This window comes from Lynx canadensis, chromosome A1, assembly GCF_007474595.2.
Source record: "Lynx canadensis isolate LIC74 chromosome A1, mLynCan4.pri.v2, whole genome shotgun sequence".
NCBI classification, from domain to species: Eukaryota; Metazoa; Chordata; class Mammalia; order Carnivora; family Felidae; genus Lynx; species Lynx canadensis.
The window spans coordinates 119,021,691-119,165,869 of NC_044303.2; the positions used below are offsets into that span (position 1 = coordinate 119,021,691).

The 144,179-nt window shown below is 39.6% G+C and overlaps 1 protein-coding gene across 1 annotated transcript; it reads right to left on the reverse strand.

The window, feature by feature from the left end:
- Window positions 1–1,827: 1,827 nt before the first annotated feature.
- On the reverse strand, window positions 1,828–118,488 carry NR3C1 (nuclear receptor subfamily 3 group C member 1). The gene is given in 12 exon segments (XM_030320559.1): window positions 1,828–5,987; window positions 6,540–6,697; window positions 16,060–16,190; window positions 20,083–20,108; window positions 20,110–20,228; window positions 21,228–21,380; window positions 21,383–21,475; window positions 21,478–21,504; window positions 26,123–26,239; window positions 30,480–30,643; window positions 114,716–115,930; window positions 118,388–118,488. Coding segments are annotated over 11 exon segments (2,340 nt in total). The 5' UTR covers window positions 115,915–115,930; window positions 118,388–118,488; the 3' UTR covers window positions 1,828–5,834.
- Between the last annotated feature and the right edge of the window lie 25,691 nt (window positions 118,489–144,179).

The following is a 144,179-nucleotide window of genomic DNA, read 5'->3' on the forward strand; positions in this document are numbered from 1 at the left end:
TAGGAAGCTTATGGCTAATTTACACTGTGTACACATTACTGATCTGCATCAGTTTTCATTTGTAACAACTTTTTTCTTTGGTTTGAATGTAGTCTGTATGTTCCACATCCCTTGAAGAAATGTTTGTTGATTCTCCTGTGGCTGTTGATGAGACAGATTCTTTGTTGTGTATTTGACAAACTAAGGGTAGTGTCATCTCTGGGCAGCCAGTGTTTTTTTTTTTAACCATCAACATCCCTGGGGGGATAGGACACATGTTTTAAGAGAAGGAATGTCATTGTTAAATGTTTAAGTCAAAATTGATATGGTAGCAAGAGGATTAGATTAAAATGAGATCATGTCACAAGGCCTGACACATAATACTCGGTATGGGTTCTTTTAATCTAGTTAGGAGCTTCATATTAATAATTTCTCCGTAGTGCTTAAGAGCATGAACCCGAGAGCCAGATGCCCATTTTTTTTTTTTAAGGTTCTATTTAACCACTTCAAAGCTTTGTGACCCTAGGCAAGTTACTCAATATTCCGTAAGCCCCAGTTTCCTCCTATAAATGCAACGAAGTTAATAGTAATGCTTTGTAGTGTTTGAAAGCAATATTTCTAGCACTGCTATGAGCACTCCTATAAGGTTTGCTAAGCTTAAATGAGGTAATATATTGAAACATGCCTGGCATTCGGTTAAGTGCTCAGTAATGTAAAACATTAACTTAAAAACATAACCAGTTCCCTGGGAGGCTTTTGGACAAGAGACGTGTTTTCTGACATGTGATAAATGGCCTTGCAGAGACTTTCCATTCAGATCTCAGTAAAAGGGGCGTTAGTAGCTATGAACCAGTTGCTTAAACTCTGAGCCTGTCAGCTGTTTTATAAATGGAGTTATTTTCCTCTGCATTTGTTCTCATTTCATGCATTCATTGGGTAAGGATAACCGGTATCATGTCAGCAAAGGTGTTCTGCAACTTTAATAGTTCAAGCGGACGGTAAAGCAGTAATGTGTTTGCTCCTAGTGCTGTACCTGGTGTCTTTTGCGTTGTAAAGCACGGGGAAAGTCTGGTAGACACACTTTTCCAATCACATATTTCCAATGACTGAGGTGATGGTATTTTTCTTACTTCTCTTGTATCTGCGGTATTATCACCTAGTGAAGTAGGTAGCAAATGCTTGGTATACTGAGGATGGTGAAGGCAAACTTGGTTTTTAAGGACAACAAATAATAAACTTTTTTTCTTAGTGAAGGAAGTCAGTGGTAAAGAAAAGAGTATTTCTAGGAAAACTGTGACATCATCCAGTTGATGGCTGGATCTGACCTCACACAAGACATTTTCGGAAAATACCGAACAGGTTGTTGAGAGGAGCTGGTTTACCGCTTTAGCCCCTTCTGTCTTTATTGTCAAGACTGTGCCACGTTGCTGTGAAATTTACAAGTATTTATGCCCTTTCTGGGAGAAAGAATTGGTTTGAAAATACGTAAGGCAAGAATTTTGACTAGATAACTTGGTTTCCACAAAACATTGCTTTTCCTGAGGAAGACTGTTCTAGACCACGAAACCTCAGGCGTGGGTTCTTCCTTGCCTTAGCACCCTTTTGCAGTAATGGGTGTAGGACCATTTGAGGCACGAGTGTGATAGTCGTTGGCGCCAGGGTTAAGCTCCCTTTGGACTTAATGCCATGATTGCATGCAGACAGGGCCACACTGGACCTGTAAATGCCCACTTCAGCGTCCTAGTTTCCTGACGTGATTGACGCTACCTTCTGTAGAGGAAGGAGAAAAAAAAAAAAAGGAAAAACTGGGAGTGCATGAGTTCTACAAATGCATATTGGAGTCACATAATGAAAAAGCAGGTTTTTTATTATGAATGTTTCTCCATATTGGCATTGCTGTAAATGGGCTAACTAACATTACTGCCAATTCCATACAATGTGTGGTTTGGTAATACCAGAACAGCAAATTTAAATGAAAAATAAAAGTTAAACATTTCCACACAAGATTTACAGTCTGACATTTCACTGTGTAGGTAAAAAGACATTTTTTTTCTTTACTACAGATTATTCAGCATGAATAAAAAACTACAACTTTTATTTTAAACAGGAGTCACTGGTTTAATTTTTACACATTTTTAAAATTACTGTGATAAAAAATAATGAAAAAGCTTCTTAATGCCATACACAGTATAATATAGATTTGTCCCCATTATATAGCATTTGTTTAATATACAAAATAGATATTGACACACTTGAATCTATATGTAGTTAAGCAGTTATTGGAGGAGGGTATTTTTCATACAGCCTTTCATCAGAAAATAGAATCCTTCTTTCAGCATTTTCTAGAGAGAAGCTAATCCTTTCCTGAAAACCTGGTCACTAATCCCTGGGGGACCAGGCTGACTGATCATAGTCTGGAAAATGATGAAACTTGCATTCAAAGTGGTTAAGCATCCTGCTTACACTCCTATTCTCCCATCCAACTCTCAAACCAGGCACATGAAAACACATTCATTTACTGCTACAGCCTTGACGGCGACGGGCCAAGACTGAAATCTCACTGAGGGCTGCCATGGTTCTTGAATTTCGACAGATCAGAGTATAGTAATCTGTTCATTCCACAGTGATGTGGTTTAGGGGTTTTGACACGAAACGAAGATAAGGCTTATCAATAATAGTAAAATTATACAGAAGTAAAATCGGAATTGCCCCTCCCCTCCCACCCACCAGTTCTGAAATGAGGCTGGCTTTCCTTTGCATGCACATCCCGAGCTCTCTGATGCTAATTATCAAGCTCTTCACAGACCCTGATCATGTCGGTCTTCCCACTGGTGTGTCCATTTCTTTTTCTCTCCAGGAGAAGGTAGATGATCTTTTAGGTTCCCTTCTCCTAGTTTTAGACAGTTGGCTATATGTAACCCACAGGCTACTTGTAAGGTCTCCCACGGCAAGGCCTTAAAACACTGAGAAGGTCCTATTTTTCTACCGCTAATGAAAAATACTTTTCAGGATCTGCGGTGGCCAGTTCTCACTGAAGTTAGTACAAACTTAATCTGGGATGGCAAGATACCACATACACAGAAAATGAAGTTGCTTTCAAATAGCACCGTATCTTTTCTCCCTTAAATTGTTAATTGTACTCAAAGGTAGTTAAGATAACCTTCTTCTTTCCCACTTACTCTAAAAGGGCACAACTTCTTTTCCATTTAAGGTACAGCCTCCTACTTCCACGGATGTCAGTTGATTTTCTTTTCACAAAGTGTACATACCTTTTTTTTCACTGAGTTCTATTTTTTGAGAACCGAGATCGGGACTGAATAAGATTAATGTGTGATGTGCTTTCTGGTTTTAACCATATAATATTCTATATTATATGAATAATTTACCTTTCATAAGCTCTTTTTGAAACTTAACACTGTCATTGATAATAATATCCAAGCGGTATTAGGCACCAAAAATTTCACATCCATCTGGGTTACAAACCATCTTAAAATACTCTGAGCTCAATGTATACCATTACAAAAGGAACATTCCCTTTTAGAGAGCATTCAAAAAGCAAATGATTACACTTGTTTATTAAATAATTCTCCAAATACTGAAAAATAACAAGTAACATTCAAAAAAGCATTCAAAGAAAACACAGACGTGTACTCATTCTGTTTGGAAATGAACTCTTGTAGGATAGAAAGGAATTAGTGTATTATTTGGCAACCTAGGAGATTCTGCACTATTTACATATTGCTGGTACCTCTACGCATATTATTGCCAAACTTCTGAGGCCTCTGTGTTGATGACACCGCTGGAGAGGCTGTCTGGGAAAGGAACCGTGCGATCACGTGGTGCTCGGACTCGCGCGGGCACCACCTTTCTTGTCCCGTTCGCCTCGCACGCCTGCCCGCCAGGGGAGACTCGGCAAACCGAACCGGCACTGACCGACAGGCTCCCTGCTGGAATGAGAAGGGCGGTGGTTGCGGGAGGCAGAGGATCCGAATGGGAGGGAGCCTCAGCCGCCTCCCCCGCACACAAGGCCAGTTTCCATCCCCCTCTTCCCCTAGAGCAAACCCGTTTGGTTTCTGAGACCACTGCTTGCCTGGATGAATGCTCACCCACACTAGAAATCATATAGGTTATCCGTCGACATTTCTTTGACCCCTACAAAAAATATATAGCATGTCGTGATAAAACAATCTCATCTAAAAATCGTTCTTATTTTACACTATACAAGCTATTTTACAATCATTTAATAAATTGCATGTAAAGCTGCAGTAGCCCTTCCTTCCCAGATTAGTGAATACCAATATGATATATATCTGAAACTATAACTAATATAAAATATATTAGAAGTTTCGTATGTTTAATATTAGATTTTCAGTTTTCTATTACACAAATAATTTGGCCACTTGAATAGAAATCAGCTTTCTTGTGGCTTAGTAAATAGAAGTTGAGTTTACAGAAAGTTGGTAAGGTGCACACAGAAAGGGCTACTACAGCTCCTACTTTGTTTAAAATGATCTTTCTCAACAGCGAGGAGGAGAAGTTCACAAGACTTGTGTTAAACTCTATGGCACCACGGAGGGATGTGAGGCATGTGGAGTTGCAAGAACATGGAAGTCTGACAGACAGTCCTAAATCACAAAAGTCAGTAGCTGAACTTCCTGTGCCGCCAGGAAAGGTAGACCAATTGGTGACGGATGGGAATGTGAAAATGGGTGTCTGGCTACTTTTTCCACGTTGGAGATTATTTTGGGGGTGAAGTTTAGTGACCGGAAATACTTGGTCTGATTCCAATCTCTCAGTTGTGTCTCAGCTGGTTCTTTGGAATCATCACTTTTAAGCAGGTATACAAACTACAGCGAAGGTCCTGAAAGACAGTTTACCGACTTTCTTGCCATCTAACCATTGCAGAGACAGGCCATTAAGTACAAACAGGGCCTCTTGGTAGTTTTCCGTGTTTGTTTGTTTTTAATTTCTTTTGCAACCATCATCCACGGTTTACGGAGCAGGGTCACCGGACTAGGTGCTCTACGCCAGTTAGGATGGTTAATTTGCACAACTATATATAATTCTCCACTGAAGCAGATATATACAAAATGAGCTTTTTTTTTGACGAGAATACTGGAGATAGGTCAATTTTTGTGGTCTTCTGATAGCTAAGTGCCATCAGGTTAGAAGCACCAACCCATTTTCACACAGATGATTAATGTTTAGAGTTTATTTTGGAAAGCTATGAACTAGCTGCCCATCTTAAACAGCTGTACAATAACTTGAATACAAAATTATGTAAGAAAAAATGAGCAAGCGTAGTTCACTGGATATAAAGGAAATTGTTAAAACCAGACAGTAATAGCTATAAAAGGCACAGCTTCCCTTTTCTGATAGACACTTGTAAACTTGTTTTCAGGTTTCCATGCATAAATCAAAAATGCTATCCTAACTATACAAGGGAAAATACACCAACAAAAAATCTAGGAAATTTTGTCCAGCCAACTGTGAAAAGTATGAGCAGAAAGTTTGTCACGCAGACTTCGGGCACTGGCGGTTTAGGCGCTGTCCTTCTCTGGCAGGTGGGGGCTCCCCCACTGCGACCGCTGCTGATTCCCGGGACCCACCAACCATCACTCTCTACTTGGCCCCCACTGAAGAGTGATGGCCAAGGGCCTCTGTTGCCAAGTCTTGGCCCCTCTATAAACCACATGTAGTGCGTATTTAAAACAAAACAGAACAAAACCAAGGACCAGACGAAAACAAAAGAGAAAAAAATAAAACAGCAAAACTGCTACAGGACAAATTGATAGTTTGTACAACAAAAGCTATAAATTCAACTTTCTTTAAGGCAACCTTTCTTATTAAGGCAGTCACTTTTGATGAAACAGAAGTTTTTTGATATTTCCACTTGAATATTTTGGTATCTGATTGGTGATGATTTCAGCTAACATCTCTGGGAATTCAATACTCATGGTCTTATTCAAAAATGTTTGGAAGCAAAAGTTAAGGAGATTTTCAACCACCTGCAAGAGAAAATAGATTAACAGTTATTCTTCAACATTACTAGCAAGATCTCATGCTTGTTGGCTTCTAATTTTAAAAAACATATCTGACCTAGAGTATACCTGTCTTTGCTGGAATCCGCCAGATACAGAAGTTCAGTTGGATAAAGTGAGCATTCAGGTTACCAAAGACATTTTGGGGTCTTTAAAACTGTATCTAGAATCATACGGTCTTCAGCGCATCACCGTGACCCACACAGCACCGTGACATGTGAAGGACACATGCTGGTTTAATTGATTAGTCATATAGAAGAGAATTTGACTTAAAAGAATAGTGCCATTCTGTACTGGCATCATGCTGTTCTATGCACGTGACTAGATGAAATATTTCATAACTGGCATGAGGAGATGTGTGCCAAAGTGAAGCTGTCACAACGTGAACTCAAACCATCCACCAAATCCACCAACAGAAAGAACAAAAACAAAAACAAAAACAATTGGCGTATAATTACATACACTAATCAGAAGTCCCAGAAAATGTTTCGGATATCTGGATTTCAGTTTGACACTTACATCATGCATGGAGTCCAAGAGTTTTGTCAGTTGATAAAACCGCTGCCAGTTCTGACTGGAGTTTCCTTCCCTCTTGACAATGGCTTTTCCTAGCTCTTTGATGTAGGTCATTCTAATTTCATCAAATAGCTCTTGGCTCTTCAAACCTTCCTTAGGAACTAAAAGGTAAAGATGTTGTCACATAAAGAATTTTCTTACGGTGACTCTGCCATAGGTGCCAGCAGGGCCTTTTATGATTAATAGCACGCTTCTTGACATGACATACATTGTATATACACTCTGAATGTATTCCATGTAATTACAAGCATTTCACAGGATCACGAGAGTGTGGCCAAGAGAGGTTAGGGGATAATAGAAAATTGGAGGATTTAACCTGGAGTTATAAGCCTTACTGGGGAGCAGGTATCTGCCTTCCCTTAGGCACTTAGAAAATATGTCACGGATGCTATAAAATCAGTTGTTTTATATTACTCTTCAAAATGTTACTAGTAGGAAGGACTGTGAACAGAAGGTTAATCATGCTTTCCATTAATCTTGTAGAGACAGACTTTTGTACACTGCTCAATTTTCTTAAAGTGTGCACCTAGGAACTCTGGTTCTGTGTGAATGGTTAGGGAAAAAAGGATTTGGTCAACATTGAGGCAAACCTAAAGGTTAATACAAAGTTAAGGAGATTTCTGGATTTCAGGATGTTTCAGAGCCAAAATTAAGCACTTTCTAGGGAGCGGGGTGTGTTGTTTCCCAAACTTAACTTCATTGTTGCTGGTATCTTAGAAAATGCTGGAATTCAGGAAGAGCAGTGGCTTTAGGAGCAAGAAGTTTTAATTTTTACTTGCCCTGTGGATTTGAGTATAACCTGCCTGAGCTGTGTTTCCTACTCGTTCTCACTGAACTGTTTAAAATTGGTTTACAAATTTAGATATAATTGACATATTAGTTTCAGGTTGTACAACATAATGATGAAATATTTGTATATATTGCAAAATGATCACAATAAATCTATAGTTAACATCCATCACCATATGTTACCATTGTTTTCGTTTGTGATGAAAACTTGTAAAATTTACTCTCTGCAACTTTCAGATATATAATATAGTATGAATAACGATAACCACCGTGCTGTACATGAGATCCACATGACTTACTCATTTTATACCTGGCAGTTTGTACTTTTTAACCTCCTTTACCCATTTCTCCCACTCCCCACTCTCCCACCTCTGAGACACTAGTCTGTGTTCGCTGTGTAATGAGCTTGTTCTTGTTGGGTTTCCACATTCCACAGAGAAGTGAGATTACATGTTTATTTGTACTTGTCTTTCTCGGTCTGACTAATGCCCTCTAGGTTGATCCATGTTGTTGCAAGTGGCAAGATTTCACGATCTTTAATGGTGGAATAATATCCCATTGAATATATACACACCACGACTTCTTTATTCATCCATCCATAAATGGACACTTAGGTTGCTTCCACATCTTGGCTATTGTAAATAATTATGCAATGACTATGGGGCTACATACATTTTTTTTATGTCGTGTTTTCATTTTCTGTGGACAAAAACCCAGAAGTGGAATTGCAGGGTAATGTACTAGTTCTATTTTTAATTTTCTGAGGAATCGCCATGCTTTTTTCCACAGTGGCCGCACCAGTTTGCACTCCTACCAGCCGTGCACAGGGTTGCCTCTTTTCCACATCCTTGTCAACACTTGTCTTGTTTTTTATTATTACATATTTTTTAATGTTTGTTTATTTTTGAGAGAGAGAAAGACAAAGCATGAGCAGGGGAGGGGCAGAGAGAGGGAGCCACAGAATCTGAAGCAGGTTCCAGACTCTGAGCTGTCAGCACAGAGCTAGACGTGGGACTCGAACCCACGAACTGTGAGATCATGACGGGAGCTGAAGTTAGATGCTTTACCGCCTGAGCCAACCAGGAGCCCTTTATTTCCTGTCTTTTTGACAACAGACATTCTAACAAAGATGAGGTGATCTCTCATGTGGTTTTGATGTGCATTTCCCTGTTGATTTGTGATGACAAGCACCTTTTGATGTGCCTGTTGGCCAGACAACTTGCAAGTATTTTCTCTCATTCTGTAGGTTGCTTTTTCATTTGATCGTTTCCTTCTGTGCATAGTTTTATAGTTAGACATGCTGCCATTTTTATTTTTACTTTTCTTGCTTTTGCTTTTGGTGCCAGATTAAGAAAATCCCCTCCAAGACTGATGTCAGGGTGCTAACTGCTTATGTTTTCTTCTAGGATTTCTATGGTTTCAGGTCTTACGTTCAAGTCTTTGATTCATTTTGGGGTTAATTCCTTTGTATGGTGTGGGATAATGGTCCAGTTTTTTGCATATGTCTGTCCAGTTTTCTCAGGGTTGTTTACTGGAGACTGTTCTTTCTCCATTATATGTTTTTTGGCTCCGTCATAAATTAATGCTCTCCTATCTCTCATTCATCTATGTGTCTCTTTTCTTGCCCATACCATGTTGTTTACAGGACTACAGCTTTGTAATAGAGTTTTAAGCCAGGGAGTTTGATGCCTCCAGGTTTGTGCCCCATTCTCTAGATTTCTTTGGTTATTCTGGGTCTTTTATAGTTCTGTACAGAATTTAGGATTATTTGTTCTGTGAAAAATGCCATTGAAATTTTAACAGTGATTACAGTGAATCTGTAGATTGCTTTTGGTAATATGGAAATTCTAACGATATTCTTCCAGTCCATGAGTATGGAGTATCTTTTATTTATGTCTTCTTTAATTTCTTTCACCCGTGTCTTACAGTTTTCAATGTACAGGTCTTTTGCCTCCTTGGATACATTTATTAATTTTTCTGCTAGCTTGTTACTGGTATCTAGAACTGCAACAGATTTTAAATAGTGATTTTGTATCCTGCAACTTTACTAAATTTGTTTATTAATTCTAACAGTCCTTTTGTGGAATCTTTAAGGTTTTCTATATATAAAATCATGTCATCTGCAGTGAGTGTTTTATTTAGTCCTTTTAGATTTGGAAGCCTTTTATTTCTTGTCTAATTGCTCTGGCCAGAACCTCAATAGTGTGTTGAATAAAAGCGATGATAGTGGATATCCTTGTGTTACTCCTGATCATGAAGGACAAGTTTGTAGCTTTTTCACTACTGACTATGACGTTAGCTGTGGATGTGTCATATATAGCCTTTATTTTGAGACATATTCCCTCTATCCTAATTTTAAAAGTTTTTTTCATAAATAGACATTGAATTTTGTCAGTGCTTTTTCTGCATCTGTTGGATTATTATATGATTTTTTACCTTTCTTTTGTTAATGTGCTATATCACTCTCCCTGGATTTTGATTAGGGTTAGGCCAAAGAACACATACGAAAACATTCTGATTCTAGAAAGCACTACTTGGTACTTCTAAGATGTCTGTATTACTGTGAAAACAAAGGCTACTTAAACAGGAGTGGTAAGAGCCTACCATGTTAAAAGGGCCTACGTCAATATATTACACATAACCTAATTATTGCTAATTTTTTAAATATTGAAATTTAATATTTTCATTGATTGCTTATCTTTAACTTTCTCCTGCATGTTACCCAAATTCTAAAAGTAATTGTGGGTGGAGCCCTATTCACTGCTTATGTTTAAAAGATCTCATCCATCTCAAATTACCCCTAATTATCTTTGTAGCTCTGTCTTTTTGCTTTATGTGGTTGGGCCATATATTTAGAATTACTTTCCTGATAAATAAAATGTTTTATTTAAAGAGTATCTTTACATAAAGAACTGTTTTTCTTTCTGCTTTAAAGTCTGTGCTGATAGCAATGTAGCTGCTACCAATTCCTTTTAGTTTAAGCAGTGGTCAGCAAACCATGACCAGCAGTCTGTGTTTGTAAATAAAGTTTTATTGGCACACAGCCCTGCCTTCTCTCCTTACATTGTTGAGGACCCTGTTCATGCTGCAGGGAGCAGGGCTGATTAGCTATGACAGGGAGTGTAGGCAAAGCTGAAAACATTTACCATCTGACACTGTCCTGCACAACTTTGCCATCACCAGGTTACTCTATGCATAGGCTAGATGGCCTTGTATTTCAGCCACTCAGTATCTTTATTCAGATACTCTCATGTAAACAGCCTAACATTGGATTATTATTTTTTTAATCCAGCCTTGCACTTTTTTGTGTGTCTTTTCACCTTGGAGCCTTGTAGCTTTTATCCCCTCGATGTAACGAAATTGCTAATACATTTATTTGTACGATTTGTTACTTTCCCTTACCATGCTTTAGTTTATGCTCCCCCCCCCCCCCCGTGCCCATTCCATTTTTTTGTATTGCTTTTCCTTCCCATGTTTTCCTCAGCTGCTGCCACCCTGCGACTCAGGGCTTTGGTCCTTTGTGTAGTTTTTCCGTCTTTAGCCATCATTACTGAAATGTAAACACTCATTCTTATCAAACTCCCCTTCTTGTTTATATGTAATTATTGTGTCCTTTGGTTCTGTTTTTTAAACCCTCCAAATTGCTGTTATTTTATACAGTAAATGTTAGCTTAAATGTATCTACATATTTTCCACTTTCTTTGTTCTTTTTTCCTTCTTAGAGATGGGATTACTTTCACTTATCCTAAGTATATCCTTTAATTACTTCATTCAGGATCTATGATGGCAAACTTTCCTTTAAAAAATAGATTATTGGTACATTTAGACTATTGAAATGTAAGGTGATGTTTGGATTAATAGCTACCCTGTTTGTAACCATTTTCTACTCAGTGCACTTGTTCTTTTTTTCTTTTGTAAGCTTCCCTTTTTTTTCTACTTTCTCTGGTTTTCACTGAATATTTCATATGATTCTATATTCTTTCTTATCAATTAATGCTCATTTTTAAAAGCTGTTTTCAGGGGCACCTGGGTGGCTCAGTCGGTGAAGCGTCTGACTCTGGATTTCGGCTCAGGTCATGGTTCGTAAGTTTGAGCCCCGTGCCAGGCTCTGCGCTGACAGCACAGAGCCTGCTTGGGATTCTTTCTCTCCTCTCTCTGCCCTTCCCTCATTTGTGCTGTCTGAAAATAATTAAAAAAAAAAAAAAAACCAACCACCAAAAAACTTTTCAGTGGTTGCCCTACCCTTCCCCCTATACATAGACGACCAATCTACATCTCCTTTACATCACAATATTGTACTCGATAGGGAGGGCAGGTACCTGCCAGCAGTATTCCTAGCCCCTCCCTCCCACTGGTTTGAACCCTGCTGCCATTCATTTCACCAGTATACCTTACACCCATCCCGTGCTCGGTTGCTGTAATTACTCCACAGTTGTGTTAAGTTACATCAGCGAAGAAGAAAAAGGAAATCTTATCTTCGTTGCTTCCTTCTCTGATGCTCTTCTTTCCTTTATGGAGATCCATGTTTCTGGACTGTGTCATTTTCAATTCCTCTGAAGAACTGCCTTAAATGTTTTATGCAAGGCAGGTGTTCTAGTGACTAATTGTTGGTTTTCGTTTGAGACTCGCTGTTTCGCTCTCAATTTGGAAGGGTAATTTCCCTGGATATATAATTCTAGATTTTTACTTTTTTTTTTTTTAAATTTTTTTTTTTTTCAACGTTTATTTATTTTGGGACAGAGAGAGACAGAGCATGAACGGGGGAGGGGCAGAGAGAGAGGGAGACACAGAATCGGAAACAGGCTCCAGGCTCCGAGCCATCAGCCCAGAGCCTGACGCGGGGCTCGAACTCACGAACCGCGAGATCGTGACCTGGCTGAAGTCGGACGCTTAACCGACTGCGCCACCCAGGCGCCCCTTTTTTTTTTTCAACGTTTATTTATTTTGGGACAGAGAGAGACAGAGCATGAACGGGGGAGGGGCAGAGAGAGAGGGAGACACAGAATCGGAAACAGGATTTTTACTTTTTTAAGCACTAAATATTTCACTCGACTCCCTTCCTGCTTGCATGGCGCCTCTGTGGGTAAGCTGCTTTTTTTCCTCCTCGGGCTTCTTTCAAGATTTCTTCTTGATTTGGTTTTCTGCATTTTGAGTAAAACATGTCTAGATGTAGATGTTGTGGTATTTATCTTTCTTGGAGTTTGGGAGTTTCCTGGGTCCATGTTTTGGTGTTTGTCATTAATTTTGGAAATTTCTCAGTCGTTATCACTTCATATATTTCTTCAATTCCTTTCTTTTACTTTGGATATCCCCATTACTTGTATGTTACACATGTTGTTATGGTCCCCCCACAGTTCTTGAATACTCTGTTGCATGTTTTTTTTCACTCTTCTCTTTGCATTTGAGTTTGGGAGTTTGCCACTTCCGGTTTACTGATGAGCTAAATATCCCATTCCATTACAGTAATTCTCATCTTTATAATATCTCCATCATATAATACTTTTGTTTCTTTCCTAGCGTTTCCACTTCTCTGCTTACATTACCCAGGTGTTGTCACATGTTGCTAACTTTTTCCATTACAGCCCTTACCATATATTAATCATTGTTATCTTAAATTCTCTGATAATGACAACATCTGTGTCATGGCTGAGCTGGATGCGAAGCTTGACTCTTCAGACTATTTTTTCTTGCCTTTTAGCTTGCTTTTTTTTTTTTTTTGCTGTTGTCAGAACTGAGGTAATTATGCTTTTAGCATGAGGTTTGATGTTCATCTGGCTAGGAGCTGAGCTGTGTTTCATGCTAGCCATAGGTGTTTAATGGAAACTAAACCTGTTTCCTTGTTTTTCCCCTCTTGTCTTCGGGTTTCCCTAAGAACTCCTTCTCAGATGGCTGTGTTCTACAGTTCTAATCCAGTGGAGCCCTACTGATATGGTGGTAAGGTATTGGTGATGTGGGGTGTCTGATCCTTTTTGATTAAATCTGTTTTGTCCTGAACTTTAGAAGTGTTTCCGAACCACAACCTCCTTATATTCCTGTTTCCCTTGCCAGAGATACAGGAAGGAAAAGGGGGCTGCCCTGACCTATTTCCCCTTTTCCTCAGGTCAGATAAATTTCTTTTACAGAGGCTTCCCTCAGAGGGCAACAAACAGAGGGGATCTTTTCTCTGATCTTCACTGTGAAAACCTGGTGGGGCTTATGCAGGTAAACCCCCAAAAAGTGTGGGGAGGCAACCCCCTTAGTTTTTAATTCGCAAGCTCTCCCTAGGTCTCCAGCAATTCATCAAAATTACAAGTATTCCTAACCAGGTACTGGCTCTAGAAGTTTCTTTTCCCAGTAAGCTGATCATGGCTGTGCTTCTCTATATCTGTCTGTCTCTACAGATTTTGACATGGTCATTTGCCTTGTGACCTCAATTCATTGATGGCTCCAAGAAAAGTTAACTGATTTTTAGTTCAGCTTCTTACTGTTGAAGATGGGAATGGCAGTGTCCAAGCTGTTTACTTGTCAGAGATGAATGGAAGTCCACCTTCGTTTTTCAATATTTTTTCCTTAGCATTACGAAAAAAATCCTTCCATTGTCTTCACTCCTGCTACATAGGTTATTAAGTTGCTTCTCCTTTGAGGGTTTTTTTCAGTCAGTTGGATTTTACTTGTATATTAGGTAGAATTCATTGAACTGCCTGGATAGGGCAGGAGAGTTTTCAGCCATTCTTTGCATAGTTCCCTTCCCTATTCTCACTCCCTTTCATTTTGGATCTCTGGTGATTATGTGCCACCAGAGCTTTTGTCAACTGGCATACCATGAATGGTCACCCATGTGTCAGGATACACATTTCATTTACTCTCAGTCTGCTTTACTGTAGAAATGATTTTTATGTTCATTAAAGCACTCTTTCAGCCCTCCTCCCTCAGTCATGCCTCTTGTTACTTATGCACGTGATACACACATATACATATCTATGCATTTAAAAACTTGTATTCTGGCTAATTTCTTCTCTCTCCAAATGGGTCTGATCTGCTTTTACAGACATCCCTTATTTAAAAAATTTCACTTAGGTTTCCAACCCCTGTCTTTAAACTTATTAAATATACCCTCTTAGTACGGCTGACTTCTTTGGGTTCCTGCCTGCACTTAGTTTTTCCTGCTTTTAGTCTAGCATTTTCAGTGGGAGGTTAGGGTGCCTCTTCTGGTATTCTGATAGGCTAGAAGTCTGACTGTATCTTATGGTATCTATTTTATTCCTTGTGATTCTATTCCTTTTTTAAAAAAGAACCAGTGTAAGGCGCCTGGGTGGTTCAGTCGGTTTAGTGTCATGATCTCAAGGTTCATGGGATCAAGCCCTGTGTCAGGCTCTGGGCTGATAGCGTGGAACGTGCTTTGGATTCCTTCCCTCTGTTCCCTCCTCACTTTGCACGCTCTGTCAAAATACACATTTTTTAAAAATTGAAAAAAAAAGGACCAGTGATATGTACTAGTTCAGTTTACTTTTTGTATTCTCTGCAATGAAGAATCTGATATGTATAAAACTTAAATCACCAGTGTTTACAAATAGGATTGCTTAGTGTTTGGTGCTGATCTGTACCTGGAATTATGATCAGAACTTCAACAGTTTATTGAAATAACGTCAAGCTCATTTCTTTAACACATGTGCTGCATTAGGTAACGTCAAAAAGTCTCTAGCAAATGAGTTGTGGAAAATTCCTGTCTTGACTAAAATGTTAATGGATTTAAATATTAATAATATAAAAGAACTTTCTGTAGAACAAGGTAGTATGAAAGCATTAATGATAGAGGTGTCTTGGAAAAGCTGAAACAGATACAGTCACATGCAACATCCATCACTTCGAGTTACTTGGCAGCTTTGAAACCAGAATTACTCATGGAAAGACTTTTTGAAACCCTGCAACTTTATTTGTATATGAAAGAAGGGTTCAGTCATCAACTTAGTATTTTATAAACACTACCTTCATATGGGATTTTCATTGGTATCATACAATTTTAGCCTATTCCAACTATTCACACACCTTCTACTGGTTGTTGAAAATGCCACCTTTTTACAAATCAGATACGTTGTATTTTTCACAAGCTTTCTAGGTTTACTGAGTAGTGCCTTCGCCAGTCAAAAGTAGTCTCACTCAAGTTGACATACCAGTAACTTTATCTAAACTTTGAAGACGGTTTCATAAACTCTTGCTGCTGTTTTCCAGATAGAACACCTCTGTCCAACAGCCTGGCAACCGTGCTGCATCATGGGATGTTCTAACGGTAAGCGCGATGTACTTTTGTCTCAATTTCTTAGACACAGGAGTATTCCTTGGGTAACTAAGTTGACCAGGTTACAACAGAGCACAGAAACTAAAATCATTCTAGCTGGCTTTGTTTCTCCCTGTTTCCCCCGGGGAAGGAGGTGTGTACACATTCCAGACCCACAGAGGCTCCTGCGTAGCTCATGTACTTCTCTGTTTCCCAACGGTACCCAACTGTCTTCCTAATCTTAGCATCACTGGCTGGGCCTTTATAAAATTTTACATTTATGAACAGGCTCAACTATTTGAGTAGTGGGAAATAACCGTGGACTTGGTGCTATGTACACAAACAAACCTTTGTTTCTATATTTCCTATTTTTGACATACTTAGAAGTGAATTTTAGACGCAAATAGGTGTTCTACCAACCTGAAGAGAGAAGCAGTAAGGTTTTCATACAGAGATACTCTTCATAAGATACCTGAAGCCTGTGTAACTCAGAGGAAACATACAGCATATGTTTACATTGTTCATACATGCAGGGTAGAGTCATTCTATGCCTGTGAAAGACAAATATCAGTGTTTGAGTTAGGAAAGAAACAGTGCTTGTTCCCCTGCCCGAAGGTAGACTTCTTTGTTTTTATTTTGAAAAACTATGAACTTAAAAAGGAAAAGCTAACTGTTGCTATTAATGCTAATTCCCTACAGTTAAGAACCACGACAGCACCTAAAGAGACTGCGGAACAATCTATGTTTACACTGGAGAAATTATTCTTCTGTTGTGCATGCCACTTACTAAGTGTTTAGAATTGATTCATGCAGAACTTTACCAGTTGCTCCTTTAATTCAATGTTTCTTTTAATCCAAAGTTTTATGGCAGCATTTGCATTCAGGCCAGTTACACAAGGCAGTTTTAGGTCTTACCCATTCACAATCAAAAAGTTTTTTTTTTTCACAGCATCACATCCTGCAAACAGTTATGTGTGATTCTGTTTATAGTTTTGCAGAGGGTCAGAAGTACACTAGAACTCAACTCTGGGATTTCTGAAGTTTCTTAACTTTTTTTGTTTTTTTAAAAAAACTTATTTTGAGAGAGACAATCTCAAGCAAGCTCTGCAGTATAGCTCCAACCCACAACCCTGAGATCATGACCTGAGCCGAAATCAAGAGTCAGACACCTGACTGACTGAGCCACCCAGGCGTCCCTGAAGTTTCTTAACTACTTTAATGACACTAAGAGCCTGAAACTGTGCTTGGTTCATGGTTTTTACAGTACCTCAAGATTTTTGTTTGTTTGTTTCTGACAGAGAGTGATCTTGGATTTAGATTAAAAAAAGGTCACTATTTTTTTCTACTGAAGATAGTTTGTTTCTTTATAGGATAAAATAATTCTGACAGGAACGGTATGCTGTGACAGTGATGACACAGGAGCTCACAGGACTCTTCAAATTTAAAATCTTCTCTTCCCAAAGAGGTACCTTCCCAATCTCCCAACAGGAATTAAGCATAAAATAATTCAGTAGGCTGTTAGAAACTATTTTTTACAACAGTAAGCCCTAAAAACAATGGTGAGGCTACGTGATAGCTACACGGGCAGATTTGGGGTGAAGTGTACCTTCAAATTGTGCCTGTCAGACGATGCACCAGGATGGAAACCAGCGGGCAGAGGGAACAGAGCAGCACAGACCCCAGAATGGGGAATAGTAAGAATGCCCTCTACAAAACCACTCTTCCCGTCTGCTGTCTGTCCTCCAGCATGGCAGAACCCTGAGAATAAGTCTGCAATTCCCACCTCGTGTAACAAATGCGTGTGGCACTCTTCAGGTTATGCTGTGACTGCTTACCTCTAACTTTGAGTGCCCCCCACATAAAAACCCTGAATTAATTTCCTAAAATAGAAGGATAAGTTGGTGTTTCATAGAAGTCTCAGTTCACAGTTTTAAGCCCAATACTATGAGTTCAAATTACTTTTTTTGGGAAGGGACCGTAAATAGCAAATGTTGCCAACATGATGTTTTTAAGTAACTGTGGTTGGATTCCGAAATGTGCAACCAGTACTCAGGGAGTTTTGGTGTCTGCGTTAACTCACAAGATTTCATGTATTCATTTGCTAATTAAATATCTGATCAAACAACCAAAACCCTGTTCCACTGGGATACAGGAGTTTGAACAGCCCTCTTGCTGGCAATTGAAGGTGACGTCCTTCTCTGACACAGATTCCTAGGAGTGTGGGTCTGTCCAGGTCTGATAGGGCCCGGGGAGGGGACATCTGGCCCCTTCTGGGAATACGAAGAGGCGGGTCACTGCATGTACATTCCCCATGCCTCCTGTCCTGTTGCTTCTCAGTGTGAAGCCTTGTCCTTCCCCTTTAGGTTTAACTCACCTCTAATTACACTTCCTCCCAGAAGCCATTAGCCACTTTATCTGAAATAGACCCCTCCAGTATAAACTATCCCAATCTGAAATTATTTTATTTGGTAGTTACCTGTATGGAGGATATAAGCAATACAGGTTGGGAAAGCTTGTCTGTCTTGTTCTCAGCTACTCTGTCCCAGGCTTATTAGGAAGGAGGAGTCAGTGGTGTTCCCTCTCATCCATCCTCCACCATGTTATCCTGTTTGAAAGCCTCCACTGGCCGCGGCTTCTCCTAGAATAACATCTAAACTCTGTTTCATGGCCTACAAGCCTCATATGGTATTTCCAGCCTTTGCCCTCACTTCTTCTGTCTGCAGGGCCCCACCTTTCACACACCCTGTGCTTCTGTACTGTGTGATGCCCACTCCCTGGACTGGTCTTCTACGGTCCCTAAATCTAAAGTAGCAGGTGCCTGTCACTGCTCCCTTTGCCCAGGCACACTTTTAGACCATGGTTCTCTAAAGTAATTTTGGTTATCTATTTCATTTTCCCCATTGGAATGTGAGCAGGTGCCACATCTATTGTGCTATTACAGCTCAAGCTCCTAAAAGAGAGTCTGGCACTTGGTAAGGACTCCTATCACTGAGAGAATACTGTGCTGGAAAATAAGTATCACCAATAGAGAAAGAACACCAACTTTAACTCAGGATTCATTTCAGCCAGGATTTCTAGACTGGTTTTCTATGCACCTAGCTAGCCTGACGGCAGAAACGTGAAATCTCTGCTTTAGAGATTTCTGTCACAACGCCCAAGAATATCTTCAAAACTACCTGAAGCTAGTGTTATCCAGTCTCCTCTAAAACACTTAAAATAATGTGAGCTCACCACATTGTAAGGCAGGCTCTCCCACTGAGTACTGCTCAAATAGATGTTTTTCTTGAGCTCCTACCCATTATTTCTGTGCCTGGCACACCCATAAGCAAAACAGTATGTCTGTAGGCTGCCCTCCTCCATACCCTCCCTGTTCACTGACCAATGTCAATTTCCATTCTCCTTGCCCTCCTGGACATATTTAAAGTTGTCACTCCTAATTTTAATATGGCATCCAGTTCTTAACACAAATTGCTCACGATGGGTTGACTCATATAGGGTGCAATGGGATTATTCTAATAACAGGGTTTAAGGTTTACATTGATTCGTCTGACCCCTGGTCAAAAGCACCCAGAGCTCACAATTAAAGAAATCTTCATTTCTTACTCTGCTCTGACCATAGGTATGTGTGGGAGAACTCCCTGTTTTCATTCTCATAAAAGAGAGAAGCTGTAGGCACAAAAATTGTACTACAAGGTGGACAGTGATAAGAACTAGGATATATAGCACAGAGGTCTTATAAGGTGCTAAGAACATCATGAGTTAAGGGTATGCTTGAGGAACAGGTCATCTGAGTGGGGATGCCGTGTCAATGAAGAGAAACAGTGAGAGAAAGAAGCCAGGTTCTGGAAAGCCAGTAACCATGCTGAACATGCATGGCGTGGGCAGGGAGGACATCTGGGTGTTGCGGAAGTATGTGATGTGATCAAACCTGTACCGTAGGAAGAAAAAAATCAGAACATGATGGAGGGCACATCAGAGGCAGGAAAACTAGTCAGGAAAAACTGCAATGAGGTCAACAGAACAGACACCCGAAATAGTTCACAGATAGAAGCATAGACCTAGAAAAGCATAGTTGGCTGATTTATCAAATCCTACAAGTCATAAACATGGAGTAGGCCTTGCCTCTGGGTCTGTACCTCCCACCTCCTCGGCCAGATGTCCTCATCTATAGTCGTTCCTATTGAATGTGAGATCAACTGACCCCAGAAATGCTCACTGTATTCAAAAGTACCCTTACATGTGTCCTGCCCCATGTACATCTGGTCTGCCAAATGTACTGATAAACCACTCTCTTTCAAGTGTGCCCTGTTCCAAGAAACCTGATAGAATGGATTCAGTTCTCATGATCATGATAGCAATCCATCAGGAAAACATCAGCGGGAATAAAAAACAAAAAAAAACACAAAAAAAACACAAAACAGACAGACTCTCCAAATAACTTACTCATTAATAACCAGATCAGGAGCAAAAACACAGCATGCTTGCACTTGATTGTCTATATGATCTCCACCCCAGGGCAAATGCCATGAGGAACATCCATGAATATTGCAGTAGGGTCATTTGGTCATCCAGGTGTAAGTTCCTGAATCCTGAATTAAGAGAAGTAAAGGTTATGAGGAAACACTCGGTGCTGAAGATCATCTCTTTGGGAACTGCCACAGACCAGAACCCCTAAGAGACAGAGGAAATGAAGTAACACCAAGGGGGCACAGTTCTCCTTTGTCATCCAACATGTCAAGACCAAAGCCTTTGGTGCTTTTTAACAGCATCCGGTACAATATAACTTACTGTCACTTTTTCCCTATTTAAACAATATGAACTAAATAGTAAAACAGAAAGCCCAGAGTTCTGACTTGGTACGTTACACAGTCAAGGAATTTAATTTTAAAAATTCCCCCTGACAGTAACACCTCTTTCCCTCTTGACAGAGTAGAGATGACGGAGGTCAGGTGACTTCATTCTTGTCCTGTCTCTTTTCTGTGTGAACATAAGCTTATTGATTCTCCTCTAGCTGTAAAGTCTGGGCTGACACTAATGTTGACCTCTTATGTCCCATCTACATCAAGTTCCCATAGGGGGACTTTTATCTCATATGATCCTAAAAATGAGACTAATGAAGATTTACATTCAACATATGTTACATAGTTAAGAGTTAAAAATCATTCTACTTTACCTTGAGAAAGGGTCACGACACCGGATTTTTACAGATTTTACAAATAACCTGATTTTTTAAAGTGACACACTGAAGGAAAAGCAACTGAGTTCTTACAAGTACGCATTTTCCCCCCCACTAGACCTGGGTGTAAAAGGAATTTCTGAGTAAGTCCTGTGCCCCTAGTTCTGATATTACACCATCCTGCTTGAAACTGCTCTGAGCAACAGTGTGAAGAAGCTGGGAGGAGCATACAAGTTTTATTATAAACTCTCCACTCCCAGCTTTTCCAGCCTCTCCCCTTGTTAGGCCCCAGAACTGAGGAAGAGAAAGCAGGACGCACAGTGGGAGCTGGCTGACAAACAGCCAGAGCGCTGCGTCTGTTTAAGACCATGCAAAGCTTTATACCTTAGCTGTGTCCTCCCCTGCATCTTACCTGGTATCGCCTTGGCCCATTTCACTGCTGCAATCACTTGCCTCCCGCCTAACATGTTGAGTGTGGTCATGATCCGCCAAGTCGAATCTGGCATTGAGCTATCATACCCTGCGTATAACACCTCGGGTTCGATGACCTCCAGCAGGGACACCAGGTAGGGGTGAGCTGTGGTAATGTTGCAGGAACTACCGTTTTGTTAGCAGGGTTTCAGAAGTTTTCTTGGGACACTCCTGGGGTGGCCTGCTGATTCCTTTTATCTTTTTCTTTGTTTTTCGAGCTGTGGGTGTTTAAAAAATACATACACAGAGTGAGTTTTACTGGGAAGGTCTGGGTGACAGAGTTTATTCAAGAAGTGTTTTAATTTCTGAAACTATTCAGCAATTATAAAGTGAAACAGAAGGGGAAAAAGCAGAGTCAAGAGGAACCCATTTGTATATGAAGCCACGTCATACCGGATACAAATTAAGTGTCTTTGGGGTGCCTGGGTGGCTCAGTCGGTTGAGCATCTGACTTCGGCTCAGGTCATGATCTTGCAGTTTGTGAGTTTGAGCCCCACGTCTGGCTCTGTGCTGACAGCTCGGAGCCTGAAACGGATTCTGTGTCTCCCTCTCTCTCTGCCCCTCCCCCACTCACACTCTGTGTCTCCCTCTCTCTCTCAAAAATAAACAAACATTAAAAAAAATTAAAAATTGGGGCGCCTGGGTGGTTCAGTTGGTTGAGCGTCCGACTTTGGTTCAGGTCATGATCTCCCAGCTTGTGAGTTTGAGCCCTGCGCCGGGCTCTGTGCTGACAGCTCAGAGCCTGGAGCTTGCTTTGGATTCTGTGTCTCCCTCTCTCTGCCACCTAACCCACTGGCATTCTGTCTCTGTCTCTCTCCAAAAATAAATAAACATCATATTAAGTGTCTTTCAATGTTATGTGAAAACAATCTAAAACAAATCACTTACATAGATTCTTATATGAATTAATTTCTCACTCTCACTCCTAAGTGGAAATTCTCATCAGTTTAATAAGGCAAATACTTTTACCAGCAGTTGAAAGAAAAATCCTAAGTTCCTACCAGCAGACTAGAAACTGTGGCTAAAGTTTCATCTACATGATGGTATACATAATGAAGACAGGCATACTAAAACCTAGCATAAATTCCCTTCTCTCAAGATAGTATTAAGATGACCTGCAGATCATATGCTAGAAGCACTATTAATTCAATAGCAGAAAAGTCTGGTTTGTACATTATATGATGGATACTGCTTAGGTCTAAAAACATCTGGGAGATGAAGAAAAGAACTTTATATTTCTTTACATAAATTAGCAGGGGGGGATTTCCCTTTTGTAAGAGATTTATATTGATGACCTGATAAAGCATCTACTTTGATATCATATACAAAGTATATACAAAGTAAAGATATCTTTCCATCTTTGACTTAGTCTGGAATAGTGCAATCAAATTACAATATGGATTCCATAGATTATTTAGTAAACATATACGTACTCTTAAACTTACGTGTTGTATGAAATTACGTGTTTTAGTAACAAATAAGAATTTCTTTTTTGGTGCACCTGCTGCTGAAGGGAACACAGTATTGTTCAACAGGAAGGTCTCAGAGATCCAAGGAAGGGCAATGAATATAATTCATATGAAAGAAGAAATGTACCTGCCTTACTTATCAGGGATACAAAACATTTTTGCTCAGAGAAAAGTAAATACTAATCACCTTTTGAAATAATTAGTAGATTCTTTGCCCTTAAAATGATAGAATGGTCTCATTATTGTGCATTGTGTTGAATATGCTAGTGAGAAATTAGAAATTTTTGTGTCACATCTCAAAACAGAGAAGGGATTGGTGACAGGTCCATTCTTATTTTACCACGCTCTGTGAAACACACTATGGTGTAGTAGTAAACAGCATAAATCTGAAACAATCATGGCTGAGTTTAAACCCTGCTCTGCCATGCAGTATCCTGGGATCTCACAGTTACTCCCTGGGCCTTAGTTTTCCTCTTCTACAAGATGAGGGTAATATTGGTACCTTGCTCTGAGGGTGGTTGAGAATTAAATCAGTTAAGACACGTACAATGCTTAGAACAGGTGGTGGCACACACCAAGTGCTACGGAAGGACTATCATTACCTCAACTGGTGGCAGAATATGGCTTTAGAGTATTCTCAATGTAGACAGTAAAAGTACACAGAGGAGCAGTACAGTTTAAAAAAGCAAGTGCTACAATACATAAGGAAACACGTGAAACAACCAAAGGTTTAGGAAACCCACATTTCAAAATCCTGGCAAGTACTCCATTGAGAAGATAATGACAGAGAACATCCTTTCCCAAATCACACTGAAACAATAAGCTGAAGACCTCAATTAACCACGGCTCAGAACCTACACTCCGGAGAACAGGAGAAAGGACAGTGACAAACTGGTGGATTTTTAAAAATCTTCTGTGCTCAGTTGATAATTTCTTACTGTTTAGCTATTGCCCTAAATGAGAGAACTAAGGCTTTTGAATAAAGCTCAAAATATTGACTAGAGCAAGAATGCGTGCTAATATGTTTTCATAGGACTTTAGCAAGAAGTTGTTAATTGAATTAGTTAAGCAACCACTATTGTCAAGCACTTCGCTAAGATTTCTACTCTATATAATAAAGTTTGACTCCTTGGAATATATAGATTATCAGTCAATTTCTGATCTCTACAGAAGTGTTCAGAAGTCTGTGACAGTTGAAAACTTAGCTTAAGTTTTAAGTTTGGGAACATGTGGGTGGCTCAGCTGGTGAAGCATCCAAACTCTTGATTTTCGCTCACATCATGAATTGAGCCCCACGCTAAGTGTAGAGCCTGCTTACGATTTTCTCACATGTGCTCTCTCTCAAAAAAAAAAAAAAAAAAAAAAAAGGTATGAAATCTGATAATGTCACAAACCTCCTTGCCTGTTAAAGTTCCACCTGACTCTTCATACCCAAAAATAAAACTAGGGCGCCTGGGTGGCTCAGTTGAGCGTCTGACTCTTGGTTTTGGCTCAGGTCATGATCTCGGATTAGTGGGGATCGAGCCCATGTGGGGCTCCGCATAGGCTCTGTGGAGCCTGCTTGGGATTCCTGTCCCTCTCTGTCTACCCTTTCCCTGGTCACACTAGCTTTCAAAATGGATAAACTTAAAAAAAAAAAAAAAGACACTATATTTGGAATGATTACGATATACTTTAAAATGAAGTTAAGAAAACATTAAGGATTACCCTTAAAAACTTATCTGTACTCAAATGCCAGGAACTTTAAGCACTGAAGAAGGCCTGCTTTATAGCAAATCTTGAGATTACTTGTATAGGAACAACAGTACCAAATACACCACTTCTGGTATTAAGTTACATTTACGAATTTCATCTTTTTTGCTACTGAAGTGCTATGAAAAAGTGAAGATGATGCTGTGTATGTGAGTTGAGGAATTTAGACTCTTCATAGCCATACCCATGAATCTACTTCATATTTAAAAACAGGTGCACACAATGGCTTGTGCAGATCGTGCCAATGGTCAGTCCCTCTTTTACCAAAAGAGCCACATACTTGCTGTTCTCCCTCCAACATCGCAGTGTGTTATTTGATTACTTCTACAGTCATTCAATTGGGTCCCTCTCTCTCTGAGATCAGTCTTTCTAAATGTGAATCTGATTGTGTCCCACTTTGGTTTTACATAACTGCTTCTAACTCAGCTTTTCTAGATTGAATCTTGCTTCTTCCAAGGAACCGTTCTCAGCTTTCCAGGACAGAAGGAGGTGACCCTCCTCTTGCTCCTGCTCCAGTTCCTTCTGTAGTGTGCCACACCATTTTGTGATGGACTCTGCAATCTAAGTCGACAGTGACTCCTTAAAACAGGCACCACTTTATTTGACTGATGTGCACCGCCTGCCTCCTTGGCAGGTTTGAGCAGGAAAGTGCTACTGTCACAGCAAATACGAAGCACATGTGTGATTCTGGCACCACCACTACCTTCATGGAGTTTGCCCTGTCAACTAAAGGGAGAATTCCAAACATTTTTCAAAGGGAAGTTTTCAAATGCTGAGACCAATGTTAATCATACAACTTTATATAAACAGGGCTATGAAACTCAAACTTACAACTAGCTTCGGGTTTCTTCTTTTTTTTTTTTTTTTTTTTTTTTTAATTTTTTTTTTTCAACGTTTATTTATTTTTGGGACAGAGAGAGACAGAGCATGAACGGGGGAGGGGCAGAGAGAGAGGGAGACACAGAATCGGAAACAGGCTCCAGGCTCTGAGCCATCAGCCCAGAGCCCGACGCGGGGCTCGAACTCACGGACCGCGAGATCGTGACCTGGCTGAAGTCGGACGCTTAACCGACTGCGCCACCCAGGCGCCCCTTCGGGTTTCTTCTTTACTTGAAAAACAAAACAAACAAAACCCATCCAACACCTCCTTGAGGAGTTTCCCTCAGCCCAGGCAGGTTTATCATCTACCTGCATCTGTCTAGCTATAGAGCCAAGTAAAAGGTAAATGATACAAAACGCACACGTAAGTACATCTGACAGAGAAACATTTTCAACTCTAGGGAACAGTTTTGAGGCCGAAGAAAGGGAGGAGAGAAAGCTGTAAGTAATGTTGCTTCACGTGTTTAAGTTTCATTTTTTTACCTAATTTACTTGCTCAGTGGACAGTCTGGCTATAATGAATTCCCTGTGTGTAGTACGAGCTGGGAAAAAACTCAAGTGGAATATGAAATATTCACAAAAATCCTACTTAATAAAGCAGTAATATAAAATGATGTTAGCCAAGCACATATATATTGCAACGACTAAATTATTACTTTGCTCACTTATATCTTAAAAGGAAAATGACGAATTTTTATATGATGCAGAGACATTTCCTTTCAGGCGTTTACATTACCTTCCAGGTTCATTCCAGCCTGAAGACATTTTCGATAGCGGCATGCTGGACAGTTTTTTCTTCGAATCTTATCAATGATACAATCATTTCTTCCAGCACAAAGATAATTGTGTTGTCCTAGACAGAAAACAAAGGCACTGTTAAAATTTCCCAGGTTATAAGGGATCTTTTTATGGTGAGACTCATTGCCCTTTTGTTTTGGGCTGACCACGGGCAGGGACCACAGGCAGTGATGAAGAAAGATGTACTTGCTTCCACTCCCATTACAGAGTTGTGAGGTCACCTTAAAAATGTCTCTTTCTTATTTCCGCTCAACAAATAAACATAGTTCATGAAAAATACTGCAGTATCCATTAGAGAAACATGCACAGATTGTTAAGTGCAGCATCTCCTATGTTTTCACAAACTGAACACCGCCATGTAATCGGCTCTCTGGTCAGAAGAACAGTACCCACCAGTAGTCTTCTAGGCCCTTTCCAGTCACTAACCCTCCTCCAAGGTAACCCTGTTCTGCATTACAGGAGAAAACTGTTTAAAGTACAGTTTGACAGAGAGGATGTCTGAAGTCACTATTCATTATGACTTCTGACTTAATGCTAAGGAAGGTTAAACAAAGAGGAAACTGCTTTCAAATACTCAAAGAACCCCACACGGAAAATGACTTTCCCTCAACATTATGCCACCATATGCAAATGGAGCGTGCTCCCCCTTCAAGTCTAAGTGACAAGGAACAAACTTCATCTTGAATGTTAAGACTGCCAACAACTAGTTAGGGAAATCACACACCTGGCAAACTAACTACCGTATATAGATCTCACAGATATTTGTTCATTACGTCACATGCACTGTAGAATGTAAGTGTTTAAATCCACCACCGACTCCAAATATTAGACTGTCACTGTCCATACAATCTTCTGGCACCTAGTATTTAATAATGCGTGGTAAGAGGTACAAAGTGCAGTTTTCACCTGGCAAAAAAAAACTAAAATGGAAAGACTGATACCCTTACCCACCCCAAAAAGCGCATTCTTGTAGTTTTCTCTTAATCTGGCTATTGAGTGTCAAAGAAAATATCGCAGGATCTGCTGGCCCGGCAGAAACTGAAAAGAACCTCCTGCACAACACCACTGTGGCTATGCACAGGACCACAACAGGGCATTTCTCTTCTCAAACAGAAATCGCATTCAGAGAAAAGAGAAAAATCATCAGCTCACTAGGTTGAATGTATCTTGTTCTGATTTCTGGGAAAAGATCCCTTCTGCACAGGACTGCCTACTACTTGGATGGAAACAAACCATATTCCCTTCTTCATAAGAGGATAAATCTCAGTGCTATGAGGCGTGCATTTTGAGTAGATGGTTAACTATATCAGGTTCAGTTCTTTGTGAGGAGTAGGCCACCGGGCTGACCGATGGCCTACAGTTGAGCTTTGTTCCAGAGCTGCTCCGCTCCCCAATGCCCAATGTCTTATACCAGCTGTCACCGCCCCTGGAATCCCAGCTCTACCACTTGAACTCTCAGCCTCAGTTTCCTTGATCAAATAGGATCAGAACAGCATTTAAGAGCTCACAGAGCCCTTAATTCAATGGTATGATGTACATAAAACATAATGCTTGGTCTATGGGACATTAAAGGTAATGGATGCCTATCATCATTATGACCCACCAACAAAGATTACATGTACTTTTGTGTACAGGGGATATAAGTAAAAGGGACTTGGTGGAAGGGGGGACATCACTGAACTAGTATACATGAAAAGACATGAAGCTACCCAAAGTTTTCTTCTGTATGTAGAGAAGTGACTCCCAGAATACAGACTTAAAAAAACTCAAGGTATCTATCCTTGATCTGGGTTGTATGGATAAAACTTCTTAAAAATTGTTGAAATGTTCAGGTATTTTATCCTATGCCAATTTGGGGGGGAGTAACCTAGTATTTCCAGCAGGTGCCAAAAATGGACTGCTAAGTATGATACAGACTTTAGAAACTACATCTCTGTAATGAAAACATCTCCATCCTGTGTAGAGAGGAAAAGTAGAACTGCTCCGAGTTAGGTTGTCAAAGGATTACAGAATTTTAGAGCTGGAAGGGACGTTGGAGAAAATGAAAGTCCAAATATAGGATTTACTTAACATAGTTCACAGTTAAACCTTCCCCTACTAATTATGTAATTGTTAACTGAAATACTTAAACGCTAAATAAACATTTTGAAATGGGACAGCTCATATTCTATGAAATTTTTACCTAAAAACAAGCATAAGAATTAATTCTAAAGCAGGGGGAAGCCCTGAGGGCATATGGCCTGCAGTGGTATTTTATTGGGGAGTTAGGTTTAGCTTTTTTCCTTTTTTTTTTTTTTACTTTTCTTTTTTACCTTTTAAAGGGTATTGAAAGCTTTCAAAGTAAGCTTGCACTCTCTAACCTTCCTTGCCCCAAATGTCTTCTATTTGCCAGAAGGACACATACTTTACATTTATAGTCCTGTTTTAAAGAATTTTTCATTCTCCTCCATTTTAATTAAAATATTTTTTTTTCTTCTAAGGTTCCACAGTCTCTTTCTGAATTTCACTTGCAGAAATTAATTTGCCAGTATTATTATATATTGGATTACCTCTATCACTGCATTTATATCATGGAGATAACTCAGGACTTAAAGTGCTGAGACAGGGGCACCTGGGTGGCTCAGTCATTTAAGCATCTGACTTCGGCTCAGGTCATGATCTTGCAGTTCATGGGTTTGAGCCCCACGTCTGGCTCTGTGCTGACAGCTCGGAACCTGGAGTCTGCTTCAGCTTCTGTGTCTCCCCCTCTCTCTACCCCTCCCCTGCTCCCATTCTGTCTCTCTCTCTCTCCTCCTCCTCTCAGAAATAAACAAAAACATTTAAAATAAAGTGCTGAAGTAAAGTGCAGACAAGAAAAAGCTTCATTCTCTTGGGTCCGTGGTGAATAAGGTCTACTTTGTTAGAGGCAGTAGAGTGTGCAGGGGTGGGCTTTCCTTAGCACTACTCAACAGTTGGGGGCTCCTACCTGGTCAAAGCCTGCCTCCCTGTGCTCCATGTGGGGTAACAGGAGGAGTTTTAGTTTGCTCATGGATTAAAAAGTAATCCAAACAAAAGAAAATGACTCATCTAACTCTTAAGGATATGCAAACAGAACTTGAGGCAAATAATAATAATCTTTCTCATACTGTGGATGGATAATTACACTTCTTTAAAAATTAACATACTCAGAGCTTTAGGTAATCCATTCATGTGACACCACCTTCAAACAGCTTTATAAATAACTAAAGTACATGATTTTTTCCCAAGAGGATTTTAGAGTAATTTCCAACACTAATTTGCTATGGAATGAATTTCTCTTTAAGGAGTTGATGTGACTGCCCTTGTCAGCAGACTGAATCTATAACCAGGGTACAGTTTTTATTAGTATTCATATAGTGAAATCAGCTTCTCTACATTACCTTCTTTCTCGATCTCCTCAGGCTGTTTATCACTTGCTTCTTACTACCACCTCTTTCCTGGAAACTTTGAACTCCTCTCTCACTTCAAGCAGACCGTGACCACCCAGAGGGTGGGGACCACATCTTATGTGGACTTGATACCACTTAGCACAGTGCCTGGCTCAACAGGAAGAGAAACCCACCCAGATTTTCCCCTCACAGTTCTTACTGACCTTCATTTTTTGTCAGACTGGAATAGTTGGTGGTTTTAAAACCAACTACTTCATGAGAGTTAAAGCCCATGATTCTCATACAGTGAACATTAGGTTTGGGCAGTAACGTAACACCATTTCCCATGAAAACCAACTACTTCATGAGAGTTAAAGCCCATGATTCTCATACAGTGAACATTAGGTTTGGGCAGTAACGTAACACCATTTCCCATGACAGCACTTTCTTACTGTTACCTTCTGTTATCTGACCAAACTCCCTCTCCTTAATTTATACTTTTCTATTTTATTCTAGTTCTGCTTGTGTTGTTGTTTTATTCAAGTTAGTTAACATACAGTGTAGTCCTGGATTCAGGAGTAGAACCCAGTGATTCATCACTTACGTGTAACACCCGGTACTCATCTCAACAAGTGTCCTCCTTAATGCCCATCACACATTTAGCCCATCCCCCCACCCACCTTCCCTCCGGCAACCCTCAGTTGGTTCTCTGTATTTAAGAGTCTCTTATGCTTTTTGTGTGGCTTTTTAAAATCTCTCCATTTAGAAGGCCTCCGAGCCAACCCCCCGCACCTGACTTTACTGACTTCCAGCCTTAATGGGGTTCGCATATACCAGAAACTTCACAATCCACCTTGAGAGACAAGAACCAAGTAGAGGAAAAATAAAACTCTTCAAAACACACACTACCTTCCACTGCTCTTTTGAAGAATACTTTACAGCTTCCACAAGTCAAGACCCCGTAGTGACACCCCGAAGCTTCATCAGAGCACACAAGGCAGAGTTTGGGAGGTGGTCCCGTTGCCGCTGCAGAGCTGGATGGAGGAGAGCTTACATCTGGTCTCATTCCAGGGCTGAAGGAGGAGAGAAAGCAGTGTCAGGATCCACTGTCATGACCTTCAAAGAAACATCGAACTACAGCTCTCTTACCTCCTCACTCCCTAGGGAGCATGTTCACACTGAACTCTGGCTTCAAGTACTAGCAAGCATTACAACAGTCTATTCAAATATTTTCAAATCATGTTTTAATCTTCTTTTAGACAAAATTAAGAGTGAGGTAACTTTAAAAAAAAATTTTTTTAAATATTTATTTTTGCGGGGGGGGGGGGAGAGATAGAAGCAGAGTGCGAGTGGGGGAGGGGCAGAGAGAGAGGGAGACACAGAATCCAAAGCAGGCTCCAGGCTCCAAGCCGTCAGCACAGACCCCGATGCGGGACTTGAACCCACGAACTGTGACATCATGACCTGAGCAGAAGTCAGACGCTTAACTGACTGAGCCACCCAGGCACCCCAAGAGTGAGGTAATTTCCTTTTAAGCATTCCCTAAAAAGAATGATGAATACATGCTTCACTTTGAAACTGTCATCTGTAGTTGCGTAGCATTTGTTTACATTCATGATCACCTTTATAAAGGGGTCGCTTCCATATCATTCACCATTTGTAAGTGAACCACTGACGAGTTTGGCTAAACGGATAGTAGTGCAACTACCACCAGGATCCAGAGATAGTATAGACATCTGTCACCTCAAGAAGATGCGTCCTACCCCTTTAATTGTTTGGGACATCGAGTTAATTTTTGTCATTTTAAGACCTTGTACAGGCCTCTCTCTAAACTCAGTGTCTAAATTCAGTCAATCCACATCCTCCGCTAGAGTCAAAACTTCATAGAGTATTCGAGTTTGGGCCTACGTCTCTCAATCCCAGTGCTGTCAGGTTTCTCATTATGGCCTACAAAGACTGATGCGAAACATCACTGTCTGTCACCTTCCTGTGTGGCTCACATCAAGAACGGAAAGGGCAGTGGGCTTTCAACAGGAAGGAGCATTCTGTCCTCTGCACCGAGGCCGGGTGTGGCCTCAAGAAAAGGACAGGAATCTGCTTCTCCTACCCCATCTCGTGGTTCATTTTGCAGACTTCTCACCACAGTGAGTGCTGTTGTTCATTTTGCAGACTTCTCACCACAGTGAGTGCTGTTGTTGTGTCTCTAAAGATACTCTAGGCCCTAATTTGTTTTGAAACCTTTCAGCAAGCCCAAAAGCTCCCCTAAATCCTGTCCTCGGATGAAGCTACTGCACCTTGCCAGTCTTCCATTCGAGAGGCTTTGTCAGGTGGACGGTGTTGCCATCACCCCAGTTCTGGGAACAGGCCTCAGGGTTTTACATGTTTTCTGAACATGGCCACAAAGTTCTGGATGCTTCCGTATCACAAGGTGCTGGTTCCCTGCTAGGTGGGGGACAGCAGACGATGGGAGAGGACAGACTGAAATGACCGTGCTGCAGGTCTGGCGTGAGCCACCCGTGATGAATGGAAGCTTGTGACTAACGCGGAGGAGCTGCTCTAGGCAGTATTTTTACAGAAAGGTAGGAAGGACTTGGTGTGAGTGAACACAGCGATGTGTCAGGGAAGCAAAAACTTCCTTGGCTTGTGGCCTGAAGATGCGCCTATTCCTGCTCAGCCCATCTCTGTCATCTGACATCTATTTTTAGGGACCAACCAGTTGTTTATGGAAAATGAGTATAATATTTAAAGATCTGAAAGGTTACTTCTGAAATGCTTCCTCAACCAATTATATATATATATATTTATATACAATACACACAAAAACATAGGCATATGTAAGTGTTTAAAAATTTTTTAAAGTGGTACTTTGTAGTAAAGGCATACCTCACTGATACTACAGGTTTGGTTCCAGACCACAGACAGCAATAAAGTGAATATCGCAATAAAGCAAGTCAAATGACTTTTTTGGTTTCCCAGTGCACATAAAAGTTATATTTACACTGCTTTGCAGTCTGTTAAAGTCTGTAAGAGCTTTATATTTAAAAAAGAATGTGTATACCTTAGTCTAAAAATACTTCATCTGTGTTTTCAGCGAGTCGGAAATCACAGTAACAATAATGAAAAAATATGAAATACCAAGAGAATTACCAAAATGTGACACAGACACACACATAATGAGCAGATGCTGTTAGAAAAATGGTGCTGACAGGCTTGCTTGAATTAGGGTTGGCACAAACCTTCAGTTGGTAAAAAATGCAAAGTGCAATAAAGGAAAGCACCATAAAACTAGGTGTGCCTGGACTTTGTAGCTGTGAAAACACTTTCGTGAGTAAAATCTCGTCTAGCCGCTCACCAGCCCCGTGACAAGATGGTATCACCTCCAGATGAGGCCAACGCAGTAAGAGGAGGGTGATCGGGGGGGTCTATTTGCAGTCAAACTGACGTGCTTCAGATCCCTGCTCTCCCCATGGAAAGTCTGTGTGACCCTGGGTTGCTGTCTACCACTTTGAGCCTCAGTTTCCTCATGAGTGGGAAGGACATCATCTGTGTGTGTGCTGTGAAAACAGGAGAACACACAAAATGTAGCATGTAGTTCCTGCATAGAACAAACACCCAATACATGTTCCTCCTTTCCTATTTCAGAAAAACTAGAGATTTTATGAGACAGCATTATGTAAGTAGAAAGTTAGTATTCAGTCTGAAACCCAGGATGGTAATCACAAATTCTAGCTTATAAATGAGAGCATTGGCAAAACGCATTCAGGCCACTCAACCATGAGCTACAGATGGCAACAGGGAAAGCTAGGAACCAATGGATGGATACAAGTGTAGCTGAGCATCTGTAATTTAAGTCAGCCTTTTGAAATCCCTTCAGTCATTCCAGGCTCCATCAGATAAGAACGGAGTACATGGAAAACTGCCAAGTATACCACAGACATCGGTGGGAAAAAATCCATTTCTGTCACACAAACACGAGGACTAGGATAGCCTAGGACGAACACCATTGGGGAACACGGATGAGTACAGCACAGTTTACAACCGCAAATGTGACCCTGTGCTACTGCTGAAGGGCTACAGGCCAACCAAACTGCTAGAACTACAAGGAAAATCATATGGAATCACCATCTTTTAATATGGATACATGGCAAACACATGACAGAAAGAAAGAGAAAGCACACAGGAATGAGAGTGTATATGACATCTCCTTGAATGGAAAAGCTTAAAAGTCTGGGTTCTTTGATCAGTGTGTGCGGATGGCTGTGCCAAACTTGGAAGACAGTAAGAGGTTCCATTATGAACTGACCATATCCACGGTGAGTGGAGACTCATAGGAACAAAATGCCTTGCTCCAAGTGAACACTCAAATGCTGTTCCCCACTTAGAGTGGACAGCGTGCTAAACACCAGCTTATTCCTGAGGCGACGGAGTTTCCGTGAGAGTTGAGAAAGAAAAAACAGACAAAAAACAACGCGTTCAAAGCTGGGTTTTTCTGTCGAGTTCTACAAGAAAAGCAAGTGCTGAGAGGGGGCTCCCGGACGGATAGTCATGGATGGACTGTGAGAATTCATCCCACCCCTCGAGGAGCTTATAAAATGTACAGGTAAATGACATCCTTTCATTTAGCACGTGCTCACGAATCCGGATTGTCAGGTGTTGTGACGACACAGAAGTCATTTCATGTATGTAAGTCTTATTATGCGTGGAATACATCACTGAAATAACGAACCTTGAAACTCTTGCCAATATTTTTTACCTGCCTCCTGTGACATGGGACCACCTGGAGGATCTCAGGTGAAGGCAAGTGCCATAAATACCCTTCCCTCTGAGCCAGCTGAGGGTTAATGATCCTCCAAGAGCTTGAGTTCAGGTAAATGTAGATATTCTTTGTGATTCTACCCCAAAATAAAACATTCTGGTTTTTTAAAGGTCAGTACTGCAGTGCAGAATCTGAAACCCTATCAGGGAACTTTTTGAAACACTGTTACATTGAAATCCATCTGTCTGTCTTGCGCTTCGAATGGTCCTTTTACCCGTGCATGATTTTGTACTATCCTGCATTAGTCATTTGGAAAATATTGGCTCACTGAGTTGGGCAGATTTTCTAAATGTTGACCAGTCCATTATACAATTTAACAGTCACATCTATGAAGCTCATAGTGGCAGACATAAGTCTTTCAAAGTTCTAAACTGTCTTCCTTGAAGTGATAAGCTCACTTCAATCATTTTTGAGATAACATCTGGCAAACACCAAAGGCTAAAAACCATAGTTTATCCATGGTATGTCATGAAAAAGGTGGCTTGTTCAATGTGCAACATAAACAGTCTTACACCTACTCCTCTTTGACAGAAACCTAAATGCTATGTGCAGCGTAAGTACGTAATAAGCTTCAAGCATCTTCCCATTTTGTCACACAGATAGTAAAAGGACATTGTCAAAGGTGGAGATTTAAAAGAATATTTTGCTTCCTCAAGGATATCCTTTTTTTAAAAAAAAAACAAACTTTTTTTAAAGTGGAGAGAGAGAGAGAGAGAGAGAGAGGGAGGATTGAGAGAGAGAGAGAGAGAGAGAGAGAGAGAGAGAATATATCCCCAAGCAGGATCCTTGCTGTCAGCACAGAGCCTGACACAGGGCTCAAATCCACGAACCATGAGACCTTGACCTGAACAGAAACCAAGAGTCAGATGCTCAACTGACTAAGCCACACAGGAATCCCTCAAAGATATTCTTAAGTGGAATTGGCTTTCCTTAACTTGGGAGTGCAAGGCAGTGAGTACACTTACTACTGTACCCTATGAGGCCAGCAGTTTTACTCATCATTACTTTTGTACCATCTCTGCAAATGCCAACACAGTGAGAAAGGCAAATGAAGACTGTATATTTTTATTAATGTACTTCTGAAAGGGTCCTGGGGACACCCAAGTGTCCATGGACTACATTCTGAGAATTGCTGTTACAGAGAATAGTAAGGACTCTAAGTCAGGCAGGCTAGAATTCATAACCTAACTGCAGTGTAGTAGCTTGGTGACCTTTTAATCTCTCTAAATCTCAATTGCCCTATTTCTAAATGGGGACTGTAATGTACCTGGCAAGATGATACAGTATTGCTTAGTAGAGGCTTTCTCCCAAAGACAAAGAAGCAGAGATGATAAACATTACAAATCCAAATGGTGCTGTTGGTTTAGCCTCCAAGTTAAGTGAATTAAATCAATGAAATGCAAGGAACCCATTTGGGAGAAAACAAAACAAAACAAAACAAAACAAAACAAAGCAAAAAGGGTATCACCTCAGAAAACAAGTATAATTAACATGGGGAAAAATCCTGAAAATAAAACTGGATTAATTTTTATCAAGTACACATGGAACAGGTGTTTTCTCATTGGCCAAATATTGTAAACCAGTGGTTCTTTGCTCCTGGGGAAGAGGGGTGTGTGTAGGTGGGTGGGGGGAACACTTGGTAATGGGTGGAGACATCTGTGATTGTCAAACTGAGGAAATGCTGCTGACAGCTAATGACAAAAGACTGGAGTGCTGGTCCACCCACATGCCATGGGTACACAGGACAATCCCCCACAACAAAGAGTTACCCAGAGTTGACTGTCAATAATGCTGAGGTTAAGAACCCTTGCTATACACATAAAGCTTTAGGCAACACAGAGAAGAAAACAATCCAACAAGGTCCAGAAACAGATTTTAAAACCTTTGAACTATCTTTAAAGGGAGCAAGTGTCCTACTGAAACAGGCTTAAATATTCTTTGATTCAAGATGAGTCCAAAAAGAGATTCAAAACAGAGCTGACACCAGGGACTACAGAGGTCTAGTGATTACTTTGAGTCAGTAATGTATTTGTCCCTCTAGGGCTAGCCTGAAAATGTGGTTTTTACACATTAAAATCACCTCCATTTTTCTTATCTTTTTTCATTAGGCAAAATGTAAATACTCAGCTGCACACACCAGGTGATTATGTTTTCTGACTGTCCATTTATCCCTGCATTAGCTAAAGGATTACTGATTTGTCTGATAATAAGCTATGGAATAGTTTTTAAATCAAACAGAAAAATACTCTGAGGCAAGGCTTTCGTGATATTTCTGTTAAACGGTTCTACCAGAACACATGTTCTTGAAGAAGTCAAAGAAACACCGATTATTCTCTTTGCTTTGCATTTGTTCAGAGAGGTTTCTAACTTGTTTTAGCTTTAGGTGCATATTAAGACAGTTCCCCCAAACCGTGCATCATTTATCCTCACTCATCTTAGGGAGAAGGTTAGACAACACAAACTCTAATAAGACAGGAACATTTTCAGTAAAGGGTAAATGAAGGAGGAAATGCCTTTTTCACATCTCTGAGACACCAAGGGCCTGCCACCTAATGTCTCTGGGCTTAGTTTCTGTCTGTAAAACGAAGGTCTTCCATCAATAGACTCCAAGAACTTGTCCACATTTCCCAAGGTGGCACAGGGGGTATAGGCAGGGAAGAATACATCTGGGCCTCTAAAAGGCTTCTTTGGTCCTGTGTATTTATTTCTATGAAGAGAGAACATGGTCACCTTATCTGAACTTGTTTTGTATAGTCTGATCTAACATGTTTCACAGAAGAAATGTATTTCTTTCTCTTTGGAAGGATCAGTCCTCAGTCTGGTCACTGTATTAGCTAACTTGAGACCTTAGGCTGCAAGTCCTCTGCTCTGTTTGCTCAGACCTGCATTAGGGGACATGAATTTTAACAAGTACTGATGCTGTGGAGTGAGGATGTGTGTTCCTCACTTCTTGAAAGCACACAAGGATAATTATGGTTTGATACACACGGAGTTAGGAATGCCACATCTTTCAGGAATACAAGAACATGTCTGAGACAATGGTACGCTCACTACCTTCTTCTAATGTATGTCCCACTATATATCTAGGGGTGAAACTGATGGCTGTGGAGCTGTGGTTCTGAGCTCAAATCTCACCTGTAATGTTTTTCCGTCTTTTCAAGACTTGATTTTTCACAGACGTTGATCCAGTAGGTATCCTCCGTGGCAAGTCCATAGGTGAACGCCATTGTTATTACAATTATTTGTGACCCCACGTAAGCTTGAGTTTAAGCTGGTACCAGCATCTTTGGGAACTGTCTCGGGTTTCAGTAATGTATGTCTAGCTTGCAAGATTAAGTAGACTTTATCAGCTACGGTCTACCTGGGGTTTGTAGTTTAATTTAGAATTGTGGCAAACTGATGATTTGTATTTGTCTTCATTTTACATTAGTTTTAAGTATTTTTGATTATGGAATTTTTGATTATGGAATCTGGGGTTGCAATGATATATAACGAAAGGGAGCAAATTCCCTGTGCGTGCTTCCAATCAGGATCTGCAAATCCAGATTTTTGTCCAAGTAAGGGTTGCCAAATAGAGGGAAATAGGGAAAAACAGCTGCCTTAAAATTGTGCAACAGTGTATTGTTGGACTAAATTTTCAAATGATCCACAAATTCATACTTATCTCATTCTGTACAATGAACACAATTCCTAAATCCTTACAAAGATGTTTTGTAAAATCACACAAATTCAGAGCAGCTGGGTCCTTATTCAACGTTATATTAGTATAAAGGAAGCAACAAAACACTCAGAACCAACCTCAATTTGATCTATGGCCACACACTTCCTCCCTGACCTCAGCCAAAAGTCAAGGATTGATTCTTCAATTCTCAGGTTCTTTTATTACTGTGAAAACTTCTTGGTTTCTCTGTCATGCCCGTCTACCCGATGAGAGGTTTTTTGGTTTTTTGTTTTTTGGCTGTATGCATTTCCCTTGGGTTTTGGTGATGATGCTCTCACTTCACACCCTGGTTTCTAAACATCCACTGAAATAGCTTAGAGGAATAATTCTAAGTATTGAATTAATAGCAAAAAGAATGGGAAACTTATCTCCTGAAGAGGATGGAAGACAGAAGAAGTCTTATCAGGCAGGCAGACGGAAACTTTAAGACGAGAGGTTCTTAGGAGGGGACACAAAACACTCCCATCATAGTAATGACTACAGGGTACACTAGTTAAGTGATATTTTAATTCTACATGCCAAACTCCATGGCTAGGAACTTTAATAAATACATGACCTCTAATAATCCTTCCTCCTAGTCCATTTTACGGATGACAGTTAAACCATTTGTCTGCCCATAGTCACATGAGCAAAACCTGGATGTGAATTCAGCATTGCCTTATTCCAAAACCTGTGTTCCTTACCTTCCTAACTGTGCTGCCTGTCAGGGACCTGCAGGGTAATATCCATTCAAGCTTGACACAATTTTTAAAACTTGTGTGAGTCATCAAGTAGATCGTCTTGAGGTAGGGTTAAACTTTAAAAATAATTTCTGATTTTCTTTCTTCTATCATTACTATCACAGTAGAATAGAAATTGCCTATAATTAAGACATTCGAGGGGCAGGAGGAGTAGGGGATCCTGGTCTCATGTCCTCCCTTGGACACACCAAAGTGTGCACCTACAAGTGGAACAAGTATCTCAGAGTGAACTAAAGACAAGCAGAAAAGATCATACCCAACTAAGGATGGGAGCCAAAGTGAGATATATAGGAGGTGCAGACACAGTTTAGTCAGGACCTGCATGCTTAGTGGGGAGGCCCACAAGTGGGAGGGAAATCACAACCACAGAGGCCTCACTGACGAAGGAGGGGTGTGAGCCCCACACCAGTCTCCACTGCTCAGGCGAATGGCACCAATAATAACAAGCTTTGAAAAGCAATGGGGTTTATAGCCAAGGGAACCAGAGGACAGTAGGAAATAGAGACTCCACTCTTTTTTTTTTTTTTTTATAAAGTGTTTATCTATTTATTTATTTATTTATTTATTTTGAAAGAGAGAGCATGTGTATAGGGGAGGGGACAGAGAGAAAAGGAGAGAGAGAATCCCAAGCAAGCTCTGCAGCATGTAGCCCAATGCAGGGCTCCAACACACAAACCGTTGAGATCATGACCTGAGCTAAAATCAAGAGTTGGACCCTTAACTGACTGAGCCACCCAGGCGCGCCTAGGGACTCCACTCTTAAAGAGCATGTGTGCATTCTCACTTGTGTGGAAGCCCAGTGCAGAGGCAGCAGTTTGAAAAGCACCTGGGTTACATGTGAAGGAAGTACTTTCACTAATGGCTGGGGTGTGTGCCAGAGACACAGGGATCACTTGGAGCATTCCCCAGGGACAGTGGCCCTGGTGGGCACCATTTTGTTCTTGTCAATTCTACCCACCTGGACCAGCATTGGTGGGCACCATTTCTAATACTTTCTATCTATCGTGCTAGCACCATAACTAGCACCTATGTTATACCCCAGTGTTTCTGGGGAAACATAGCCCCAGTGTTTCTCTGTGAACTCACTCCATCCAACCAACTTGGAGCCCTTCCCAGGAGGCTTACCACCCCACATCTCCAGCAGGTACTACAGCTCCTCCCAAGCATCCTGCCCTGGGGTGCCAGCCCAGCAAAGTAAAATACTTACAACAGGTGTAGCCAGCTGTGCAGGAGGCCTGCCCTGCCTACCAGCCTGGCCGTACTGCTGCCATCGGGCATTGCAGTCAGCTCCTGCAGCCAGCCCCACACACATCAGCAAGTCCATATGGATTGGGACCGACCACAACAGGAGGTATACACAGCCCACCCAGGCATCAGTCCTTGGGCACCTGGGTCAGGTGACCAGAGCATGTTAGGCTCCTGGGCCCCACAGGACACCTTCTGCAGAAAGCCACTCCTTCAAGACTAATAGATGTAACTGATCTAGTACCATACAGAGAGCTAGGCAAAATGAGGACACAGAGGAGTATGTTGCAAATGAAAGAACAAGATAGAAACTCAGAAAAAAAGACTTAAATGAAACAGAGATAAGCAACCTACCAAATAAGGAATTCCAAGTAATGCTTATGAAGATATTAACTAAAGAGATGAATGGATAAACACATAACTTCAACAAAGAAACAGAAAACATAAAAAAGAACCATTCAGAGCTGAAGAACAACTGAAATGAAAAATATACTAGAAGCAATCAGCAGCGTATAGGATAATGCACAAGAAGGGATCACTGATCCTAGAAAGATTAGTGGAAATCACCCAACAGAAACAGCACAGAAAGAAATTTAAAAAGCAGAAAGTTTAAGACTATCCTCTAGGATGACATCAAACATACTAACATTTGCATTGTAGGGGCCTAGGAGAAGAGAGAAAGAGACAAAACCTATCTGAGGAAATAATGGCTGAAAACCTCCCTAACCTGGTGAAAGAAACCTATATCTAAGTCCGGAAACTAACAATCCCAAATGAGGTGGACCCAAGAGACCCATATCATGACACTTTACAGAGAATCTTCAAAGTGGTGAGAGAAAACTTGTTATATACAAGGGAACCCATGTAAGACTACCTGCAGATTTTTCAGCATAAACTTTACAGGCCAGAAGGGAGTGGTATTAAAATATTCAAAATACTAAAAGGAAAAAAATATACAACCGAGAATATTGTACCTGGCAAGATTATCATTCCAAATTGAAGATGAAATAAGGAGTTTTCCAGAAAAGCAAAAGCTAAAGACATTCATCAACACCAAACTGGCCTTCCAATAAATGTTAAAGGGACTTCCTTAAGTGGAAAAGAAAAGGCGGTAACTAGGAATAAGGAAATTATGGGAAAAAAAAAAAAACAACCCTCTCACTGGTAAAGGTAAACATATAGTAAGGGTAGTGGATCAACCACTTCCATAGCTAGTATGAAGGTTAAAAGACAAGAAGAGTAAAATCATCTAGACCTACAGTACTTAGTCTGACAGTGAAAACATAAAAGGGAGATAAAAAAGGTAGTGTTTTAGAACATGCTTGAACTTAAGTGACCATCAACCTAAAAGAGACTGCTGTATACAGAAGATATTATATATGAACTTCCTGATAACCACAGACCAAATACCTACCATAGGTACACAAAAAATAAAGAGACAGGAAATCAAACATAACACTAGGGTAAGTCACCAAATCACAGGGAAAAGAACAAGAGAAGAAGAAAAGAGCAGGGAACTATCAAAACAACTGGAAACAATGAACGAAGTGGCAATACATACTTATCAATTACTATCTTTTTTAATGTTTATTTCTGAGAGAGAGAGAGAGAGAGAGAGAGAGCGAGCGAGCAAGCGTGCCTGAGTGCCCCATGTGGGGCTCCAACTCACAAACTGTGAGATATGACCTGAACTCAAGTCGGATGCTCAACTGACTGAGCCACCCAGGTACCCCTATCAATAACTATGTTAAATAGACTTAATGCTCCAATCAAAAGACACAAAGTAGCTGAATGGATTAAAACAAAAAACAAAAAGCAAAAAGACCCATCTGTGTGAGTCCATGGAAATGGAAAGAAAGTCAGGGAGCAATACTTATGTCAGACAAAATAGACTTTAAAACAAAGAGTGTAAAAAAAGGACATTACATAATGATAAAGGGATCTATCCAACAAACAGGTATAACACTTGTAAGTATCTGTGCACCCAACCGAAGGTCAGTCACCTAAAGAAACAAAGCAATTACTAACAGACATAAAGGGAGAAGTTGACAATAATCCATTAATAGTAAGGGAGTTTAACACCTTACTTACATCAATAAATAGATCACCCAGACAGAAAATCAATAAAGAAACACTGGCCTTAAATGACACATTAGACCAGATGGACTTAACAGAAAGATACAGAACGCTCCATCCAACACCAGAAGAATATGTATTCTTTTCAATTTCACATGGAATATTCTCTAGGATAGATCACCTGTTAGGCTACAAAACAAGACGCAATAAATTTTAAAAGACTGAATCATAACAAGCGTCTTTTCACAATGGTAGGAAACTAGAAATCAATTATAAGAAGAAAAGTGCAAAAAACCCCACAAACCCATGGAGGCTGAACAACATGGTACTCAACAACCAATGAATCAAAGAAGAAATCAAAGAAGAAATAAAAAACATCTTGAGACAAATGAAAATGGAAATACAGCAGTCCAAAATCTATGGTCACAACAAAAGCAGATCTAAAATGTATATAGCAATACAGGACTACTTCAAGAAGAAAAATTTCAAATAAACAATCTCACTTTACGCATGAAGGAAATAAAATCAAAAGAACAAATGAAGCCCTAAGTTAGTAGAAGAAAGAAAATATATTAAAGATCAGAGTGGATATAAATGAAATAGGGACAAAAAAGCAATAGAAAGAACAATGTGGGGTGCCTGGGTGGCTCAGGTGGTTAAGTCTCCAACTGTTCATCTTAGCTCAGGTCTTGATCTCAAGTCTTGAGTTCAAGCCCTGCATTGGGCTCTACACTGGACATGCAGCCTATATGATGACTTTTAGCCAGCATTATCAACATCAAAAAAAAAAAAAAAAAGAGTGGAGGGCCCAAATAAAATCAGAAATTAAAGACGGTATGTTACAACCAATACCATAAAAATACAAAGGATCATATAATAAGAGTTCTACAAACAATCATATGCTAACAAACAGGATAGCCTAGAAATGTTAAGTCCTTAGAAACAATCTTCTAAGACTCAATTAAGAAGAAATAGAAAACTTGAACAGATCAACCACTGGTAACAAAATTGTTGGGAGGTTTTGATTATTGGTTCAAACAGAAGCCCAGAACAAGACAGCTACACAGGTGAATTCTACCAAATATTTACAGAAGAGGTAATACCTATTCTCAAACTCCTACAGAACACTGAAGAGGAAGAAATGCTTCCAAACTCATTCTATGAGGCAAGCATTATGCTGATCCCAAAACCAGACAGAGATACTACAAAAAAGGAAAACTGGAGGCCAGTATTCCAGATGAACATTGATTCAAAATCACCAACAAAATATTAGCAAACCAAACTCAATAATACATTAAAAGGATCGTACACCATGACCAAGTGGGAATTACTCCACGGATGCAAGGATGGTTTCAGTGTCTGCAAATCAATGTGATACACTACATTAACAAAAACAAAAGGGTAAAAATCATATGATCATCTCAGTTGATGCAGAATAACTGTTTGATAAAATTCAACATCCACTTATAATAAAAATTCTCAAAAAAGTAAGTATAGAATAAAGATGCCTCAACATAAAAGGCCATACATGATAAACCCACACCTAGCATCATACTCAACAGTGAAAAGCTTAAAGCTTTCCTCTAAGATCAGGAACAAGATAAGGATACCCAGTGTTACTACTTTTATTCAACGCAGTAATGGAAATCCTAGAGACAGCAATTAGACAAGAAAAGAGAATTAAAGGCAAGCAAATTGGAAAAGAAGTAAAACTGTAAAACTATCTGCAGACAACATGAAACTACATATAGAAAACCCTAAAGGCTCCACCGAAAAGCTAATCAGAGCTTATAATAAGTGAATTCAATAAAGTTGCAGGATACAGAATTAATATACACAAATCTGTTGCATTTCTATATACTTCTTAGAGAAAACAAGAAAATAATCCCATTGACAATTGTATCAAAATGAATAAATTACCTAGGAATAAATGTAATCTAGGAGGGGAAAGGCCTATATGTTGAAAACTGTAAGACACTGATCATGGAAATTGAATATGTCATGACATAAATTGGAAGATATATGGCGCTTATAGCCTGGAAGAATTAATATTTATTTAAAATGCCCATACTACCCAAAACAATGCAATGCAATCCCTATCAAAATATCAATAGCATTTTTCATAGAACTAGTACCACCTAATCCTAAAATTTGTATGGAACCACAAAAGACCCCAAGTAACTAAAGCAACTTTGAGAAAGACCAAAGCTGGAGGTATCTTGCTGCCTGATTTCAAAGTATACTACAAAGCTGTTGTAATCAAAACAGTATGGTTCTGGCACAAAAACAGACACACAGATTAATGGAATACAATAGAGAGCTCAGAAATAAACCCCATGCTTATACTGTCAATTAATTTATGACAAGGGAGGCAAGGGACAAAAGATAATCTGTTCAGTAAATGGTATTAGGAAAACTGAACAACAGGCGAAACCATGAAAGCAGACCACTTTCTTACATTATACCCAAAAATAAACTCAAAATGGATTAAAGACTTAAACGTAAAAACAGAAACCATGAAATTCATAGAAGAAAACATAAGCAGTAAGCTCTTGGGCATCAGTCTGAGCAACATTTCTTTGGATTTGTCTCCTCAGACACATGGAACTGAAGCAAACAGAAACAAATGGTACTATGTGAAACAAATCCTTAGGCACAGTGAAGGCAACACAAAGACAAAAGTAAACAAAACAAAGACAGCCTACTGTATGGGAGAAGGTATTTGTAAATGATACACCTGATAATGGGTTAATATCCAAAATATATAAAGAACTGACACAACTCCGTATGAAAAACCAAACAATCCAATTTAAAATGGATTCAGAGGACCTGAATAGGCATTCTTCCAAAGAAAACATACACATAGCCAGCAGACACATAAAAAGATGCTCAACATCACTCATAGTTAGGGAAACAAGTCAAAACCACAATCAGATATTGCCTTACACCTATCAGTTTGGCTATTATTAAAAAAGACAAGAAATAAGTGTTGGCAAGGATGTAGAGAAAGGACAACCCTGGGACTCAGCTGTCGGGAATGCAAGATGGTGCAGCTACTGTGGAAAACAGTATGGAGGTTCCTCAGAAAGTTAAAAACAGAGTGACCATATGATCCAGCAATTTCACTTCTGAGTATTTATCTAGAAAAAAAAAATGAAAATGCTATTTCAAAAAGATATAGACACCCATGTTCACTGCAACATTATTCACCATAGCCAAGATACGGGAGCAAACTAAGTGTGCAATGATAGATGAATGAATAAAGAGGCTGTGGTGTATGTATATATGATGGAATATTACTCAGCTATAAAAAGAATGGAATCTTGCAATTTCCAACAACATGGATGAACCTGCCAATTACTATGCTAAGTGAAACAAGGCAAAGAAAAGACAAACACTATATGGTCTCATTTATATGCAGAATCTAAAAACCAGAATGAACAAACAAGACAGAAACAGACTCATACAGAGAATAATCTGATGGTTGCCAGAGGGGCGGAAGGTAGGCACATGGGCAAAAAAAGGGGAAGGGGATTAGGAGACACAAAATTCAAGTTATAAATAAGATAGGGGGATGCAATGTACGGCATAGAGAATATACTTAATAATATTGTAACAACTCTGTGTGGTGACAGATGGCAGTTAGATCTATCTTGGTGATCAGTTCAAAATGTATATAAACATTAAATCACTATGTTGTATATTTGAAACTGACATAATATTGTGTTCTAACTATAATTCAATTTTTAAACTATGTTTATTCATTTATTTTTGAGAGAGAGAGAGCCACAGCACAAGCAGGGAGGGGCAGGAGACACAGAATCTGAAGCAGGCTCCAGGCTCTGTGCTGACAGCTCAGAATTCATGAACTGTGAGATCATGACTTGAGCTGAAGACGGACACTTAACCGACTAAGCCACCCAGGTGCCCCTATAATTCAATTAAAAATTTTTTTTTAATGTTTATTTCTGAGAGAGAGAGACACACAGCATGAGTGTTGGAGGTGCAGAGAGAAAGGGAGACACAGAATCCAAAGAGGCTCCAGGCTCTGAGCTGTCAGCACTGAGCCCGACGCAGGGCTTGATTCGAACTCACAAAGTGTGAGGTCATGACCTGAGCCGGATTAGGAGGCTCAACCGACTGAGCCACCCAAACGCCCCTATAATTCAATTTTTAAATTTTTAAATAATTCCACATTACCTCCACTTTTTTAGACTCTAGTTGCATTAATTTAAATCTCAAATTAGCATATTCACATTCTAAATTGTTAAGATACTGTAACAGTAACCATTAAAGACTAAATTACCTGGCAAAATATTAAAAAATATGAAAACAGAAACAGAAGTGTTTTATATATTTGCAACCATGTATGAAAAATATGAAAATGATATGGGGCGCCTGGGTGGCTCAGTCAGTTAAGCCTCCCAATTCGGCTCAGGTCATGATCTCACAGTTTCTGAGTTTGAGCCCCATGTCGGGCTCTGTGCTAACAGCTCAGAGCCTGGAGCCTGGTTCGGATTCTGTGTCTCCCTCTCTGTGTGTCCTACCCCCGCTCACACTCACTCACTCTCTCTCTCTCTCTCTCCTTCAAAAATAAACATTAAAAAAATTTTAGAAAATGATAGAAATAGGAATGTTTTGCATATTTATAACACCATTCTTGCCCTCAGAGGAGTTTTGAAGACATTATGTTTTAACTTAAATATGGGAGACCTTAGACTGAGATATATTTCATTTTGTCCCAGGACACTGCTCCATCAAAGTATCCTGTTGGAGATACATGATGTCATAAACAGTAATTATCGTAGTTTTTGGCAAATGAGTAAGAGTTGTACTTTTAGTAAAATGAACTTGTTATTACACTGCCTTAACTAGAAAGGTGCTATCTAGTCACACTACCACTTTTATAGATGGAAGGTTTATATCTATTGGCTAGAATAAATTATGGGTGTAAATTAAATTGTCAACCAATGTTTAAAAGACAAAACCAAAAAAACTGTAGTTATTCAATTTAAGAGCACTAAAATACTGTAATTACATATTTAATTCAAGTTATATAATAACAGCTACTACTTATTTAGTACTTTTTAGGTGCTAGGCACTTTTGATATACATGGTTTATAATCTTCATCACTATCCTGAAAGATCTTGCTAATCCCATTTTATAGATGCAGAAATTAAGATTCACAAATGTAGAGAATTAGTCCCAGGGCCCTATAAAATACTAATGAAAGGCAAAGTCTAAGTTTGAATTCAGGATTCCAAGTCTACTACTTTTTTAGCGCATACCAGTAATAACTTTTGGGCTAACTATATGCTAGATTAAATTAGAGCATTAAAATGTTGGAGCCCCTGTTTCATAGAAACTAATGTCCAGTGAGGCCCAAAATAACAGTTATCCTAGATCTAGGATTAGTACTTTGCACCAATAGCCATTTATTATCTATGTATCTTGCATTCTCCACATGCAGATAACAAGACTGACTACATTTTTTAAAATACATGTGAATTGTTTAAATTCTGTACTTTCCTTACATCGAGAAAACCCCTTTGTATATTATACAATTACATCAGTCAAAACAAACTAAACGAAAAACATACTGGGGTAGTGCACATTGTGTATAGGTACACCAATTTAAACATATTTGTACACATGTATTTTCTCAACAAAATTTTATAAAAACAGTGATGAGCAACATAAGCTATCACGTAGTTCCACTTTTGCTAACGTTAGCAATAAAAAAACCAGCAAGCTTTGGTTTTCCACAGTCCACCTAAGTGTAGATTACTGTAGTTTATTCTAGAATATTCATTAGAAAAATAAGTTCTGTTTCTTTTAAAATGGTATATTCTAACATTTTAGAAACTATATAGGAATGGAAAAGAAACTTTGAAAGCAAGTGATGACATGATGTTTGTTGTAAAGTCTTGGGGATATTTGGAATGTAAAAATTTCAAGGGCACAAGTAGCACTTTTTGGAGGATGGATAAATGGTAACTACTGCAGTGGGAAATTTACACTCTGGAAGCTTTGAAACTGATGAGCATTTATGATCAAATAATACTAGTTCTATTTATAAAATAATTTGCAGATTGAAAAACAACACCAATACTGTATTCTCTCAAATTTGTCTTAAATGCTCTGTCAAAGTTTGTATTTTCACAGAAGTGTTAAATCGTTATTTTAACGAAACCAAATCCCTTGCTTCAAAGAACTCGAATGTGAATAGTCAGCCATTAAGAAAGCATCTTAAAGTTGAGTTCTTATGTAAGCAGTCGGTTGTGTATGCAGGAAACAGAACCTGCTGAATACCACGCAGATTTGACATTCCTGTCAAAGGACAGCTCCAAAGTCTAAGAGAAATGCAACTTCTGAAACTAAAGTCCTCAGTTTAAAATATCTAAGTAGTTTTCAGACTTGTTAATTTCAATGAAATCATCACTTCAAACAGCTTCACAATTCAACCAACAGGGAAATGGCCAGGTTTTGAGGAAGGCAGGGGAGAAAGCGAACCCATACAAACAATGACTGACAAAATTTTCACACAGTTTAAAACAAAACACACAAAAAAATCTATCTGCCAAAAACATCAATCACAAAATTGATAAAGTCATTAATTTATAGCATAAATATCTGACAATTCTGAACTGAGGGTTCCATTGTTGATAAAGGATTCTGGAATCCTGAAAGCTGACATGTTGTAGAGCAGTAAACAACACGTCACAATGTGGACCGTTGACTGTTAAGTAGATAATCAATGCGTGAGCTGAGCTGAATCAGGCTTATTTTAAGACTGTTTGGACACCCTGAGTGTTCATTTTGGTTTCTGTACTTTCTCTAAAAACCACAGAGTGAACTTTAACACCCGAGCCATAAGAAGTATGGCTGAGAAGTACTGAGAGCAAGATGTTATAGCCAATCTCTTGAAATTAAATGGAGGTGGTTGGCAAAAGTATGCCTAGTTAGCTGGAATAAGAAATCGGCACCTCTCCCAAAAAAGGGGACAAACGGGCACACACGAATAGTAGTTGAGAACATCTCTGTTTGAAATTTTAATTTTTCTCACAGTACTCCAAAAAAGTGAAACAAAATAAAGTATAACTTTTTGTGATTTCTAAAATGTAGTATAAACCCTACACCTGTAAAGAATGAGAAACAGCCACTAAGGGAAACTTACAAGACAGAAAACAAGGAGGGTTCACACTTTGTTGCCACTGTAGTGGGTAGCTGACATGACTCAACGACTGTTTATGGGCCTGAGGCTCTCATTTGGGATAGGAAGCCATTCCCTTCTCTCCCTGCTAGAATGTTACGTACTAAGACAGCTCTAGATGTGGGCTGCCCCATTTTTCAGTCATGGGGAAAAGAATGTAATTATTGTTACCATACTGGGGAAAGCTCATTACCATGTCGATAAAGACCCAACTATTTTTGTCCTGGTTCATTTCTTTATCTCTAATCCATCACCTACTCCAAGATCATTGTTTTATAGTCCCTTAGAAATATACAAGTAGATATAATAGAAAAGTAATCTGGCAAATAAAACTGAAACACAAGATATTTTTTAAATCATAAAAGTAATAAATATTTAGTTAGAAAATTTAGAAAATACTAGCAAACTTAAATTAGAAAATAAAACCATCATACTTTTATCAGAAAAAAACAGGAAATACTTTTATATATATCTTTAATCTTTTAAAAAATTATATATGTTTATTCTGGGTATAGTATTCTACATAACTCTTTTGTATCCAGCTTTTTGTAAGTGAGGCACTGTGCATTTGTTGTTCATTACTTAACAACATTTTGAGAAGATTTCCTGTGTCAATAGTTTATCTCTTATTACATGATTCTTTGATGGTTACAAAATACTCAGCAGTAACTTCAGCATTCCCTCATTATTGGCTATTCTTTGTTCCTGTTTTTTTTCACTATAATAAATTTGCATAAACCTTTGCAAACATTTTTGATTATTACTTAAGTTAAAATCTTAAAAGGACAAGGAAAGCCAATAGACAGTTTTGGGACTTTCCATACATACTGTTAAACTGCTCACCCCACCTTGGTTCAGAAAAGGAGATACATGCATTTCCCTACATTTGTTCCTCACAGAAAACACATCTGGTCAACTATCACTTGATGAACACTATTTCCCTAGTGGGGTGTTGGTCCTCTTTGGATTTATAAGAACATTTTGGACATTAAGTATTTCAACACTTAGTCCAATGAGGACATATCTACAAAGCCCTGAATTTTAAATCAAATTTTAAAATATTTCAACTCTGATGAAATAGCCCGTGTTGTTCAGAGCCCTCAATTATATTGCTCGTGTGATACTTCTTTTAGCCACATTACTGCTACAAGTGTGATGTAAGTTTGAAAATAAAATGACCAGCCACATGTAGTTCTGCTTAAAGATGGTGCCTGTAACACATGCTTTAATTTCAGCTTCCTCTGGGAAGTAAAACGAGAGTAATGACATTTGTTTTCCAAGGCATGAACCTCTAAGACTTCAGACAACAAGAGAAGTGGTGTTTTGTCAACTAAAGCACAATAACACAGGAGGAAAAAAGAGAGATGATAACTAGCAAAATTTTACACTGGAATGAGCATTCTGGGGTCTATTAAGTTACCAGTGGGGAAAGCTAAGAAGCAACCTAATATGACAATTTTCAAAAGGCTGAGAAATTGGGGATAAAGGTAGGGGTCAAAATCAGGGGGAATGGTTCAAAGTCTGCTTAAGAACATTTACAGGTTTCTTTTTATAGAAATGACAGGCCAGGTTATGGGGGGCAACGTGCCTGTCAAAATTGAAATGTTAGCTAAAAAATGTATTTGAAAAATCCTTAAAAGCACCAATGTGCTGACAATATGACAGGGTTTTAGGCTAAAACCGAAGGGAAAGGACCCTAGCCACCTGTGCTCTGATAATATTCACAAATTTAGACAAATGTAGCTTTCAAATAAAAGGAAAGAAAACCCATTGGAAACACGGACAAAAATTATACAGCTATTTTAGGAACTAGAACTCCAAATGGCCAATAAACATACAAAAAGTTACTCAGCTTCATTAGTGATCAGGGAAATGCAAACTGAAACCACCACGCAATATCATTACACACCCACCAGACTGGCAAAAATTAAACATTTGACACTAAAACGTGTCTGAGTTTAAAGAGCACATCGCCCTGGAAGACCGTGCGGCATTATCCAGTAAAAGGCAAGACGAGAATATCCTGCTATCCAACAGCAACACTTGACATACACTTAAAGAAACGTATACTCTTTAGGAAAGTGATGTGTAGATACAGTAAAATGTGTCAGAATGACAGTTTTTGTAGTAAACCAAAACTAGAGACTAAGTCAAGTGTTCAAAACAATGGGAAGGATGTATCAACAGTGGTACAACTGTATAGAGCAGTGAACTACAGTTATATATAATAACAGGGATGAAATGTACGGGTTAGAGGGAAAGCAACAAGATACAAAATAATACGTACAGTTTTTTTCATTTCTATTCTATTTATTAAAGTTCAAAGCATGAGAAGTAAGCTACAGTGTTTAAGGATGTATATACAGGTGGTAAGGAAAGAAAGAAAATGATTATTCAGTCAGGATAGTGGTTACCTCTGAGAAGGGGGAGCAAAATGGGACCGCAATATTGCAAGGTCACACTGGAGGCCTCCATGGTGCTACCACGTTATATGAATAGTTACAAGAGTGCTAGCTTTGTAATTATTCATTAAATTGTGTGTGTAGGTTATTCTTATGTATTGCTTTGTGTCACAAGTAAAGAGTTTTCTTAACTCTAAAAAAACCCAATAGGAAAAGAAGCAGATAGCTCATCCCTACATTACCTTTTCTTTTCCAGTCACTTATGATTTCCTATACTGGTCCTCTAACTTTCTTATTTTCTCTCCTATATTCCAGCTGTGTGTCTTTCTGCTCTTATTTCTGGGTTATTTTCTTACTTTTACTTCCCAACCCTTCTACTGAGCTTTTCATTCATGCTATAACCTTTTTAATTTCTAATAGTTTGGTTTTACTGCCTAAAAATTCCCTTTATATTTTTATTTTTTGTCCTCACCCACCTTTCCCTGGAATTCCCTTTTTTAAACACCTTACTCTTATTTGGTGGATACACTATTTTTCTTATCTCTAAGCATAGCAACAGTAGGTTTGGGAGAAATTCCTTCTCTCTGCATATTTTCTATTGCCTCCAAGGTGGGTTTTTCTATTTTTTGTTTTGATCTTTCATTAGAAGCTATCCTTCCTTTCACCTTATCCATCCCCTTCTTCTAGGCAGAAGGCTGGAGACCTCTCTCTGGGAAGAGCAAAATAGAAGGACCCTGGACAAGAATGCCAGACACAGTTGAGGGTAGAGGTATCTTTTAAAAAACAGGAGGATTAAGTGAGCTGTTCTATATCCAGTATCAATGTAATTCATGTGGCCTGAGGAACAGAGAGGAAGAAAAGACTGAAGGAAAATTAATAGTACTTCAAAGACCTGAGAGACAATATTTAACGGCCCCACATAAGTGCAAATGAAGTTCCAGCCAAAGACTGTGAGAAAGGAGCAGGCAGATATTAAAAACAAAAAACAAAACTAAAAACTAAAAGGAAATTAGAATCCATGAATTCAGCATGGTCACTGGGCACAATCTTAAAAAAAAAAAAAATCAACCTTCCTTCTAGATACCGCAAACAATTCAAAAATGATATTTCCTGTCATTCATGATAGCAGCAAAACACAAACACATATACACGTAAAACAGGAATAAATGGGGGAGGGAAGGGATGTAAGAGCTCTGAGGGAAAACATAAAACACTGGTGAAATTAGGTAATGAAGATCTAAGCAAATGGAGAGACAGCCAACAGCCAACATTAGTTTTGCCCATTCTTCCCTGACCTGCAAATTCTATTACTGGTTATGATCGCAACAGGCTTTTTTTTGTGTACAGAAACTGACAGGCTGATTCTAAAATTTACGGGAAATTGCCAAGACAGAGAAGATCTTAAAGTTTGGCTCTGTCTTCTGGGGGAGGTCTAAATGTCTTGAAAGATGGTATCATTCCTTTACCAAATATGTTAGAGTACCAGGCATTAAATATATACAATGAATGCAGCTCATCCATGAAAACAGCAACAATTCTGGGGCACCCGGGTGGCCTCAGTCAGTTAAGGGGCTGACTTCAGCTCAGGTCACGATCTCACGGCTCATGAGTTCCAGCCGCATGTCAGTCTCTGTGCTGACAGCTCAGAACCTGGAGCCTGCTTCGGATTCTCAGTCTCCCTCTCTCTCTGCCCCTCCCTGCTCGCATGCTCATTTTCTCTCTCTCTCTCAAAAATAAATAAAAACATTAAAAAAAATAAGAAAAACTGAAACAATTCTTCAACCTGTGGGCATACGCAAACTCTTCTTTCGGATGTTTTTATATACGCTCTTAGAATTTCAAAATAATAACCTATATTCCTTGGTTTGTTCAAAAGCCTGAAATATATTAAACAAGTCACTGCTCCAAAGAACCAGCAAGTGAATAAAGGAATGTTAAAGGAAAACCAACCAGCTTAAAAAAAAAAAAAACTTTTTTCTTTGCCAAAGGCTTAGTTGGATGTGTTAACTCAGAATTACAGGTATTCTTTGATTTATGAGGTTCTCATTTGAGTACTTTTAAAAATTAAAGGTAAATATTCTGATGCCTTACAGCAAAATGAGAGGCTTTACTTAAGCAGTCATTAGGACAATAACGAGTTGGAGAAGAAGAGGTGAAAACAGAAGTCAATACTCGGCAATCAGAATGCGGGGGCGGGGGGGGTGGAGGGAACGAAAGTAGAAAGAACTATATCCACCATTGGTCTTTCTGGGGTCATCTATATACACCGTCCACAACTGCCCTGAGGACCAGGACTTCCCCATGTGAGAAGTCAAGTCTTCTAGTTGCCAGAACTCTTTTGACAAAACACATGCATCACATCCTTTAGTTTTTGCCTCTAGTTATTTTGTTTTACAATTAGAATGTTAATAGTAAAAGGACATTAAATATTTAGTATAAGCCTGTTCTTAAATATTCTTAGATAATTTATTCTTTCATTATTAAAGTAGAAAGAAAAGATCTATTTCAAACAAATTGTGACAATACAGAATTATTCAGTGTGCGCGACAGATAACATATGCAAATGCCCTCAATTTTTATTATGAATTGAACTGAAACGTTACTTCTATGGGCTTGACGTGAATCAAGTTTGTGGCAAAGAAAACACAGAGAAGGAAGAGGGGAAAAATGAATGCCTTTCATCACATCATGTCCTGGCTCACATCCATTTGATGCCTGTCCAGGATGACGTGATTGTTGAGTCATACGCTATTCCACTGACGCTGTGTTCAAAATGACAAACTGGTCTCTCAGACCTTCAACAGGAATCCAGAACAGCCACAGTCAAAACACTATGAATAACAAAAAGGTGCCATGCGGGTGTTCCACAGGGGGGAAAAAAAAGCCTGAAACATACTATGTTTCAAGAATAACAGAACTTCTTTCCTTTTCATTACCTCACTTAATCTGTTAATTAATTTACAATTAATTGTTGCTGACTTCCATTTAATACGTGCCAGACACTGAATCAAATGCTGTGTCACAATTATTTTGGTTACTTTCATCCTGGAGACATCTCTGAGAATGGGTTCTCTTACTGTCCCCACTCTCAGGATAAGGAAAGAAATGCAGGCTGGCAGCTCACAGAGAATGAGAATCCAGATTCTCAGCCCTCTGGCAGAGGAGTTTCTTGACGGGATTCTGTTGCTGTTCTTTACTTTGATGACATATGGGTAACATTTCCTGTGGATACACTTTGAGGAGGTGGAAAAGCCATCAAAAGGCTCACAGCAGTAAGAGAAAATGTTAGCAGAAACCACGAGAAGGAGATGCTCCAAAATGTTTGCAGAAGGAACATGAATGTCCTGAGCGAGGAAGGAAGGATGGTAAACTAAGTTCTCAACCAAGACCTAGGAAATGTGCTGTGTACTTAGGATTGTAATTTTAAGATGGACAGACACAAATTAGGTTTTCATAAGGCTTCTACAGTCCATTGTAGGAGAGACATACAAGGATATGGGCAGTTATAATACACTGATCACACTGCCATGGGAGAATACGGAAGGGTCTTTAGGTAGAGACAGCAACCAGGCAAGTCCACCTGGAGGAGATGGCATCAAATGCCAAACACTGGAAAGCTAAGCAAGAGAGGGAAGTTGAGGGAGACAGGATAACATGTACAGAGGGGTTTTGGTACACAGAGTAAGCTCTTCTGGGAAACTGAAAGGCACCAGAATAACACCAACAAAAATATTAAAGAACATCAGAAAATTTTGTCCAACCAAGGTTCCAAAGTGACCTTTAAGTCATAGGTTAAACTTTATAAGGTGCAAATTTAAGACAGCATCTAGGGAAGGGAAGGTAATAAAATAGAAATTTTAGTAATACAGTGGTCCTAGCGCTATTTAGAATAGCACAGCATTCTAGTGACCAGCAGACCCCCACCTCCACCCCACACTGACTAGAAATGGGCAACTAGAGAGATTTCAGATGTCCTACCACCAGCTCACTGGGGGACCACCAAGAGCTCATTCAGCATCCCTAGACTTCAAGATCCCTCTCCTGTTAATCCTAAGATAAAGACACTTACATTGCAGGGGACAGGATGCTGGACCTCGTAATTTTCTCAGGATTCTTTTAATTCTAACATCCATGATTCTCTAACTCAGTTACATGATGGCACATAACCAGGGACAACGACAATAACATGAGAACCAGTAACAGTAGCGAACGCAACCTGAACGACATGGGCATGAACTGCACGGGACCACTCAAGCATATTTTTTTCAATAAGTTCGTGTGAAAGTTTTTGGAGATTCACAACAATTTGAAGAAACATGGAGATGAACTGTAGGGTTTACAAATATCAAAACAATTCAGAAAAAGGGATGTCATGAATGCATAAAACATATGTAAATACCAGCCTATTTTATCATTTACTACCATAAAATATATACAAATCATAACAAGTTCAAATTTCTCAAATTTGAGAAATACGCACACGCGGACTTACAGCTCACACATGGTACCACTGACAGTCGAGAGAAATGCAAACAAATGCAAAGATACCGTATTCAATCATAACTGCATGAAATTAACTGTAATTCATACTGTACTACCGTAATAATTTCACAGCCGCCTCATTTTGCTATTATCGTCCTAAAACACCATGTGCCACCCATCATCTCTATGTGAGAAGCTCATCTCTCCAATAAACCGTGTGTCACAGTAGAAAGTGAGGTCTTGTGGTTCCCACGTATTTTTCATCGTGGTTTGTACAATACTGTAAACCTTGAATAACATCACAGAACCCATAGAGTACCACTAGCGATGCTGGAAGTGCTCCCAGGAAGCAGAAAAAGTCAGACATTGTAAGAAAAGTTGGGGACGCCTGGGTGGCTCAGTCAGTTAAGCTTCCAACTCTTGATTTCAACTCAGGTCATGATCTCATGGTTTGTGAGATCGAGCCCCACGTTGGGCTCTGCACTGACGTCAAGAAGCTTGCTTGGGATTCTCTCTCCCCCCCGCCTCTGCCACTTCCCCACTTGCACTCTCTCTCAAAATAAATAAATTAAAAAGAAAAAAGAAAAAGTGGAACTGCTGAACTATAGATTGAGGTCTACGGCTGTGGTTGCCTACCATTTCAATACATGCGAGTTCGGCATTAAGGACCACTGAAAAAAAAAAAAAGAAAAAAGACAAGGCAAGGAAATTCATGAAGCTATCACTGCAGCTACTTCAGCGGGCACAAAAACCTTGTACTTTTTATGAAATGCCTTTTTATCTCATGTTGAAATGCAGCTTTTATGTAGGTTCAGGATTGCTACAATAAAGACATACCTATAGACCCCATTATGGTTCTGGAAAAAGTAAAGTCATTATACGACAACTTAGAGCAAAAGGAAGGTGAAGAATTTAAAACTAGAGAATTTATATATATACAATGGAATACTACCTGGCAATGAGAAAGAATGAATTCCTGCCATTTGCAGCAATGTGGATGGAACTGTAAGGTATTATGCTAAGTGAAATAAGTCAGTCAGAGAAGGACAGATATCATATGTTTTCACTCATATGTGGATCTTGAAAAACTTAACAGAAGACCATGGGGGAAGGGAAGGGGGAAAAAAAGTTACAGAAAGGGAGGGAGGCAAACCATAAGAGACTTAAATACAGAGAACAAACTGAGGGTGGATGGGGGTGGGGGAGAGGGGAAAGCGGGTGATGGGCATTGAGGAGGGCACCTGTGGGGATGAGCACTGGGTGTTGTATGGAAACCAATTTGAAAATAAATTATATTAAAAAATAAAAAATAGTTAAAAAAACTAGATAATTTAATGCCAGCAAAGGATGGTTTGATAATTTTAGAAAGAGGTTTGGCTTAAAAAATGTCCGGATAACGGGAGAAGCAACTTCTGCTGACCAAAAGTCAACAGACAAGTTCCCAGCACCATTAAGAAAATCAATAAGGAGAAAGGATGTCTGCCTGAACAGGTTTTTATTGCAGACAAAAGTGTCCTATTCTGGAAGAAAATGCCAAAAAGGAAATGTATTAGTAAGGAAGAGAAGCGAGCATAGAGGATGCGAGGCAGGAAAGGGCAGGCCAATTCTACTTTTTGGTACAAATGCAGGGGGGTTTATGACCAGAGCCGCCCTTATCTATGCCAAGCCCCAAGCCTTGAAGCAAGAAGATAAACACCAGCAGCCAGTCTTTTGGCTGTGTAATAAGGAGGCCTGGAAAATGAGAACCCTTTTTCCTGGATTTGTTCCACTGATGCTTTGTCCCTGTGGTCAGGAAGTACACCTTGACAGTAGGAACAACCTCTTAAAGTTCTCTGTATACTGGACAATGCCCCTGGTCTCCCACAATCTCATTAGTTCAACATCAAAGATGCCTAAGTGGTGTACCTGCTCCAAACACAGTAACTCTAATCCAGCCTCCATATCAGGGAGTCATAAGGACCTCTGAAGCTGATTACACAAGATACTTTATGGAAAGGATTGTCAACACTATGGGAGAGAACCCTGACAGAGAGATCACGACTCTTGTCAGTCTGGAGGACACCACGGAAGATGGCATCGTTGTTACAGAAAAAGCCGTGAGAGCCATCAAGCCCAAAACGATAATTCTGGCTGAAGAAAACTGGGGTCCAGATGTTGTTATGCCTGACTTCACAGGATTTACGACAGAGCCAGTCAAGGAAAAAAATCATGAAAGAAATGGTGGATATGGGGGGGGAAAGGAGGGGATGAAGGGTTTCAAGATATGGATATTGCAGAAGTTCAAGAGCTAACAGACAGCAGAGGAATTAACAGAAGACAACTTGCTGGAGATGAGTGTTTCCAAACCAGTGCCAGACAGTGAGGCAGAAGAGACAGAAGAAGCAGTGCCAGAAAGTAGACGGACGTTAGACAATCTGGCCGAAGCATCCTGATGATTCAAGACTGCTTTGAACTTTTACGACAAGGACCCTTCCATGATATAAGCACTGACACTAAAGCAAGTGGTGGAAGATGGGCTGGTATTGCAAAGAAACACTTGTTGATAAACGAAAAAGCAGAAGAGTCAGACAGAAATCATGAGGTATTTCCGGAAAGTTACACCAAGTGTGCCACGTCTCCTGCCTCCCCTTCTGCCTCCTCTGCCCGAGACAGCAAGACCAACCCCTCTTCCTTCTCCCCCTCCTCAGCCTACTGAACATAAAAACAACAAGATCAAGAATGTTATGGTGATCCACTTCTGCTTAATAAATAGGAAACAGTCATCAGGCCGCACAGTTAATAAACTTATCTGTTGTGCCTGTGAGTGTCCTGGTGTGGAAAAATCTAGTAACTGTACGTCAAGAACTGGAGGACAGGTTTCTGCAACATCATCATCACCACCTAAGTATTCAGTGTGGAGAACATCACATGTAAGACCTGTATGGAATTGGTTAGCCTATCCTTACGTATAGGCATTAGGCGAGGGATACTTTTTTAAGATATATTTGAAAGAGAGAGAGAAAGCACGAGTGGGGGAGGGCCACAGAGAGAGAGAGGAGCGAAAGAATCCCAAACAGGCTCCCCACTGTCCATGCACTGTCCAACACGTGGCTCGATCTCACAAACCTTCAGATCATGACCTGAGCTGAGATCAGGTCAGAAGCTTAACCAAATGAGCCACCCAGACGCCCTGGCAAGTGATGTTTAATATACAATTAACAATGTGTTAGTTTTGTTACTATTTTATAGCTTTGCTTTCAAAGAACAGCATTAACATACAGTATGTGTCTGTCTCTTTCTCTCTTGCCATCAGAGAAATAGGATACGAGCCTATCATCACAAATTTTTTTTAATGTAACATTTCCAATACTGTGTTATGAATATGACTGTGATACTGAATGCCACTAAAATTTTATAACCAGTCATTCATTAGTGTGTAGGCTAGCCTACCATGAGGCAATCTTACCAATTACGCTGGCCTACTATAAAGACATCACATTGTTGCTTCTTCATTACCAATGCACTAATTATGATACATGTAAAGAAGCATGAATTTCTTTTTTTTTCACATTAACTTTTCATTTTTATCGTGTAGTGTTAGTAACATATAAAACACCTACCTTGTTCTGTATCATGTAAGACAGTACTGACGTAGGTAGTGACAAATGATTCATCTTGTAAACAGATGATGTACACTTATGATATTGATAAATACAGGACGATATTGTAAATATGTTTTCTTAATTGTTAAAGATTTTATTTTTAAGTAATCTCTACATCCAATGTGGGGCTTGAACCTACAACCCCAAGATCAAGTCACATCCTTTTGATTTATAAAAGGTGGCTTATGCTTTATTTACCTTTATAAATCAGTAATTTTAGGCTAGCATTTTTCTAAATTATAGTTTTATGATGCTCTTGAAGATAAACATGAGCAATCTTTAAATTACTTTCCTGTGATATAGTACTTAGCATTTAAATATTATATTTTGCTACTTCTCATTTGGGGAATCCAGGCTTTAAGCAGACTAAGATAAATTAGACATGAAAGAGAGAAAAGCAGACTCCTGACACAGTCTTCTATATCTGTAATTGTATAAAACTCTGGTTTTCTCTAACATGAACTCATTTCTTTTTTTTTTTCTTTTTCTTTTTAGAGAGAGAGCACATGAGTGAGGGGAGGAGAGAGGCAAAGGGGTAGAGAGAGAAACAGAGAATCTTAAGCAGGCTCCACACTCAGCGTAGGGCCAGGGCTTGACCTCATGACCCTGAGGTCATGACTTGAGCTGAAATTAAGAGTTAGATGTTCAACCAACTGAGCTACCTAGGCCCCCCCTCTAACATGAAGCCAGTTCTTGAACTTCATTTCAGTATGTCCTGGTAGTGCACAGGCGAACCAAACAAGAACTACATCAAAATAATACAATCAGTAATCAATACTAAGTATTTACTATGTGTTATACACCAGTCTAAAATACATTATAAGTATTAGCTCATGCTAATCTATAAAAATTCTCATTTTCTTCAATCCTCACTACAACCACTTGAAGCAGATATTATTATTATCCCCCAACAATCAACCAAACTGCAAACTCAGAGAAATTACCCATCCAAGGTCAAAAAACTAATAGGTTTTGTAAGTAAGTTATAAATCTAGGAAATTAAAACTAATAGTTAGCTTTTTAATTTCTCATATGCTTTAGCCCCATTTTTTGGATGAAGAAATTTAGGCTCAAAAAGGTAAGAAAATTTTATGAAATAAAGCCACATGACTAGGAAACAGCTGTATCTGGAGCCCAGATGAGGCAGACCATTGTGGATGCCAAGCTCTTAACAGCTACGCTAAACATACGAGGTTAGGCCTTTAATAAAAGGCAGATTATTGCAAGGCACGTACTGCAGGCTGTCAGAATCCCGAATCTCGATTATCAAAGTTACCGTAAAAGCTAGAGATAATTGGCAAGTAAGTGACTGAGCTATATCCACTAGGTTAAATGACCTACAAGCTGTGCTCAATCAAGGCACTGGGTCAGGCTCACGGCTTTACAGTTTCCTTTCCCTCTCCCTTACAATTCCATGGCATCTGCCATTTCAAACATGACACAGCCTCCTAATGTGTTCCTGCCTAGGTCCCACAGACCTCAGACTCTCCATCTGTACACAGCAATCTCCAGAAGAAAAGATGAGACAGGACAGAAGAGGAAAATAGGCCCCTACCCAGCTACTTAATGAAAGTCAGTTATTTTTGCCTTATTGTAGTTCATGATTTTCCCATCTATCATGCCATCAGTACTTGAAAATAATTTGACAAGAGGCCTAGGGCCTTGAAGAACACATAGGAAAAATGTTTTCTGTGGTTTTGTAAGGAAGTTATAAATCTAGGAAATTAAAATTTCCCAAATTCGAACAATTTCTGGATTACTAGGAAAAGATCACCACCAAAATACTTTTCAGATCCAAGGAGAAACTAAAATGAAACATTCTTATAAGATGTTAATAAAGTACAACAGCAGGGCGCCTGGGTGGTTCAGTGGGTTAAGTGTCTGACTCTTGATTTCGGCTCAGGTCATGATTTTGGCTCATGTCACGATCTCACGATTCTTGTGATTGAGTCCCATGTTGGGCTCTATGCTGACAGTGTGGAACCTGCTTAAAATTCTCTCTCTTCCTCTCTCTCTCCTCCTTATGCTCTTTTGCAATCTTTCTCTCTCTCAAAATAAATAAACTTAAAAAAAACCAAATAAACAAACAAACAGAACATATGGTACTAAAATGTAGCTTTTATGCAACACCTGAAAAACCAAGAGCTTTATTTTGTAGAGGACAAAGTCTCAATTTCCTCACTTAGCAAACACAGCTCCCCCCAGTCTGTGCACAGTGTGCCTCTCCAGGTTGAGCTCTTTCTCCTTTAAGTACACACTGCCGTGTCAGCTTTCAACCTCTGTCCTCCAGCCAGGTTATCTGAATCCCTGTGTATCTTCTGCCTTGTGGGTCTGAGGCCTGGACCCTCAGAATACAGGTCACCTGATAGCATTATCCTGTACACAATTCTTCAGTATTCAACTATAATATCAGGGCCTCCGTGAATGTTTAAAATTCACTTGTAACTCCAACATTAATACTCATGTTGCTTTTTTCGCCATGTGTGGGGAAGCACAGAGTAAGAAAAAAACTTGACTTGCCTGATGTGCATGCTCCCAGCTGTGGTCAAACAAAGTGACATTATGCCTTCTTGCTTCAGTTCTTATATTGTAAACAAGTGTCCTTTCAGTGGTACACTTAGGGCCATGTTGTTTGCATTTTTGTGCTTTTTGTTGGTGATTTCCCTCTTTACAATGGCCCCCAAGCATAGTGATGAAGTGCTTCGTATTCCTCAGCAGAATGAGGGTTTCATGTACCTTAGGGAGGAGGTGTATCACACAAGGTTGGATCAGGCATGATTTAGGGTACTGTTGGCTATACGTTCAATGTTAATGAATCAAGGATATTTATTAAATAAAGAATCTTTAAACAGAAACACATGAAACAAGATTGTATAATGATGGGCTGGCAAAACTACTATGACCAGAGGCTCTCAGGAACCTAACTTCATATTTCCCCTAGGAACAATAGCTCAGTATTTACTAATTCAACATTCACTGAGGTTACTGTAGAACATAACAGAGTGAAAAACAGAACAGCCTATATATCCGTCTGATGAATACTGTACACTACCTATTAAAAAGGATGATGTGGGTTAGGGGTCAGCAAATTTTTTTCTTGTAAAGGGCTAGGTAGCACATATTTTAGGCTTTGCGAACCATGTGTCACATATTTTTGTTTCTTTGTTTTTACAACCCTTTAAAAATATAAAAGCCATTCTTGGCTCATGGCTTCTGAAGGGCTGGGTTTAGCTTGTGGGCATTAAGTTGCCAGCCCCTGATGTGGTACCTAGATGCATTATCCCTATCCATCCATTATCTATATCCATTATGTTTATCAGTGCATCTATTCATAAATAATATATATATATATTTATTTGCAGAATAGTAATTGCTTTTCCTTTTAAAAAAATTCCAAGAGCTCAATTTAAACATTTTATATAAGTATAGAAAGAGAGTGGGTCTTACTATATTTGTACATATTTTTATATAAATGCACCTTGGAAAGTATCCAAATAATTACTTTTCTCTCCATACATGCCATCCTAGTGAAATTTTATACAAATTCCTTATTATTGCTGAGTAAGTGGGGGTTGGGTGGGGGAAGAAGCCTCGTAAGTTTTTCTCTTCTTAGCTCTCCAAATCCTTGAGAAAGGATGGGGAGAGTCAAAAATGATTATACTGTCTTTCTGTGGTGTTGGTTACAAAATGATAGTACAGTTTTTTTTTTAATTTTTTTTAACATTTATTATTGAGAGACAGAGCGTGAGTCGGGGAGGGGCAGAGAGAGAGGGAGACACAGAATCCTAAGCAGGCTCCAGGCTCTGAGCTGTGAGCACAGAGCCTGACATGGGGCTCAAACACACAAACCACGAGATGATGACCTGAGCCGAAGTCAGATGCTTAACTGACTGAGCCACCCAGGTGCCCCGATAGGAAAGTTTTCTTTGGTTGCACTGGTCTACAGAAGACCCACTTCCCCACTGTCATCATTTCCCCCACAACCCTAAGGATGGCTGCTCCTCTAACTACTTCAGTCTGAGAGACTCAAAACCAAGAAGAGGGATCAGAAATCTCCTCCCTCACACAACCACTGCTGTTACTCTCTTCCCATGGTGCATCACCCCGCAGGTGTGGGGTCTACACATGCAGTAGGTTCATCTTTCCATCCCCTAATTCTTCCAGCTGCCATTTCTCACTTTAGAGAAGTCTGGAACCTGACTCTCTTCCTCTCCATCCTGGTACTCATGACTATCCATTCTTTGGTGATTCTACTCACACCCAGACCTCGGTTTTTTGCTTCACATATAGTGGTCTAAAATACAGTGTTTCCTAAAACAAAGTCAAGTATTTTTTCACCTCCTAACCCGGGCCTTTCCTACATAGTCTTGTTTCCTTGCCTTCAAACTTCATCCCTCACCATTCCTGTTATTCATACATTTAACAAATATTTATGGAGTACCTATCCTATGCCAGGTTCTGGGTTTAACTCTGTGAAAAAGATAGCCAGGGTCCTCTACTCTCAGAGAACGTCTAGAATGGACGGACACAGAGACAAGTCAACAGGTGGTTGCACTACAATGAGATAAATGCTAGGATAAGGAAAATGCTTGGTGCTGAGGAGAGGCCTGTAACCCAGATGCTGTGGCGGGGGGAGGGTTTCAAGGATGGGCTTGCTTGGGGATATGATGTTTTAGTTGGGCTTTGGCTACTCAGGAAGAAGAGCTGGCTCTATAGGTGGAAAGGTCAGAAGTGGGCTGAAATATAGGCAACAGCATTATGCAAAGGCGCAGAGACAACAAAGAGGGAAGGAAAAGCAGTTTGGAAAGGTTACACAACGAAAAGCTTACCAGGTCATCAAAGTCCTTATAAGCCACAGTAAACTGTTAGACTGTCCAGAGGCAGTGAGGATGCTGAGGTGTTATAAACAGGGGAATGATCTGATCATTATCTGTGTGTCTGACAGCTTTAGCTGCACTACAGAGTGCAGACTGAGGACGACAACAAGAGAGTCAGTCAAGATGATGTTGCACTTAGCCAACTACAAGGTTACAGCAGCCGGAACTTAAGGTAAGAAAAGGGAAGATACTAAGCAGATGGGTTTGTGAGGTATCTGTCAGTCACATCTACAAGCCTTGACAACTAAAATATGGGGTTAGAGGGGAAAAAGGGGTAAGTGGGGATTATGTCCAGATTTCTACATTGGGGAACAGGACTGACCAAGTACCGTACTCAGGAAGCATGGCATGGAATAAGCTGATGCATCACTTTGGACATGGAAGACTTTGGAAGATACTCAGTAGCTGATTGGAACTAAGGGTCAGGATGTCAAGAGCACATGTCTGACCTAGAGATACAGAAAATACGGGCGTCTGGTGCATACAGGCATGCTGTAATGGATGTGTCAAAAGAGGGTAAGATTATTCAGGGAGAGGGAGAAAGTGAGAAGAGAGCCCAGGACAGAGCTCCGAGAAACTCTAAAAGGAAGAGGAACTTAAAGAGGCCAGAAAGGTAGATGGAAGAAATCTCAAGAGTACTATGTTAACAAAACCACAGGAAGAAGCCATTACCAACAGGATCCTGGTGTGGGCTGCTGCACAGTGGGTCACTGGACGGGTCCACTGAACTAAACAAGAAGGTATCTGGTAACCTTGGAAAGAGGTCAGTGGAGTGCAGACAGAAACCAGTGATTTTCCAAGCTCAAACAGGTGCCTCGTATCTTCCAAATGGCTCTCACATCTATCCCTAGATTTCCTTCTCCACTGCTACCATTCCGGTTCATGCTTTTATTCCTACTTGCCTTGACCTTTGCCAATGGCTTATATACCTACCTTACTATGTAGTCTTTTTCTGCAACGTCCTCTTCCTTAAATAAAACACAGCAATATTTAACATGTTCTCCACATGACTGCCAGAGTGATTTTTTTTAAGACGCAGCTTCAAACAAACCAATCCTTAGCTCAGAAAAGCAATGGTTCTCCTTAGCAAGGGTACTCCAAGGGTACTCCTTAGCATGACAAAGACTTCCATTATCTTGTTCAAATCTGTGCATCCAGCCATCTTGCCTACACTTACTTCTAACAGCCCATGCTCCACACACATGACTTTAAAAAATGCTAATCCTAAAAACATTTTTTTTAACATTTAAAAAGTCAACAATTATGGGCATGTAGGTGAGAGTAATTTCTTCTTTATTTAAAAAAAAGAAAAGAAAGGTCCACAGTTGTCCTTTATTTTTCCTCCACGAGTAACATCTGACAAAGAACTGTCATATAACACAGATACTTCCTGTTGTGTTATGGCATGAAATACATAGCTTAAAGAGAGAAAAATGCATTTTATAAATACTAATCTTTTATAGAAAACATATCCATCCTATTATCAGCTTACTCATTCAATTAGGTTCTTAGCTAAGTAAAATGACAAGGAAAGAAGACAAGAGATAATGGCTTTGCTTTTTGTTTTGTTTTAAGGATTCCTCTTACCAGCCTTGCAGAAGCTATCCAGGGGTTTCTAACTGGAAAAGGGAGCTTGTACATACAATGTCCCCCTTATCCACTGTTTTGGTTACCTATGGCCAACTGCAGTCTGTAAGCAGATGATCCTCACGCTGATGTATCATCAGTAGGTCAACAGCAGCCTAACCCTACTGCATGATGCCTGTGTCATTCACCTCACTTCTTCTCACGGAGGCATTTTATCCCCTCACATGATTGTAAGAAGGGTGAGTATAGTAAAGTAAGGTATTTGGGGAGAGAGAAAAACCACACTCACATAACTTTTATTATAGTTTAGTGTTATAACTGTTCTTATTAATTGCGGTTGTTCATTTCTTACTGTGCGTTATAAATTAGACTATCATAGGGATGTCCCTTACAGGAAAACATTCTTTTAGGGTACTATTTGCAGTTGTAGGCGTCCCCTGGGCATCTTAGAACACATACACTGGGGCTAAGGGGGGACTGCTGTACTGCACTAAGCCAGCAAGTGTCCTAGCTTTCCAGTTATACACATGCTTATTGCAAGTAAGTATATGGGTCAAAAGCCATTTAAGATTTTCAGATTAGTTTTAATCTAAACAGATCACAGAGGGCTGTGACACATCTGAATGATATGTTGAAGATGACCCAACACATCGAGCAGGTTATGTTCTTTTAGGCAGAGCTGCATCCATCACAACATTCCTGTTCCTTTTTGTTGTTGTTGTAGTTTTCTAAGATTTTTACAATCACATATATGGACAAATAATGCAATGCAGTGATGATAAAATATGCTTACCAAAGATGTTGCCCTTTTATAATTTACCTGCTAGCTTTGGTGCTACATTATAATACATGAATAACTTATATGTAAATATATGTGTGTATTATATGAGGATATATAAGTGATATATAAATGCAAAGATCCCAGGATCAATCATCAAAAGATTACTGTTCACTTTATAAATCCTACACCCAAAATAAATGGTATTATGAAGAATTTTACTAAGATTGATAAAGAAAAAATTTACCACTGTCAACTTAAAATTTCAATTACAGTTAATACTTAGATAACTTCTGCCCCCAAAACTAGTGATAGCTTGTTGACCAGAAGTCTTACTGGGAACATAAAGTCAATTAACACATAATTTCTGTATGTATTATATATTATATTCTTACAATAAAACTGGAGAAAAAGATACTGTTAAGAAAATCATAAGGACAAGAAAATTTATTTGTAGTATCCCACTGCATTTATCAAAAAAAAAAAACCCAAAAAAACAAACAAGCAAACAAAACAACAACAAAAAACCCCTGCTTATAAGCAACCTGCCCAGTCCAAAACAAGTTATTCAAGGGTCAAGTGTAGTAGCGTGAGGTGATGAGTTGATTATCCCAGACACATCTTTCATGTTTGTGGAGAAATGCCATGAAGTCTGTTCCCCTTCTGTAGTTGTAATTTACCATCAATCCTAGGCAAATGGAAGTTAAAAAAGTTTAGGGTGCCTGGGTGGCTCAGTGGGCTAAGCATCCGACTTCGGCTCAGGTCATGATCTCATGGTTCGTAAGTTCAAGCCCTGCACCAGGCTCTGTGTTGACAGCTCAGAGCCTACGGCCTGCTTCAGATTCTGTCTCTGTCTCTCTCTCTGCCCCTCCCCTGCTTGCTCACACACACACACACACACACACACACACACACACACACACACACAGTCTCTTTCTCTCAAAAGTAAATAAACTTTAAAAAAAAAAAGAAATTAAAGAAGCCTTAAACAGCCTTAAACAAAGGGAAATTCTTTAAATGGAAAACAAAAGGCCATAATTAGAAGAAAATTATGGAAGGAAAAACTTTCATGAGTAAAAGTGAACATACTGTAAAGGCAGTTGTGTTTTAGTAAAGACAGACATACAATAAAGGACTAACAAAGCTAGTATGAAGGTTCAAAGACAAAAGTAGTAAAGTCAACTATACCTAAAAAAAAATTAGTCCAGGGGGCTCACAAAATAAAAAGATGTAAAATAGAACATATACATAAAATGTGGAGGGGGGGAGTAAAAACGAAGTTCTTTTAGAATGTGTTCAAACCTAAATGACCATTATCTTAATACAGACTGCTGCGTATTTACGATGTTACATAGGAGCTTCGTGGTAACCAGAAAACAAAAACCTGTAATAGATACACAAAAAATAAGGAGAAAGGAAGCCAAATGTAACACGAAAGAAAGTCATCAATCATAAGAGAATAGGGAAGAGGAAAGGACAGAGAATGACGAAAACCAGAAAACTATTAACCAAAAGGCAGTAAGTACATGGCCATCAATAAGTACTTTAAACGTAAATGGTCTAAAAATGCTCCCCAATCAAAAGACAAAAATAGAGAGTGTTTGGGGAAAATGGCAGGAGTAGATGATCCTGAGCTCACCTTCTCCCACAGACAACTAGGTGATAGCTCCGTATGTGCAACGGACAATGTCCTGAAGCTGCCAGAACAGACTCTCCACAGTAAACTGAAGACAAGAGACAGCACGGAAAAGGGTACAAGGGCTGGTGACATAGTTAGGAACCAAAGCCCCAGCTGGCTCGGTTGGCTAAGTGTCTGACGTTGGCTCAGGTCATGATCTCAGGGTTCAGGAGTCTGAGCCCTGCACTGGGCTCTGCTGTCAGTGCTGAGCCTGCTTCGGATCCTCTGTCCTCCTCTCTCTGCCTCTCCCCTGTTCACCTGCACACGCTTGCTCTCAAACATAAATAAACTTTATACATAAAAAAAAAAAAAGACTACCCACAATCAGGAGGAGCACCATAAGCACAGAGAAGCAGGAGGTTCAGAACCCACAGGAGGCACCCCAGGTACTGGAGACCTGTGGAAGAAGGTCTGCATAGCATCTGGCTTTGAAAACCAACGGGTTTAACTCCAGGAGCTTTTAAAATCTTAACTTTTAAAGTACTTAACTGCGTGTACTTTAAAAATCAGGAGGCTTGATGAAACAGAACACTGAGCCCAGAAACAAACCCACAAGTACATGGTTCATCTATGACAAGTGAGGCAAGAATATACAATGGGGAAAGACAGTCTCTTCAATAAATGGTGCTGGGGAAACTGGATGGCTACATGCAAAAGAATGAAGCTGGATCACTTTCTCAAACCATACATAAAACTCAACATGGATTACAGATCTAAATGTGAGACATGAAACCATAAAACTTCTAGAAGAAAACATAGGCAGTAGCATCTTTGACATTGGCCTTAGCAACATTTTTCTAGGTATGTCGCCATGGGCAAGGGAAACAAAAGCAAAAATAAGCTATTGGGACTACGCCAAAATAAAATGCTTTTGCACAGAGGAAGAAAACCATCAACAAAACAAAAAGGAAATGTACTGAATGGGATAAAATATTCAACAAATGACATATCTGATAAGGGGTTTATAACCAGTATATATAAATAATTTCTACAACACCCTCCCCCGCCAAACCAAACAGCTGGCTCAGTTGGTACAGCACGCAAGTCTTGATCTCAGGTTCATGAGTTCAAGTCCCACACTAGGTGTGAAATCTACTTAAAAAAAAATAAAAATAGGGGCGCCTGGGTGACTCAGTCGGTTGAGTGTCTGACTTCAGCTCAGGTCATCATCTCGCAGTTCGTGAGTTCGAGCCCCACATCAGGCTCTGTGCTGACAGCGAGCCTGGAGCTTGCTTCGGATTCTGTGTTTCCCTCTCTCTCTGTCCCTCCCCCACTCACATGCTGTCTCTCAAGAATAAACATTAAAAAATAAATAAAATAAAAATTTTAAAAAAATTTAAAAAATGGGCATAGGACTTGAACATTCTTCCAAAGAACACACGCAGATGGCCAACAGGCACATAATAAGTGCTCAACACCGCTATCGGGGAAATACAAATTCAGACCATAATGAGGTGGTATCTTACACCTGTCAGAATGGCTAGTATCAAAAAGAAAAGAAACAAGCACTGGTGAGGATGGAGAGAAAGGGAAGCCTTGTGCACCACTGGTGGAAATGTAAGTTGGTGCGGCCACTTTCCTCAAAAAATTAAAAAAAGAATTACCATACGGGTCCAGTAATTCCACTACCTGGTATTTAACCAAAGAAAACAAAAACACTAATTTTTTAGTGTGTAAACACCTCTGTTTACAACAGCATTATATACAATAGCCAAATATGGAAGCAACCCACATGTCCATCAGTAAATAAAGAAGATGTGTATACACATACAATGCACACGTGCATGCACACCCATGTGCGCGCGCGCACGCACACACACACACACACACACACACACAGGAATATTACTCAGCCATGAAACAGAATGAGGTGTTGCCATCTGCCACAACATGCACAGACCTAGAGAATATTATGCTAAGTGAAATACATCAGACAAGGAAGGACAAGTATCATATGATTTCACTTACATGTGGCATCTAAAAAACAAAACCAACACACCAAAAGCAGAAACAGACCCATGATTACAGAGAACAAACTGACAGTTCCCAGAGGGGGTAGGCTGGGGGTTGGGCAAAATGGGTGAAGGGGAATAGGAGGTATATGTTTCCAATTACATGGGTATGAAAAGTACAGCATAGGGAATCTAGTCAACGGTACTGTTAAAGCATTTTGTGGGAACAGGTGGTAGCGACACTTGTGGTGGGCATAGCCCAAATATGTTGTATATATGAAATTAATGTAATAAGATTGTGTCAGTTATACTTCAATTTAAAAAAAAAGCATGCTCTCAACTAGAGAAAAAACATTTCATTCAGATTGCTGAAATCTCAACATCTTCTATAATATACACTTATCTCTTTTATGTGCTGCTATGTTTATTTTTCAGCTATGATATATTAATATCAAACTACGATAGTGTACTCTTCTATTGTCTGCAGCTATCATGTTACCAATGGTTCTCAGAAGCATTTGGAGGGCTTTATCAAAATATAAACAAACAATTCCAACCCCCAAATTCAGATTCAGTAAGTCTGGGACGAAGCCTGAGAGATGATTCTGATTTGCTGATTAGTACCCATTCTGTACTCATCATAGTCTTTGTGGCAGTCCAAGGGGACAGAACATGTAATTTATGCATTACATACTTGGGGGACACAACATAATTTCTATTTGGAGCCTTTGTCATTGCTAATTATTTAGTTTAATTCAAAGATGAATGTGTTGGCTTAAATTTTTTTTTGGTAAACTGCCATGGATACTTTTTAGAGATAACAGCCAATTTCTTAGTATTGTTTATATAATGAACTGTTCTAATTTTTAGCCTGGTGCTATAATTTAAATTAAATAAAGCATCACTGTATGAAATGGCAAATGTTAATCCCAGTTTTGACTTCCTTTTTTAGTTTTCATGAAGAAAGGAAATTCACATTGAGTTGCTTAAACACTGGTAAAAATAGAGATATTCAAACCTAAACTTTATACGTTTTATTCTGTCTGCAACATAGAAAGCACCGCTACTTACTAAGTTCAACTAGGCCCAAAGAGTTTTCCTCAATCATAACATTAAAATATTACAAGTATGTGTGTTTCATGCATTTTTTTTTCCCTTGGGGAAAAAGCTACTTTCATGGTCCAAAAAGCTTAAAAATACCGACTCAGGAACCAGAATTAAACACACAAAAAATTATTTTTCTATTATAACAATGAAACAAGGGCAGGCTATCGAAAATCAAATGTCCTTCTGTTTTTGGCTTGCTATCAGTTTTAAACTTGCTGAAGGAACAGACAGGGAAACACATGTCAACTCAGTAAATGTCTTTTGCACCTACAAAAAATTTACATTGTCTTAATCATAATCAGGTTTTACATCATGCAGGTAAACCCTCCCCTGAAAGACTTTCAGATATGGAAAGGTATTTAAAGACATAAACCATTATATTACTGTATTCTCAAGTGACAGTATATAAAGTTTTACTGTTAAGAAACAAAAACATTTTTCTTACAATTTTTAAAATGAATTTTAATTTGGATAAAATTCCCTTCTTCATATAATTTACAAGTAAATAAAAATCTTCAAGTATCGTTTAGAAACCTTCTCCAACCAGTAATCTGACCCCACAAAACTGTTCTAATCTTAATAAAGGAAAAAAAAAACAAAACCCTAAACACAGGCATTTGAGTTGTGAATACAAAAGAATACTTAAGAAGACCTTTAGGTCTCGACCAGTTTTTCAATAAAAAATTGTACAGAATTCGGCAGCCTCCAGTCCTCATGCAGGGGTGACAGCTGGCTCAGGTGGTTCAGTGATTCACCAGCTCCAAACAAATGCTTGGGGCAGAACACACACTGAGAGATAATATATTTTCTAAGTTTTTTTTTATCTTATATAAATAAAAAAATAGAATAAAAATAATTCAATTTTAATATCATACAACATTTTTCCTGCAAACAGTGTTGGACAGTAAATACTTTGACAGTAGGTCAGAGGAATTCCCAAATATAATCTCAAATAAATCAGACAAGGTAAGGGCAAGCCAGTTTGAAAAATTCCTTTTAATTTAATTAAAACTGTCTTTTAAAAACTTGTCATTATTATAGGAAAGTCCGGGATATCAATACTAATGAAATAGCACTAGTAACTTCTGGGGATTGCTAAAAGATTTGTAAGCCCTAAAAGATCTTATGCAGTCCTTAATAAGTGAGTATAGCTGTGCCTTTTTTCCAAGCTTAAAAGAAACGGAAATGAACAAGTTAAAAGGCATTTTCCTAACCCTGACTGCGAATCACAAGCCTGATGTTACTTGAAGCCAGCTGGCATGGTGCCCATTTACAGTAAGTTGTTTACTCCCTGTCCACCAATCACAATCACATCACAGAGAAAAAGTGCCTCCAGCCACAGTCAGGGTGTCTTTTCAAGACAGAGCGACAGAGAAAGAAGTTTATAAGCTTTATTAAATTCTTAGAGGTATTATTTTTAACGCTGTTCCCAAATATTCCAATCCAATTTCCATAACCTCAGCATTTTCAACTCACATAATTGTCTCTCCACAGCCAATCTGAAAATCACAGTTCATCAGTGGAATGGGCAGTGTCTTCTTATCATTTTTAAGTGCCTTACTAACTTTTAAAGGCCACAATATCTCCCTTAAAGTGGATTTTAATTTAACTAGACTGAAACTTTTAAATGAGCAATATTTAGCATAAAAACTGAGAACAGTAAAAGAAACAATATCCAGGGGAACAGAAAACAGAAAGAGTGAACTCTGATCATCAGAAGAGAAATGAAGAAAACACAATGATCCAAGTAAGTGATGCCTGGACTGCCCCCAGAAATCATGTTTGGTGCTTAGCCCTTGGAGAGCCTCTTGTCATCCATGCTGGCCAGCTCAGGGGAAAACTAGGTAGTAAAATACCTATTTTCATGGACCAAACTTGTCTACTATAGCTGTTCCCTAAATGACTTCCTAAGTGACATGCCGTCACTGGTATCAGCTGCTTTGAAAAGTTCAGAACCTACCTTCCACTCAGTGTGTTCAATGAGTGTTCAAATGAGCAAAAGATAAAAAAAGGGAATGTCTCAGGCTTTCTCATCAACATCTACTTGATCCTAGAATCAAGTTGAGATCCTTTTTTTTTTAAACCAATAGCAATACGATTTTATTGGAATATGAAATGTAAACAAATATTTTCTAACAATCTAACCTCATAAAAATGTATGGCATTACTAAATAGTTAATAAAGAAATCCTAAAGTATGATGTGGGCAGACACCTTCAGCTCTAGCCTAGCTGTGCAAAGTCCCCAAGGCTGTGGCAGGGCTCTGCAGCTGGGGAGAGGGGGCTGCTTGCAAACTACCTGGTGACAAGTCCCCAAAATGAAATCAGCCCTATTTTTCACTTTTTAAAAAGAATCTAGCTTCCTTTGCTAACATGAATTTTGACCAAAGCTCAGCTCAAAGGGCACTAGGAACCAAAACTTCTCTTTAAGCCACACATCTGGGTTGTGTTTCCCCCCACACCTTGTGTTAAGTCCGTTATGCCCAATAATCTTGGACTTTTAGTTGCTGCAATGTTTGCTTGTATAATTAGTATTTCTTCCGTTACATCTTTTACTTTTGTGTATTTCTCATAATTCCTGTTTCTTCAAAAAAAAAAGATGATGTGCATATTCTATCAAATAAATTAATAAATTATCCTATACTACTTTTCAAATCTATTTTTGGGGGTGGAGGTGCAAGTTCAATGTTAATGATCATCACACTTAGTTTAATTTTCTTTTTTTGAAGCCCAAACAACAAAAAATATACACAGTACTGGGAGTTGTTACAGGTCAAAGGGCATGTTATTTCTAAGGGTGTAAGGTTTTAATTAGACTTCATTCGGAAAGTAAAGACCAAAAATAAAATTCTATCTTTGTTATAGCAGTTAAAAGCTGGAAAGGTGCCAGACTCATGGCCTTGGAGATTATTATATAGTTTATAAGCAGGATTTCAAAATAATGCTAAAGCAGTAGTGCTTTTTCTCTTCCTCAGTCACTTCTGGGTCCAAAGGGGGAAAAATCATCAACTATTCATTAAGTTGTATGTTTTATTTTGTAAGTGTAATGTACTCATAGAGCTTTTGCTACGGGAAAGCAAGTTGATTTGTCAACACAATGACAAATATCTTGAAAGTAAGATTATACACAGTACTGACAAAGGAAATTCAAATTTAACAGGTTGATAATAGTCATAAATTATAATTAATAACAATTAATAAATTTTACAGTAACAGTTCCATTTCTCAAATTTCCAACCTCCACTTTTCCTTTCAATTTTAACCAGTGAAAAATACAAAAACAAAAAGCACTATTTTGTTAGTTTAAGAAAACTATTCTATACAAAATTGAGCATCAAAGCATGAGAAAGGTGAACTCCAAGAAAACCAAAAGATGCTCATTCTACCTATGAAATGAAAATTCTTGAATTAAAAAATTCAAATGCTCGGGGCGCCTGGGTGGCTCAGTCAGTTAAGCATCCCACTTCAGCTCAGGTCATGATCTCACGGTTCGTGGGTTTGAGCTCTGCGTTGGGCTCTGTGCTGACAGCTCGGAGCCTGGAGCCTGCTTTGGATTCTGTGTCTCCCTCTCTCTCTGTCCTTCCCCTGCTCATGCTCTGTCTCTCTCTCTCAAAAATAAACATTAAAAAAATTTTTTTAGTGCTCAACACAATATTCCAAACCAAATTCAACAATACAGTAAAAGGATCATATACCACAATAAAGTGGGATTTATTCCAGGGATGCAGGTTGAACATTTGCAAGTTAATCTATGTGATTCATCACATTAATAAAACTTAGGATAAAAATCATATGATCTAGGGGTGCTGGGGTGGCTCAGTCAGTTAAGCGTCCAACTCTTGATTTTGGTTCAGGTCATGATCTCAAGGTTCATGTGATCAAGCCCCGCCTCGAGCTCTGTGCTGATAGCGTGGAGGCTGCTTGGGATTCTCTCTCTCCTCTTCTCTCGTCTCCTCTGCTCATGTGCATGAGTCTGTGCACTCTCTCTCTCTCACAATAAACATTTTTTTTTAAACAGTATGATCATCTCAATAGATGGAGAAAAGCATTTGACAAAATTCAGCATCCATTCATGATAAAAACTCAACAAACTGGGTAGAGAGGGAACATACCTCAACATAATAAGGGTCATATTTGACAAAGAGCTAACACCACACTCAACCATGAAAAGCTGAAAGTTTTCCCTCTAAGATCAGGAACAAGACAAGGAGGCCCACTCTCCCCACTTTTACTCAATATATCAACTGAACTCCTAGGTAGAGCAATTAGGCAAGAAAAAGAAAGAAATGGCATCCAAATGGAAAAGAAGTAAAACTGTCAATATTTGCAGTTGACATGATACCATATATAGACAACTCTAAAGACTCCACCAAAAACCTACCAGAATGTATTCAGTAAAGTCCCAGGATACAAAATTAACATACAGAAATTGGTTGCATTTCTAAACACTAATAAGAAGCTTTCATAAAAAGAAATTATGAAAACAACCCCATTTATAATTACATTAAAAAGAATAAAATACCTAGAAATAAATTTAACCAAGAAGGTGAAGTACATGTACCCTGAAAACTTTAAGACACTGATGAAAAAGTTGGAGATGACACAAATAAATAAAACGATATATCATACTCCTGAAGAATTAATATTGTCCATACTACCCAAAGCAATCTACACATTCAATGCAATCACCATCAAAATGTCAAGATCATCTTTCACGGAACTAAAACAAAGAATCCTAAAATTTGTATGGAACCACAGAACATCCTGAATAGCATAAGCAACTTTAAGAAGAATAGGTGGAGGTATAACAGTCCCAGATTCCAAAGTATACCACGGAAGTGTAGTAATCAAAACAGTGCTGGCACAAAAACAGACACATAGATCAATGGAACAAAACAGAGAGCCCAGAAATAAACTCACACAAATATGGCCAATCAATTTATGACAAAGGAAGCAAAAATATACAGTGGAGAAAAGATAGTTTCTTCAATAAATGGTGCTGGGAAAACAGGACAGCTACATGAAATAAATAAAACTGGCCCACTATCTTACATCATATGCAAAAATGAATTCCCAATGGATTAGACCTGAATGCAAGACCTGAAACCATAAAAACCCTACAAGAGAACGCAGGCAATAAGCTCTTTGACAGTGGTCTTGGCAGTATGTTTTGGACCAGTCTCTACAGACAAGAGCCACAACAGCTAAAATAAACAAATGGGATTACATCAAACTCAAAAGCTTTTGCATGATGAAGGAAACTATCAACAAAACAAAAAGGCAACCTACTGAATGGGAAAAGATACATGCAAATCACACATCTAACTATGGGTTAATATCTAAAATACATAAAGAACACACACACAGTATTTTTAAAAAAAACTTATAATAAAATTGGCAGAGGACTTAAACAGACATTTTTGTAAAGAAGATTTATAGATGGCCAATAGGCACATGAAAAGATGTTCAACATTACTTGTCATCAGGGAAATACAAATTGAACCACAATGGAATACCACCTCACACCTGCCAGACTGGTTATCCTCAAAAACCCAAAAAAATAACAAGGATGTAGAGAAGAGGGAACCATTATACACTGGTGGTGGGAATGTAAATTGATAGAGCCACTGTGGAAGCCAGTATAGAGATTTCTTAAAAAACTGAACACAGAACTTGCATATGATCCAGCAATTCTACTCCTGGGGATATATCTGAAGAAAACAAAGTCACCAGTTCAAAGAGATATATGCAGTGTAGCATTATTTATAATAGTTAAGATGTGGAAACAATTAAAGTGTGCATTGACAGATGAAGACAATGTGATATATATACACAATGGAATATTATTCAGCCATAAAAACTAATGAAATCTTGCCATTTGTGACAACAGTGATGGACCTAGAGGCTATTACACTAGGTGAAGTAAGTCAGACAGAAAAAGACAAGTACCACATGATTTCATTAATATGTGGAATCCAAAAAACAAAACAAACAAAAAGCAGAAAAAGATCGATAAATATAGAGAACTGATGGTTGCCAGAAGGGATGGGGTGGGGGATAGGCAGAATGGGGAAGGGGAGTGGAAAATACAGGTTTCCAGTTATGGGATGAATAAATCACAGGGAGGGGCGCCTGGGTGGCGCAGTCGGTTAAGCGTCCGACTTCAGCCAGGTCACGATCTCGCGGTCCGGGAGTTCGAGCCCCGCGTCGGGCTCTGGGCTGATGGCTCAGAGCCTGGAGCCTGTTTCCGATTCTGTGTCTCCCTCTCTCTCTGCCCCTCCCCCGTTCATGCTCTGTCTCTCTCTGTCCCAAAAAATAAATAAACGTTGAAAAAAAAAATAAATAAATAAATCACAGGGATGCAAGGGACAGCAAAGGGAATAAAATCAATAACATTATAATTTTTTATGGTGACAGTAACTAGACTTATTATGGGGGATTACTTCACAATGCCTAAAAATACTAAATCAGTATGATGTACATGCGCAACTAATAGGATACTGTATATCAACTATACCTCAAAAAATACAAAAAAAATTTTATTTACTTTTTAATTTTTTTAAATGTTTGTTTATTTTTTAGAAGGGGCAAGCAGAGAGAGAGGGAGACACAGAATCCAAAGCAGGCTCTAGGCTCTGAGCTGTCAACACAGAGCCCAACACGGAGCTCCAACTCATGAACAGCAAGATCATGACCTGAGCTGAAGTCAGATGCTTAACCAACTAAGCCACCCAGGTGCCCCCAGAAAAAAATTTTAAAAGCATTCTGTAATCTCCACCATGTAGATGAACTGAGGAAAGGTAATGTAGGTAGACACCATGAACTACAAATAAAGGAATGCCATGCTTCCTTTCCTCCCTTTTTCTTTACCTCTTCCATTATTTTAAGTTTTCCAGAATAGTAACTTAAGAATGGCATTTTTAACATTCAGTAAAAAAGAAAATTCTATGGCAATATATTAGTTGCCCTCACTAATATATAACCTTATGATTTCATTGTCCTAAGTTGGTACTTCTATTCATCTTTTTTTTTTAATTCTTTATTTTGAGAGAGAGTGTGAGAGAGCTTGTGAGCATAGGCAGGGGAGGGACAGAGAGAGAGACAGAGACAGAGACAGAGAGAGAGAGAGAGAGACAGAAAATCCTAAGCAGGCTCTACACTGTCAGCACAGGGCCCAACATGGGGCTTGAACCCCCAAATCATGAGATCATGACCCGAGCTGAAACCAAGAGTAGGACGCTTAAGCGAATGAGCCACTGAGGCACCTCTGGTACTTCTCTTCCTCAAAAATCCTCTCATCTTTCCCCCATTCCTCACCGTCCCATACACAGTTGTTAGACTTCCCAAACTAAAACTAGCTCTGAAATTTTGGTTAATAGTTAACCGAAAAACCTGAGGTAAACAAGAAAAAAAACTTAAGCAGATATTTTCTTGAACAAATATCTGTTCAAGCCAAATGAACAGTTCTTTCATCCAAAAACATTTAAGTTAAGATGTCTCAATCTTTAGGTTATTACATGCTACTGAACAGGACATTTATTTTCACTGAAGTATGTCAGGACTTGACTAAACGGGGCTCCAAGAAAATGAAGGTAGGTATCTCTTCTCTTCACATCCTCTTTGACCATTCCCCATACCAGCTCTTCCCATTCCCCGCCCCAGTGAACAAAACATGTACGTAACTGTTGTTTTGCTCTTTCCTCTTTATTCATCCTTTGAAATGTTTTGCTGCCATTCTCCAAAAGCCATTATTATTTAACATTTGCTATACAGAGAACTCTCCACCACAGATGTTTTTCTTAATCACATTCAGTAAGACCCATGTTAGCTCAGCAGTGTACAGGGCCCAAGAGGATACTAGAAAGAAACAAAGGTCTGGGGACATCAACATTAACAGCAAGTATGCCAAACAAGTTAATGATTTAGTTCTGAAGGGGAAGAGCCTTAATGTCACTTTGATCACGAGTCATGAATATGATACCTTGGCCATTATAACCATCTAATATCAGATACCAGGAATTTTACCATGTAAATAAATGTTGGCAAAGAATTCCAAACACAAGAGCCTCCTAACAGTTTTCTTCGTCTGAAGTTTTAATCTGCTCTAATGAATGTCTTCTAGCAGTTTTCAAGCCCTTAGCAGCAAAATCCTTTCCTTTATGAGATTAAAGCTTATGCAGAACCCTCCAATACATTAAAAAGATAAAGGGTTATTATACTGGGAAAGTGTACCTTTTAAACACATACTTACAATATTAATTTTGTACAGGAAGCAATCAGTGAGATCTGTAAAGTTTTGATGAAATCAGTGAAACTGAAATTGGAAATGTCAAGCATAACATCAAACTTTGTATTTTACACAGAGTTTGGAAACCACTGCCCTAAACCCTCACTTTATCCCCATTATCAGCCCCAAGCCCCGTTTGCAAACTTTAATCAAATTTTCTGATAAAAACCAAGCCCAAAGGTTAACAAGGCCCACCTAAAACTCAACTACAACATTATCCCTCACCAATTTCTTGCAGGAACTGTCTTCCTGTCAGTACGTTTTCTCAGTGTCCCTCAATACACCAACTTCATTCATTCATTCATTAACAAATATGTTCTGTGTACCTTTAATGGGCCTCTACAATTTTGCTCATTCTGCCCTTCACTGCCTTAGAATCTTCCTCAACCATCCTCAACAAAAGCTTTCTCCTCTTCTTTCTAAAATACTCAATGATTCCTGCCACTCAGAAATCCTGAAGTCACTGTCTTTAATGAGGAATAGGCCACATGGTATACAGTCACGACCACTAAGGGAGAAATGTAGTAAAATACACAACTGTTTCCTCAGTTTGGATTTTTAAAAACCAAGCTATTATTTCTACTGAAGAAAGTAAAACTCATTTCTGGCCTTCAAAACTGAAGACTTTAGTCCTATGTATTTTATAGAAAAAGAATAAATGAGCACACACAATTTAAGTTGTATTTGTGGTTTCAGTTTTTCCTGTTTAATAACTAAAAATTTAATTTTTTTAATGTTTATTTTATTATTGAGAAACGGAGAGAGAGCATAAGCTGGGCAGAGAGAAGAAGAGATACAGAATCCAAAGCAGGCTCCAGGCTCTGAGCTGTCAGCACAGTGCCCGACACAGGGCTCGAACTCACAAACCATGAAATCATGACCTGAGCCAAAGTTGGATGGTTAACCAACTGAGCCACCCAGGTGCCCCCAAAATTAAAAATTTAAAGGCACAGTTTGGCATACAGAAAAGTTCCCAGGTTGGCGTTGGGCGGGGGGGGGGGGGAGGCACATTTTTCACATACATGATTAAAGAATAATCATCTTAAGTGTTTTTCACAGCGTAATATTTGACCAGAATTTTGAAACATACTAAATGCATGAATTCTGATCTCTACCACTATCTATAAACTTAGTAAAACTACTTCTATTGGCTTGTATATGATTCAGTTTTGAGAGATGTTTAAGTTCTTTCTTTGCAACATTATGTACCTTTAAGCTTTAAAAAAAAAAAAAATTCACAAGTGAGCCTATGATATGTTTCAGAAAGGACTTGAGTCAGCTTTAAGAGATATACAAAATTCAAGATGGTAATTTAAAAGAGGAAGAAATTTTCAAACTTCCCAATTATACTACTATAGGAATACATTACTAGATCACTGTGATTTGCAAGCACAAAATATTTGAGATATCCTCAGACTTTCACCTTTCTTTACTGATTAACCTAAGCCGAGTCTACAGTTTTCAACTGCTACATAAAAGGAACAACGTCAATATAAGAATAAAGTAATATGGATGTTTCATCACAATGATGCCAAAATTGGTACTAGGCTTTGCCTTACCTATAACATTTAATGAAACATTAATGACACTGCTCCACCTACTGACGTTTCTATGGTTTCTGTTATCTTATTAAAGGACTCCTGTAAAGCAACTGATAAATAGTAAGCAGAGCGACTTCCAAGTTAGATACGTGTAAGTGCACAGCCTAGCTCCATTCTAAATTGTCTCCACTCTAAGCTGACAGCTACTGCTGTAGGGAATCCTTTAACGTTTTGTCAGAATCTATCCACTGAGAAAAAGAAGTCAACAAAGCACACCAAAGTTACAACATACTGAACACAATTTAAACTGAAAGAAAATATTCCACGGGAGGAGGAATGGGAATGAGGAAAAATAATCATGTTGCACGCTTGTGCACTGAGCAGACTTACAGCAACTGGAGAGTGTACTGGGTATTAGTTTGAAAAGAATTCAAGGTCATTTTTCTAAACTTAGGCAATTTCCTTTTTGACTGTTAGATTAAGCTAGTTTTAATTACTGTAAGTAGGAAGCACTGCTGAACGACAGAGGACAAAATAGAGAGCAGCAAGACAGGAATTAACTTCAGTGGATTAAAACCTTGCTCTGGATTACAGCATAACTAAAAAGTGTTACATTTTAATAGCTTTATAGAAGGAAAGGAAGTGAAAGATAGGTTAATTAGCAAAACTTTTCTATGAATTATTTCCTAGACAATGGAGAGTCTTGATTCAGTGATAAATGTAGGCATTCCCTACCGCTGTAAATGACACATTCTTAAAATCACTTGTGACAAGCTTACAAGGAGAGTGGAGGAATGTTCTATTCCAAGAAGAGTTAAAATACATTACAGAATCCTTCTGTGTATTTCATGCTGAAGACACAATATTCGGTGATGCACTTCTATACTTCACAGATGTTCTATGATCTTTTCCCCCTTTGTTACTGGACAAACATTCCACCTGATTAAGTGTATGGGACCACAAAGGTGAAACTAAAGATTGACTGTTTCGTGCATACTCATAATTTGTATTGCTGTCCTAATTGTATTAAATATAGGAACCCAACATTAATTTTTCTATTTCCAATGAATTTCTATAAAAACCATATAAATGCAATAAAATATAACAAGTAGCATTTTAATTAATTTTTTCAACCCCAGAATGCTTTCTTCATAGGAAAGCATTGCTGGAAATGTGGTATATAGTTAAGAGCTGGATAGAGTTCTCTGTGCTTAACTCCACCTCTCCAGGTTACACTAAAGTTCCCAGTAGCTCTTCAGAGTCATCTGAAAACCACTGTAATAAAATCATCACTTGCTCAAATGCCACCGTCCAGATAAAGATGCATACTACCAAAGCTGTTGGCTGGCAAGTAGTACCACCATACAGTGACTTGAAATGTTTGTCAGCTGCTGTAAGAAATTTCTAGATTTACTATGAAAAGTGTTTTTGTGGATAGCACATCAATATATGCTTTTCAAACAATCACAACTTCGTTACCAAGAAACTCATTTGTTCCGAAGTTGAACTTCTGACAGTTCAAGACCACCTGTACGTTAGACAGTATGGTAAGACTCAACAGATTCTGAAGTTAAACAAACAGTCTGCCAAAGCTCTAGTACTGGGTTTTAGCCAATATGAATTCATTTTCCAAACCAAAGGGCCATAATAGTATTTTTCATTATTCAGAAGTGGAGAGACTTTGGAAAGAAAACATTTGGGTTTTATAAAAAGTGCTTTTAATATAAGAGAGTAAAGTCAGCAAAAATGGTGGAGTAAGGAACTCCAGATTCCACCCTTCCATAAGAGCAAAGCAAAAGGCAAAAACTGTCAGAATCAACTTTTTTGGAACTCTGCAAATCAACCAAAGGCTTGCAGCAACCCAGAGAGTGCTTATTCCATTCAAGACCCCCTTCCATTGGCCTCCAATACATACAATGATTTTTGGTAAGAACAGTGAACTTTGTGGTGTTTTAAGTAACTCAGTCGTAACCCCTACTCCCCAGGCTCAGCAGTAGCTATTAAACTAAGAGCCCACATTCCTGGTACCAGAGGTAGCAGAATGAAACTCACCTGCAAGGAATTATAATTAACTATTTGTCTCTAGAAGACCACCTCAAGAAGAGCGTCTTGATTTTGCCTAACTCAGAACTGGCCTAGTGTCAAAGTGCTATACTTTTGGGGTGGGGTGGGGGGTAATTTTGTTAAAAGCATTCATGATAATATCTTAGTTTGCTGCTGCCTGAGGTGATGGACAGAGGTACAGTTGGGGGCAAACAAGAGACTAACCAAAAAGCTCAGGAGGAAAGACTGGAGCTTTGAAAAGGTCTCACATGTTCCTGGGAATCTAGAAGGCCATAAGCTGAGTAGCACTGAGTATGTGCTCTGGAAAGATCTAAGAAGTCACTAGGCTTTCAACTCCTGTTGACCTTGAGGTTCTATTCGAGCTGAAGGTAAAGGCTTAGGCAGAGTTGCAAACTGCAGGGATGAGAATTAAAGACCTGTCCTAACACACAATGAGCCCCTGAGCAAAGACTGTGAAGATATTCTGGCTTCCCGATATTTAATAAAATCTCTTTGTAACCATCAGCTGACCACTAAGCCAATGGAACAGAGCCTTCGGGATCCACATGGACAACGAATACAAACTTTATGGAATTACTTCAGAAAAGTCACACAACAAAACAAACAACATTCTATAACACACGACAACAAACACTTCAGAGGGGAGAAAATCTGATTTCCAGAGTTGTTACATTATAATATTCAAAATGCCCAGTTTTCAACAAAATATTTGTAAGACACGCAAAGAAGTAAAAAAGCATGGCACATGCACCGGAAAAAAAAAGAAGCTGCTGGAGGAAGCCCAGATATTGTACTTTCTGGATAGACTTAAAATCAGGTATTTTAATGTGCTCAGTGATGTAAACAATGTCTTAAGAATTATAGGAAAGTTAAAAATAAAGTCTCATTTATTTGAGATTAATAGAAATATATTCTAAAACTAAACTACAAAATTTTGGTGGAAAAGTACAATAACTTAAATGAAAAATTCACTTGAGAGAATAGCAGAGGTGAGCAGGCAAAAAAATCAGCAAATGTGAACATAGGTTAATTGAGATTATCCAGGCTACAGAATTCAAAGAAAACAAAAAAGAAAAACCCAGAGTATCGGAGACCTATGGAACACCATCTCAAATATACCAACATATGCATAATGGGAGTCACATAAGATGGAAAGAGAGAGAGAGAGAAGGGGGCAGCAAGAATATGTCAACAAATAATGGTCAAGAATATGCCCAATTTCATGCAAAACATCCAAGAAACCCAACACATCCCAATGGGAGAGATTAAAAAAATTCCAGACCTAGATACCATAATCAATCTAGTGAAAGATGGAGAGAGAGAATCTTGAAAGCAGCAAAAGAGAAGCAACTCCTTATGTGCAGGTGATTCTTAATAAGACTAATACATTCCTCATCAGAAATTATGAGGGGCAGGCCAGAACACAGTAGAATGACACATTCAAAGTGCCTAAAAAATTAAATGTCAACCAAGAATTCTCTCTCTGGCAACACAATCCTTTAAAAATGAAGCGAAAATTAATGCATTCCCAGAAAACAAAAACTGAGGTAGTTCATCATTAGGAGACTTACCCTTCAACAAAAACTAAGAGGAGTCCTCCAGGCTGAAATAAGACAACACTCGACAGTAACTAAACTTCACATGAAGAAATAAAGAACACCAGGAAAGGCCACTCACTACTTAAGTAAATGCAGGAGACAGTATAAATATATCTTTTGTTTTCAACTCCTTTTTCCCCCTATGTGGTTCAAAAGACAATTGCATAAGTAATAATTATAAATCTAGGTGGATAGGCACACAGTGTATAAAGAGGAAATCTATAACAATAAGAGCGTAAAAGGGAGGGAGCAGAGATGTATAGGAACATTTCTGCATACTACTGAAATTATACTGGTATTAACCCAAACTAAAGTATCCTTATTAAGAGGTTAATGTAATCTCCAGGGCAAACAGTAAGAAGTAATTCAAAAAATACAGTAAAAAAAAAAAAATAACAAGGGAATTGTAATTGTCACATAAACACTATTTAATACAAAAGAAAGGAGTAATTAAGTAATTTAGAAACAAAAAAGACACAACATCAAGAAAACATACAGCAAAATGTCACAAGTCCTCCTTATCAATAATTACATATCAATGGATTAAACTCTCCAGTTAATAGGCAGAGACTGGGAGAACAGATTTTAAAAAAGAAGAAGAAAACATAGTCAAACTATATGTTCTTTAGAAATATTTACCCTGGATTTAGACACAAATAGACTGAAAGTAAAATGATGGAAAAAGATATTTCATGCAAACAGTACACAAAAGAAAGCTAGAGGAGCTAAACTAATAACAGATAAACCAGACAACACAAGGATCACATGGTAGCTGAGTTGGTTAAGTGTCCAACTCTTGATTTTGGTTCAGGTCATGATCTCATGTTAGTCAGATCCAGTCCTGCATTGGGGTCCACACTGGGCATGGAGCCTGCTTAAGATTCTCTATCTCCCTCTCCCTCCTCCCCTCCCCTGCTCACGTACATTCTCTTTCTCTAAGGAAAAAAAAAAGACAACACAAAAATCATTCCGAGACACAAAAAGGACACTATAATGATAAATGTGTGACTGTGAGATATAAACATATATGGAATAGCAAAGCCCCAAACTATATGAGGTAAAAACTAAGAGAATTAAAAGAAAAAAATAAACAATCAAATAACATTAGTTGGAGACTTTAATACTCCATTTTCCGTAAGAGAGCTAGATAGAAAATCAGCAAGGAAATAGAAAACTTGAACGCCACCATATACCAATTGGATCTAAGACATATCTATCGAACACTTTGCCAAACAAAATAAGAATACTCATTCCTCTCAATTGCATGTGGAAACTGTCTACAATAGACACTATATTAGGCCACAAAACAAATCAGATAAAATTTAAAAGGCTAAACTCACATAAAGTGTGTTCTCTTGACAAAATGGAATGAAGTTAGAAATAATAACAGAAAAAGATTTGGAAAATTTACAAACACACAAAAATTAACACACTCTCAAATAACGAAATAGATTAAAGGAAAAAAAATCATAGGGAAATTAGTAAATACCTTGAGACAAATGAAAAGAAAATTACCATACACCAAAAGTTATGGGATGCAGTGAAAGCAGGGGTAAGAGGGAAATTTTGTAACTACAGATGTCTACTTACCTTCTAAGGAACAAAAAAAAAACTCAAATCAGTAACTTTATTTTTCACCTTAAAAAACTAGATGAAGAGCAAGCCAAATCCAAAGCAAGTAAGAAAATACAGATTAGAGGGAAATAAATGAAATAAAATAGATAAAAGAGAAACAATAGAGAAGATTGACAAAATCCAAAGTGACTTTATTAAAAATTAACTTTAGGTAGATTGACAAAGGAAAAAAAAAAGATAGAGGACTTAAATTACCAGAATCAGAAATGAAACAGGGAGCATTACTACTGATCTTGTAGTAGTAAAAAGGATTGTAAAGAAATACAATGAATAAATGTGTGCCAAGCAATTACACAACATAGATGCAATGGACACATTACTAGAAATACATAAACTACCAAAGCTGTCTCCAAGAAAATTGAAAAAATTAAGAGACCTATAACAAGTAAAGACAATGAATTTAGTAATCAAAATCATTCCAACAAAGCTCAGATGGCTTAGCTTGTGAATTCTACCAAATATTTAAAGAAGAATTAATAATTATCCTTTACAAACTCTTCCAAAAAATAGGAGAGGAGGGAACACTTAACACTTTCTAGCTCAGTCTGAGGCACTATTATTCTGATATCAAAGCCAGACAAAGGTATCACAGTGAAACGAATGACCAAAATATCTTATGAGGATAAATGCAAAAATCCTCAACAGAATACTGGCAAACTGAATCTTAAAAGTACACAAAAATGATTATAAACCATGAGAAAGTGAGATTAACCCCAGGAATACAAGGTTGGTTCAATGTACGAAAATCATTTAATTTACCAATAGATTCAAAGACAAAAACCACATGATCATCTCAACAAATGCAGAAAAAGCATTTGGCAAAATCCAACACGATTTCATGATAAGAACACTCAACCAATAAGGAAAAGGATATTTCAATCCGATAAAGGACATCTGTGAAAAAACCAAAGCTAACAACATACTTAAACTGAAAGTATATCCCCCCCAAGATCAGGGCCAATACAAGTAGGCTTCATTACTCTCACCACTGTATTCAGCATTATAGTGGGGGTTCTAGCTGAGGCAATTAGACAGGTAACAGAAGTTAAAAAAACAAAACAAAAAACAACAACCCAGATTGAAAAGAAGAAAGTAAAACTACCTCCATTGGCAGAAGACAAGATCTTATATATGGAAAATCCTATAGCATTTACCAAAAAAACCTATTAGAGCTAATAAATGAGTTTAGCAGTTTAAGGATACAAAGTAAACACACAAAACTCAGGTGCAAAAAAAATCAGTTGCATTACTGTGGAGGAGCAATGAACCATCTGAAAACGAAATTAAGAAAACAATTTTTTAATAGCTTCAAAAAGAATAAAACTTCTTAAAATAAATGTTTGTTTAGGAATAAATTTAGCCATAGAAGTATAAAACTTGTACTCTGAAAATAATAAAACTACACTGCCGAGTAAAATTAAAGATGTACACAGATGGAAAGAAATCCTGTGTTCACAGACTGAAATACTTAATATAGTTAAAGACTGCAATACTCCTCAAACTGATCTATAGATTGAATGCAATCTCTACCAGAATTCCAAGTGCCATTTCCCCAGAAAAAGAAAAGCTGAACCTAACATTTATATGGATTTGCCAGAAACACAGAATAGCCAAAATGATTCTGAAAAAAGAACACAGCTGGAGGACTGACATTTCCCAATTTCAAAATGCAGAATGAAAATACAGGAATCAAAGGAGTGTGGTACTGGCTTAAGTTAAACATATACACCAGTGGAACAGAATTGAGAGTCCAGAAATAAACTCATACGTTATGGTCAACTAATTTCAGAGAAGGTATTGAAATCATTCAATGAAAACAGAAGTCTTTTCCACAAATGGTGCTGAGACAACCAGCTCTACACAAGCAAAATAATAAAGTTTGACCCTTGCCTCTCACCACATACAAAAATGAACTCAAAATGGATCAAAAAACAAGTGTAAGAGCTAAAACTTAAAAAATTTTAGATGGAAAATAAGTGAAAACTGGTGACACCGGATGAGACAACCTTTTTTCCCTTAAAGATACAATACCAAAAGTACAAGCAATCAGAAAAGAAAAAGATAAATTGGACTTCATTAAAAATAAAAACCTTGGAGTCAAATAACACTCTCAAGAAAGTGAAAAGACAACCCTTAGAATGGAAGAAAACATCTGTAAATCTTATCTGGTAAGGTTAGAAAAACCCAGCCCAATTAAAAAATGAGCAAAGGATTTGAAAAGACATTTCTCCAAAGATAAGCCAACGACCAAGAAGCACATGAAAAGATGCTCATTATTATTAGTCACTTGGAAAATGCAAATCATATCCACACGGAGATATCCACACTCATTCAGACGGCTATTAGAAAAAGAAAGATAACAGCAAGTATTGGCAAGGACATGGAGACAATGAAATTCTCACACATTGCTGGTGGGACTTAAAAATGGTACAACCACTATGTAAAACAGTTTGGCAGTTACTCAAAAGGTTAAATGTATGGTTACCATTTGACCCAGCAGTTTCCCTCCTAGGTATATCCACAGAAACACCGGTATATGCATGTTCATAACAGCATCATTCATAATAGCCAGGGAGTGGCAACAAGCTAAATACCCAACAGCTGATACGTGGATTAAAAAAATGTGGTGTATTTATACAATGGGATATCTATCATTCAGTCATAAATAGGAATGAGATACGGTTAAATGAGACAACACAGATGAACCTTTAAAACATGTTTACTGAAAGAAAATTCCAGAATAAATGAATCCATAGAGACAGAAAGATGAATGATTACCAAGGATGCTACCTCCTACAATGGAGCCGAACCTCCCAGGATTACTGAGTTCAAAATGTCAATGGTGCTGAGGTTGAAAATCTCTGCTCTAAGGTGAAGTTCAATTTATTAAATGGGAAAAAATAACCAATCTGGTAAAATTATATCCATATAATTTTCAAACACAGTACTCCAAACTTATTAGAGCTGTAGATCCTTGCTCATTTTGACAATATGAAATAGGTTGGTGAATGAGTGTTCTCTTCTGGGGGCAGTCTCAAGTTTAGCGTGTACCTTAAAAGTTGCCTATTTTAAGACATCTTTAAGATCTTGCAATTCAAATAAATTTCTTTTCTGAAAAGAATTCAATCAGATTAGGTAAGAGGATTTTGGGAAATCCAAATGTCATCACACTGTTATGAGAACCTGTTTTAAGGATGTTTCTTTTCTAGATATCTCCTTCCTGGAGTACATTTACATCCAGTCACTGGAGAAGATGAGATGACGGCTTTTGAGACTGGGATCCAGGTCTTCAAAACCGGGTTGGACATATAAGGTCAGGTGTGTTGCTGTAGATGCTCTACACAATAACGTGTGTAACTGTTAAGAAAGCTGTGAACATGCCGGTACTTGTGCGTCTTTTCTGATCTTTTCCCCAGTACTGGAACCTGACCAATCACTAGTACTTTTATTCTTCTTTGAAAGATGAGATAAAAGGTATCATTCACAAAAGCTTTCAAAGGGGGCTCCTCGCAAATGAAGGCGTTTGAAAACCAGGAACATGGGCAGAAGTGCGTTAATTTACACAGATGTGCTTGCAAAAAACAGGAGAAGTCAACATTCACAGGTCTGATTCCAGGAAGCAGAAAGCACTGAAGTACAGTGGGGAAAAGGTACAGAATCGGAAATCATGACCTAGTTTCAAATCCTGTCTCTGCTGAATTAACATCCAAGTCACTTAAGCTCTCTGGACTTGTTTTCTTATTCCAAAAAATTGGGATAATTTTATATTTCCCCTAAGTATTTCACCAGATTAGACAATCAAACAATAATAACATTAGTAACACAATTTGTATTTACCTAATAAAAAACGCATTTCAATGTAGGTTTTTTTTTTAATGAAAAAAAAAAATTCATGGAAGAGAAAACTGAGATGGAATCTGGGTCTTCAGTTTATTATAATACTGAAGCAGCTCAATGGATCTTCCTAAGAGTAGTCCCTCTGATCCTTTTCTCCCAATCCCTAAAACGATGGTTTCTGGTATCTCTTAAAAATTAAGAGCTCCAAATAGGTCTGATCATCTTGAGGATGCTATCAACTTATCAAGCTTACTCTTTTGAGTGGACTTTATGTCATCTTGGGCTGGCAGCCAGGGGTCAAAAATAAGATGGTTCCCCTTGCAGAGCCACCAAACAGAGGGAGCCTACTGAACTTTTGTTTTTTAAAGACCTGAAAATGTTAAGTCTGAGGAATAATGTGCATTATCATATTTCTTCTCGAAAGCCACTGACTGTAAATATATGATTATTATTTAGCCAGCTTTACTTAAAGTAAGGGGATAAATTAATTTTGAAAATCTCTCTTCTGGGGCAGAATGGTAACTTGAATTTCTTAAGCTGTAAATTTAGGGAAGGGAGTCTTGAGACATGACACCAATATGTTGAGAACACTGGCTACAGATCTGTATATTACAACACCCTGGTCCTCCCAGGCTTTAGCAGTGACTGGCATTTAGCTGAGGGTGTACCGGTCTGACTTTAGGTTATTACTGGGTCTACCCCTACTCAAACACCTACCTTGTTAAAAGAGTAACTGAAAAAGAAAACCTAAAGTGTAAAGAAAGTGAAATGAGGTCTGCACAAAAGGAACTTGTCAGGAACCAATAAATGCTTGGAAGCTTAGTATCTGATAGTGAAAGCAAAGTGACACTAGAGGTGAACAACTTAGAATAAAGCTATTAAGTGTGTGCACGGATTCTTTAGACCACAGCCAAATGAAAAGTGAAGTGCAAGGCATAGAGGGCTATTAATAAAAATAAACAAATATAAGAAACTAAAGTTTTCTAAGAGTCCCACTCTGATAATAATTAAATGAGATTCTAAATGACCAAAGGCCAGAAAGGGGAAAACTTAAGATATCGTAGTAGTCTCTGAAAATATAATGTTTGGCGGCGGGGGGGGGGGGGTGCTGGGTGGCTCAGTAGATTGAGCATCTGACTCTTGATCTCGGCTCAGGTCATGATCCCAGGATCGTGGGATCGAGCCCTGCACCCTGCGTTGGGCTCTACGCTGAGTGTGGAGCCTGCTTAAGATTCTCTCTCACCTCTGCACCTCTCCCCTGCTCGCTTGCTCTCTCTAAAAATAAAATAAAAGATAAACAAAATGTTTGGTTTTCTTCCATTATGTGGATAGCCTCAATTACTTTAGGTGGCCACCTGACGTTATCAGACAAATTAGCCATACCTTAAACACCAGAATGAAAGAATGAAAGGGGGAGTTTTTTTTTTTTTTAAAAGAAAACCCAATTCGAATTTTGAACATTACATGTCATTTCAACTCTCACGTTTTTATTGTTATGAAAAGCGCCCTTGCTTCTGACTGACAACAAAGGTAGATTCTTAGTACACAGTCTAGCATTCCACAAGAAACCATTTTGATTGCGTCTTATTCCATATCATTCTCTCTCGCTGTTCCCTAAGACTGTGAGCTCCTGGGCAGGAATCTGGCTTCCTCATTTTAGTCTTTAGCAGGCCATGAGAGTGTTCAGAAGGCTTGCTGGACAGACGTTACTCTGATAGCAGACACTACAGCTGTGATTATCAGGAGGCAGCAAAGTATGAAGCAAGTTCTGGGGGTGTGGCCAGAAGAAACCTGAGGACACACTCCATCTGTGTCACTTGCAAGATGGGTGTCTTTGGTCAACCTGCTTCACCTCTCTTACCTTTGCCTCTTTATCATTAAAGCAGTAGGTAGATGATACTTTTCCTCAAGCATTATCATTAAACAAGATCACAAACGGGAATGTTCTGTAAATGTTAAGAGTTCTGTGTGACTGTAACTTACTATCTCTGCTTGCTGTTGCTAAGGTAAAACACAAACCCCGTTTTTTGTGTGCTTTCCCAATAACTGGTTGCTTACCCTTAAACTGCGGAAGTGACCCTCTCCAATGCTTTTTCCACCTCTCTTACTCAGCCTTCTTTCAGCAAGCACTTAACAGTAAATCTCAAAATTTCCTACACAAGTTCCTGATGTTCTGTCACAGCTGGTCAGCATCACACTCATCTAACATGAGTCTTTTAACTCGGGGGCAACCACCGGCATACAAAAGTTGGGGAGACTGAAACTGACCCACAATTATCTCTAGTACAATCATTCAGAAAAAGCTTACTGTCACTCTATTCAACAAGCCAGCACAAAAACTGCTCTGACTTTCAAACCACACATGCATAATTTAGCACACTAGTTTTATTCACTGAGGCAGAGTAGCTCCAGAAAACTGAAAAAATTTTCCTTTTAGGCACTTTTGTAACCAATGTTTATTCCAAGTCCTACTCTCAATTGCTACATTAAAAGAAAACAAAAAAACCCTACTTTGATTTTTAAATATATATATATATATATATATATATATATATATATATATTTTAAATCGACTTAAAACAGTACTGTGAAAAACCGAAATGTAATTACTTGACACCCACCACATTGGCACAAAAGGAAGAGCAGCACACTACCACACTCTGGTGAGGATGTGGGGCAAAAGGAACACTTCTAACACTGCTTGGTAACAATTTCACATTCTCTGTAAATTGTAGGTACATGTATATGCCTTATGACCTGGTTTTTCCACTTCTAGATTTAATTCCCTAAGAAAACGCTCTTACAGCATACACCAAGAGACATTTTCAGAGCAGCGCTGTTCAAAATAGCAAAACAACAACAACAACAAAACCTGGAAACAACCCAAATGTCCATTAACAGAAGACCAAATAAATGTGTGTACTACTATATTCATTCAGAGGCATAGCACAGATCTGTATTAATAAACTTCAGCCTACATGCATCAATCTTACAATGCTGAGTAAAGAAAGAGAAAAAAATAGGCACTCAACATGAACAATTATGTGAAGTTACAAAACATCTGGAACTAAGCAGAGTGATATATATTCAGTGATATATTAAAAGGTAGTCAAGTCACAAAACTAGGCAAAAGAAAGATCAACACAAAAGTCAGTATTGCAGCTCCCACAGGTTGGGAAGCAGGGGACGTGCTGGGAAGGGACAGACGGTGAGCTGAGGAGGTAATGTAACAACCTCTTCCTCACGTTTGGTGGTGGGTACAAGAAAGTGCCTATTTCATTATTAGGTAAATCATGTATGCAAGTTATAGATATTTTCTATGCGTATGAAATAATTCATTAAAAAACACGGTGCCTATGGTAGAACGAGAAAATGTGTTTTCAAAATAGTTCATCAATTCACTTTCTCTTTCCTGTCTTTCGGCTTCTACAACTGTCTCATTCAGCCACTCTATTAACATATAAAACATGCTACTGCCTTTATAGGATGTTCCCTATTCGGTATTTATATTGTTTACCTTCTCATACTCTAAACTGTTAATAATCAGCCTCAGCCTCATATCAGCCTGGGGACTATTTTTCAGAGCAGTAAATGAAAACCAAAAGATGAAACACTGAGGGACTGAGGGAGAATCACAGAGAAGAATGGAGCTGAACTGGGGGCCTGAGAGTTGAATTCTCCAGTCGTGATTTATTTAGTATGTAGATTATGCTAGCTTCTTCTCTCAAGCTCCTTGGCTCCATACCCTATCTTCACAGGTGCCATCTTGCAACCTGGGATGGCTACCGTTACATGAGGAAAACCACAAATCTCAGCAATGAGACGTGGGCACACAGGCAGTCGCTAGACTCAACACCCCACCTCGCCAGACTGCAGGCTTACATCATGTCAGCAGCTATATTTACACACCCGTCTCCAAAATTCTTCACAGGCCCTCACTCTTTCAGTAAGGAAGCCTAGTCAACTCACCTAGGCTTAAATTGAAGATTTCGGGAATTTTACCCAAAAGTACTGAAAGCCAGTCACATGGATAACACATAATTTTAAGTTTATTTATTTATTTATTTATTTAGAGACAGAGGGAGTATGACCAGGCTGACGCACTGCCAGTGCAGAGCCTGACATGGGGCTCAAACTCACGAGACCATGAGATCAGGACCCGAACCAAAATCAGGAGTAGGGCGCCTCGCTAACTGAACCACCCAGGTGCCCCAGTGTAACGCCAGTCTTGATGGATTCACACTCTGGGACTTCAGGCTTTCAGGGTTTGGAAGCAGTGGTGGTGTGGAAGACTGGAGATGAAGAATGGCCAGGGGAAGAGGAAAGCAACAAGCAGGCTTAGTCGGCTCAGTGAGAAAGACAGGGAGGACGGGCTTCACGTTTATGTGAAGCAGGTGCCGTGACTGACAGACACGGGGAAGGCTCTTTCGCCTCAAGTTATCTCACTAGCATTTTTACTAAAAGAAAGGAAAATGTCTTAAATCCCACCACTAGGATTTCACTCCTTGGTTAAAGTTGTGTCATTTGGTAAAATACAAATAGCCCTCAGTATTAAATTTTCGCTGATGGAGCTAAAATTCATTTGCTTCTTTTTTAATAGGTCACTAAAACAAAGCAGGTTTGAGGGCAGCACCATATCCCTTGCTCTGGAGCGGGGGAAGGAAGGGTGCGCCCCCACCCCCCTAAAGGCCATGACTCAGTGTGGTGGATTTTGCCACGTGCCTCAGGCCAGCTTTAGGGCTGTATCTAGAAGCAGCTGTGTGCCTGGGACAAGACTTGACCCGCAAGGAAGGATGGATCTGCGTAAGCAAGAACCAGTGATGATGTACTAGGATGACCCTTCTCCCACACTTGCCTGACCAGTCTGTGACCTCCTAAAGATGCTTCAGCACCTGTCACAGCTAACTGTTTCTTAATTATTTCATGGATCTGGCACCATGTCTCCCCAGCCAGATGCAAGCTCCTCTGAGATCAGGAAGAACATATGATTTCTCTTTCCTCGCCAGAGCACAGACTCCCACACTCAACAGGTGGAAAGTCCTCAGTAATACCTTTGTCGACCCACCATATGAGCAGGTGATACTGGGGAGAAACACTCTTCTACTGCCATCTTTTGACGACCCCTCCTTCTGAGCACTGAACTTGTCAAATTTTTCTCCTTTCCAATTAACTATCCTTGTAAACTAAAGTTCCTTTCTCAGCACGATCTATTTTTATTGGTTTTTGCAAACATGTAGGAACATGAAATTAGCACTGCACATTCTGGGAAAATATCCCTGCATTTCAAATATGTTTGGAGAAGATGAAGTTCACCTTTTTTTACAGTTGAAAATGGTCTTTGTAAGGAATGGAACGGGAAATGTTGATCAAAACAAAAACAAAAAAAAATGCCGCAAAAAACGCAAACAACAACAAAGATTGAAATCCATAAAAACCAATATAATCTTTAAAAAAAACCAAAACCACTAACGGCTTCTAAGCCACAGACTTTTACTGTCCATACTAAAATATCTTATCATTTATCAAAAAAGTGTACCCAACCTTTCTGAGAATAGAGTATAATTATCAACATGAAAGGGAACCACGGGGCTAATAGCAACTGACTTGCTTGGGTTCACACAATTAGCTAACACCAGAGATGGTTCAGTCAGTTCTCAGTTCTTTGAGAACACTTACCTAGGACCTCTCCTGAGAGAGACAATAAGAACTCCAGTTAACATTTCTGATTACCTGCATTCTGGAATATGAGGCTCTTTGTGTGAGTATTGTACGTGACCTTTTCCATTTCCTACTAGGAGGATGGAGAAAATTAAGTGATTTCTAGGTGTGACAAACCCCCAATCTAGTGTTAAGGCACTTAGTATGTCTAAGAGGGGCCAGAATTCTTAAAAAAAAAAAAAAAAAGACAAAATCTAGATTTGGATTATATCTTATGTTTCAACTCTCATCCCATGAAACATAGTGAATCCTACCCAAGGAGACCCAGGCCTTTTTATTTCTTAATAAAATGGGTCTCAGCCATTCTTTTCTTACAGGAAAATACCCAGCGAGGAGTCAGTTCATTTTGAGGCCACTATTAGTCAATTTCTCCTCTTTCCTAACACACTTTTCCTTTCTTTTAATTCCAAGGAAGGGACTGAGTCTTGCACCTTGACTGGGGGGGGGGGGAATAGGAATAAAAGCAATTTCTTCTATTTTGCATGAATAAAAGCAAATTTACATACTTAACAGAGGCCTAGCCCTTTCTTTTTAATAAATTACACATGAAGAATCTGAGGTTCAGGCGCAACAACCATTATGAAGTGCTTACCAGGGAGGTTAAATAACTTGTGCAGAAATAAGTGATGGAGCTGGAATGTGAACCCCAGTTAGTCTCTAAATTCCAAGCTTTTATCCTTTTAGTCATACTGACTCTGCTTTTCCACCCTAGGAAAGTTTCATAAGCAATCAGAATATCAACAACTAAAAGGTTCAGAATTTCAAATGCACCCAATTCCTATAACTACGGTGACAGATGGCCAAAAAAAAAAAAAAAAAAAAAAAGACGCCCCCCAAGCCCTCCCAATAGTCATACCTTTGCCACTCCCTCCATCTCCTGAAAGCAGACTGGTTATGTGACCTGCTTTGACCAATGGAACCTGGTGGAAGTAAGACTTGTTCCAAGCCTACATCTTGAGAAGCTCTGCATGCTTCTGCTGGTTCTTTTGGATTCTTGTTGTGTACTGTGAACAAGCTCTGGAGAGCCTGCTGAAAAATGACACGTGGCTGTCAGCCTTCACCTCCACGGTCAACCAGCCAGCTGCCACAGACACACTGGGCCTAGCTGACATCAGGTGAGCCTTGCCAGTTCAGGAGAACCGCCCAGCTGACCTGTAGACTCAAGACGCATACTAAACAGTTATTATTTAAATCTCCTAAATTTGGGGGTGTTTTGTTATAAAGCAAATACTACCTGACACAACCACCAAACAAACACTTTGAACAAATGGAGAAAGTTGAACAAAAAAAATTATTTCTAAAAGATGGGCCTCAACATGGAAACTCCTGTTGATATTAAAATATGAGAGATGTAACTGAGAACTGAGGGTTGATGGGGGGTGGGGGGGGCGTAGGTGATGGGTATTGAGGAGGGCACCTTTTGGGATGAGCACTGGGTGTTGTATGGAAACCAATTTGACAATAAATTTCATATATTGAAAAAAAATTTTTAAAAATAAAAAGTAAAAAAAATAAAAAAAATAAAATACAAGAGATGTTCAACGAATCCTTAATTACATGACTTAAATTTGCAAAATAAGGTTGAAATATGTGACTTGATCAATTCAAGAACTTGCAAGGCGCTTCAGTCACATGTAGCAACTTCAGATATGGACACGAACAATTGTGTATTTGAAAATCTACATCCAGAAAGTCCTTTTCATGGTGGGATTTAATTCAGACTAAATCATTAAAAAAAAAAAAAAAAAAACCAACTAATTTTGAGGTCCTTCTGTGAAGAGGTAGAAACTGTGTATTGTAATAGGACTCTCAGAAAGCTAATGTTCTCTTTAAGAAGAAGCCAACGATAAACAAAGAGATCAAATAGGAGCAATGAACTCATAATACCCCCAGAGTTTGTCAAAAAATAAGATTGCTCCTCTTCAGACATTGACTGCAATTTACCTTAATCAAGGTCCTAAGGGGTTCAAGTAGTAGAACAGGAACACTGGTGAGGATGCGGGGGCAGGCAGGAGTGGGAGAAAGCCAGACAGGAAGCCCTCAGGAGGCTTCTTAGCAAAACATCAATCACGTACGCATTTTCCAGTTCCTCCTCAAACTTATGGTCAAAAAAAAAAAAAAAAAATCTGATAATGGTTCCAGAGGTTAAAGTCTCCATTACATAAGCATAATTACTTAGCATGAAAGATCATGATGAAGCCAGTTAAAGAACTATCAGTTAATGAAAAAAAAAAAAAAAAGCTTAAGAATAGGGTGGTATGGGAGCACTTGGGTGGCTCAGTCAGTTGAGCATCCAACTTGGCTCAAGTCGTGATCTCATGGCTCGTGAGTTCAAGCCCCATGTCAGGCTCTCTGCTGACAGCTCAGAGCCTGGAACGTGCTTTGGATTTGGTGTACCCCCCTCTCTCTCTGCCCTCCTCCACTCATACTCTTTCTCTCCTTCAAAAAATAAATAAACCTTAAAAAAAAAAAAAAGAATAGGCTGGTATGGCACAATGGACAGAGTTCTTGAGCATCAACTTTCACAACAAGGAGTTATCTCATCCTGTAACTGCCAGACACCTGCTAAAGCAGTTTATATACATTATTTCACTGTGTTCATTTCAAAGGTAAGGGAAACAAGGATTTATAGGATTATGAACTTGCTCAAGGTCACAGAACTGTTAAACAGATTCATACCCAAACACACTGATTGCCATTCCTAATTATGACCCACAGCCAAGTCAGAGAAGAGAAAAGCCTCCAGAAGCCCCACACCCCTGCACTTCCCCATCCGCACATGCACACCTGTCATCTGCCCGCAGGGCCCCTCAGGGCGCACCCCCTAGCCTCTCACCCAGGCACTGCATGCAAACACTATGCTAGCTGCCCCTTCCTGACCTGGGCACCCCTGGCCCTCCCCCTTCTCTCACCTCCTCTGTCTGTTCGGAGCACCACCCCCCCCCCCCCCCCCCCGCCCCGGGGGGGGGGGGGGGGAGAGTGAGCTTAGCCAGGAGCAGGGGGGAGGGGTGGTCCCAGAATTCCCTTTCTCCCCTTCCCGAATAAAGATGAGGGTGCTCAAGTTGTCTTGGTTTTTATTTTTTTTCCTTTTTCCAGTATACTAGTTTGTCTTTTAAGAACTGTACCAGGCCTTAGTTTCCACAGGTGAAAAATAAGGAAGGGATATCAAGATTGGCTCCAGTTAGAATTCTAGAATTCTGTGACAGGGACAGGAACACACTCCTTAGTGGTTTGTGTGTTGGATAGCAAGTAGGATTGCCACCTTTTCCTAAGAAGGAATATGCTAACGTTAACCACTCTATTCCCCTTTGCTTCTATACACAGGTACAGAAACGGTTTGGGAAACAAGTCTGCTTTGCACAAGCAGTTACCCTGGTCCATTCGCCACCTTGCAACAAAGGTCTGGCTGCTCCTGGGCTTTCTGTCAAGTGCCTGGCCGAGCAGGCATTGAACAAATGGATAAATACTCCATGGCCTCTGTTGGAAAGAAGCTGAAATCCCTTACCACTGTTTTAATGTAACCTACAAATCTTTAAATGTAATATCCACAGACCAGAAGGTCTGCAAGGACAGAGACAACACAGCTTTGCGCACGGCTCCATCCTTTGCAACTTGAATTGAGCCTCACATCTTGTAACAGCTCAACACAAGGGCTGTTCTTATTGCTGCTACAGGATTCTTACAGTTCCAATTTGCCCTTAAATGGCTAAAATATATGATTAAAGGCAAGGCCATGCTATTTGCTTCCTCTTCTGTAGGAGTTCTTTGTTCAAAGAGCAAACCTAAATTGACTATCTTAAGTGCCAGTGGTGTGGTGAAAACAGTCCTTGTCCTTATGAACACATCTAGTACAAGAGTTCAAGAAAAAATATACAAGGAGAGGTGCCTAGGTGGCTCAGTCAGTTAAGCAGCCAACAACTCTTGATTTCAGCTCAGGTCATGATCTCATGGTTTGTGACATGAAGCCCAGCATGGGGCTCTGTGCTGACAGCACACAGCCTGCCTGAGATTCTCTCTCTCCCCCTCTCTGCCCCTCCCAACTAATGCACATGTATGCTCTAAAGTAAACATTTTTTTAAAAAAAAAATAAATATACAAAAAAAACCAGTATTAACAAATATTTATTGTGTATCTACTATGTGTTAATCACAGAGTTAGGTATAAAGAACTGTATGGTGAGCAGTATATAGCACACAGCACATAAAAGTGTAGAAAGTGGGGGTTAAACTGGTCTAGAAGGCTACACAGTGTTAAAAGCAGAGAGAAGGACTCTGAATTTCAGACCACAACAATCCTCAGTTCCATCATACAGCACACTGGTATGCTGTGATCAATTTTAGGATTTGTGGCAAAAATGTTAGTAGTAACCACTTGTATTTTCATTGTAAAAAATATATACATAAATGCTGCCAGTTTAGACTGTGCTTTGCTGTAATCCCTGTGAAAAGCAATTTAGAGATAAATATATACGGGGGGGCGCCTGGGTGGCTCAGTCGGTTAAGCATCTGACTTCGGCTCAGGTCATGATCTCATGGTACGTGAGTTCGAGCCCCGGGTCGGGCTCTGTGTTGACAGCTCAGAGCCTGGAGCCTGCTTCGGATTCTTTGTCTCCCTCTCTCTGACCCTCCCCATTCATGCTCTGTCTCCCTGTGGCTCAAAAATAAATAAATGTTAAAAAAAAAATTAAAAAAAAAAAGAAAGAAAGAAATATATACACCACTGACTCTGCAACCGGACCTTGGTAGGAATCCATGCTTCAAAACAAAGTTGCTACACGTTAAGTATTCACAGAAAAGGGTGTTTATTGGAGTCCTGTTTGTAGTGGCAAAAAATCTTTAAACAACCTGCATTGAATACTGTACAATGATTAAATAGAACAGGATCCGTATCTGATCTGGAAGGAAGTTCAGGGTGTACTGCTGGGTGAGCACAGTAACCCGCAGACAAACTGGTGTGTGAGGATTCTGTACTTATTTACCAGCAAACAACCCAGAATACCTTGCGTGTGTGTGTTTACGCTTCTAAGATTACACAGACATGTGCCAGATAAGGGGACACAGGCAGGATGGGAGGAAGAAAGACGAAAAAAGAGGTGATAGAAGTTTATTTATCCGTCAGTGTTTTCTTGGTATAATTTTACTCAAGTTAATGAACACATTTTCACAAATTTTGGAAGGGCTTTTGGAGAAACAATAATGACTTTTTAAAGTTTATTTTGAAAGAGAGCAAGAGCAGGTGAGCGAGCAGGAGAGGGGCACAGAGGAGGAGAGACAGACTCCCAAGCAGGCTCTGTGCTGATGGTGCAGAGCCCGATGGGGGGCCCAAACTTAAACTGTGAGACCATGACCTGAACGGAGATCAAGAGTCAGAAGCTTAACTGTACCACCAAGGCACCCCACAAATGATAATAAATAAAAACTATTTAAAAAGAAGCAGTCCACAGACTCTCCCTGTGAATTCACTTACTTGCACTCACATATGCTTTCCTGGAGAAGACAGAACAGCAGAGTTGTATGAAGCTGTGCATAACCCAAATCCTCCAAGGGTTCTGGAGTATTCTTGTGGCTCCTTGCCATGCACCACAATTGGCATAAGGGTTGCAGTGGAAAGAACATGGAGAACCACTAGGCCATGAGCAACAGAACCACAGACATTTTTGGCTTAGGGGAATAATACTGAAAGCAGTGTTGTAGGAATAATCTGACAGTACTGATGGAGAACGATTGAGAAGGGAGAAGAAAGAACAAGAAAGCAACTAAGAGACTATTGAGGTGATAACAGTTCAAACTAAGGGATGGCCAGATTTGTGTTCTGTTGTGTTGGCTTTTCAAAGTTTATTTATTTGGGCGGGGAGGGGGGGCAAAGAGAGGGGGAGAGAGAGAATCCCAAGCCAGACTCCATCCCACAAATTAACCGACTGAGCCACCCACCCAGGTGCCCCTGTTGCGCTGACTTCTTGGGGAACACAAACTTAAATTTCTTCCTCGTTTCCCGCCTTCGTGTCTTACCCCAACCCAGTCTTAGGGTCTTTGTGGTCTCAGAATTATATTTCTTATTATCCACTTCAATATGTTAATCTAAATTCCAGAAACTGATTGGGCTCTCCAATATAGGGTTTATTCTTTAAAACAAGAAAATTACAAACTAATCACCAGCTCTGTTGTTCCATTTAGGGTTTCACAGATTCTCTTTGACTTCTCAGAATGTTTACATAATTGCAAGATGGGCTTCAACAACAGTTTCTCGAGTTGAGGATACTCTGTTCTCTCTCCTGTACCAGAGCTGACTTGACAGCAAGAACTACTCTGTCCCCACCCCCGATTTAAACCTGCTGCCTCCTAATTCTCAAGCTATTCATTCACTATCTTTTGTGGCTGCTCTCTTTGGATGCCTTCCAGAGCCCTGTCCTTGGTCCTCCCCTCTTTTTTTCCTAAACCCTGAAGCTGTTCATTCTTAAATGACCTCATCTGATTTTCCAGCGTTAGCTAATAGTACTTACCTTGCATTTTCTCTTTCCTGTGACTGTCTTGACCATATTAGGCTGAACTCTCCTACAACTCTTAGAAGGGATAACTAACTCATCTTACTAACCTTTTGAATGGCTGAAATATACTACAGGTAGAAGTCCAAACTATACACACAGTAAGTCAAATCTAAAACATAAATACGCTGGAGAAAGGGAATTTAGAATTCAAGCAAAAATAAAGTACCTTTCAGAGTAGTCAGTAATTACACACACTTACATGAAAAATGGGCAAATCAGTTTCTTGCCTGACTTTCTGGATGATCAACACAAACGTGTATGCTAGATATCTGCTAGAATAATGCCAATTCTTTTACAACTGAAAAACATAAAGAGGACAGCTTCTGCTATAAATGGTTACTATCTTGGGGGTACCTGGGTGGCTCAGTCGGTTAAGGTTCCGACTTCAGCTCAGGTCATGATCTCAGGGCTCATGAGTTCGAGCCCCAAGTTGGGCTCTGTGCTGACAGCTCAGAGCCTGGAGCCTGCTTTGGCTTCTGTCTGTCTGTCTGTCTCTCTCTCCCCAAAGTAAATAAAATAAACATTAAAAAAATTTTAAAGGTTACAATCTTGAACAAGATAAATAAAACAAAACTAAGCCTCAAACTTTATTGCCAAGCTTTGGCTACCCTAAATTGTTCAATTGTAAATGTACCAGAGTTTTAAGAAACTATGAAAAGCAGTGCATTTCAAAGTCATAAAACAAATTTATAGGATGTCAACAATTAAAAACACATTTGCTTAATGTACTCTGACTCTGTGTATACAAAAACACATGTCCATCTTAAAACCAGTTTCCTCTTTGGAGGGGATGACCTGTACAATTCCTTTTAGTGATACTCACTGTCTGCTGATACTTCCTTTTCTCTGCAAAGACAGAGGTGCATTCCATCACCACACATCATCTTGGTATATGTGTCAATTTTGTTTATTTATATATTCAACACATCTTTGCTGAGGACTTACTATGTGCTAGACACTCTTCTACTTGCTGGGTACAGGAGTAAGCAAGACAGACATTATCACTGCTCTCATGAGCTTACATTCTAGCAGGTGAGAGGACAAGACACAATCCATCTCGTATGGAAGGGAAGGAAACTGTGTGTGAAAGATGCTACTATTTCAGATAGAGCAGTCAGGTGGTGTCCTATGGAGTTGACATTTAAGTGGAGACCTAAATAAAGCGAGGGTATGAATGTGATAAATGACTGAAATAAATGTCCACATGCACAGATGTTCACTGCTGCTTGTCAGCTGGAAGGATCTTAGAGGTAAGTACACCTCCCACTCCGCTCATCTTCAAGACCTCCTCTCCCAGAACATGCCTTTGCAGTTCCTCCTTTTAACACCATGTGGCTAGGCTGCTTATTTAGGATTTCCCAGTGCTCATACAGAGACACCCGGGCCCAGAAATTTAACCGGATGCTGGAAGTGGGATGGAGAACTTTCATTTTCTTTTTCCATGAGTTTCTGAATTCTAACTTTTCCTCCACCTTCATTTACTGTTTTCTCATTTAACTATGTCTGTGGTAGCTCCAAAGCACTGTGTATACAGTTCTGTTAAATGACACTACCAATTAAAGGGTCACTCATGCCTCATGTATGAAATTAGAGATTGTTTCACCTACTTTTCTTACCTTCCCTTTAAGAGTACTTATTATATTTAAAATCTAGTGCCCATAAACTTCATGGACACCAAACCTTAGTAACTGCTTAGTGGTAAGAAATATTTTTTTTAGGGGCGCCTGGGTGGCGCAGTCGGTTAAGCGTCCGACTTCAGCCAGGTCACGATCTCGCGGTCCGGGAGTTCGAGCCCCGCGTCGGGCTCTGGGCTGATGGCTCAGAGCCTGGAGCCTGTTTCCGATTCTGTGTCTCCCTCTCTCTCTGACCCTCCTCCGTTCATGCTCTGTCTCTCTCTGTCCCAAAAATAAATAAACGTTGAAAAAAAATTAAAAAAAAAAATAAATATGGGTTTATTTCTAAAAAAAAAAAAAAAAAAAAAAAAAAAAAGAAATTTTTTTTTACCTAATAGGAAAACAGAATGTAACAGGATGGTTATAAAAGGTATATACCTTATTATGAATTCCACTGCATAGATCTTTACAAATTCAAAGGCCGGGATCTACTCCAATCTTAGCATTTTGTAAATAACAAACACCGCTAAATTTAGAAAATAGTGACAACCAAAATTCACTTAATTTTTTAAAGTATTTTCACTTCAGGGGGCACCTGGGTGGCTCAATTGGTTAAGCGTCTGCCTTCTGCTCAGGTCATGATCTCATGGTTCCTGAGTTTGAGCCCCGCATCGGGCTCTGTGCTGATAGCTCAGAGCCTGAAACCTGCTTTGGATCCTGTGTCTCCCTCTCTCTCTTTCCCACCCCTGCTTGCACTCTGTCTCTCTTGGTCTCTCAAAAATGAATAAAAGTTAAAAAAAAATTTTTTTTTAAAGAAGTACTTTTACTCCAAGCAGGACATTTCTTTTTAGATTAGAAGAAATAAGAGATAATATGTAAATTAGTATGTGAATCTTGGAGCTTTACATTGGAGCTTTAACTCTCTGTTGAACTCTTTTATGGGTGTAAGTAACTGTAGTGTACTTGGAGTTGTTCTTGCCATAATGATCGTCAAGTAGTTAATTCCTTGATACACTGAGGACTAGAATGAGAAATTAAACCTTTGGGGAGATGAGCAATTACATGTAGGAACTTACATTTATTTTATATTTCCTGTCATCAAATTCCCTTCAACTCCAAGGGAAAGAAAGGTACCTTATTTGAACATAAATATGAAAAAATCAGGCTTACAGGTGAGTAATATCTTTTTTTTTCGTACTATGTCAACAAAAGAGAACATAGAAGCTGTTAGAACAGAAGAGAATATAGAAGGCTCTTGAATAGCTTAAAGAAAACAAATCTTAACTGTAAAGAAAACAAAACACCTTAACCACAGAGCACCATCCACTTCAGACTGGTCATTTGGGAAGCTAGGCATTTATTCCAGGGATATTTGAGACACATTTAAACATCTATAGAAATACCTACATGGGTTCTTTTAAATAACCTCAATGAAAACAAATGTTATAATGTGAGAGAAGATTAAATTTCTAAATTTCTGGAAATACTGAAATCGTTTGGAATCACATAAATAAGGTAAAAGGTAAATGATCAAGTTAACGAATAAATACATCTTCTGATTAAGAAAGAACATTCAGGCATTACCATAGTGTAATGAGTCCAGTTTTCCTTTATGGCTTACAAGGTGGGTCTGAAGGCAATTTCAAAAGGGGAATAATACATACGCTCTTCAAAGGTAGAAGCTTACAAATACAACATTCATTTTGGTTTTCTGTTAAAAAAAAAAATCAATCTATTTTATAGTCACACTTTGTCCTTAACACAACTCAGCTGGATTCCAAATGACAAATTCCACATAAAGTTCTAATTAAATTTTTTAATGTTTCCCTTAAAAAAAGCTGCCTATGAACTTAAGTTATATTTTACACTGGTATGTTTACCATTTCAAACTGCCATTTAACTTGTCTCTGTACTTGGTTCTTTGTGATATAAAAAAAGTTAATTATAACTTTGGTTTAATCCATCAAATTTGTTTGTTTTACCACTTGATCAATAAAGAGTTATTAACTGTAGTCAAAGTGAGTTACATAATCCAAATTTATGCACTTAGGATAAATTCTGGTATTCAATATAGTCAGAAACTCTTTTCACACAGCTTTGCTAAACAAATGTGAAAAAAATTAATGCTAACAACTTCATTCTCATTTTCAGGAAAATTAAAGTTTCTTAATGAAATTTTAATGAGTCTTCACATGCTTGATCTTACAAGAATACCAGATAATAAAATATCAAGGGGGCATTCTACCATTTATTAATAAAAACCTAACAATTTCGCTGAGGTTATCAATATGCTATTAAATTTAAATGACCTATCTAATTAACAAAATGCACTGACAAGCTAACTAAAAAACAAAATTAAAACTAAAAATAATAATAATGTAAATACAATTATCTTGGCCCTTGAAAGCTTTAAATACAGTAGTCCTTATGAAATTGGGATCCATGACCCTTTAAGGATCTCACACAGACACTGTAAAAGTCTTAGAGCCTGATGAATAGGAAATACCAACACAGGCACAGATGTCCTCATGTACTTAGCCAATGAGGGTCATGCTGGTTTGAGCTCAGGAGACTTGGCAGAGCTTTAAAAATCCTCCCTTGAATTTTTATAGTACTTTTTAATTTTCAAAGTAAACATCCACGCACAAATCCTGTCAGGCAAAAATGCTAGGTGTTCTTACTGTTTTACAGAAGCTGAAACTGTGACAGAAAGCTGTAAATGACTATACAAATACGTACAGGAGAGCAGAGGCTTGATCCCATTTCTCCTATATATATTGTTTAAAGAGTCACAGATGACAAATAAAAACTCCTAAAGACCCATGGGAAATTTCTTACACAGTATTAAACATTCCCCTTCAGATGAGTATTAAGTTTTTCTGACTATTCTTTTCTCTCTCAATGTCTCATTTTCCCACCTGTAAAATTAAGTTAATAACACCGGTCTTCCACGCTACATAGATAATGGCACAATCAGTAATTTAATACAGAAACTACAATTACAAACTTCCACAGGTTGCTCAGAGGTTTAAATGAGATGAACGTATATGAAGCCCTTAGCATGGTGCTGCCACATCATCCATGCTCATCACCGATGGCAGAGAAGAGAGTTAAAAAATAGTTAAGAATATGGATAGTGTACATTTTTTCAAAGCCGAGCTAGGTGATTCACAGCAACTCTTATAAAACACCTGGCTAATCTGTATTAAGTGTCACGTCTCTAGAACTAGAGACCGGATGTTAAGAGAAGCCTGCGAGGGAACTCAGACAACTGAGAATTAGGATAGTCCTCCCAGCAACACAACTATTTCTGCGATGTATCTCTAGACATTTCCTATGGGTCTCATTTCCTCATCTGGAAAAAAAAGAGTGTGGGAGCAGATGAGCTCTCAAGAGCCTTTAAGCTCTAATCTAAAATCACTGTACCCAACACATAAAACAAGCTCGGAGAACTCAAGAGCCCCACCTTTCTAGCACAACCGACAACAGTACTGACACAGTATTTTCTCTTCACCACCACTGACATTATTTCTTACAAAAATACCAAATCCAGGTCCATTTTTCGTCTTGTACATGACAGTGAACACAAAAAATCAAATGACCAAATTTAGTGCATTATTCCCTACCCACGGTGATCGGTTAAGAGGAATGTAGAATTTTAGAAACAGAAACACACACACGCATGTTATGAAAATAATTCATATGTAATTATAGGGAAAGTACTTTGACTCCACAATATCTAATCACTAGAGGTCAAAGACTGGCTCTGCTCAGCCTCAGAATTCAAGTCTTCTCATTCTAAGTCTAGTTCTTTTCCACGATTTCTATCACTAAATAATGCAATCAAATTGAAAGGAATTTGAGTGTTTTTTTTTTAAGCCACAAAAATGCAATTTAAGTCATCTTAAAATTAAAGAAGCCCTAATCCCCAATAATTACAAAACAAAACAACAGAACATGAAAACAACAATAACAAAGTCTGTCCATAACAAACTGGTAGAGCTTTAATGTTTGACATGTGATGACCACAAGGTCACAAGTCACTGCATTGCCCCAATAGCATGAAATAATAAATCATGAACTAGATGCCATTTCACAACAGCTTTAAAAAGTTGGCTATCAAATATGTTTTCAGAATAGCCAGTTAAATACTATGGATAATTACGAAAACAACTAGAATAGAGGCTCTATTTATTATAAAAACGGACAAAAGTAACATTTATTGCAACAAACTGCATGTTATAAATATGGCATACTCAAGTTGAATGCCAAAACGTTAATTATAAAAATAAAATTTCCTGGGGCACCTGGGTTGCTCAGTCCGGTAAGCATCTGACTCTTGATTTCGGCTCTGGTCATGATCTCACAGTTCATTAGTTTGAACCCCTATTAGCGCAGAGCCTGCTTGAGATTCTTCCTCTCCCTCTCTCTCTCTGGCCACCCCCACTCTCTTGCTCTCTCTCAAAATAAATAAACTTAAAAAATAAAACTTCATGTAAGACAATAGTGCTAAATAAACATCTGCAACTAATCATCATTAAACCTTTCTCTTACCATATATACATACACGTGTGTGTATATATTTGGTGCCTTATACCATGAACTTTTAAAAGAATTCTAAAATAAAGAGGTACTTTGCCTAAATTTACTGCATTATTAAACACTATCAATCTTATAATATTTTGAAACTGGCTCAAAAAGTATTTGAAAGCAATAAAAATTAATATTTGAGTTACTCTGGAAAAGTATGTTTAAAACATGCAGCTCTACCAAGATAACATATTAATATTTAAATTAGCCAAGAAATAAAATTAGGGGATGACACACTTCCATTCAAAATAATTAGCTTTAAGGACTATATTTGCAATATAAATACTTTAAATGACTATTTAGCAATTGCAAAACCCCATAATTTATTCTATCTATGTACTGTTGAATAAGAATTTAATTTCCTCAATATTCCAGCAGAAAAACACACAGCCCCTGAAAGTACAATACTAAAACAAAGGGTTGCATCCCTTATCAGATGACAGTGAATGTAAAAGTGTACTAGTAAATACAAAGTGGTTTCATCAACCTAAGATCATCATTATTTCAACTCTATTGTAGTAACTAGATTTTCATTGATTAAAGAGATTAAATAAAAACGGGACAAATATGGACTTGATCTTAGCTGGAATAATGTAAATGGAACTAAAATGTCTACTCCATACCTTTTTTTTTTTTTTTTTTTTTTTTGGTAATAAAGCACAGCAAAAGACAATAAAGCAACCCTTAAAGAGTTAGGGCTATATTGCTATACTTGGCTCCAGAGTTCTACCTCAAATAAAAGAAGCTAAATTGTAATTCTGATTAGTGCCCTCCCTTGTACATAAACACAACCCCAGATTTCTCCTTTTTAGTTCTCTGAATTTCATGACAATTGATACAAACTTCTGGTTTTCAAAATCGTTCCTGATACTTCTAAACTTAGCCTCCACATTCCACACTTCTTCTGATCCTCCCTCTCCCCCCCCCCCCCCCACCCCCAACACCATTAATTCACAAACTCCATGGGAAATCCTGAATTCAAGGGACATTTGTGAGGACAGTTAGGAATAAAGTCAACAGCGTATATTTTCTAAAATATGCACCTTAATGTGTGAAATGAAGGTAAAAATCACCATTAAAAGTCACATTCTAATCCAGTTCAGCATAGAAATGATCACACACAATTCAAAGGGAAAATGGACCTTTTCTTTCTTTAAATGAATAAACCAGAAGAAAAGAGCAGTTGGATCTCTGAAACTACAGAGACAAGGAAAGCAGGGGCTTTTAAACTCTTCTGTAAGGTTCAATAATCAGGAATTTGTATTTTTTCATTTACAGTTTAGTTCAACAAAATACTTCTTAAAAACTCTTATGCAACACACTTCACCAATATATGCTTTACAGGACTCAAATATGGAAGCAGGTGTCCATTAATTTGCCAAATACCTGTAAATACTACGTTATACAATTACCAGGGTGCTAATTAAAATTAAAATTAGGTGTAATCTTTTAAAGTGAGAAAAAATATGTTTTAAGAAATATGCCCCAGATTTACGGTAAATCTAATGTAAATTAAGATTTCCTAACAACTAGGCTACTTCAATCACCTGCAGGCCAGAGTGGATTAAGACTTATATAACCAACCAATTAATACAGATGCTCTTTCACATTAGGTACTCATACTAAAATAAACCCTTTTGATCCAATCTCTCCACTAAAATCTCAAAAGGCCCCTACAGTAATCTCCACCCACATACGAATTTCATTTTTAATACAATTTGCACTTAACCTACATTTATGCAAGGTATGTTTTAGAGCAAGTTTTTCATAAAATGTATAAACATTCAATGATGTATTTCAAGGTGTTTGACTCAAGTATCTGTTACAGCTATAGACAAAACCAAAACAGCATCACAATACAAATTATGTCAGCAACTGTACAAACATAATAGAATGGCCGAAGAAACATCATAAGAAGTTATTTCAGTAAAACCTCACCACATGCTAATCACACATTTCTGTATCTGAGGCCTTCCACACTAAACTGACACACCTGAATACACAGTGTGTTTTATCTTTTTCTTTTACTAAGACAGCCATAACAAAGTACAGCGTTAAAAAAAAAAAAAGAAAAAGATTTTTATCATAAAGCTAAAAATAAATATGTAAACACCTAAAGCAAATCTCCTTTAACGTACAGGAATCAAATTCTATGAGTAAATATTGTAAATATTAAATCCAAAAAAGACCATGAAATGCTCACCACCAGAACTTTCATAAGGATAAGAAAAACAGAAGATAGGAAATAAACCAAGTATCCATTAAAAAAGGAGTAAATCATAACCAAAACAAAATCTCTTCCTTATGTCCCTTCTCTGAGAAAACATGCAGCACGGCATTCATAGGAAAAAAAGAGAAAAGGGGCAGAATTTGCTTCACTCAACCTGTGCACAGATCTTCAATATTATTATGTAAATACAACTGGACGCAGATGCAATTAAAAGAGATGTTACAATCTACATAAATTTTCAGAGCTTTGTAAATTAGAGCCCTAAATTGTCCCTAAGCCTGAGTTTACAAATTAATCCTCCATCACTCTCTCTCTTCAATAATCTTAACCCTCAAAAAAATGGTCAACTTTTTAACACTCAAGTTTCAACATAATCCCAATAAAAACTCTAATTCCATTCTATAACCATTCACTCCCCTGCCTCTCTTCAGAAGTTTCACCATTAATGTGTAAGTGAAACAATGCTGAAAATCAAATTATGCAGAAATGTGTTTTCATCAGCATTACAAGTGTATGCTCAATTTGTCTAATTTCAGTATGTAAGAAGCGATTTCAGTTAGTAACGCTAGTTTGTTTTACTTAAAGAGTATCTTTGAATGTCACTAGGTTTTCTCCTGTTCCACTATCACTGAAGGAACGTAATTCTTAAAAAGAAAATACTTGATTGACTACGCTCAGTCAGGATAGTCATAATTTTACAAACAAATGTGAACTGGATATTAAACTATGTCGACACATTAGGAGTGACTGCCCCTGGGAAAACAGAGTATAAAACATATTTTTTAAAGCATTTTGAGAAAAAGCAATTTTAAGTGACATCTTAAAAAGTCAATTTATGCTTTTTTTTTTTTAAATTAAAAAGGAATGCAAGTCAAGTTATTAATGGCATACAGCATTTTTATACCTAAAGTCAGAAAGTCAGGATTCACTACAGTTGTGATCTCAACCTGTTCATCACTTGGGTCACTGCTCACAGTTTGGCCAGAACCATGTAACATATAGAGGAGAGAAAGCAACCAATTTTAGTTATATCAGGGCTGTTGTTTGCAAACAATAGACTAATTCAGTGATGGTGAGAAAAGAAACATTGTTTGAATTTACTTGGAAGAAGCTTTGTTCTGGGTAATCACAGTTCCCCGTGTTAAGTTAATGCCGTAAGGTGTAAAGTTTTCAAATGTTAGCCAATTATCCTGTATATGACACCTTTTCATTAGGACACAAACTACTGGTTGTAACTACAAATCACACACCAGCATAAAAATAATCATTTCAATGGTTATTAAAGAATCTCAAAAGAACCACATCATCACTCCTTTGCTAATCGCCATAAGGTTGTCATGAGGCTCAAATTAAAAATAAGTGAAGGCACTTTACATGTCATAAATTCCTATAAAAGGCATTAAAATGATATTTAATGATTTAAAGTCACCTATGTTCATCTAAGACTTATGCTCCAGACCCCAGAGTTTACAAGGCTTAATGAAAATTCACTATTAATGAAAAATCAGTAAGTCTTGTTCTATGTTTTTTTACAGTAAGAAAAATGAAAACAGTACTGTGGTAATTGCTAGAACAAAATGCATTAATAATCCCTCAGAGTTTCCTAAGATATATTATGCTTCTTTGTACAATTACATTTTATAATTCAGTAATAGTTTCCTAATAACTTAGTCAAATGAACAGCACTCTTTAAGACAACCAAGCACCCCGAATCATTAATTACATTGCCAAAATTTTGATACTGAAAAATTTAAAACACAGCATGTCTTTTAACATTTAGACACAACTAACGCATTAAGAAATATCTCAAATTTCCTTACTGAAAACCTGTTAAGCCTTCCATTCAGAATGACAACAAAAAGTTGAAGTGGTATTCTAAAGGAAAGATTATTTACACAATAGATTAGTAGGCAGTTTACATGAAGGCATACAAGAACCAAGTGAGCCTCTTAAAGGAATAGAACCTAGCCTAAATCTAGGTCTGAATTTTTTCCCCAACGAGAAAACCTTCCTCCTTCAAGAGGATAGAAAAGAGACAAACACCATTGTTAAGATAGATCTTTAACAGAAAAAGTGTTTTAAAGAGAGTTTTAAATAAAATCTTCAATGACTAATTAGGAACAAAGAAAACCACCAACATTAAAAAAACAAAAAACAAAACAAAAAACCTTGTAAGGCTCATGTCCAAGTAAATCACTGTCTACTCTGCCTTTCAAACAAAACAAAACACACCACTGATTAATCAATCCCGTGTCTCTACAATCACATTCTTATATTTCCTTCACACCTAAAATGTGACATACAATCTGAATTGGGGACAGGGATACAGGATAGAGACCTTAACCCCTATCAATAGATCCATCTCAGTTTAGAACGTTTTCCTGTTAATTTCATTTTAAGAGACCTTTTTGAGGTCAAAAGGAAATGTCAGTATACTTATAAATGTCTGAGGAAAAAAGGGGAACAAATCAAATGACAGCTGAGAATTGAAGCCATCAGGTGTCTCTTTGAGAACTTGGAGGAACTCTCTGGAAAGGGAGGTTTTGTTTTGCACCATTTTGGCACCAATTCCTTTCTTAAGAAGGCTGAACAGCAGTCCCACCTCTAGGGCTACGGTCAGGTACACTGCTCACTGCTTTAGCAATCTCCAAACTCAAATTCCTCCACAGAAGCTTCAGTCTGGAGAAAAGGCTCATTGTTAAATCTTCTAATTTTAACCCTTAGATCTCCTCAAGCTACTATTTTACAAGTGTACAAACCCAGAGCACAACTTTTGATTTTGTGAAATATCAAGGGTACATTTTACTCTAACATAACAGCGTACTTCAAAGCACACACAAATATTACATATGAAAGCCCTCTTAAGTTTATGTAATTTTTACTTAAGATACCTGTTAATGAGCAAAATTATTTAGAATTTTTTAAATAAAATCTTCCACTACCGACCAGTGGGATACCGGATGCCATTACTTCAAAGAAAAGTTGAAATGCTTATATACAGATACATCACTTAGGCATGATTGAAAGACCACCTACTTTCAAAGGACCACTTAAAATTTAGTCACACGAAAAAAGCACAGGAGTCGTTGGAAGACAAACACAAATTGTTGAATACTGAAGTCTATCCATCCATCTTACGTCCATTCCGAAGAGACAGAAAACCATCTGGCTTACCTTGAATAGCCATTAGAAAACACCGATCGGCCAGGGAAGTTCAAAGTCCCCAAGGAAGCCAAGTTGTCATCTCCAGATGCTTGACACCTATTCCAATTTTCTGAACCAACAGGAATTGGTGGAATGACATTGAAAATAGGCTTCTGATCCTGTTGTTGCGAAAGGGATGCGGTATTCATGTCATAGTGGTACATCTGGCCCCCAGAGGTACTCACGCCATGAACAGAAATGGCAGACATTTTATTACCAATTATATTTGCCCCAGAAAAGCTTGCCTGACAATAAACTGGGCCCAGTTTCTCCTGCTTAATTACCCCAGGGGTGCAGAGTTCAATGAAATCTTCTTTTTCTGTTTTCACTTGGGGCAGTGACACACTGTTGGGGCTTGATAAGATCAGATCTCCATTATCCTTAATTTTAGGTTTAGTGTCCGGTAAAACGAGAGGCTTACAGTCCTCATTCGAGTTTCCTTCCAAAAGGAATGGATCATCCTCTCCTGCCAAAGGAGAAAGCAAACAGTTTTCATCTATCAAGAGGTCTGATCTCCAAGGACTCTCACTTGTCTCTTTATCTGGGGACCCAGAAGAAAATTCCAAATCCTGGAGTTTTTTCCTCCAAATGTCAAAGGTGCTTTGGTCTGTGGTATACAACTTCACATTGCCCCCGGTGGTGCCAGTCTGGCCCTTCAAATTTTGCTGTTCTGAAGAGACATCAGAGAGTGTTTTTGGAAACTCCTTCTCTGTGGGGGCAGCAGCAACAGCAACAGTCGCTGAGCTCTTGGGGTTCTCGGGAACACTGGTCGACCTATTGAGGTTTGCGATGCTTTCTTCCAGAAGCTGAAAGTCTGTTTCCCCAGAGGAAAGGCTGATTTGGCCCTGCTGTGGGAATCCCAGCTCATTTCCCATTACTTTTGTTTCTGTCTCTCCCATATACAGTCCCATTGACAGCGAAACTGCCTTGGACAGATCCGGCTGCTGTGCATTGCTTCCTGAGCCTTTTGGAAAATCCACCAAAAGTCTTTGCTGCTTGGAGTCTGACTGAGAAACAGCAGCCAGTGACGGTGAAGATGCAGAAACCTTCACAGAAGCTCCTCCCCTTAGGGTTTTATAGAAGTCCATCACATTTCCCCTCTCCCGACCAAGCACACTGCTAGAGATTTCTTCTTTACTGGGGGGGCTTAATGATTCCTTGGGGTCCATCAGAGAATATCATCAGCTACCAGGGGGAAAAAAGAAAAAAAAAAGAAAGGTGGGGGAGACATAATAAGCTATAAAGTCACATTATCTCAGTGATCTGATTAGTAAGAGCCAGTTAAATGAACCTTTTAGTTAACTCCGACTCTTAACTCCTTGTTTAAAGTAGCTTCTGTCTTCCAGAATAAAAAAATCCGCATCCCCTGCCCCCATTCAGTGTGGCACATTTAAAAGCACAATGCATTTCAATTGCACAGCGGAGGGCAAAATTGTATCAAACTAAGCTTGGCTATTCATCCTGCCACTCACAGAACTGTAACTTTGTTAATCACAGACATTATAACTCATTACATCTGATTATCCTAAAGGTTCAAACTGATGTCAAAGTATTTAATTTAAAAAGAGTATGATCATTAAAATTCCTACTTCCTTTCAATCAGTCAAGGCTGTTTGCTTTTCTGAGAACCCATACACATAAAATTTGCTAATTACTATGTTAGAATTCTCTCTCAAATCGCTCCCAAACTGGCCTCCTACCTGCCAGTCACACATCCAAACCTTTCAGTACAATCTAGGATGAACCACGCACATTAAAAAATAAATAAATAAACAATGATGATCTGCTCATCTTCCAATACCATAAAAAGGACATGTATATTTAACCCCTATTTCTTACTAAATGTGTCTGTTTCAAAGTGCCTGCCTTCTTCAAATTTTGGACACAGGAAATGAAATATGTTCTATACAGGCCAACTAAAATTTGGATTTTAAAAAGCAAAAGAAAGTGCAGCAGCTTCTCGCTACAAGTTTAGCTTACTTAAAAACAAATATAACTCTCTCAACCCTTACAAAACAATAGACTCCTAATGAAGCTTTTTTTCAAAATTGCTTAAGACCTTCAGGAGGAAACACTATTTTATCCCTAAATTAAGATTTTTTTCCCTTTCCATATAAAGAGGTACTGAAACAGAAAAAGCAACTGTGGAATCACGTTCATATAAACGCAAATAAAATAATACCCAATGAAATACTCAGAATAATTTTCTCGTGTTCTAAACCTTCACCAATCCCAATTCGGAAGCTGTTCTCGAGAGTCTTGGGTTGCTAGTATATTGTCTTTCATCACGATGTTATTAACAGGCAGCCCAAGACTTTGGTAAGTAGATCTGGGACATTACAATCAGATCCTATGCAATGGAAGGAAACTTCTGCTGTGCGGAGAGACCTTAAGCATAAACTTCAATGGCCCTCACGGGAAGTGCAGTGTGATGAAGGTGGAGACGGGGCTGGGGACCTGCCCCTACACATCTTTAGGGTAAACTGCTCGATCTCTCCGCCCCTTCGCCGTGTTTCTCGGATAAGGATCTGTAAACACAAGGTATCAAATGGAGCCTAATGAATTTCCACGCGGCTTTGACAGCTGCCTTCCAACTCGAAACCAAAACAATACTTCAAAAAAAAACCGAAACAATCTCTCAAACCACTTTATCCCCCAGTTTAAATTGCAAGTAACTGTCACATTCACCGGCCTTAATGAACCGTGGCAAGGGGTCTTAAGTGGTATTACAAGGAGGCAGTTACCAAGCCTGCAGCCCCAAACGTCAAACTAGCGCTTGACCACAGAAGGATTCCGGCTAGGGAAGGTCTTTTTCTAAAAGGGACCACTTAGAAGCGTCAGGCGCGCAATGATGCCAAGTACGGAAGAACAAACCCTCTCCTGGGGGAGAAAAAAAGTGCAAGGGTAAAAGAAATGTGTCCAGACCTGTTGAGTTCTTTCTCCGACACGCCCACTTCTACCAGATAACGCCAGCCCTGGCCGAAGTCTCCAAGTTGCAGGCTGTCAGCCCCCTGCGTGTGTACACGCACACACACACACACTCTCTCTCTCTGCGCGCGCGCGCACACACACGCACACACACACACACACACACACACATCCCTGCGCGCCCTCCAGAAAGGAGACGCACTGGAGCCTCGACAGAAACCCTGATCGCGCTCGGGCGCACTAGGGTGGAGTGGAAGTATTCGGTCGAGGAGCATTCAGACACGGCTTGGTGTTCACCGTAAAAAAGAAAAAAGAAAAAGAAGAAAAAAAAAGGGAAAATGACGGGTGTTTGGGCGGCCCCCTGGGAGGGCACCGAGGGGGGACTTGGGGCGCCGGGAGTGGAGAAGCCAGAATTCCGCGCCCGGAAAGCGGAGCACTGCAAGCCGGGGCAGCTCGGAGAGGCTCCGCTCGGACCGAGCTCAGGTTCCTCCCCCTTCAGCCCGACCCGGGCACCGCGGCCGAGGGAGAGGAAGAGGCCAGCGCTGTCACCCGCGCGCTGCCCTTTCGTCACCGTCACCCGGCCCTCACCAGCCCCCACCCCCACTCCCCGAGGCTAATAAAAGTTTGCAGGCTCCCGCCGCGGCCCCCGAGCCGGCCTCGCGTCCCCGGCCCGCACCTCGGGGGAGCGAGCCCCGGCCCTTCCCCACCTCTTACCTCTGGAAGAGGCGCTGCTCACCCGCCACCGTCCGCAGCTCCCACCGCAGCCGAGATAAACAACTTAGCGTGTGAAAGCAGGAGGAGCAGGAGGGAGAGATTTTTTTTTTTTTCTAAAAAAAGGAAGTAAACAGCCGCCCCCTTCTCCATGGGGGGGAGGGGAGAGCCCCTATTTGAGAAAGTCTCCCATTTCCCGGCTGACAAGCCAGCCCCCCGCCCCTTGCCAGTCCCCGCGAGCCGGGCTCCCAGGCGCGCGTCCTCAGTCCCGGCGCCCCGCCGCTTCGGCTGCTCCGGCTGTGGCGTCTCCTTCCACCCACTAGAATCCGTCCCCGACGGGCGGGCAGTGACTCGGGCTCCAGTCACAGACTCGAGCTCGCAAAATGGAGGAGGAGGCGGAGGAGGAGGGAGGGAGCGCGGACACGCGAAAGGGCCGCCCGGCCGCGGCGAGCGAGCGGGACCGATCGGGGGGCGGGCGGAGGCGGCGCCACGGCGCGCACACACTCGCACACACACGCGCTCCCACTCCACCCCCGGCCGCTCCCCGCCCGAGGGGCCGCGCGGCGGCGGGGAACGGTGCAACCTGTTGGCGAAGCTCGGCAACTGCAGGGGCGGCCGCAGCCCCCGCCCCCACGCCCTCCGCGCTAGCCCCCGCCACCCCGGCCCCGACGGCGCCTGAACGCCCCCGACCCCCGACATTGCCCCGACCCTAGCGGCCGGCCGCCGCCCCCCCTCCCCGAGCGCGCGGGACTTCTCGCGCCCCCACCCCCCGAGAAAAGGGAGAGGCGGCGGCAGCGGCCAACCTGGTCTCTCTGGGGCGCGCTTGGGAGGGAAGCCGAGTTTCTCTAGTTTCTCTTCTCGCTGCCTCCTTCCCGCCCCCGCCCAGCTCCGCGACTCCCGACCCACTCCGGAGCTGGCCCAGTCCCTCGGCGGCAAGCGCCGTCAGCGCCCCTGCGGGTGACAGCGGGCTGTCTGGGGCGGGGGGGCCGGGGCGCGGCCCGCAGCAGGGCCGCGGGAGTGGTCCGCGCCGCCGCCTCGGAGCCGAGTTGCGCGAAGTGTGTCACTTAGCACGGGGCTTACGAGGGTTGCAAGGAAACGGTGCCGCAGCGTCTCGGCCGCGCTCGGGGCCGGACAGCCAGACACGCCCTCTGGGGAGGCTTAAGGAAGGGAGGGCAGAAGAGGGGGTCGGTGCGTACATACTCTCGACTCGGAGGTAGTCGCGTGCCGGCAGGTCCCCCACCGCTGCATCGTCTGGGCGGCCCCGTCTGCAGCCGCCGCCGCCGTCGCGCTCTCCCACCGGGAGAGAAGTTGCAAAGCAGAACCCACCCTCCCCCGCGCTCCGACCGTCCCCCACCCTCTTCCCCGAGTCTGCGAGGCGGCGGCGGCGGCAGAAGGAGGCGCCGCCTGCCAAGTTCAACCCCCACCCCTCCCTCCCTGCTAGCGCGCTCACACTTGAAGGAAGTTGCACGCCAAATGCAAAACCTCCGGCGTGCTGAATTTCTTTGCACTTTTTATTATTATTTTTAAGGAAAGCAGGGGGTGGCAGGCCTAAAAGCAAGTTGCAAGCGAAACAGTAAGTTGCTTGCAAAGTACGCCCTCCCTCCCCCGCAAACTCCTGACCTCTCCTTCTACCCCCTCCAGGACCAGTGTCCAAGTTTCCCGTGAAGGCCCCTCACCCGAATATTGACATTTGCTGCACTCGACTCAGTGCGTCGCCCACCCTTTCGTGTGCACGAGACGTCTACCCCTCCAAACAAAACAAAACACACGCAGCTTTAAAATGTCAGCATTTAACTCCCTCCAGCTGTTCCCGTTACGCGCCTCCCCCTCAGTCCGAGGGAAACACGTGGCCTGTCCCCAAGGAGAGGGGCGTGGGGCTAGGGGAGTCCGCGCGGGAGACGCCCGCCCCAGCCCCCTGCCCCAGCTCGCCGCGTCCGAAGGGCTTGGGCTTTGCCCGGACCGAACTTCCTACCTTGTGCGACACATATTATGATTTTTGTGACTGGGGGAAAGGTTGTGCTGTGTTGCTTTAGGGTTTGGGGCGGTAACTTTTGCGCCCCCACAGGTGACAGCGCTTGCCAGCTCCTGACGGGGGCGGAGGCTGCCGCAGCTCCACCTAATCCCTGCCCCGGCGCTCGGCAGCAGCCACTCACTCCTCAGGCAGCGCTCAGACGCTATCCGTGGCCACCTCTGCTCTGACTTCTTGAAGAGGATTGGGGAAACGCGGGCCGGAAGCCGCTCCCCGCCATCTTGGTAAAGGACGGTGACGCCTGCCCGGCCTCGCGTCCACCATCTTGGCAAGGGTTCTAGATCGCGGGCTCCGGAAGAAGCCCTTTCTGCGTTCTGAAGGGTAGAAACTGCCCCATGTGTTGTCCGTCGTGAAAAGAGAGAACTAAACATTTTAGTTACTCGCTTGTTCGGAGACGACCTACTCGGGCCGCCTCCAGACCATTCTCAGGCCGCCATCTTGGAAAAGAAAGAGCTGCCCTCTGCCTCAGAAAAGGGGACCAAAACCTTTGCCAACACAGAGCCCTGAGCAACCCAGTTGTTAACAGAACCCCCTTATGTATCTAGAAGAGATGACTCCTCTTTTCTTTCCCTTGGTGCAAGTCAGCTGGAGGGAGGCCCTTGCCTTGGTGCTCAAAGGGGACACAGAATTTACTTCAAGAACGCTACTTTGCCTACTTGGCGAGTTTTTCCACCTTAGAAGCCCCAGTTACTAAAATCAAGGTTCTTGCATGGATTGGTCCCCAAATCAACAGTTTCATGGGGGAAAAAATCCAATACCCAAATTTAATATCGTATGCGTATTTTAAAAGTGGGTTCAACAACTCATACCAATATGATTATCCTAATACATCTACTTAAAAGTTATGCTAGGAATTGTATATATGAATACCTTATAAAAATATAATAATTTGCATATATATGTAAAGAGACAGTAACAGATACCTAATAGAAAACTTCTCCCCACTACATAAACCTATCTCAATTGAATCTCTGCTCTAAGTTAACAATCCACTTCATCTCTTACCTCTTTAAATTCGGGTTAGGTATTATGTTTTTAAATAATACTTGACCGTACAGGAGTCCCCTTTAAGTTTCTCCCCACTCATTTTGTCTGCAGGTCCAGCAGATCATCTTGAAATGGAAAAGGACATTGTTTTAGCTTAAAAATTGTTACTGAAAACCCTTTCAATTGGGCAAAAGGGTGAAATTTTCAGTGGTTTAAATATGTCTGTTAATTTTGTAATTTCATGGAAAAAATTCCACATCCTTTAGCCTTTCACATTCATCTGAAAGCATGCATAAACTGTAGATTAACCTAGTGTCTGTCATGGTTAGAATTGTTAAGCTTTGTGGATAATGTTTATTGACCATTCTGTGCATCTTTTTTTTTTTTAATCATTCCCATTGAAATAATCCAAACCTGACTTCCAGATTACTCTTCCAGAACATAATTACATCATGCCATGTTCCTGCTCAAGTATCTACAATAATTCCCTTCCATTGTATAGAGATCCCAACTCCCATTTTGAGATTTAAGACCATTAGCTTTCACCTGCCCATTTCTTGAAGGCAAAGCCTCTTAGCTGATGCAACTGGACTCATATTTAATTAAACTAAAAATTCAGTTAAAGCAGAGGAATTATTTTTTAAAATCATACTTGCAAATGTGAAGTTTTAAAACCTAAAACTGAACATTTATGTCGTACTTCTGTGAAAGCTTTTGTGAGCCCACTGACTGGAGTTCCCTGTCTTCATTTGTGTATAAAATGTTCCCACATTGCATCAGTACAGCACAGCAGTTACAAGCAGACTGGCTAGCTGACCTCCACCACTATGAGGAATATAACCTTAGGCAAGCTAATTCTTCGTGCCCCAGTTTCCATCATCGGTAAAATGGGGATGATAATAATACTAACCCAAGTTACTAGAAAGATCAAATGAGTTTCAAGTATGTGAAGTGCTTAGACAAATTTCTGGGACATATTAAGTGTTTAATCAGCAGCAGTCATTAATATATATATATATATATATATGACCTCACCCCAATCTGTTAAAATTGGCTTGCATACACCTGATTTGACAGTGATTGTTTATATAGCATCTTTCCATTTAGATTTTCTAGAACAACTACTTTTTTAATCCTAGTTCATCATTTAATGAATTATTTAAATTAACTAATTATAATAACAAGCGCAAATGGAATAAATATGTTTTGGGGGAAAAAAACAGAAGGAGCCGGTGTAAACGTATAGGTTAACTGGAGGGAGCAGAAGTGTGGGCAGTACAAGAAGTAACCTTGGCTCCAATGTTCAGCATTCCCTAGGCATCAGTCAGTATGTTTTCCAGGGAGAATGGAGGACTTGAATTAGTTGAGATGAATGCAGTGAGTAGTGTCAATTAAGAGGAATCCATCCTGTTGAAGAAAGGGCAAGGCATATACAACATCCATTCCCACCTCTATCATTGTTTATCACATATATTTCCTTTTACATAAGGATACCTCTTACAGCCCATGAGTCTTTGTCATGGCTCTATTTTCCACCTATTCTGTCTCTTCTCCCCCACCCAACACACACACGCACACACACACACATACACACACACTTTAACTCTATAATAGTAAATGTAAATTGGCATCAAATAAATACTTATCACATTTATGTGTATTAATAATTTTGAATATGATTATTGCATACGTTAATTTTATATTAAGGCAACACAAGCAACTTTTGTGGGTTGTCAGAACTTTAAAAAATTGTTTCGGCAGCTATCATAGCTATTAGATGCTTCTTTACAATAATATCTTGACTTTTCTTACATTAATAGTTCTATTCTTGTTTAACTTTGTGAGGTATGAGGTACAAGAGAAAACTCAGCTAAGCTTTAAATGTCCCATCTCTTTCTGCCTCAGTATTTGCATTTTACACCAGACATGTCTGTTATAAACAATTCACACTTAGTACAGCAAGTTCTTAATCATAATGAATTCCACTTTGGTACTTCTCTTTGTAATTGGAATTAACATTCCCACATGAACTGGGAAATGCTAAATTGTTACCAGCATCCCTGGTGTTTTGCTGCTTCTCATAATGCTTTCAATGATTTCATCATAAGCAACCTAAAATATCACAATTTGTGCTCATAGGCATGACATGCTCTGTGGATGTCCTGTTCAATCTATATTCTTTATGCTGACAGAACTTAGTTTGAGTAGTACCTGATTCAAGAATGAGGTTAATATTGGCAGATAAATGAGGGAGATGTTGAAATAAGCAAGAACCTCATGTTTTTCGAGTTTGGAGACATTAGATCAAGCACACTGAATGATTGTAACAAATATTATGTACTTTGTTTTGCATTTGTGGCATTTGTGGCTGGCCATTATGTCATTAGCTTTCTTCCTCTTCTGATTTAATCTCCTTTTCTGTCCCATGTTCCTTTGGTAGAGATTGTTTCAATCTGCTCCATTTCTAGGTGGAATCCATCAGTGAATTTTTGAGAACCTACATTTCCATTTTGGTGCTTACACGTTATTTATTTATTAGGTCATGCTGGGTTATGTTTTGTTTTTAAGCTAATTCAGAAATAGTGGAGTTTAAAAGATCAAAACACCCTTGGTATAAGAATCCCTTAACAAGATATGAATGTATTTGATATCAGACTCTGGAGTGTTACAAAAGACATTTGTTACATTTTTAGAAAACTTTATCTTGGTATTATTCAATTAAAATTTCTCTAGCCCCCTGTTTAATTTTCAATATAAGACCTGGGTTTGAACTCCTGTTTTGCCACTTAACTGAATGAGCTGGGGCCAGTCATTTGCTCCTTTGTTTTTCTATCTGTACAGGAAGGATAATAATATCTACCCTACCTATCATCTCACAGGAAATCTGTAAGGCTCAAATGGAATGATGCATACAAAAAGGGGTTTTTAAACATCAAGTTTGGTTCAGAAAACAGGCAGAGACTTGTAGAATTTTTGCATCATCAGTTCATCACAACAAAAATGATTACTAATTTTATTGAGAAATTGTCATTGCCTCTCACATTCCCCAGACAATCTGTGCAATGGGCAGCTTAAAAGTTTAAGTAGAGGAGTGACAATTCAGTAGAGACCTGGCCCAGCTGCATGAGCTTGCAAGAGGCGACTTAAATTTTCAGGAATTTTTCAGTCACTTGTTCTAGCCAACATTAAAAACTAAACTATTTATAAACTTACACTTAAATAAAATATTCGAAAAATGAAGGTAATAAATGCTTAAAACTTCATTTTGTAATTATTTGACTACATTTTGCTACTATGATTTAAAGTTATCTCCCTCTGTTCTTTAAAATGAATGTACTATATAGTGATAGGATACAGCATATCTCATCCAACTCTGCATTTGGAAATGTTCTTTTGATAGTTTGCAATCAACCATGGTTGTTGGAGTACATGGAGTATTTACACTACAGAAATGGGAAAACTACAAATCAGAGCTCGATTTATTTTGTTGATTGTCTAAGCTTAAGAAACTGATAGGAAAAATTTTAATAATAAAGATTAAATTTTAAAACTGTGAAAAATGCAAAAAATTAAAGAAATATTTTTCTAGAAGTTGCAAACTGTTACCTGATCAACAAAGTAGTCTCTCCCATCGTGGACAAACGACTATTGTCCCCATATACATCTTTGTTGTTTCTCTTTCATCTTGCTTGTTAATGTAAAAAACATCAACCGGCATTCATGTTTGAGCTTCAATGTCTGGAATGACTTCTTTGTTGAACTGGATTTTAATAAAATATTTATTTACGGTCTGCTTTTGCCAAACATGGTTGAATTCCAACTGTGGGTTGACAATGGCTGCGAGAGTTTGGCAAAAGTCGCCGAAATCATTCTGTGAAAATCAGTGGGCAATATAGAATTTATGATAAATAGTGTTACCTCTTTTTTTTTTTTTTTTGGTAAATTGTGTGTTACACATCTTTTCTATCAGCAAAATGTGTAATGTATAGACACATAGATACGCCCATACTCCCTCCCGCCCCTTGCCTGGATAGCAGTTGTTAAACATTTATCCATGTGCTAATGGACATAGTTTACTATTTGTAAAGATCACTCTGCAGTGTGGAGCCTGGGTGGTAGAAGCTCAGAGAGGAAGCAGGGAGAACAGTGAGGAGGCAGGTGCATAGGTCCAGAGAAAGAGGGAGATTCTTACTGGGTGGTGACAGTGGAGGTGAGAAGCTAGGATCCACTGGATAGCGGGAGCATTTGGAGACCAAAGGCAGGCAAACCAGTCATTCAGTAGCTCTGCGGAAGTCCTGCCCCCTGCCCTGTTAAAGGAAGGCCATGTGGTGAAGACTAGGAAGCCTCAAGGGTTGAAGGAAGGGAGTACATAGAAAGCCATACCTGAGAAAAGGAGCTGGGTGCTGGATGTAGAAGGAGGAAAGGAAAGAGAGGCAGTTCCAGCGTTTAAGTAAATATCTTTGAAGCACATAGAGAAAGTTAGGCTTGATTGCCTTACAGTGGGAGTGGGGAGGGGAAACCCCAAAAGACAGTAACATGTCATAACTGGAACTCACAGACTCAGAAGTTTTCTTACTTATCTAGACATTATATGAAGATTTTTGCCTACATAGCGGGATTATTTGTTCATCCCAATGCCTTGATCCTATCCCAGTGTTCAGTAGACTTTTTTTTTTCTTAGCATATGTCCATTTTAATTACAAAACTCTCACCCAGTCACCCTGTGCTGCACAGATAGTGCTGCCTCTTTTATGCTTCTGATGACCTTGTTCTCGGTTTTTCTTTGTTATATCATAAATAAGGACATGACCATAAGGCACCCTGCTGTATTGCCTGCGAGGTAACAGTAAGCTTCTGGCTACCACTGCTCTCCCTGCTGCTTCCTTTGCAACAGACAACCTATACTCCACATTACAGGTTGTATGTTTTGGTTATAACATTTTACAAGAGAGGTTATTAAATTTTATGGAATTTCTAAAATGGTAAATGTTTTTGCAAAAGAATGGACTCCCTCTTCCCATTCACCAACCCTGTTGACCAGAGAAAGGAAAAATTCTCAACAGCTACCGACAACTGACACTTTGAGGCTTCAATTTGGATATAGCGATTTGGTTTCCTTTGGGTCTTCCCTATCTACCTGTGTTATTGATGGTTTCAATTCATGGAATCATTATTAATAGAAGGGACTTTCTGAACTCATTTTCTTTCCCATTCATTCTTTTCTTCAGCAAAATACAATTCCATCAACAAAATAGCAACTACTACATATTAGGCCCCAGTATAAGGCAAGAGGGATATAAAAACCATTAAGTACAATATTTACTTTGGAGGAAATGGAGACAGATACAGTAATAAGTCATTCCCAAACAATGCAGACTTGTGTGAGCAATGTAGAAATGTGTGATACATGCATAAAGTACTACATATGCACCAAGAAGTCATCTGGGTGTTTAAGAATAGGGAGGTAGGTGTGGATGTGGAGATGGTAATCGGAGTGCTTTGGAGTAAGCATGACTGATTTGAATTATGAAGGGTCTCTTCCAGGTAATTTGGTTATTTCTGATAGAAGCAATACTTACAAAGAAATCTTGTCATTAGTGTTCTAGCATGGGGTTTTGGTGCATTTAAAAGAAACCCAAATGTGAAAGCAAAAAGGAAGTTCATTGATTTACTTAAAAATCTAGAGGTTGTCAGGTTCAGGCATGGCTGGATCCAGGGGCTCAAATGATGTCAAAGGGTTTGGACTCTCTCTTAGCTTTACTTTCCTGTTTGGGCTTTATTCCTGAGAAGGCTATCTCCACCTGATAGCCTACAGAACCTTGATTTAAAACTTCCTACCAGCTTAGTAACTTCAATAGAAAGAGAATTCTTCTTTTCTACGAATTTTTGTGCATGCTTCTGGGAGGGCCTTCATTAGCGTAGTTTGGTCACATGCTCATCCCTGCACCAATAACTATGACCAAGTGATGTAAGGGATGTATATAGTCTGATCAGCAAAACCTAGGTGGCGTTCTCACTACTGACATTTAAGAGTGGGGTAAAATGAGAGAGAAAGAGAGAGAAGAGATGCTCACTACAGTAGCTATTTATCAAAATATTACCAGTGATATAAACATCCTATTTTATATTTTAAGGGAGTTAGTAGTGACTAAAATGTTTGTCAGCAATGGAAAGAACTCTGAAAGTTAGGCATAGCTGTTACGGGTCTTACTGATTTCCCTTCCTGACTTTAACAGAAAAAGAGAATGCAGATTTATACTTTAAAATTTTTAAGTAGTACACACATGGATTGACTATCGCTTTACAGAAATAGTACTTCTACTTAATTGGGCCCTTTTCAGGTGATATAGTGATGTTTACAACTTTGAAGCTCCTTTCATAATCTTTTGCAGAAGGAGTTTGTCTTGCCTGACGATGATTCTAACAAACATGATAGCATAGAGAAGGCTGCTGTGAGCCTCTGCCTACTTATTTTGCTACTTCTATCTTGACAATCTGAATGTCACGCAAATGTCTCCAGCCTGGGCACTGGGCAGGCAGGAAGCCAGAACCAGTAATAGAAGCAGGAGGCACTCTGTGAATACTTGCTGATTAATTTTAGCTCCATAGGCCTGATGGGTTTTCCATCCCTATAATTACCATCAGCAAATAGTTGTTGAATGATGTCCAGCATATTTTTATTCCTCTTTCCTTGGTCCTGATTTTCATTTTCTATTTTACCTCTCTGTGATTTCATCCCATGTGCTTCTGTTCATCACACCAACAGAGCCTCTTTGATCAGTTTCTAACTGCTTAATTGTATTCCATCTATGAGATATCTCCACCTATCTAAATTTATTTTTTTATAAAATAATAATAAGTTCTCTCTGGAACTAGTGAGGGGATAAACTGTGAAAAAAATAGGTTACTAAATGAATATTCTGGTAGTATGTTTCATACATGCTTTATAAGTCAGGTTTTTTTCATTATATTATTAGAAATAATGCCTAATACGGCTATATGTCCTGACTAGGTCACTCTATAGAGCAAATGGAGAACAGTGAGGAGTGAGGGTATAAGCTTTGAATATGACAAGGGGGAAAGATTTTACAGAAGGAAGATCAGGGGCTTCCAAGAAAACTGGTTATCACTGTGTAGATAGCATTAGAAGATTGAAATATATCTTTAGATAGATATTACTTCTGTCTTAAAAAAACTTTAAAATAATCCATGCTAAAAAATACATGCCTATTTTAAAAATCCAACCATTAAATGAGAGAAATGCATAAAGTCAAAAGCAAAAACCCCCTCCCCCACACAATCCCATTTTGCAGATATAACTATTTTTGAGTCGGTGTGCATCCTTTTAGAACTTTTTGTCTATGCATGTATACACACACTATTTTTAAGTGGGATTTTACTATGCATATTTCTCAATTTTATTCATCAAATGTTTTTGGACATCTTTCCATGTCATTATTTTCGGGTAATAGCAGCATAGGTATCTATTGTTGGCTATATTATAATTTATTTGAACTTTTCCTTGTTGATGAATATTTGTTTCCAGTTTCTCACTATTGGAAGCCATGCTGCAATGAACATCCTTGTGGCTATATCTTTGCACCGTTGTGAATGTATTTCTGTAGTATAGAATTAAAATTACTCAGGCAAATGTAATTGATAACAAATCATCAAGTGCCCAAATGTGCCACATTAGTGGGCTTATTGAAAATATGCTTGTCCATTACGAGCTCATTTTCTACTTTCATATTCCTTTAGGCATTCTAGAAAAATTCAATTAGAGGAAGAGTCATGGATAGCTGTGCCAAGCAGGCTTCTACCTGAAGACCCTCACGTGTTGCTTAGGGACCCAATTTTGGTAATCCATCCTTATGCTAACTGTATTATAACTTCAAGAGGATTGGTTTATATATGAACTGGGAAGAGTCACCTGAAAGGGATCATTTAGGGATACCACAATGATTGTGATGACCAACCTCCATTTTCTGTGAATGTCTTCTATGTCCTCTATGAGGACCAGATGGTGCGTAGATATTGTTTTGCCCGCCATGCATCTACTCTCCACATATGGTACTAGAACTTCAATTTTCCTTTGGAAAACTATCCTTTCCCCAACTTCAGTCCATATATTTGTGGTGGGATTAGCCCCATCCCAAACTCTATGGATGGGTCAGGCCTGTCCTATCAGAGACTAAGTTTAGAGATGGGTACTTAACAGGCAAAAACGAGTCTTCCTTTTAGGTCCTTTGGGACTATTCAGAAACATGCCCTTTTCAAACTGATAAAATGCAAGCTTGGAGAACTGTATTGTACCACTTAGAACTTCCAATACAGTGAGGGTGGTAAAAAAAAAAGGGGGGGGGGGGGGGAACCAAAGAGATCTGGAAATAGATTCCCAATAATAAAATTTGGATGTCCAGATCCTGAGACTAGGGCTACCCCTAGACTTCAACATTACAGATTCTGATAAATTCCTCCTCTCCTTTCTCACCCCCCCCATTCTTCTGTTTCCTTTTTTCTTCTCTTCCCCTCCCCTCACCACTACTACTTCTCCTCTCTCTGCCTCCTCCACCTCTTCCTCCTTCTTCTTTTTCCTTCTCCTTCTTCTTCCTCTTCTTCCTCTCCCACCTCTTCCCCTTCCTCTGCTTCTCCTTCTCTTTCTCCTTCTCCTTCTTTTCCTCCTTCACCTCAGCCAGTTGGAATGACCTCTTTAACACTTGCATCTGAAATGATCCTGACATAAAAATTCAAGGTCTAAAACATGGGTGCTGCTCCTTCTGAAACAAAGACACAGGCTAAGGTTACAGGGCATCTAGGGTGACCCTAAAAGAGAAGGGGAGGCCAGAGAGAGAAGCCAGTTGGATGTCTAAAAATAAACTTTACCTTCTTCAAGAGTTTGGCTACAGCTTCCTGTTAATGATTAACTAGGTGAGATGGCCAAACTGTTTCTTTAAAACGTATGTACATAAGTGAGACTATCAACCTCAGTTCATTCTGCCTCAAATTTTCATTTTCAATTAATATAGAAATTGCTTCTCTATTTTAGGCTATGCTTTAAAAGAAAAAAAAAAAAACCTCAGTTAATACTCCAAAAGAAATGTTTTACTTAGTTCCTCTTTAGGACAGCCTAAATTATTACTCTGCTTTCCATATCAATGCAGTCTTATATTTTATTGCTTTATTTATAGTAGACTTGATAATATATTAACTTAAATACAGTTTCTGTAACTACGGTCTAGTGAAGTATGTACTAAATATTTTAACGTCTTCTTATTTGTTTTTGATACTCAAAGCAGATAGCTGAAGAAAAAACTCTGCTAATATAAAAATATCAATCCCTTAGTTGAATTACATCCACAATACTTAACACAAATATTGCTAATGTTTTACATATATAAGCTTTACACTCCTCTTTTGTCCATTTCAGGGAAATAAGGCATGAATAGGAATATCATTAATTTGATTCAGTAAGCATTTATTTAGTTATTAATAGCTCCAGCTCAGTCTGAAATAGACTTGAGACCCTACCTCTTGGTAGACATGTGTCTTCAGACAAGTTACTTAACCTCTCTGAATCTCAATTTCTTTATCTGAAAAATAAAGGTAATAATAGTATTTGCTTTGTACAGATAATAAACTACTCTAAAAACCCATAAACTCTGACATTTCATAAGCGCTGTTATATTACGTGATTATTGTCACTAAACCCTGTGCTAGGAACTGGCAATGTAAGGAAACCAACAAATCACAATCTCTGCAGAAAGTGAAAAGGACAGGTAGGCATACCCCAATTAGAGAACACACACACACACACACACACACACACCAGTAGGTTCCTTTAAACTAAACTACTTTCCTCTTTATATGATTAATTGCAAAGTGAGACTCACTGAGCACCTGCTGGGGTTTTTGTAAAAGAAATTCAGCCACTACCTGGACATTTTCACTATATGATTTATCAGGATCCCCACAGCTCTGGGGTCCTCTAATTCTATAAACCACACAAGTTACATATCCCTGTGGGATCTGATCGTTATGAAACCCAAGAGAACCATAGATTTTCCATATCCAACTGAGCATGCTCAAATAAAGAAAGACATTTAAAAGCGAGGAGGTTGATCTCATGCTCTTTAACCAGCAAAATTCTATAGCCAAAAGCATGAAAAGCACAAAGAAATGGAATGATTTGTCTGTAGTGTGACTGACTTGCCAAGGAACCAAAATGAACATGCAAGCTTTCCTAACTCCTAGCTGAGTTCTCTACACGCTAAACACAGTGATATATTAATCTTCACATGTCAATATTGACTTTTTATGAATTTATTGCTGGTGATGTGTCAACCCACAAATTCATTTGTTTACTTATATCCATGCCATCAAAAACCCTTTCACTTCGCCACCAAAGTTTGTATAACATAGTAAGACAAAGCACAGAGCGAGGCAGCAGAAGACTAGGTTTTGATTTTGGCTTTGGGACTCTTTCCTGCCCCACACCCCCACTACCAGGGATACAAGTGACTAGCCACCTGATGTTGGCTTTTGCAGCCTCTGAGGGGAGAGAGCCAAGTGCCCTCAAAGTTCTCATAGTATTCCTAACACTCTTACTGGGGCTGGGCCAACAACAGGGGTTCAGAAGGGTGTGTGTGTTCGTTTTGTTCAACTGAGAATGTGCTTCAAGTAGCTTTTCTGAATTACAACATTAATGGGCCTCATCCTTCATTATCTTCCATCTAGAAGCAGCATAGTGGTTAAGGGTACCAGCTCTGGGGCCAAATTGCCTGGGTTTGAATCTGGTTCTCCACTTGTTACCTATGTGACCTTGATAAACTTCCTAACCTCTGTGTGCCTCAGAGTCCTTACCTGTAACCTGAGGGAAGACAATAGTACCAGCCTCAGGAATGTTGTGAAGACTGAGTTCTTATATATAAAGCGCTGAGAACATAGCCTGGTGATGATAAGCAATAAATACATGCTAGTTGTTTGTCTTGTTTTTGTGGATCATTCATTTGCTCATAGGATAATCTTTGTGTTTTTTTTTCATTTTTTTAAATGTTTATTTATTTTTGAGAGACAGAGAGAGTGAGCATGAGCAGGGGAGGGCAGAGAAAGAGGGATACACAGAATGTGAAGCAGGCTCCAGGTTCTGAGCTGTCAGCACAGAGCCCGACGCAGGGCTCGAACTCACAAACTGCGGGATCATGACCCAAGCCGAAGTCGGACGCTCAACGGAGTGAGTCACCCAGGTGCCCCACTCATAGGATATTCTGAAGTAGACTTTAGGTATGATATGGACTTAGTAAAAGGTACATGCGTTGTATGCAACAGAGTCACAGACAGGACCAACTGGGAGCCAGTGGTTGAAGTGGTATTCGTTGCTTGGTCCATTCTCCTCCTTGGTTAGACTACAAATAGCTTGTTTTTCCTACCCGCCACCCCCCACTTATCTTTACTAGTATCCAGGTGTCCCTTACTTTTCCTAGCTCTTCCTTCCAAGTATGACATCTCACCCAGTCTTCCCTGCTTTGACCCTCCCTGGTGTTTTATTTGGGCATCCTTTATAATGTTGTTTCCAATGGAGTTGTCCATGAAATCATTTGGTAATTCATTTAAAGTACAGATAACTGGGCACCACCTCAAACCTACTGAACCAATCTCTAAATGGAGAGCCCAGGGATCTATCTTTATTTTAGTCTTTAGCTGACAGGTAGCATGGTGTGTTTTTCAAGAAAACAACCAGGGAGCCGGGCTGCCTAGGCTACTTGCTAATTGTATGACTTTGGGCAAATTATTTAATTATTTGTCTTACTATCTTTAACTGTAAAGTGGGGATTATAAGAATACTTGTAAGGTTGCTATGAGAATGCATGAGATAATGCCTCTTAAAACAATGTACGGAACTTTATAAACATTTAGTAAACGTTAGCTGTTTCTTTTCTCTTTCTCTTTTACTTTCTCTTCTCTCTTACCTTCCCACCCATCTTCCCTTCTTTGATTATTGCCTTCTTTCCTTCCAACAAACACACATTGGTCATCTACTCAGGGCATGACTTTGGGGACCTAGAGATGAATTAGATGTGATTCTAGTCCTTGATGGGGTTATAGTCTAATGGGGGAAATAGACACATAAACAAATAAATATAATTAAGTGTTCCAGGTGCTCCAACAGATATATTTACAGAATATAAAATATTTACAGAGTTATTTTCTTAGAAAGGAGAAAAGGTTGAGGAGAGGCTCCAAACAAGTGACTTTGGCATTCAGAGTTGGAACAGAGATAAAATTAATCTATTCCATGCAACAAGCATTTTCAAAAGTACCTACTAGGGGCACCTGGGTGGCTCAGTTGGTTAAGCGTCCGACTTCGGCTCAGGTCATGTTCTCGCAGTCCATGAGTTCAAGCCCCGTGTTGGACTCTGTGCTGACAGCTCAGAGCCTGGAGCCTGCTTCGGATACTGTGTCTCCCTCTCTCTCTGCCCCTCCTCTGGGGCTCTCAAAAATAAACGTTAAAAAAAAAGTACCTACTACATACCAAGCAGAGGTCACAGTGCCTTTTTGAAAGTGTCTTCCCTTAGAGAATTAACTTGATGTTTTAAAGTTATTAACTCAGCACAGCAAAATAATCTTTAAAAAGAAGAGTAAATTCGGAGGGCTCACAATTCCTGATTTCGAAACTTACCACAAAGCTATCGTAATCAAGATAGTGTGGTACTGGTATAAATCTAGACATATAGGTCAATGGAAAAGAACTGAAAGTCCAGAAACCCACATGTCTGTTGTCAACGCATTTCTGCCAAGAATGTCAAGACTATTCAATGAAGAAAGAATAATCTTTCCAACAAATGGTGCTGGGGCAACTGGATGGTCGTATGCAGAAAAATGAAGTGGGACTCTGAACTCACACCACATACAAAAATGAACTCAAAATGGATCAAAGACTTAAATGTAACATCTAAAACAGTAACACCCTCAGAAGAAAACATAGGTGTACATCTCTGTAACCTTGGATTAGGTAATGGTTTCTTAGGTATGACACCAAAAGCACAACCAAACAAGGAAAAAGTTGACAACCTGGACTACATCAAAATCAACATCTTTTCTGCTTCACAGGACATTATGAAGAAAATGAAAAGACAACTCACAGAATGGGAGAAATACTTGCAAATCATAAGGTAGATCCAGAATATATAATGAACTTTTGCTGCTCAATAATAAAAGGACAACCATATGCTTTAAAAATGGGCAAATGAAAAAAAAATGGGCAAATGAATAGTTTTCTAAAGAAGACATGCAAATGGCCAATAAACACATGAAAAGATGCCCAACATCATTTGTCACTAGGGAAATGCAAGCAAAAAACACATGAGATATCACTTCATACTCACTAAGATAGCTATAACTTAAAAAATGGGGAAAAAATAAGTGTAGGTAAGAATGTAGAGAAACTGGAATTCTCATATATTGCTGATGAGATTGTAAAATGGTGCAGCCACCAGAGTTCCTCAAAGAGTTAAACACAGAGCTGGCAATTCTACTCCTAAGTGTCTATTGAGGAGAAACAAAGAAATTTACTTATCCACAGAAAAAACTTATACACGCATGTCCTTAACAGTATTATTCTTAATAGCCTAAAAATAGAAATGACCTAAATGTTCATCAGCTAATGAATGCATGAACAAAAGCATATCTGTACAAAAGAATACTATCCAGCCATAACAAAGAATGAAGTACTAATTGATACATGCTACAACACGTATCAATCACATTATTTCAGTAAAAGAAGAGAGACACACAGGGAGCCTGGGTGGCTCAGTCGGTTGAGCGTCCGACTTCAGCTCAGGTCATGATCTCGCAGTCTGTGAGTTCGAGCCCCACTTCCAGCTCTGTGCTGACGGCTCAGAACCTGGATCCTGCTTCTGATTCTGTCTCCCTCTCTCTCTGCCCCTCCCCTGCTCATGCTCTGTCTCTCTCTCTCTCTGTCAAAAATAAGTAAACATTAAAAAAAAATTTAAAAGAAGACAGACACAAAAGGTCACATGTTATATAATTCCATTTGTATTAAATGTCCAGAATAGTCAAATCCATGAAAATAGAAAGTTGATTAGTGGTTGCCTGGGAATTTGGGAAAGAGGGAGTGGGGAGTGACTGCTAACAGGTATAGAGTTTATTGCTGGAGTGATGGAAAAGCTCTGGAATTAGGTAGTGGGATGTACAAAACTAAGAATACAGTAAAACCCAGTGAATTGTATTTTTCTTTAATGGTGAAGTGTATATCATATGAATTTGATATCAATAGCAATAATAAAAATAAAAAAGTTATTAAGGCAAGCATACGCTTTCTGTTTTGTTTGGAATATTGATACATTGTTACAATTCAGCTGACATAAGCAAGCGCAACAGTTAGGGCATTGCTATTTGTTTTGTAAAGATATATATGTTCCACTGGAGGTGGGAAGTTAAAGTTCATCCAGATTACGATCAAGAGTAGGCAGGGGCCAAGGGAAGGCTGAGTTTAAAGGATCTGCTTGTCGAGACTTCTTTGACTAACTTCTAAACTCCCGTACGATAACTCGTGTTCAAAACAGCACTTTGAAAAAACAACTTTGATTAAAACTTTATGGTACACTAATTATTGGGTCAAGCCTTGTCTCAGAGGTACAAGTGAGACATGCCTGGATATGTGCAAGCTCTGTGGCTCACTATACAGCTGGGGCTGTATCTGGGGCTAACCCGGGGGCTCTGGTACACTCATTCATCCTCTCAACCTGTCTCTCTGCAAGACCGCACCAACTGTATCCGCTCTCTGTTCCTCACATGTGCTTTCACTTTTCTCATTCTTTGGGCAGAGCATCCATGTAAGTGGATGTAAGATTTGATTTGCTTTTGGGAATATAATTCACAGCTCATATGGACTTAGTCTTGTCTATTCAAGCAGATCCTTCATTCATTTCTGTCTGCTTTTTTAAAGGAGTTCAAATGCGAATTCCCTCTCCTCCGTGAAGTCCCGAGCATACCTAGGCAACTGTAATATTTCCAGTCCTTGAGGTGGAGCCCTGGTGTACACATGTAGGAGGAGGGTAGGATTTTTATTACTTAATGTGACAAACTGTTTTTACTGATGATTGCATCCCAGATATGGCTTCCCCCCCCCCCTCCGATGGAGATACAAATAAGGATTCTGAAGCAGTTTGCAGTCTTACTAGGCGGGGTTAATCTATCATGTTGGGGACTCCCTGGTGGTGGGGTGGGACCAAGGGAATTACCCTTGGAGTTTAATTATGAAATTCACATAAAATGGATGCAAAGTCATCTAAAGACACAGAAAGGCAGGTAAGATGAGACACAGAGGCAAAAGGGAGTTGCTAAAGCAAACCTCAGCAGTATTTCCTCCAGCCCCATCCATAGATAACAGGATTTGGGAATTCCTGTCCCAGCAGATAGGCCACCTCCTGGGGTGGAGGTGGATAGAGTGTTGTAAACCCAGGACTTTGGGCTGAGGACTTGCTGGCAATGCCTTTCTTTTTTTTTTTTTTTTTTTTTTTTTAATTTTTTTTTCAACGTTTATTTATTTTTGGGACAGAGAGAGACAGAGCATGAACGGGGGAGGGGCAGAGAGAGAGGGAGACACAGAATCGGAAACAGGCTCCAGGCTCTGAGCCATCAGCCCAGAGCCTGACGCGGGGCTCGAACTCACGGACCGCGAGATCGTGACCTGGCTGAAGTCGGACGCTTAACCAACTGCGCCACCCAGGCGCCCCTGGCAATGCCTTTCTTAAGGGAGATGAATTTCTCGGGCCATGTGAGCCTGATGACCGTAAAATTGGATTTCCCTGCCTTCCTTTCCCCCACGGATTCGATATTCACTGGCAACTTTGCGAACATGTCTGCCTTCCACGGGACACCATGCTGTAGTGGTTAAGTGCCCAGGCTCTGGTTCACACCACGTGGGTTCAGCTCCCGTCTCTCACACTTACTCGCTTTGCCATCTTACAAGTTACAGAATCTCTGACTTTCTCTGTGAAGGGGGCTTAACCACAGTTTCTACCAAACAGGCCTCTTGTGAGGATGAAACTAGGTAATCATATAAAGGGCTTTGCACCATGCCTGGCACATTGTTAATAAATGCTAACTAACCACTGTGATTGCTGTTATGTTACTCAAATGTAGTCAGGTCTATGGGGAGTGAATAGGCTGCTTTGGTTTTCGTTGATGGTTACTCAGCTGGGCTTCTGACTTGGTATGTTAATCACATGGATTTAGTGTTAGTGATTCAGACGGGAAGAGAGGGGTGAGGGACTGAGATTCAGGGTTCTGATCCTGCCTGAGGATTGGAGCTAAAGCTGTGGCAACATGATGCCATGTTGTGAAACCCCTTGGGGCCAGCCTGCCAGTCTCGCCTTGAAGTTACCAACTTGATCAGGAGCTTGCTTAGGAAATTCACAGAAGAATATTTAAATGGGGTCAGTGGTTCACATGGTGATTGAAAGCTAAAACACTCATCCACTGGGCACTGGGTTTATATATATCAGGCTAAACATCTCTCTAAAACCTTCTGAAGCCTTCCCTCCTGCTCTGAGGATAAAAGCTATGCTTCACACTAGGTCCACAAGGTCCTTCCCGTCTGGCAAGTTCTGTCGTCCAACCACTTGGTATAACCCTCCTTTGCTCCCCATGCTCTAGTCCAGGGGTGGGCAAACTACAGCAAAGTTTTGTGAAGTTTCATTGGAAAACAGCACACACATTTGTTTACATATTGTCTAAGGCTTCCTTCACGCTGCAATGGCAGAGTTGGGGGTAGTTGAGACAGACACCATATGGCCCACAATGTCCAATGGTAACGCCTAATTGCACTGCGCTTGGAAAATGAGGTCTACTTGTGCTTCCACGATGAAGAAATGATTTTGTTTGTCAGCTAACAATTCTTGCCATAAGAACAAATGTATGGCGGCACCTGGGTGGCTCAGTCAGTTAAATGTCTGACTTCAGCTCAGGTCATGATCTCGTGGTTCGTGAGTTTGAGCTCTGCGTTGGGCTCTGTGCTGACAGCTTAGAGGCTGCAGCCTGCGTTGGATTCTGTGTCTCCCTCTCTTGCTGCCCCTCTCCCTCTCACGCACTCTCTCTCTCTCAAAAATAAATAAACATTAAAAAAATTAAAAACAAAACAAACAAACAAACCCCCACAAATCTATGTGCTGGGGGTCCTGAAGACCTAACCGCCCTTACCATTCTGATTACCACCCCATTCCCCATCAGAGGTCCCTAGGGCACCCTCTACAGAACTTATTACTTCAGGGCAAAAATTTTGAAAGACACTGACCTTACTAATTTGATTTGACACTTTGAATAAAGCTACTTTGTAACTTTGTAACTACAAATACCACCCATGCTTTAAAAACATTTAACAGGAAGCCAGAGACAGTTTCGCATTGAGTCTAAATTCTCTGCTTAATAAGAAGTAACAACAACAATAATAGTCACTAACACATGATGCACACTTTAAGGATCTTACCTAATCCGTACCTATGAGGTAGTGCTATTCTCATCCATTTTAAAGATGAGGAAGTGGAGGAAAAGAGAAGTTAAGTCACTTGGGCGAGTTACATAATAATACAAAATGAATGACAGATATAAGATTCAAAACCTGCAGTCTGACACCAGGGCACTGAGTAATTCGTGTTCGCTCTATAACCACATTATATGGTTAAACTCATACCTCATCCTTGCGTAGTTTGCAGTTTACAAAATCAATGAGCTTATCCTCATTTTCCAGGTAAGTAAACAGAGGCAGGACGAAGTTAAGTGATTTGATCAGGTCATGTCTCTACTCTCAGGCAGAGGAATATTGGAAACTACTGTCAAGATTTCTCCCATCAGGAACAAAAAGCTGAAGGGGCACTGAATGGCATTGCCTCCTCTTTGGCACAGTCACACAGCTGGAACCTTCTGGGCACGCAGTCAGAACAAAGTATCTTGGATGCATTTCAGCCGTATATATTAGTAGATGCCAAATACATACATCCCTTGAGAAAGAAATTCTGCTCCTAAGAATATGTTCTTCCTCACTGATAGGGGAGGCAGTGTAACGATAGTAAGAAAATGGAAACCACCCTAATACCAGCCAAAGGGAGAACGTTTAAATTAACTATGCTGCTTCCAGAAGACAGAATACTGCCCTCAAAAATCGTGTTTTTCTATCTGGGAAAATGCTCAAAAAATCTGTATATTCTTATTTATACTTATTAATATCTACTTATACTTATTTTACACATACATATACATGTGTGTATCAATTGCGTGTGTATAAGACGGCCTTTGCTTTTGACATATCTTTATGTATTTTATTCATTGATATTAGCTGTTTCCTAAAATACATTAATTTATCTTAAATGCTTTCACAGGAAATGCATTAAAATATTAACCATGGCTGTCTGTGGGAAGTGGATGATAGTTGATTATTATTTTCTTCAATATATTTTTCTGTACTTTTCTACTTTATCCCATTTTACGTCTATGAGAGGAAAAGCTTCACAATGCATGTTATTTTAAGGAACGGTGCTGGCACTCTGTACTTCACAGCCTGCCTCCTCAGTGAGGTCCTGCCCTATTTGGGAGCCTTGAGCATTTAAATGCAACCACTCAAAAAAACAGATCCCTGCTTTGAATCAGTTCTGAATTGCACTCAGAAACTCCCAGTTAAGCATCAGTACCAGCTAAGCGTGTTGTGAATTTAATCATCTGTTTCTTGCTGGTGCAGAGATACGAGGAGGGAAGGGGAGGTTTCGATCTTTGTGGTTTCATGGGATGTACTGTTTGGGGTCCCTTTAGAGCAGAAGAGGGAAAAGGTGCAGATATGATGTAGGACTGCAGAGTGCCAGGACTAGGTATGGCCCAGGGCTCTGGAGCTCCTCGAAGTGGGGGTAGGCCATGCCTGTCTACATTCATTTCTTCTTTTTTTTTTTTAACTGTTTATTCATTTATTTTGAGAGAGAGAGTGCATGGGGGAGGGGCAGCGGGAGGGAGAGAGAGAACCTGAAGCAGGCTCCATGCTGTCAGTGCAGAGCTCCATGCAGGGCTCAAGCCCATGAACCCTGAGATCATGACCTGAGCTGAGATCAAGAGTTTGGACACTTAACCGACTGAGCCACCCAGGCATCCCCCACCCCCGCCCCGACCCAATGAATCCATTTCTATCTACTGAATTTCAACAGGGCTTACAAGCCTCCTGAGAAAAATCAAAATCTTGCCCACCGATGTGCAGAAACGAGGTTACTCCCACATGGAGGACAGATTGCTCAGTGGAACAGGTACCTCCAGGGAAGAATGAAACATGATCAAAGTTATCATTAGTGCAGAGTGGGGTTACAGATAGTATCTTAGCTGACACCAGAACTTTTCCTCACCCAGTCACCTCAGGGGCTTGTCAGCAGCCTTGGGGAACAAAAGGCACAGTGGCTGTGATACAGAAGAATGTTAACTCTGTAACAGGAGTAACACATTGGGGCTCAAATAACTTTGCCGTGGTGGCTCCCGCCGAGTGTGGCATGACACTGGCTTGGCAGTCACAGTTATAGTGGCTTGGGCATGGACGTGACCATCCCTGAGGTGTGGCTGCTAGCTGCAAAGATGACAGGAGCATTGTTTACACCTTGGAGGAGCAGTACTTCCGGAGCAGTGTCAGGGTATGGGGTGATGACTTCTCTGCGTGGCCACCTCCAGGGAGAAAGTCCTGCCACGAACCGCCATTACACCCGAGGTTGAACACATCTGCTGTGGGCCCCCCTCAGCAAGTGTTTAGCTCTTGCTTTGCTGCCTGGGAAGGTGACAAGGGTTCCCAGCTTCCCTGGCAGGTGTTCCAAATTTACCAACATAGGGCCTGCAGCATTTCCAGGTGGTGGTCACAGTGACAGCAGCAGGAACTGGGGACAGACCTCTAGTCCTGAGGGACATCTTTGTGGGAGCATTGGAGCCCAGGTCCTGTCATGGTGGAGACCCTCAATGGAATTATTTTCAATCACATGTTAGCACCCCTGGGCATTTCCAGAAATATTTAGGGGACAGGGACTCTTTAAAGGCTGAGGCAAAGAAGGGACACCCATAATTAAACAAGTGTGCAACGGGGACCAGTTTATTCATGATTCTCCATGAGTTCTATATTTTTCTAGAGCAATTTGGCTTCTGTACCTACTTGTTATAATTATTTCAAGGAGATATGCTTCTAGGACTTCATTTTTATTACACGAGAGAAACACCATGATGTCAGGCAAATCTGGACAACATTTTACTGTAGGTACAGTTTATTTTTGGAGGCCACTCTCCCAAGGAATCTTCGTCATCTGTCCACAGTATACTCAGCAATCCCACAACAATTGCCTTCTCTGCCCCATTTATTCCGCCCATTCTCCCATTCCCACTTAAGTTAGCTATGATGGCAGAAAAGCAATCTGATAGGTTTAATTCACGTAAAATGACAAATGACTGACAGTAGGTCAAATTAAAGTTTCTATTTTAAAGGAGGATGTCTGAGGTCCACCATGCCTTAACAGAAAGGAATCAGGTTCATTGTGAAATTCTTTCATCATGACAAACCGTTGGAGGGAGAATTTGGGGCAGGGGAACTTCCTAGAATCTATTAATGATACACCAGAGGCAACTCAACTGGCTCATAAAGCTAACTCTGATGGTGCTGATGATGGAGCTTATAATCCCTAAGCTTGTATTGCCTCAACTTTACAGAGTTTTGTTCAGCATCCTTTTGAAGTAGGAGGAGCGGACATGATCATCCCTGATTCACAGCTAAGCCACTAGGGAGTAGTGGGAGATACTCAGCTTGCCCTAGCCTCTCGGATGGTAGCAGGTGGATCCAGGACCAAAGGTACATGTCATCTTGTTTAGGCCAAAAGTGCCCAAGACAACAGTGTTTTCCAGGGCTCTGATGGGGATCCTGCAATGTTAAGCTGGGAGGAACTTACGGATTGGCAAGATTATCTGATCTGTAAAACTCTCTCTCTCATTTATCATTTCTAACCCTTCAGCAAATCCTGTTGGCTTTGCATTCAGAACGCTTGCTGCGAATGACCACTTTCCACTCCTTCCCACCGCCACATGCCTCCCCAAGTCCTAACCGTGTCTCCCATTAGAGGATCGCAAGCTTCCAGACTTCTCTCCCTGCTTCCCCCCTACAGTCTGTTCTCCTCACGCCAGCCAGAGGGATCCTGTGAAAACTAAGCCAGGTGCCTGGCAGTCCTTGGCTCTAACCCTCCATAGCTCCGCATCCCGCTAAGAGTTGAAGCCAACATCTCCACCCCGGCCCGTGGCTGCCTTGCTGGCCAAGTCTCCGGGCCTCTGCCCCGGGTTCTCTCTGGCCACGCTGGTCTTTTTGCTGTTCCTTAAACTTGCCAAGTGTTTTCCTCTGTGAAAGCCTTCTTCCTTGCTCTTCCCCTACCTGGAGTCCTTTAGAGGTCCACATGACCACATGACGTGCTCTGTCATTTCATTCAGAGCCCTGTTCAAACCTCACCTCCCCAGAGAAGCCCCTGCCCCACGCCATCCAAAACAGCACCATCAGTCACTCTACTCTCTTGCTACGTTTTTATTTTCTTCATAGCACTTTCATCTAGCACATTAGACATTTCGGAAGTGCATTGTCTGGCTCCCCTATCTAAATGTAAGCCCCATGTGAGGTTTGTTTTGTTCATTGCTCTATCCTCACTGCCTAGAATAGTGTCTGGCTCTTACTTGCTGAATACATGAAACCGAGACACAGAGCAACACATTTCTTTTTAGATAAGCCCACACACAAAAAGTGTTTTCTTCCTTTTCAGTTTAAACTACCCAGAGTATGACATAGTCCTGTGATCGTTTCTTTTTTCTTTCTTTTCGTTTTCTTTTTTTCTTTTTCTGATGCTCTGACCTCTGGGTGACCTTTAGCAAGTAACTTGACTTCAGTAGAACTCACTTTACCCAGCTGGAGAATGGGAATAAAAATAGTACCTACCTTCCTGAAATGAAGCAGCCTCTGAAAAGCCATCTTTGCTTTTTAGAGAGGGAGCCATAGAGATGAAAATTCTCACTCTGAAGTTACAATTAAAGCCCCAGGAGAGTAGGAGCTATGCTTTGCTGCTCTCCATTCCTGCCCAGAGGAGACATTCAGTAAGTACTTATCAAAGTTAGTATCTGTGGGACGCAAACTGCACCTACTTCTGTCTCAGTCATCACGGAAACCGGCCCCCTTTCTGGGCCAACGCTCTGAGAGCAGCGGACGAAATCTAGCTTAGAAGTGACGCAGATTCCTTTTTTCCAGAAGAAGCATGACACTTGGTGGACAAAAGCTACTGCTTGTGTGTTCTGTGCTTTGAACATGAAGCAGGGAATTTCACAAGAAGAGAAAGATTTCAGATCAGAGGATTCTTTCTCTCAGATATAACTTGTTTCAGAGTGACCCTGATTAATACAGCAACTCTCCTAATTTTGGTGCATTTCCTGGTTCAGCTAAGAGCTACTGAGTCAGCAGATACTCCCCGCGGTCAGACCTTTGTGAAAACTAACTTGTAAGGTCTGGTGCTGGGAACTTTCTGATGTTTAACAAAGGATTTGTTCAATAGATGAGTGCGTGAATATTCACACTAAACAATGTGTTTCTATCCTCCCCTCTTTCTTTCTTCCCTGATTCCCTTTCTAACTCCTTTCCGTTCCTTTCCCATTCTGCCCCTGTGCCTCTCTCGGACATGCAGGCATTTTATGGTTCTGCTGGGCTTGAAAGTTCACTGATCCTCTAAAGCCCAA